The sequence below is a fragment of the Saccopteryx leptura genome, chromosome 1, assembly GCF_036850995.1.
Source record: "Saccopteryx leptura isolate mSacLep1 chromosome 1, mSacLep1_pri_phased_curated, whole genome shotgun sequence".
NCBI lineage: Eukaryota > Metazoa > Chordata > Mammalia > Chiroptera > Emballonuridae > Saccopteryx > Saccopteryx leptura.
The window spans coordinates 19,093,299-19,236,261 of NC_089503.1; the positions used below are offsets into that span (position 1 = coordinate 19,093,299).

Consider the following 142,963-nt stretch of genomic DNA (forward strand, 5'->3'; position numbering starts at 1 on the left):
AACTTGAATTGCTACTGAATTTATGAGTGTGCGATATGTCTCTCCCACCGTTCCCGGTTAGCTGGTGCCCCCTGCCCTGGCCAGAAAGCCTCTGGCTGGCGGGCAGTGCTGGATGGCAATGCTCACACTGCCCATTTCACTTCTCCCGAGCCCTGGCAGACAGTGATGGAGTGGGTGAGGGAAGCCAGGGCAGCTGTACTTCAGAGGTTTGGCCTCTAGGGGGCAGTGGAAACATATGAAGAGGGAAGGGCAGCATCTTTCCCGGACCACTTTTGGTCCAATTTACGCCTTGCCTATGGCCGCCAATGCTGCTCCTTCTTAGGGGGAGGGTATTTGGGGGGGGGAAATTGTGCAGTGGTCCCTATACCATGGGTCAGTGATCACCTACTGCCAAGCAGCAGTGATCACCAACCATAGGCTTGCAGGGGGATGTAGGGGTCACATCAGCTGGAGCTCAGGGGGTGAGTATCTCCTTCCAACCTCAGAACAAGCCTGCGGTAAAGGAGAGAAAGTGCACGGAGAGGGTCGGGACCTGGTTACTCTCCTTCTACCACTCCGGGTAGGAGGCCCCATCCCCAGCCAGCCCTGCCTGCTCGGCTCCCGCATCTGCCCCTGCAAAGGCTCTGCCTCCTCCCTCTTCGCACAACACAGGCTTTCCCGTTGCTCTCCCAGCTCTCTATAGACTCTATTTTTATATCTATTTAAAACATAGAAATGTATAAATATATAGGATATTATTTATAGATATATAGACGTGATTCAATCTCTTACTCTGTGTATACGTACTGTATATGTTCATATATACAATCTGTATGCTGTAGCATTTGTTACTATACACTGCACAAACCCCTGCTCCCATGCACTCTCCTAGGGAGACTGGATTGCATAGGTATTTCCAGGGCGATACCACTTGAAGGGATGGGGTGGCAGAGAGGGCCAGATGGAAGAGGAGGGCCGTACCATTTTCCTCCCCAAAGGGCACTTTTTCTCCCTCTGGCTAACACACAAAGGTCACCTCAAAGGCTCTGTAAAATATCACAGTTCCATCCATTCGGCTAAAGCACCCAGAACAGAGAGCAGAGAGGGGCCTTCCTCCAAGCAGAAAAAGGGCCCTGAGTGTCTCTTGACATAATCTACCTTCCTCAAGACCAAACTAGAACCTCAGACTAGCGCCGCCTCCAGGAGCCGGCACCTGGAAGGGAGCTCTCCCAAGCTCACCTGCCCTCCGAACACCTCTGTCATTCAAGCAGGCCCGGCCTACCTGCTTGGACTTTCCCCGACTGGGCTGGCTGGGCCTGCCCCTTGAAGAAAGGAAGGGGTGTGAAGTCCAGTGGCACTGGAGCCTTCTGCCCAAACTGGGTGTTAGGACCAAGAAAAAGCACAAATTCTATTCGGAAATCAACCCAGACCATCAGCTAAAACCAGCTAGATACAGAATTCCTGTTCCTAAAAAGGGGTGGGAGGGAAAGTGAAGGGGGCGAGATCTGAAAGAGAATATCTAGTTCAACCCCCAGGCCACCTCCTGGACCCCCTGAGGTTCCAGGTGCAACAGCTACAATGACCTCAGCCCCACAGCCCAGGCTGAGCCATGTCTGCCATTGTGCCCGTCTCTCCGTGACCCATTCTACATGCTTTCCCTGGTTTCCCCTCCCTGGTATCACTTTAGAACACACAGACAATATTTAAACATTACCTTAAATAATTACAAAGTCCTTCCTCCAAATTAAAGGGTCAACAGAAGTAGGTCAAAGGGGAGGGGCTCAGCAAGATGACTCAACGTGGAAACATGTGGGAGGAGCCGGGCCAAGACCCCTCCTCTCCTGGCTTCAGGGTCCCGCACTGAGCCCGGCTGCCCCGCGGTCCTGGGGCTGAAGCCTGCGCTCGTTCTCAAGCGAACATGGGGAAACACGGATCCGCCCAGCAGTGCAGAATGTTCTCAAACAGTCATTAAGAAAAAACAAAGCTGATGTTTCCGATGCCTCAACTCATAGTCAACCAGGCAGTCAAAACTTGGGGATTCAGACACAGCAAGAGTTGTAGACAGGACTGGGCTGTCTTCCGGCTTCACAGATACTAGATGGCAATGGGGTCTTTTCCCCTCCATTGAGGAGAAGCGCACCATTTTAACCACAGGACTCCTGGTTCCCAGGCTCTGCAATGCACCTGCTTGGCAGGGTTGGCCCCAAACCTCATCTCATTTCTCACCCCCTGCAGAAGCCAAAGAAAGTCACTAATCTGCCAGCCCAATTAGGACAAGTCTCAGTACCCGAGACACAAACATGTTATTCTATGCCCATGGTTGTCACTCCTAAGCCAGGGGCTGAGTTACAGGGCTCTGTCTTGTCTGAAGCCACCACATTTGGGATGCAAGGATCACCCAGCCATGGTCTTTTCGACACTCATCAAAGGGAGGGTAGGCTAGCCAAGCATGTGCCTCCCTTGGCTAGACCCTGAGGGTCCCATCCACCCAAAAGTCCTTCTCAAGAAGCAGGGTGGGAAATGTCTGTGATAGAAATCATGGGTAATCACACACACTGTTCAGAGGGCAGAAGCACTGAGCCTGCTGGGAGCATCCAGGCTAAGAGAAGCCTCTATGTAAATTGCAGTGGTGTGTCACCCCAATTATTCCCTGGCTGCTCCCTGTCCCAAGGCAAAGTGGCCTTCAGAATGTCAGACACAGTCTGGCTGGATTCGGCCAAGGTCATGAGCACGAAGTTTGAGAGGCGACTTGCCAAACTTCAAGACCCTCCAGAGAGCTCATCCTCTGTGTTCTGGACCCTGGCTCAGCCACATGCTCTAGCAGCAGCTCATGCGTCTAGCCCAGAAGCAGCTCACTGGCTCCCAGCTCTCTCAGAAGGTACAGGGTTGACACTGGCATTGGCCCAGAGGATTTTCCCCTCTGGATAAAAACTGAGCTAAGTTTGACCACGGTCTCTTGAGAGAACACATTCGCAGCCCCGACTAGATGCTCAAGGCTCTCTTCCTGGTGTGCAGTAAGTGGTTTAGGGGGACGACTCTACACAGAGGGTCCCGATGTAGCGGGTGGGGAGGCAGGGAGGTGGGGGAAGAGGCGTAAGGCATCTGTTGGCTAGAAGAAAGGATCCCATCCTACTGTTCCTGCCCCCACCCAGGCCCACCTTGCCAGCCACCTCTGCCTGCAGCCCATCTCACTCTGCATGTGCGGTGGAGAGGGAGCTGGGAAGGGAAAGGTAGAACCTTGTGCTTCACAATAGGATCCTACTTGACCACAGTTACTGACCCTGATGGGAGGAGTGGGCGGGCGGGAGAGGAGACATCAGCTTAAAGTGGGGAAGTGGGATGAGGCTGGGAATTTCAAAGCATCAGAAAGAGCTTTGGGGTCTTTCCTTGCTAGTTCCTTCTCTCTCCTTGTTCAGAGGAGGGGGGGGGGGCGAGGGAGTATGTGCGACTGGGGAAGGGGTGGGAAATTGAATGTCACCAGGCAGGGGTGCATTGACTTGTTGAAGAAGGCAGCATATGAGGCCTGGCAGTGGGGCAGTCAGAGAAAACCAGGTTTTGTGTTTTTTTGTTTTAAACATGCTACATCACTGTTGAAACCAACAAAAAAGTTTTAAAAATAATATATAATATATATAATATATTTATATAATGAAAAGCTATCGACTAGCAGCAATGATTCTAAAGTTATCTTAGCACCAAGACCATGGGGGTGGAGGGAAGGTTCTGTGGGGGGGGGGGGGGGTGAGGGGATTGGCAGGACAGGGAGGGGGAGTGACATGTTCAGTGTTGATGACATTTCCACTACGGTTCTCTACGGCGGTGGCATGAGGCCTCAGAGACAAGATAAACCCAGAAGGAAGGAAGCCACCACAGTTTTATAATGTCCGAGCCAAGCAGGCTGGGGACGCTGGGGCCTTGCCTATGGCCAGATCACACCATCCTTTGCCCACCCTCTGCCAACCGGAAGGGGGGGCTCCCTAACTGCCCACGGATGGTGCAGATTTTCCACCCTTCCCCAAATAGGACCTGCGCCTATGATACAGGATCTCTGCATATCAAATATGCATAAATCAGGTGTGGAAACATGAACAGGAGTTTTTTTAACAGCTCACGCACATTTAAAAAAAAAAAAAACTTCCTTGAGAGGTATACTGGTAGTTGAATGAATGAGGGAGCCCTGGTCCGACTCCTCTAGCTTAAACCACTACTTGCCCCAGGGAGCAGGCAAGTGGCTCTTTCTAAAGCTTATACTGTGGTTATGTGTATGTGTGTGTGTGTGTGTGTAGGCTGATGCCTTGAGAGTCCTATCTTACCCCTTGCTTATTCCTTTCTTTTAGGACATCTCTACCCTGTTCAAAAAAGGAAGCATTCACAGGCATAGATGCATCACCCAGTTTCCCACCACCTTCCCGCTGGGCGGAAAGGGCTGGTTATTGGCCTGTTGCAGAAAGAGGATTGGCTCTCTAGAGACTCTCATTTGCATAATCCAGGGCACAATTTGCATTGACATCTCCTGCCACTGAACTATAGCAGGCATTTCTTGATTATTAAAGGGAAAAAAAATAATATACCCCCAAAACATTATATGATTATAAAGACAGAGTATAAATAACTTATGTAAATTGAATACATATTTTTCATTTTACTTGTTTTTAGCCAATAAATCGTTGCCCTTTGGGGGTCTAGATTTCTTGGCTCTTCATTTCCCCAAAAGCCCTGGATGTGAAAGGATTTCTCTTATCCCACACCGTGTGAAAACAGGAATGCAAAATGCTCACCCTTCCCCGTTCCCCAGGATTTCAAGCTTGGTGGGCAGGCAGCTTCGCCTGCAGTATTATAGGTTAATGTCTTTAGGATCCAGTGGGGCTGGAAGAAGGGCATCAACTACCCAGGGGCGGGATCAGCAACAGGCGTGGGGAGGAGTGGGCGTCACAGTTTGACCAACACATGTTTCGAAGACAGTGAAGAACACGCTCGTCAGGAGACGAATAAAAATCTCTCAAGCTGAAGGCAGGCGGGGAAGTCACAACACCTGATCCGGATGTACAACTCACCGTCTCCAGAATCAGAGATCAGATGGAGCTGGACCAGCGTGTCACCGAGGAGGCTGAGACAGCCCCATCACAAAACTAAACGGGGAAAGGAAAGGCAAGAACATAAACCCCAACCTGAGCCCCGAGCCACCCCGCCCTGCAAATAAAAATATGACAAAAACGAGCTACCTAAAGGTGATGACAGAGACCCGTCGTTTCAGCTTACGCTGTTGGTTGACCATTAGGTGGGAACACGTGTGGCCCCAGCACATGCTCTGTGAGTGAAAATGAGTTGCCACGAATGTTGCAGCTGCCAAATTTTGTAGACAAGAGTCAGTTTCTGACATTATTCCTTTCTGAAAGCTCCCAGTAGCTTCTGGAAGATGCGTCACCTTGGTTTTTAAAAAAATTTTCAGTGTGGGTTTTTATATATATATATATATATGTATATATATATAATATTATATTCATATAATATATCAAAGCTTATGAGTATAGATTAAAAAAATATTCAACAGCTTAGTGACCTCTGTGACGCTGGCTCCCTAAATGTCTGGGTAAAACTCTGACCCGTGGTCCACGGTCTGTAGCATGGGCTTCTGCTCCAGCGCAGACATCCTGCTGAGGACCTCGGTGGACAGGGAGTAACTGTTGCCAGATTTCTCCTCAAACCAGCTGTCCAGGGCTCGCTTGGCGTCAAAGTTGGCAATGGGCGGGCCATTTACCGCGATTGTCAACAGGTCACTGAGCTGCTCCAGAGTCAGGCGGGAGCGGTGGTTTTTGCGAACTCGCTGCAGGGCGTTCCGGCCTTTCTCGCAGCAAGCGGTGGAAGTGGGGAGGACCTTGAGGACCTGGATGATCTTGTTCAAGAGCGGAAACCTCTGTTTGTATTTGCAAATGTGGCCGATCAGGTCTTTGAAGCCATTTTTGGTATAGTAATCAGCCTTGAGTTCTCGCCACTCCATCAAGAGGTTCCCCCGGGGGTCCAGCCCTTCCCTGCAGACATCCCGGGAAAAGGCTGGGATGGCCTCCAGGTGATCAAATATCTGAACCATGTCCTCCTTGCCATAGCTCATGAGCTCCTCGCTGTTCCTGGGCCAAGTGGCGAGGTCGAACACCTGGCAGGCCTTCACAAAGATCCGGCTGCGGGAATCGAACCTCTGAGCCAGGATCACTTGGGTCTTCTGACAGATCTTCTCCCTGATGGACTGGAACTTGGCTTCGGCCACCCTGAGGTTCTTCATCGCGATCCCATTGAAGCTCTCACGGAAATTCTCCTCAAACTCCTGCAGGTATTCCCCGGGGCAATCGGCCAGCCGGCTGATCTCCTGGATGGCCTCCTCGATCTTGTCATCCACCTGGGACACCAGGAGATACTGGCCCTGGAAGACATAGGCCAGACGTGAGAGCACAGCGATCACGTCCAGCAGGAAGTAGATGAGCTTGATGGACTGGTAGTCCATGAGGAACTGCAGCAGGGCCAGCGCGATGGCCGAGGCGTCCGCCCGCTGCGTCTGGCTGCTGACGTCCTTGAGGTGGGCCACCACCTCCAGGTAGTCCTTGATGAGGGCGTTGAGGACGTTCTGCTCGCCGATGATCCACTTCACGGCCCGGATGTCGCCCAGGAACTCCGTCTCCTCGCAGAGGGTGGAGGCCGTGGAGCGCAGCTCGCACAGGAGGCGCGGCGAGTACCGGTAGAAACTGAGCAGCTGCTTCAGGTTGTTCTCCAGCTCCTCCAGGCAGGGGAGCTCCTTCCCACTGATGGCGTCCAGGATCTCCAGGTGGGGCCGGTGCACCATGAAGGGCAGGCACAGCAGCCAGGGCAGCGTCTTGCGGATCGTCATGAACATGCTGGCACGCAGGCTGGCGGTGATGTTGGCCCCGTCGACGCCCAAGCCGACCGTCGGCTTCTCGTCCTGCAACCGGACACCCAAGGCAGAAAAGGCTCGATCGAGTGCCTGGAGATAGCTGTCCGTGCTAGAGAACCCGAGCTCCTGCAGGGACAGGAACTCCGTGGCCGGGGGCCCGTCGCTGCTGGTGTACTGGACGTAGACGGCCACCGTGTCGGCCAGGAGGTCGTCGCTCTGCCCGTCCAGGATGATGCTGAGGCAGGGCGACTGGCGGACCCGCTCCACCAGGTCCTCCCGCAGCGCCCGGGCGATGTGGTGGATGAGGATCTGGCAGTCGCCCTCGTTCAGGTACTGGTCCACCACCTTGAGCTCGCACTTCCTCAGGAGCTCCGCCAGGGGCCGGAAGTCCAGGTAGGGCCGGCCCTCCAGGGCCAGGTGGTAGGCGGTGTGGAAGAGCAGGGTCATGTTGCGGCACATCTCCTCCGTCTTCTCGGGGTGCATGCGCAGCTTGTACAGCTGCAGGCACTTCTTGTGCAGGTTGCTCTGGCTGTGCAGCTTGATGGTGTGGATCTTGAACTGCTTGGAGCCGATGATGAAGGCCGAGGTGCGGGACGACTGCACCGTGTACTGGCGGCAGACGTGGCACCACATCTCGTTGAGGGTCGGGGAGTACCGCAGGAACCAGAACTTCTTCAGCCACTCCTGCTTAAAGCGCCGGATGCGGCGCCCTGTGGCCGACGACATCTTGGAGGGCTCGTCGGCGGCCGTCATCATATCGTTGGAGACGGATTCATCGGCTGAGTCGACCTCCTGGTCGTCGTCCTCCATGATGGCGGGGCCGGAGACCATGCTCTCTGAGGCTGGAAGACAAGTGGGAAAGAAACATTTATATCTGGGAGGGGGGAGATACACGGTCTTTTCTAAAATGAACAGGAAATACTGCCCGAAGTGTAGATGCCACACTATGTAAAACATAAGCCAATTTATACGACGGACTGAATCCCAGCCGTGGACGCGGTCTCTTCTTTAGTATCCATGTATGACTTGCCCTCTTTGTGGCCTGTCCATGGTGGCCACCAGGCTCCAGGCTTCCCGTCCTCACCCTCCACTAGTGGGCACCCAAGGAATTTCAACGTTCGGTATCAAACGACCAGCACAACCAGGAGGAGAAGCATGTCAAACATCCCCAAGTCAGTGAGCGAGGACAGGGGACTCGTTTGTCCCACCACGAACGTGGTCTGGAGTGGCACGCTACCCTCACACGGAGGCAGCTTTGGCATGGCCCCAGGTTATTTCAGGATCAGCACACGGTTTGGTTCAGATGCACGCTTTGACTATCTGAAACACCTCATTCTGAGCGAAGGGATGTGGTTAAAATAGAAAGCGCTGTGTAAATACTCTAAGTCAGCTGCAGCTGTGTACTGGAAAACCTTCCTTGTTGTCAACCGGCTCCAGAACACCCAGGCAGCCACAGAACAGGGCGGAAGTATGCAGCTGGATGCCCGGGATCCAGGACCCGCTCAGACCCCAGGCAGGGAGGTGGGACCACGTGGCAGAAAGTGAGTCGGGAAGAGAAGAACGAGGCTGTGTTCCCAGACTGAGTTCTGGAGCGCCGGGCGCTCTCCCCAACAGGACACCGTGCTTGGAACTGGGCAGAGAGAGAGAGACTGGGTTTGGGTTTTGGGGTCAGACACCCCTAGGACCACCAGAGAAAGGCAACAGGTCAAGAACACAGCACACACCCCTTCTGCAGCGCAACGTCCTTTATTGACAAGGAGAATACAGGGCAAGTTCACGCAGCACCCGCCAGAGCTGCAAAGCCCGCTGTCAGGGGTCGGCACCTGAGGGCGTGGGCTGTAGCCAGAGCCCGCCTTTGAGTCCCAGGCCTCGGGTTCTCCCGAAGGCGGCTCCAGCAGAGCGCACCAGGCCACCCTCACACTGCCCACCGTGTGCTCTTCCCTCCGACACCATGTTATCCACACCGACTTACCTGCGGGGTCTGAGAACTCTGGGGGCTCCAGTACCTGTGCTGGCAGTACGGGGGGCTCAGGAAGCTTCCCGGACTTAAGCATGTCTAGTTCGGCCTGGAGTTCCCGAACCTTCTTCTTTAGGCGAATGCAATTAGGGCAAAAGGAGGTGGTGGGAAGCTCGTGAGGGTCGGATGCGAGGGAGGCCTCGGCAGGACTGTCGGCCTTGAATGAGGAAGGCTCCTCTTCTTCGTCCTCCAATGGGACTGACTCTGTAGAAGCCCCTTGGGGGGTCTTCCAGTCCCCTTCCCCCCGGGTCCGGCTGACTGTCTGCACGCCATGCGACATGGTCATGGCGCACCGACCATAGGCATCGCCCTGGTATTTGGGCACTTTCCTGATGACCAGTGAGGTGCTCAGTGCCACCTGGTGGGCTTCTACCTTTGCGGATTCCAGTGAGGCCTCCAGCACATCCTTGAAAATGAGGTCAATTTTCTTCTTCTTGGTCTGGGGATGCATGTCCCCCTCGTCAAAACCACGCTTGTAGGGACTTTTGCCCTGTCTCAACACGGGGAGATGAATGGGACCCCTCAGGTCCTCTGGGTCATCCAGAGCCTGCTCAGACTTCTCCCTCTGCAACCGCTTCTCTCCTAGGAAGGAAAACCAGGGCGTGAGGAAGTGGGGAAAAGCCCCAAGCAGAGAAACAGGCAGAAAACAAAGTGGGCCTCCAGTTAGGAACTGGCCGGACACATCCCTCCAGGTCTGGCCTCGTGGGGCACGTGTGACAAAAAGGGAGAGGAGGTCCCTCAGGAGATCATGGGGTCACAGGGCCCGAGAAAGCAGGAAGAGTGCTTTTTAAAGAGGCCGTTTCAATGGAGCCTTACATACACTAGCCCTACATTACAAGTTGAGAGAATGCTATGGGCGAGGGCCGTTGGAAGTTATCACCATCCTATCACCCTAGAAGATGACATCCTACTCCATCAAATGGGTGGGTGGTGACATACCTGTGTGCTAAGTGCCATGGATTCCCCACCCCATCCGGGCTTCTCATCCAGTCCTAGCAATTAGAAGGTGGCTGCTTCGACTTGGTAAAAGGTACACACAAACAACGGAGTCCCCCTCCCTTCTCCTCCCTCACGCTCTGGAGACAGTGCAGCTAGGGCCAAGTCTGCCTTTAGCAACTGCTCTTTCTAATTGTCCCAGTAATCAGAAAACCAGGACTATGTGAGTAAGCATGATGCCTAAGGCAGGAAGGCAACACAGGATAGGGGCACCTTCAGTGGCTGTGGGCTCCAAGATGGCAGCCTCCACCAAGATCCAGAACAGCATGACCTCAGGGGCCCAAAGCATCCTCCAAATGTAGTCGTTTCCTTACCTGACAATGCAAACGATGTCTCCTTTTCTATTTCTTTCTATCGTGTAAATGACTTTAAAAACCTTGGTGAGCTTCCCAACAATAAATTATTTTAGCCAGATGCTTTAAAATGGCTGGCACTGTTTCATAAATTCTCACAGACACATGTGAATACTGCCTGGTGGGCAGAGATGGCGAAGGGGGGGAACCTCAGAAGGTCCTGACAGCAGCCCGGGAAGCTCAGAAATCTTAAAGGCTTCCTAGAGCAGGGGTGGGCCCTGGGAGATGTGGCTCTGAGCAAATACTTAACATACTCATAGGTGGTCGTTAGGCTTCTGATAGCTGCCTTTGCTAAAGGCCTGTGAAGAAGGCCGAGGGACCTCCACGTGCAAACCAGAGGTCCGTGCTGTGATCAAGCTTTGGCTTCCCACAGCTGACACGGGGTGCTGCGGGTGCCCTGGCCCGTGTGTGACTCCAGATTTCGTACAGGTAATGGTACAAGAGCAAGTAACCTGTTCGGGATGCCGCTTTTCTGCCCTCCTGTGAATGCTTAGGGCTTGATCTCATCTCCAAGGCTCCTGAAACTCAGGCAGCTCCCCACAGCCCGCATTTCTGTAACAGCCGAGGGGCAGAGAGGGTGGAGACGAAAAGAGAGGGTGGAGACTTTTGTAAAAAATGCAGCATGTTTGTCCAGATTAGTGAGGACACTTGCCCATTCAGAATGGCTAAGTCAAGGGCCACCCTTTCATTTTCTCATGGACCGATAAATCAGGCAGCAAACAGCTGAGGATGTCTGGAGGTCAAGATGGCTCACCACCCCCCTGGCCAGGCAGTTCAGTGGGCAGTGGTCCCCAACCCCCGGGGCTGCGGACCGGTACTGTTCCTGTTCCATGGGCTATTTGGTACCCGTCCGCAGAGAAAGAATAAATAACTTACATTATTTCCGTTTTATTTATATTTAAGTCTGAACGATGTTTTATTTTTTTTAAATGACCAGATTCCCTCTGTTACATTCGTCTAAGACTCACTCTTGACACTTGTCTCGGTCACGTGATACATTTATCCGTCCCACCCTAAAGGCCGGTCTGTGAAAATATTTTCTGACATTAAACTGGTCCATGGCCCAAAAAAGGCTGGGGACCACTGGGTTAGAGCATCATCCTGACATGCTGAGGTTGAGGGTCTGATTCCCAGCCAGGGCACATATACAAGAATCAACCAATAACAGCATGAACAAGTGGAACAACAAAACCAGTGTTTCTCTGTCTCTCTCTCTGCCTCTCTCTCTAAAAATCAGTAAATAAAAATTTTTTTAAAAAAACAATTATTCAACACCAAGGATTCTTCATGCTACTCTGCTCAGAGACAAGGTCACTCAAATGTCCTGGGATGATCAGGAGACCTCTTTGGACTCAAGGTTTCTAGAAAAATCTATGGGTCAAAAAAGACCTTTAAGCATTATGAGATTGATCCTAAAGCTTCCATAAAACTTGAGGGAAACACCACAAAGTAAATCAATGCCTCCAAGTCAATCAAATAACATAAATTCTTTGACTACATGCATTAGGTTCATCCTATTCTTAAAAGATAGCCACAAAGAAATATTTTATACACTCTCCTTCAGGAAGCACTTCTTGGCACCAACGAATGCCCTTACTTCATAAGGGCTAATAATTCATGCTCTGGCCCTTTTCAGGTCTCCAGCTTCCAATTATGAAGACACCTCCTTCCATGGAAAACCGTAAGTGGTGGAGCATGGGGGGACCCCTTCCAGAGCAGGACTGACATGCAGATCTAAGACACCACTACCCATTTCCAGCGTCTGCCAAAGCTGCAGGCTACTGAGACACATCTAAAGGCCACTGAGCTCCACGGCTACCCCTGGGGGCTTTAGAACCACGCCCGCCCGCTGCTCTGGCCCTGCCCCACGGCGGCTTTCAGTTTCCCTCCTGTTTCCTACTTCTTAGCCTGGCCAGGAATAGACATGCCTTCCTCCTGTATCTGCACATCTCTAGGTGTATCTCAGGTCAAGTCTGTCTGCCATGCTCCTTCGGACCACTCCTGAAAGCTCACTCCCTCCTCAGCGTTGCCCTTGGGTCTCAGGGCTCTCTGGGTATGATGCAACTTGAGTGCTTTGGAGAAGACACTTGAGGGTGGGGGTGGGGGTGGGGGGAAGGACATTACAAATCCAGAAGAATTCAAGAGGATTATGGCCAAAGGATGGAACCTGTGTCCTCAGATATGACTTCTCTTGGTTTTCTTGTCTTTTGCTGGTGTGATTCTTTTGGAGACTTCTTGGCTGTCTTCATTCGTTTCTTCTCTCATCCATTCAACAAAGATGGAGCACCTACTATGCATCAGATGCTTTTACACGAGGCATCTCCTGAGGTCAAATGGAAACCATGGCAATCTCATCATGGAAACATGCCTTCCCAGGTGAAATCAGCATGGGCCCAACCCCCAGGTCCGAAGAAGACAAGAGATGAGTATGTCTATGGGGTCTCCTCACTGCCAATCCAATCACCAGATACCTTTTACCAAGTCAGGCAGCCGCTGTGCTGTCCACAATCTGCTTTGCTGTGTTTTGTTTTTAAAGATAATTTAATTTCAGTGGGTCACTCCCACCCCTCTCATCTTCTCCACTCAAATTCCAAATGAAGCTTTATTTCCAAGAAGTAGGTTGTTCAGGGATACGATACCGTGGGGCCTGGGGGATAGCCTTGGTTCCTGCGACCAAACGAACTCTGGGTGTTTGGATGTACGGTTTTAGCATAAGGAAAGTCCCATGGAAAGAAAGACCTGGACTCACCAGTTTGCATGGCCAGGCTGAGGGTGGAGTCAAGAGGCAAAGGGCTCGGAACTGGGAGTATTTTAAGCCACTTCAAATGACTCTTTTAAATGGAGCCTGGATGACCATCTCCCCCACCAGGCCACCGTCCACACCTAAGGTCACCTCCCTCTACTCTTCTTGTTCTAATAGCTACTGTTCTTTCACAACATTAGGACTTCCAGGAATGAGATCAGGAGGAAGCAGGGGAAAAAACTAGTTTCGTTTGGGGAAACAGAACTTGAGAGGTTAGAGCTTAGAAACCCAGCTCTGCCCTTCCTAGCCATAGACCTCAGGTGAGTCGCTGTGTCTATCTGATGCTCAGTTTCTACATGTATAAGATGGGGATAATAATCCACACGAATCATAGTGTTAAAAGTCTACATTTGAAAGCTTATAATAGTCAAGGTGGACATTGTTCTAAATGTGTATATCCGCTAATTCTCTCAGCACAGGTACAGGGTAGGTAGGTGCTACTGCTGTGATTTCACGGGACACCACAGAACACCTGCTTAGCACATATTAGTCCTTAGTAAATGTTACCTGTTACTGCAGCAGTGGCAGTTGATAACATCTTTCCATTACTTTGAGGGGGGAAATAGGATCAATTTTGATTAAATTTATGTTCTTGGCTTTGGGAGACTTGCTCTCCCTCCCTGATACTCTGAAATGCATAATAATACATTTATATATAATAGGGTTTCTGAGATGGTTTTTCACGGAGGATAAGTGGTACCCAAGGCCCTGCCCAGAGCTGCTGCTCAGACCTGGACCGTCTGTTCACTCTCTGGGCCACCCCATTGCTGGTGTCCTGTATTCCTCACTAGTTTTCTCAAGACGCTTCTAGAGAAGCATTCCTGAGCTCCCTTGGGGCTCGATGGCGGCGGGCATGGCCCTCACCTGGAGGGGGGGCACTCACCTCTGGCCAGATTGCGATGGATGGTTTCCTGGGACATGCTGTGCAGGCGCTTCATATAGTCCTCGCTGTACCAGACCCGCAGCCGCTCCCCGGGCCGGATGTCCCGGCACGCCCGGAAGTAGATGTGCTCGCTGTGCTGGAACGCCAGCAGGTTCTGCTCCCTCTCCTCCCGGGAGATGACCACGTACCTGGGGGCAAGGGAGACAGGTGAGAACGCATGGGCCACTCCTTGGGGAGTGCCTGCTGGTGCCGGGCATGGCGTTGGGCCAGTGATGGTGGTTAAAAGTCCACCAGCATGTGGACTAGCGTAAGAGTCTACAGGGCAGCTGCCCTTCCGAGGAAAGGAACACCAGCTCGAGTCAGTCCCTTGTCTCGATGTTACTGCTTTGTGTGACCTTGAGCAAGCCTCTGAACCTTTAAGAATCTCTGTTTCCTGAGATTGAAAATGACACCTACCCTCCCTACCTATCAGGTTCTGCTACATACAAGATTCAACACCAGACAGAAAGGTGATTACAAAACTGACAGATCACCTGCTCTCCACGAACTTTTAACCACAGGGGTCCCCAGCCACCTGCACACCCCTGATGGTGGTAAGGGTGGGGTCCTTGAACAATTTTCAGTATCTCACAAAACCTAGCAGAAATAAACCATGTGACAAGGCTACCCAAGATACCAACTCATAAATGCTAAAGATCAAAATCTTTAAAAATAGGGGGATCCAATGGGGACAGATGGGGAAGGAAGGAGAGGTTAGCAACCCCTGGTTAATCTAAGTTATTTTAAGTTAAGGAAACTGAGGCTTAGAGAGTCTAAGTGACTTGCCTAAGGTCACACAGCTAAAAAATGGGAGATGGAGCTTTGAGGTCTATGCTTTTTCCAGAAGAACTCATGGCTCCCATTGGGCATATAAAGCACCCACTCAGCATGCCCAGACAACCTTTAATGTTCTGTCAAACCCTCCGAATCAACAGCCCTCGCTCCTTCTCACTAAACGACAGTTCTAAATCTACCTGCCACCTCACTCAGCTCCAAAAGGTGAGGTGACAGAGCATCTGTAGAGAGGTGGAGGTGTCTATATCAAACAGGCAAGAGAACATTATTGGGACTTTTAAGATTCTGTGCTACACCAGCGTCTAGGACATTTGTAATAAAAAATAAACTTCTGCTCCTTATGTGATGACGATTTGTCTCAGAAGTCCAAGAAAAAAACCCCAAAGTCCATCCAACTGGTACAGTCCAAAACATTACATTTGGAGTATTCTAGGAAAATAATTCACAGGAAAAAAAAAACCCAAATAGATAATGAACACATGAAAAATATTCAGCATCAGTAATAAGAAATGCAAAGTAGCACACTGTCCCATTGGCACAGCATTTTTAAAGGATACCATCTGGACTGGTAAAGGTGGGGAGAAAACGGTCTCTATACTCATGGGGGTGAGTAAACTGGCACAACCCTTCGGGAAACAACTGGCAAAATGGATTCAAACAAGTATCTGTGCCCCACATTCATAGCAGCATTATTCACAATCGTCCAAAGGTGGAAGCAACCCAAGTGTCCGTTAGTGGGTGAGTCAGATAAACAAAACGTGGTGTATACACACAACGAAATATTACTCAGCCATAAAGAGGAAGGAAGTTCTGACATATGCTGCTACACGAGTGAACCCTTGTGGCATCTGCCAAGTGAAATAAGCCAGTCACAAAATAACAAAGAGCCAGAGGACTGCATTCCCATGAGGTACGTATATAAGCAGTCAAATTCATCGAGACAGAAAGGAGAATGGTGGTGGCCTGAGGTCAGGGAGCAGGTCTGGGGGGGGCAGGTGATGGGGACTTAGTATTTAATAGGTACAAAGTCTCAGCAGGGAAGATGAAAAGAGCTCTGAAGGTGGATGGTGCTGATACTTGCACAACAGTGTGAATGTGCTTAATGCCAATGGACCTAAAAATGGTTAAAATCGTAAATTCTATGTCATGCATATTTTGCCACAATTTTTGAAATTTTTTTTAAAAGAACAATAACATGCAGACCAAATATACAAACTCTGCACACCCCTATGCTGCCTATATATAATTTGTAATTGTGCAAAAGCAAAAATACCTATGTCTAAGACTAGAGAAATGATTTCATAAGTCACAGTGTCTTCATATAATGGAACGTTACTCATCTAGAGAAAGATATTTTCAAAGGATCTTGCATGACATGAAAAAAAAAAAGATCCTAATATAATGCAGAGTGCACAACAGGTCTGAAAGCTATTTATTCTACGATTCTATCATGCTTTAAAAACAAGCCCTAGGGCTCTGGCTGGGTAGCTCAGTTGGCTAGAGTGTCATACAATATGCCAAGGTTGTGGATTTGATGGATTTGATCCCTGGTCAGGGCATATACGAGAATCAACCAATGAATGTATGAATAAGAGGAACAACAAATCGATGTTTCTTTTGCTCTCTCTCTCTCTCTCTCTCTCTCCCTTGCTCTCTCTCTCTCCCCCTTCCTCTCTCCCTAAAATCAATAAAAGTAAAAATAAATAAATAAAAAGAAGCCTTAGTAAACTACCTGAAGGAAATATATCAAAGTCTTTACAGTGATTATCCATTATAGGTGGGTCTACTTCTTTATAATTTTCTGTACTTTCCAAGGTATCCTTAGTAAGCAATTATAATATTAATGTTACTCCTACTGCCATCCCCTAAAAAAAGAAACGATGTGCAGCGTGGGTGGCAGGGGTGGCGACCATGGCCGCCAGCAGCATTGCAAATCTACATTCGCGGTGCCCCAGGCAAAGCACCTCCGAGCACACCCTGCCCTTTCTCATCTGGACAGTCCCCTGTGCACTGTGCTCTGCTCAGTCCTGGAGGAGGCTGTGACCTTGGGGGGGGGGGGACCGAATGGGGGGGGGGGGGGAACAGAGGAGACGATCACTCAAGCCCGGAACAATCCATTGTGGCAACAGGATGTAGCACAGACCCCAGGGGGACAGGAAAAAGGACACTAGCTTTGGCTGCTCCACCCATTGGAGAGAAGCAAGTCCTGAGCTCCACCGGGCGAGTGTGGAGTGTGCACGTTTTGTGGTGCTTAGATCCCCCGAAACTGCTTTTGTCCAGGATCTTAGCCTTAACGTATCTCTATCGTCACCGTCTCACATGAGCATCGGTCTCCCTGAACTGTGGAGACAATACTGTGACCTCCGTGACACCCAGCCATGTTGTTTTTAACAAAGAATTCAGGGAAAAGGAAAAGAGGACCCCTGGCCCAGAGAACTCTTTCCAAATTAGTGCTTCCCAATCTCAACTCTCCAGTTGCAGGAGTCTGCCTTTTCTCCACATCTGAGTTGTCTTCTGAGTGTGCAAAATATTTTCCAGCCCCCAATTCAGCATGAGTCTTGGATCTGACATCCAAAATTAACCAACCTTGCAGTTAGCTTAGAACAGAATGGAAGTAGACCCAAACTTTCCGACTCCCAGATACAGAAGGCAAACTACTCATTCATCTTGTTCTTCACAGGAATCGCTTGCATCATCGAGCACAAAGAAAAAATACAGCCTTCTCTTTTTTCAGTTTCTAAATAGCCATCAAGTTCTAAAGACTAGAATTATTTTTTCCCCTGGCACTCAACTTCAAGAGAAAAAAAGAGATGAGGAATACGTAACTATCAGGGGTTTATTCTAAAGAGCAACTTCTAAAGTCAGAACGTTTAGAGAGATTCAAGTCAATTTCCCTTTCCACCTCCTGATGTCTTCCTACCCAACCATCAATATTTAGGAAGAGAGCCCGAGTCTTCCGTATGGATCACAATGTAGCTTCAAAGACAGATCAGAATTTGTTCAGCCTCTGTAACAACCCATTCCCCGGAGAAGATGTTTATGCTATATGATTTCTGAGGTCAAACTAACAATAGAAGCCAGCTAAATCTCAACATCAATTACTATATCTCAGTCAGGTCTCGCCCTTTTAAGTACTTCACAGTAACACCCGATGGCTCAATCCAGTCCCAGAACACTCCTGACCAAACGCGACAATCCCTTGATGAAGAACCATGCCTGTCCCGTTCCGTGGCCGCAGATGAGCAAGAGTCCTCCCTGGAACAAAAGACTTCCAGACAGTGGAAACCTTTCTATTTGCTGAGCCTCCAGGTCACCACCTTGTGAGAGAGAAGGCACAGAGTATGTCCAAGAGGGGTGGAAAAGATTGCTTTACAAATGTCACTGCTCCTTGGATAGCACTTCAAATTGAAGCCACAGAGTCGGGGACCTTAGAAGCAATCAAGGCGGTGGGTGGTCGTGATGGTGGAGTGTCCCGGACTGAACCTTTCATGATGAAATTTGATTGTTTTTATCCCAACCTTCTCACTGGCTTTGGGTACTGGAGAGATGGGCACTAAGACCACACTTGTCAGACCTCGCCCACTGTCTCTTATCAAGTGCAACATATTTCCTAGCTGGCTCCGGAAATTACTACCAGTTCTAACTTGAGAGAGAAAATAAGCCACGGGGCTCCCATTGCGTGGGAAGGGACAGATGAAGGCCAGGCTCAGACTCTCCTGCTCAGTAGGCATGTCTCTGACGGCAACGGAGCTGCACTCGTCATGGAGGCAGAAATGGAAAAAGACAGACCAAGGAGAGGTTGGGCTCTGTTCCCACATGCATTTAGGTCCCTGGGCTGGGAGGGTCTTTGGAGCATGCACCCACCCACCGATGGTCACTCAGCTTCTGACAAAACATCACCCAGAGTGCCCTTGGCAAGGCTGGCAGCCTCAGGCTCTTACAAGGGACTTCCCTATCTCAGGCTGAAATTGGCTGTGCCTTCATTTGCATCCACTGGCCTCACTTCACCTTCCTGTTTTGACATCAGCCCGGCAATCCCCACTGAAGCCAAGAGAAAGAGACTGCGATCCTTTCCACCCAAAGCTGACCAGTCTTTTCATCTCTCTGTCTCCTTTGCTTCCAACTTGACCATTTCCCTCCGCAGGACCAGAGGGTGAGGCCAGTCGGTCACTGCTTAGTACTGCGGCCTTGGGAGAGACTCCCAGGCTTGGTCATAAAGTATCTTTACGTCTTCTGGAAATCAGATTATCTTTATTTCATGACCATGCTTTTTGGCCAAGAATGGTAGAGGATGACCTAGACGCCAATGGAACTTTCCAGAAAGAGGATGTGTCCTTGGTCATGGCCTGGGGGTTTTCTGCTTGGGAGAATCTGTGTGACCAGCACTAAGCCAAGGCAATGCACCTGTCAGGAGGCTGCGTCTCTGCTGAGAAGACCCCCAAGAGGGGCCAGAGGAAGCCACTTCAGCTCCTTTGAGAAGCCTCAGGTCTAGGTGGGCAGGGCCTTGCCTGTGACAGATCCCGGGTCAGGGGGGAAGGCATCCAAAAGCACCTCATGCCTCAGAGCGGCGCCCAAGGCACACAGCAGATGGACAGCCCTGACCTGCGAGTCTCCTGCTAGGAATGGCGATTCCCCACCGGGACCACTCACTAACTTCCTTTTGGGGAACAAACAGTAAAATTCATTTAGCAACATCTCACTTTGGATGTGCAGAGAAATTAAATATAGATGAACGGTTTCCTATGTGGATACTCTATCTCCTTCAGCCCTTCGGTTCCTTCCCTTTCCTCCAAGGGCCATACGGGATGGTGAACACAGGGCATCTGGGAGCAGGGGGACCCGGGAAATGGCAGGGCGACCAGGGCACGGAGCCCCTCTCACCAGCATGCTTTGCCTCAGTCATCTAACCCCTGCTTGGGGGGCCCTTGCAGTTTCCACAGGAAGCGAAGAAAGAGAATACACACCAAAGAAAGATCCTGGAGACTGGGTGTGTTCCGAGTGTGAGATCAATTTCTTTTTATTGCCATCTTAACAAAAATACTTGGGAAGGCAATCTTGGATTCCAGCATCAGAGGGCAGGGCAATGCCAGGCAATAATCGAGCCATCAGGCTGTCGGACGGGGGAGTGTTCAGTTTGGGGGAACAGGAATCCCCAAAGAACAACAGAATGGGGAGATGGAGCCAGGGCCACGGGGACAAGGCAGCTGCCCTCTATTCTCCCTAAGAGGGACAAAGCTGAGTCTGGGTTCAGAAGCAGCACTGTAGGAATGGCCAGGCAGGCACTGGGTGCAGCAGTCCTCGCAGCCCCACTGTGGCTCTGGGGGGCAGGCACGGGGGAGTGAAGGGCTGCGGTATGACAGTTTCTGGCAAGGTCAGTCATGGGCCAGGAAGCAAAGAGGACACAGAGCTGAGTTGCGCCCATGTCAGAGCTAAGCTGGCATCTGCCACCCCCCACAAGCCTCCCTACCTCTAAGAACCCGGCTTTCTCTGCACACTCCAAACAGAACATGAAGCTACGGATATGTCTGGCTAACGCGTATGCAGCCCAAGCAAGCAGAGGCAAGGCATGCTGAGCCTGGAACGGACAGGAGCTCTCCTGGGCTTCTGGGCTTTGGGTTCTTGTAGAAGCCAGAGGAAGGGTTTCCTTCTGGATCCCGAGACTTGGGCCTTGCCTTCCCCCAGCCACTGGTCGTCATGCGAGGGCGAGGTGGTGGTGGGGGACTCACCTCCTAAATGCTGCTGCTGCCTCCCACTTACACCCAGGAGAGCTGCGGCTGGGGGAGGCGAGGAGCAGCACCCCTCCCATCCAGATCTGGCCTCTGAATCCACAGACCTGGCTTCTAGCCCTACTCCCCACCCCCCAATAACTGCTGTGTTATTCGTCACCTATGAAATGCAGATGATGATGATGGCAATCGTGAGGATACTAGTGCCCAACGGGGCTGCCTCTCGGCTGTTCTGAAACCCCCCCGAGATCGCACACCTGCAGGTGCAGGGAAAGCACCGTGCTCTCCCCAAGAACGCCAGGTAGTCCTCTACTTCCTCCCACCAACGTCCTCCCACGCCTCTCCCCACTCCACAAAAGGCAAGCACAGCAGCTGAGCACACGCACACAGGAGGGCAAGCGGAAGGCCAAGGCAGGGGCTCCGCCCGCTAGGGTCAGAGCCCGGGGCAGGGGGGCTGGGCTCCACCGGCCCGTCCTCAGGCCTCGCCCCCTTCCAGAGCGGCAGAGTCAGGACCTGGGAGACTGACGCAGCAGCCCTGAGGATGGAACGCGGGGTTCGATTCAGGTGCTCCCCACACTTGCTCCCCCCTTTCCTGCAAGGCCTGCTGCCACGGGGTGCAGACCAAGAGGAGGCTGACCCTCCAGGCCAAGCAAGCATCAAGCAGGGAGCTTTTCCTGTGTTTCGAGCATCTGCCAAAGATCAGACAGTAGGGCTGAATACATGCTCTGTTAGAGCATAGGGCGGCCGGCCTGCACTCGATGAGGAGAGGACAGTCCCCCCAAAATCCTACAAGGCCCATCAGACCCGGGCCTAAGAGATTGGCCCCCGTCTCAAGGCCAGACAGCCCTCCTCCATTTCTCTTCCTCTTAATGCCATACTGGCCGGGTCAGAAGTTGTGCTTTCTCTTCTGAGACCTGGTAGTCCGTGCCGGGGCTGGTGCCGGGGCTGGTGCAGGCGCTGGTGCCGGGGCTGGTGCCGGGGGAGCCTCCGTCTGCAGTGTGCAGCCTGTGGGGGCCGGCCCCTCCGGCCCCTGCTGAGGTGCCTGGACCCTGTCCCGGATCTCCGTCAGCGTCTGGCACATCTGACCGACGCGGCTGCTCAGCTCGGCCATGGCCTGGCTGATGGCATGCATGCTGTTTGCCATGTCCCTGTGCACGGTCACCAGCTCCTGGCAGAACTGCTGGAACATCTCAGTCTGCTGAGCGTGGGCATGGAGGAGCTGCCAGTCCAGGCCCGTGCTGGGCGGGCTGGGGTGTGGCCGAGGGTTCCTGCAGGAGGCCTGGGCCTGGGGCGAAGGTCGGGGCCGAGTCTCCGGCTTCGGGCCCACTGTCTCGGATTGGTCTGAAGAGGAGGAGGAGCGGAGCAGGGTGGGCCTGGTCAGGCGGGCCTCTTCTTCCAGTGACCGCTGCAGGGACGCCTGCAGAGACTGCCTCGAGGGCCCAGGTGCTTCCTCATCTTCATCATCTTGGTGGAATAGAAACAAAGAAGGCAAACGATTACAACAGGGAGAAAGGGGGCAGCCCTGGGCTTGGGCCCACCTTCCCCCAATGACCCTAGCACTCCCCTCCCCTGTCACCACTCAGCTTAGCTCGGCATGTGGCCACTGTCCACCCCCGCGGAGAAACACCTGCTCCCACCCCTGCAGTTTGCAGGCCAGGCCCCTCGGGGAGAGGTGTGAGCGTGAGGAGTGCCCAGGTCTCCTGCCTTTCACAGGAATGGCGACAGTCTAGTGTGAGAGAGCCTAGGGCAGGGGGCTTGGGAGGCCCCAGCGTCAGTGACAGCATGTCAACCCCGTCACTAGCTTCATCTGTCTGTGACTCAGTTTCTGAAAAGCAAAGATAATCACTCCTCTGTTTACCTCACAGCCACGTGCGCACCTAGCAGGTTGTAAGAAGGCTACAAAGAGCAGGGCACAAAGGCACCTGGGAAAGATGACAGAGGGACGCTTGCCCAAAGGTACTGTGATGCAGCTCTGACTAACAGCCTCCATGAGGCCGTTTGTGAACTGCCTGGGGCCACCTTGTGGCCTTGCTGGAATCTGCAACTTAAAGTCATTGGGGGTGGAGGTGAGGATATTGAACAGCTGGAGAAGGGAGGCAAGGGGTGGCGTCAGAACAGACAAGCCCAGAGGGTGCTGAGCAGGGCAGCTACCTCTGCAACCAGCCCTGGCGTCCCCCTCGTCCCCCCTCAAGGCAGGCGACCTGGACAGACATAGCACTCCTACCCGGGAGTGTCTGCTGGCACACAGGCACCATCAGACAGACAGACAGACAGACAGTCACATGGAGAGGCCCAGCCCCCGCACACGCAGGTCTCGGATCTCTTGTGACCAGGCTATAAGCTGATTCCCACGGCAGAAATAAAAAATATACAGGCTGACTCTATGACGGGCACACCTGCACTTGAGGGGCTGAATTCAGAACTACCCAGAGGGGAGGTGATGGCAGAAGAGACAGGTTCATCGCGCCCCCAGCGAATGCCTCCCAGGGCCCTGGGGGCCTCACTTGAACCAGCACAGTAAGAGCCTAGTGCTTCTCCATCTCTCGGTGGGACAGGGCCATCCGTTCTGGCGTGGCAGGGTTGGAAGGAGCAGGCAGGGCTGAGGTGATGCTTCTCCCCCCCTTCCAGGGCCTCATTCCACAGAGTCCCTGGCCAAGTGCTGTAACAGCTGGTCGGCGGGTGGGGAGGGGGGAGGGGGCTGGCCCGGCCTGCCGTGGAGGGTCCCGGGCCCCCTGCCCTGCCCGGGTCACATTTGGTAACCTCATTACCTTCACTCTTGGAGAGACAGAGGGGTAAACGGGGCAGGATTTAGGGAACGGACTTCACTGGGTGCTGGGCCCCCTTCTTTTTCTCATAAGTGGGTAGAATTATCCTGAACCTTCGCAGAATACTGATACACGGGAAGCTTGCTGACTCGGGTTTCAGTCCTGATTCTGGGGACACCTCTGTTTCTGGAGCTAAGATGCCTCCTCATCTGGGTAATGAGAAAATTACACTAGATGGTCTCCACGTTCCTTCCCAGTCCTAAAAATCTGAGTCTGGATGGCCACCTGTCAGGAGCCCCAGCCAAACAGGAAATGAGCAGATCCCAATAGCAAGGGGCCTGGGAAGGGAAGACCGGGTCCTTGTGAACCACGTTCCAGGGGGCTGGCCAGGGAGCCAGCCGGCTTCTCAGGAGCCTCCTGCCCTGCCCCATCTCTCAGAGGCCAGATGGCCTCCAGTTGGGACTGTGGATTGAGGGTGGAGGTGGGGGGTGGGTGCAGCTCCAGCACAGAAGGGTCTTGACTGCGCCCCCTGCTGGTGAGCCCCCACTAGGAACACACTGGGTACCTGAGCCCCCCGGGGAGTCCAAGTCTGTCTTGAGACACCAGGGAGGGAGGGAAACAGGGTGCTGAGCAAGAAGAGGGGCCGTGCGGGTGGCACAGACATGCAGGGGCCCCAGTGTGCCCAGACAGAGGGGTCCTAGAGAGAGCCTCAGGGCAGGCAGCAAGAGGCCGAGGGCAGAGAGAAGTGGAAGGCGGCAGCATGGCACAGAAGTGCAGAAAACAACAAAGAAATAACAACGTTAGGAATCGACAGAGAGAGAGAGCAGACTGATCTTTCTGTGGCCTGGGCCCTGAAGACTTGGCTGGCTTCCTCTCACGCCCCCTCCCCCTCGCCTGCTCCACTGGGCTTCCCTGGCTCCTCTGTTCCTGGAACGTGCCAAGCGCCTTCCTGATGCGGGGCCTTGTACATGCTGTTCTCTGCCTGTGAGGCGCTCCCTCCCGGCCTGGCCCTCCCCTCCGCTGCGCCCCACGCAGACACTGGCCTGGTTAACTCTTACTCACCCTCTGCATCTCGCTTCAACTCTCTCTCCTGGGAGCCTTCCTCGGCCCCTGGTGGAGAGCCTGTCCTACCGCTGCTTGTTTTCAGACAAGCTGCTACATCATTTGCGGGGCCAAACGCACCAGGAAAATGCAGGGCACCTTGTTCAAAAACTGTTACAAGTTTCAGGAAAGGAACAGCAGAGCGTTTTAACCCAGCACGGAGAGCCCAGGGCCCTGTGTGATGGCACGGGGTCACACGCCCACGAAGTCAGCCCTCAGGACTTCCTGGTCTGGTCCCTTATTACTTTGTTACAAATCTCCTTGTGCAATTATTTACTTCAAGCTCGTCTATTCCCACGAGTCTAGGAACTCCCCAGGAGCGGGGCCGGTGTGGACTTTATACACAACTCTGTCTTCCCAGGTCCCAGCACAACTCCTGGCGCAGCGTTCAGGAAACACTCTAAAATGAATGAACGGAAAGGGGTGGAGAAGACAGAGGGGGGACGAGGAGGGAAGAATGGAAAGATGGGCGAGACAGAGAGGGACAGGAGACAGAAGGAGAAGGAGAGTAAGTGGGACACCGCCAAGGAGGAGGCTGGGAAACCTGGGGAAGGGAGACGGGCGGTACTCACAGCTGGTCGAAGGGCTGTCGGTGCCATCCGTCTCTGCCCTGGGGAAGCCGTGCCCGGAACGGGCTGACAGCAGCGCCGACTCGATGGCCCTCTCGTGGGCAGTGAGCACAATGGTGGGGGCCTGGCCCCTGGCCCCGGGGCCCGACAGGGACTGCTGCATGAAGGCCAGCTTGTCCTTGGTCCTCCGCTTCATGTCATCCCATCTGTGCTTAATGTCCTTGATGGAGCGGGGGACCTGGCTCACGGAGGTGATTTTCCGAGCTATGCCTTCCCAAATCTTGTCCCTGTCGGCATGGGACAGCCGCATGGTCTCCCTCCCAAAGAGAACAGCTTCGTGGTGGGTCACCTCGGTGACCAGAATGTCCAGCTCCTCCTTGGAGAACTTGGGCTTCCGCTTACGCTCGGTCAGGGGTGCCACATTCCTTGGGTTGAATATCCCACAAAGCACAATTGGGTAAATGACCATCAATGTGGGTGGTCCTCAGCTGGGCAGCCAGGAGGCACCTGGGCGCCCTCACCGGCTCACTGCTACCACACCCTCCTCCTACCAAGAGGTCCTTCCACTGCTCCTCTGAAGGCAGGAAGCCACACGGCGCACGTGGTGGGAACACAGGACTGGGCCCACCACCTCCCGTCTCAGGCCCTGCCTCACCTCTGACTTGCTGTGCTGGGTGGAGCAGTTCACTTAGCCTCTCCCGGCCCCCTCTCCCCGTCTGTCTGGAGAGGGAAGAGCAGCCACGCCAGCCTCGGGGATTCTCACTAAGCGGGGCGGGAGGGCAGCGCAAGGATGTGAGAGACCTTTAAAGCCCTGATCAGGAACAAAGGATGCCTACTGAGGTTGGGATCAGGCCATTGCCTCTATAAATGACTTGGAGGAAGAATAATTAAACAGGGAAACTATTCACAGTGGCCTTCCAAGGTGTGTGGCCTCGCTGGTGAAGCCCAGAATTAGAATATGGTCACAGAGAGTTTATTCTGTCCTGTGGCTCTCTGCTCTGTCCCCTGTCCCCAAGTCCCCACCAAGTCCCCACCTCTGGGTGTGTGCAGGCTCCCCTCCAACTGGAGCGCTGGCTGGCAGCCGCCCCTGTGGGGAGTAGGGTGCCGTCTCTGACCGCTCACGGGCAGAAGGCGAGGAGCCCATGAGCACCCACCAACTTCCACTTCGACAGAGACCAGGAGTGACCTCAGCTTCCATCTGCAGAGAGCAGCCAGGGGCCCTGGGCAAGGGGACAGCGTGGCCTGTCCCCCTTCTGGCCTGACACCTGCTCTGGCTCTGGAACTCAGAGCTCTGAGTTCTGTCTACCCTTCAACTAGTGCCAAGATAGGAACCCAGGGAATGGAGGGAGACCTGGGACCTGGGTGACTTCTCTGGCTGCTGCCGAACCTTCAGGGAGAGGCCAGGAGCACAAAGGCCCTTCACCTCCCTCCCCCTCCCACCCCCACCCAGAACACCACTGCCAAGGGGGTGGAGGAGGACGGCACGGCCGGGCCCTGCTCTCAGACAGACCTGGCACTGGAGGCTGAGCCGCTGCAAACCTGTTTCTGTAGAACAAGGGTGGGAGTGTCGTGCCCCCTCCCCGGGCCATGAGGGGGACTGCTCGCTGGCATGTCTCAGTCTCCCCACTGTTGGTATTTGGGGCTGAGAAATTCTTTGTTAGTGGGAAGGGAGAGGGGTGCCCTTGGCAGTATAGGTTTATCGGCATTCTTGGCTTCTGCCCAAGAGAACCCAGTAGCCTCCATCCACCTGTAGAGTTCTGACAGCCAAACGTGCCTGAGGGGACCTGCCAAATACCCCCAGGGGGCAAAACAGCCCCTGGCTGCGGACCACGGGCTTCGTGAATGCAGAGCACCCAGCATTCATCACGTGGGTGCCCATTCTCTGCCCAGACCACCGCTGATTTAAAGAAACTGACTCCATTCGATCCTCTGCAAGGCCCTTGGCTGTGACAGTGCAAGTGATGGTGTCTGCAAATAAGAAAGAGCCGTCCGAATGGCAGCTGCACGCTGAGGGGAAGGTGGGCTCCCAGGATGAACTGGCTCTCCCCTCCAACTACCACCAGGGGGCATCTCCATGGCAACGAACCTCACCCTCCGCTCTACCCACTACTTAGTGTTTAATGAGGTGAGGGCCCTGCAGCTGTGACTACCCTGGTGTCGTTTGGATCAGAATGAGTCCTGGCGCGGGAACAGGACAGATCCCATGCCAGCAAGATTGCAGTGTGGTTTGCCCCACAACAGGGCTCAGGAAGCCAGGAGTCTGAGCATGAGCAGAAAGAATGCTAGCCCAGAAGTCCAGCTGCTGCCACTGACTGCATGACCTTGCTTTCCTCCGAGCCTCAGTTTACCCCTGAAGCACGAAGATCTGTATATAGCAGTGGTTCTCAACACTAGCGGCGCGTCGGAATGACTGCGGAGAGCTTTAGAAAACACCCATGCCCTGGGCTCAATTCCAGCCCAAGCAAGTCACAGTCTCTGGGCTGCCAGACGGATGCTCACTTAGCTCCGATGATGAATTCCCTTCTTTGGAACTGTGGCAAAGCCTTGTCCCCAAGCTGAAAGATCAGAGATGGGTGGAAAAGTGGAACAGAAATCAGCTCATCTGGCCAAAGTTTCTGAAAGTGACAGGGCAGAGGCCTGACACCAGAATGTTCTCAGACACACTCCCCCTCGCTCGCCGACGGCCGGACCACAGCAACAGAGAACAGCAGCACAGGCCAGGGGTTTGGGCCCCGCGGCCATCTGACAGCCTGCCCGACACCTGGTCCCCACTCCTGTGTCCTTGCTCACAGTGCTTTCAAACAAGATCCTGGCCCCTTTGAAGGCTCCATTCAAAGGCCCTTCCTCTTTCATCTGGGCCCTTGCAGCACAAGGTCTGTGCCTGCACTCAACAACTGTTTCAGGAAAAGCAACCTCAGGCGGGAGGTGGGAGTCCCAGGAGGGCGGGGAGGCAGGAGTCCCAGGAGGGCAGGGAGGCGGGCGCCCGGCATGGGCTCTGACTCCCAGGAGGTGCCCGTGTGTGGGGCAGGAACGGCCTGCGCTGAGCGCTGAGCGGGCGGAGGGAAGGCAGTCGGGAGTGTGGACCGCCCCCCTGGAGCCACTTCCAGGGCACGGCTGAGGCTCTCAGGTGGAAGCACTGAAGCCACAGAGAAGGGGACAAGAGACAATGTCACGGCCTCCCCACCTCAAACCAATTTTTCCTCCTTTGCTTAGAAAGCCTCATAGTTTAAATACAGCCAGACTCTCTCAGGAAGTCCCTAACTGCCCTCTCTCCAAGCAAAATCTCTCAGCCCCCCAGTCTCCACAAGTCACAGAACTAACTACACAGGCACCAACAGCCCAATCCACGGTGTGGCCATGCCCCTGGGTCCAGCCATCTGAGGCCTCACTATTCCCCCAGCCTGGGTCCAAACCCCCGTCACCACTCCCAAGTCCCAGAGAGAGGCCACCGAAAAGGCGACAAGGCACGCCTGATCTCCCACACCTGCCCCCGGACCCCCCTGGCGGGGCCCCGGCACCCGGCAGACCAGCCGCACAGAACAGAGGGAGCCTTCGGAGTTCCAGCTCGGCTCAGCTGCCTCGGGGCCACCCTGGCCGTCTCCTGCTCTCCCTGGCTGGCCATGAAACTTCTGTCCCAAACACTGGACCACAGGTAAACCGCTCTTGAAAGTACTCATGCCTGGGCTGCAAGCACCCTCGAAAACTGAGCTAGGTTGTGCCGGAAGCCTCCTTCTCCAAGGGGGGCCTTGAAACAACTGCTGTGCCTGCCCTGGGATGAGTCCTGCTCCTCTCCAGCAGGAGTCTGCCCTGTGAGAGGTGACACGGTCCAGGGTGGAGGGACAGTCCCCTGCCTGCGTAGGAATGCTGCCAGGAGCCAGGGGCCTGGGTCTCCAGACACACTGAGAAGTGTGCAGTCTCTAGGGGTCCCTGTCACCCGCCAGTCTGGCCACAGGTCTCCTCCAGCGCCCATCATGGAGGACCGGAGAAGCGAGAACGCCGCCTAGAGCTAGACACATCCCAAACCCTGTAAACAGCAGTCCTGGGCCTCTGGGGGCCTCCTCCACTGGACAGCCTACAGGCCCAGCATGCTCCCTTGCTCTCTTTCCAGAGTTCAGGCAAGGCTCCCGGGAAATCAGCAGAGAGCAGGACTCACCTCATCCAGTTGGCTTTAGTCTCGTCTGATCCGTCTATGGACTTGTAGCGGTTGTTCTTGTCCACAATCTGGAAGACAGAGAGAGAGTCTAGAATGGGCCATTCTAGAGGTGGGGGGTGGGGGGGAGGTCTCATATTCTTGGGCTCATCCCCAAACCAGGGACCAGGGCTTGGCCCCATCTGCTACCGCACGGACAGATGCTGGCACCGGATGACCAGACAGAAGTGTTTCGAGTGGGCTTCTCCTCTCCCATATCTCCCAAGAGCCTCATGGTTTGGGCTGGGCCCCTTTATTCTGTAAAACTGTAATTATTTCATCATCACTCTTGAATCAGATTTCAGCTGGGTATAGAATTTTAGGACGATGAGGTTTTATTTTCTTTCCGCGCTTTTGAAGATTGCCAAAAAGACTGCCATGGGCTCTTCAGCAACCTACTGTTAGCCTAAAGTTGTTCTTTTGTGGATGAGCTATGTACACTTTAACACTTCCTCCTTGTTCTTGATTTTCTGTACTTTCACTATGTGGTTTTGAATTGGAGATTTACTATTTTAAAATTTCCACATTACATAATGAGCACATTATTTGGTGAGAACTTATATTTCTTCTTCAATTCTGAAAAATTCTCAGCTATTATGCTTTTCTTGATCATTTTTCTCCAGTCTCTTCTTGAAGAATTTCTATTAAATGTATTTGGGAGTAGTTCAATCTGTTCTCCATGTCTTTTAACTACCCTTTTATATGTTTTTCTCTTTCTCTTTCTGGGCCATGCTCCGAGAAAATTTCTCAGGACTCTCTTCCAATTCACTAATTCTCTCTTTGACTGTACCCAGTCCAGAGTTTGTCCGCCTATAGAGGTTCTTGCTTTCTTTCCTTCCTTTTTTAATGAGTATTTTGAATGAAGTGAGTATTTTTCATTCCCAGAATTTTTAACAGATTCTTTTTCGTATCCATCTAATTCTGCCTCTTTACATTTCATATCATGTTCCCCTTTTTTCCTTTTTCTAACAGCTTTATTGAAATGTTACAGACATAACATGTACCATTTGATAAGTTCTGACAAATATATATGTATCCGTTATGACAATCAAGAAAACAAACATATCCATCACCCCTTAGACGGAGTTTCCTTGTGTCCTCTGTAATCTCTTATTTGCCAGCTGCATATATTTTTGGTGGAGTGTCTGTTGAAATATTTCACCCATTTTTTTTTTTTTTTTTTTGTATTTTTCTGAAGCTGGAAACGGGGAGAGACAGTCAGACAGACTCCCGCATGCGCCCGACCGGGATCCACCCGGCATGCCCATCAGGGGCGACGCTCTGCCCACCAGGGGGCGATGCTCTGCCCCTCCGGGGCGTCTCTCTGTGGCGACCAGAGCCACTCTAGCGCCTGGGGCAGAGGCCAAGGAGCCATCCCCAGCGCCCAGGCCATCTTTGCTCCAATGGAGCCTCTGCTGCAGGAGGGGAAGAGAGAGACAGAGAGGAAGGAGAGGGGGAGGGGTGGAGAAGCAGATGGGCGCTTCTCCTGTGTGCCCTGGCCAGGAATCGAACCCGGGACTTCTGCACGCCAGGCCGACGCTCTACCACTGAGCCAACTGGCCAGGGCCTCACCTATTTTTAAAATTGTGTTTTTTCTTATTTTTGAATTTTTAAAGTATATTTTGGAATCAAGTCTATCAGATATATGACTTATAAATATTGTCTCCTAGTCTGTGGCTTGTTTATTCCTTATTTTAATGATGGCTTTCTAAGAGCAGAGGTTTTAAATTTAAAGAGACAAACTTACAAAAACCACTGTGTTGATCTTTTTAGTGGATGTTCTCTTTCCTTTATTTCTTTGAGGATCCTACGGCTGTGACTGCTAATTATTCCTCATTATCCCTGCATCCATTGTAACAAAACCCCTTAATTATAACTGGGTACCTGGTTACCAGTAATAACAGAATACATTTTTTTGGTTTCTCCGCTAGCTAAGTTCTGGCCAATAGGATGTAGGTTGAACGTGCCACATGGCAGATTCCTGAAAACTTTTTCAAAAGACATTGATACATGCCCTTCTACCATCCTGCTGCCTGGAATGCAGATATGATCACTGGAGCTCTAACTACCAACTTGGACTATGAGGATAACCCCAGCATTGAGAGAGTGAGGAGCTGGATCAAGCTTGGTTCCCTGAGGACTCAGTGGAGCAGAGTCACCTCACGAGGTCAGGAATGTATTCATAAAAGAAAACTGAACTCCTATTTTGCCTGAGCCACTCCTATTATTCTGAATCTTAGCTACTCACAGTCAAATCTCCTTCTGATAGAGACCTTATTTTAAATCCATTTTTAGAACACTCTACTATTTTTATTGTAATTAGAGTGACTTTATTTGTCATTGATTTTCAGAGGCTGTCTTTTTTTACATTAATTTTCTTCATTAGTTTTGGAGATTTGGTCTGGAGGCTCATTTTGAGCAGAAGTCTGTCTACAGGAGTTAAAATTCACGGCCACCTCTGCCTGCTCTGAATGGAGCCCTGTAGGCCTTTGTTTTCAACTCTGTGATCACATTGTGTTTCTCTCTTTACTTTTTTTGTACAATATGTTTGTTGGCAGTGGGGCTGGAGTTCAAAGCATGAACTCTCAATCTATCTGGATTGTAAGCCCCCTGCCCCACCTTCTTTAAGTGTATGTACTCTTTCTCTAGATATTCACATCCATTCGAGACTCTCCATTTGCTCATTGCTCATAATTCTTAATTTCAAGCTCCAGATGTGAATATCTAATTTCCCATCCTCCCTTGAATTCTCATGGGCATCTCAAACTTTCCTCAGGTCTCACCCTTAAGCCTGTACTTCTCTCATTTTTCCCATCACAGTCTTAGAAACTACCACCCACCCAGGTTTTAATAAGAAAGTTATCCCTACCGAATGCACTGAGTAACGTACTTGAAATGGGTGAGCTGCATGGTATGTGAAATATATCTCAGTAAAACTATTGAAAGAAAGAAAGAAAGAAAGAAAGAAAGAAAGAAAGAAAGAAAGAAAGAAAGAAAGGAGAGAAAGAAAGAAAGAAAGAAAGAAAGAAAGAAAGAAAGAAAGAAAGAAAGAAAGAAAGAGGGAGAGAGAGAGGGAGGGAGGGAGGGAGGGAGGGAGGGAGGGAAGGAAGGAAGGAAGGAAGGAAGGAAGGAAGGAAGGAAGGAAGGAAGGAAGGAAGGAAGGAAGGAAGGAAGGAAGGAAGGGAGAGAGAGAGAGAGAGAGAAAGAAAGAAGAAAGAGGGAGAGGGAGGGAAGGAGGGAGGGAGGGAGGGAGGGAGGGAGGGAGGGAGGGAAGGAAGGAAGGAAGGAAGGAAGGAAGGAAGGAAGGAAGGAAGGAAGGAAGGAAGGAAGGAAGGAAGGAAGGAAGGAAGGAAGACGTCCTTCATTCCTCCCCCTCTCAATTCCCCCCACTCCCATATCCAATCCCTCAGCACGTCCTTCAAATCAGATTACGAAAATGTTCCTCTCCAGTGCTTCCTGCTTCCATTCTGGGCTGAGCCAACCTCAGCTCTCATCTCCACTACAAGAGATCCTCACTAACCCCCTGATGCCATTATTAACTCTCCACCGACTCTCCTCAAAGCAGCCAGAGGAATCTCTTATCAGTGTAGCTCAGGTCATGTCACTCTCCAGCTCAAGGTGGCATCCACAGCTCGTATGATAAAACTTGAACTTAGGGTCAGAGCCTTCAAGCCCAGACGACCTGGTCCCAGGCTGCCTCCCCAGCTTCTCTCGAGCCTCTCTCCCTTCGCTCTACTGCAGCCAGTGATCTGAGAGTGAACGTTCACAATGTCGGGTCTGCTGCCTACAACCCCTTCCCCCTGTTCTTTAAAATACAATAATCATGAAATATTTCAAGCATCCAGAAATTACAAAGACTAATGCAGCTAACTGCCTAGTATCCATCGGCTAGAACCAATGAAAATTACCAGCAGCCATATTTGTCCCGGACCTCTCTCCTCTTGCTTTAAGAAAATACCAAGATGTAGTTGAAGACCATCACTGCCTCCACTCCCTCCTTTCCCTCCCTCCAAGGGGAACCACCATCCTGAAGCTGGTAGGGAGCCTGCCCGCTTCTACTCTCTAAGGAATGCTCTAAAAAAACAATGTACATTAACTGTTTTTGTGTTTGTAAAGGTCACAGAAATGGCACCGTAGTGAACAATCTTTTTGCATCCTTTTCCCACTAAACTTCGTGTGGCTGGTCCCATCCTACTTCTGGGGTCTGTTTCTGTTGTTCAATTACTCAGAAGAAGCTCCTCTTGACCAGAACTTAAGAGTAGTTTCTCCCCTGCCACACCCTGACCTCCACTCCGTGTTTTCTCTAGGACATCATCCTGTTACATCTCTATAGAGACTTCATTACAAGGTGCATTTTTGTTATTGATGGTGTTTATCTACTTGTCAATTTGGTAACTGCCCTTCTCCCTCACTGGACCACTAGCTAATGAAGGCAGAGCACGTGGCTACCCTCGTTCATGACGGTAACCTGGCCACCGTCCCTAACACAGCGCACGGCACACGGTAGAATATTGGTTGAATGAATGCATTATTGGGTAAAAAAATCTTTTAAGTAAAAAAACAAGTTAAAGGAAAAAAAAAATTTAGACAATGCTGCTATTTTGTTAAAAAGGAAATGAGTGGTGTTCTGGAGCTGGCTTGTACTGGCTAATGAGAGATGGCTGGGAAATGTTCCGGAATTTCACGAACCAGTTGTTAAACCAGCCATTATTAAAAATTACATTATGTAAACTTATAATTCAGTAAGTCATATTTTTAAAAAGGTAATACATCCTTAAAGCTTACCACTTCCTAGTCAGTCTACTACCTTTCACTACTATCTATATTCTTGAAGGTACGAGCACCCGCTGCACCTGTCTATTAGGAATAGTATATAATGGTTGCGACTGCATTTCTCTTCCCAGCTGCACGTTCAGTGCCTTTACGGTTCGTAACTGGAAATCAGCCATGGTGGGAACATTTGTGCCGGGAACTCAGCACATACAACCCTCAGCAGGCTGTCAAGCACTTATTGACACCCCACTCCGTCTAGGTTTGTATGTGCATAGAGAGTCTGGGAGCTACATTCCAAACTCGCAGCTCCGGTTACCTCTGGAGGGAAGGAGGATGAGGCTTTGCTTTCTTTGTCTATTTATGGCAGGGAACTGCCTTGTGGTTTAAAACTCTCAGATAGAAAAGAAAAAGCACGCAGCTCAGGCTCCCCACCCCCCACCTCCACCCTCCTGGTGCTCCCCCAGACGATGCCCATCTTCCAGGACCCTCCTCTGGAATCTCCCAGAACCCTGTCCTTTATCCTAATCCTAATCACCCTACAGGGTCAGTTCCTGATTGCTCCTCTCTCTCCTGGGGGCAAAAGAGAAGCACCTGCAGAGCTGGACGCCAATAGCAGGGGCGCCTAGTGGGCGGGGAGAGCCATGGAGCCCGGGGAACTGCCTAGAATCGCAGCCTCACCGCTTGGAAGTGAGTGGCTGTGAGCAGATGACCTCACTGGCCACGCCTCCGTTTCTTCATCTATAAAATGTACGAAACCAATCTTACAGCACTGCTGGAATGACTGGCGTGGAAGGCTCTCAACAAATGATTGCTATTAGCATGTGATCAGGATTGCGATTATTAATGAAGGGACCAGATGTTAGTTGTGATTAACTGTGAGCGATGGGAGGTCCATGGGCCAGCACTGGGTTGCTGTAATCAGCCCAACTGGGCAGAGAGGCCTGAGTGGGGGCTGTTAGGGGCACAGAGGCTGCCTATGGTCTCTGTGGCTGGGTTCAGACCCAAGGATTAACTGAGGCATGTTTCTTGGCTTATCTTTTCCATCATTTAGGATTTCATTCATTCATCCAATACCACGGAGGGAGCAGCTCCAGACCCCGAGGGTAAGATGGTGAACCGGGTAGAGAATGTCTTTGCTCTCACAAAACTCACAGTCCAGGGGGTTCCAAAAGAGAGGCCACTGTGATACCCCGTGGTTAGGACTGTGGGGAATTCTGTGGACTATGGGGACTCTGAGCTGGAGCCCTGTCCCTGGGAGTCAGCTGAGGACCTTCTTGGCAGGTGTGGAATCTAAGCTCAGGTCTTGAAGAAGAGGAGGTCGAGGGTGTTCTAGCAAAAGGAAGTGACCGGCAGGATCACACACGCCACACAGGCCACGTCACACGTCAGCAATGAGCCCAGGCTACCCTGAGTAGAGATGGGAACATGGGCCTCTAGTCCTGGGACTGAGCTGGCGCTGGTCATCCAGGGCCAGATGCTTGGGACCACGCCCCCAGAAGCCAGGTTCCCAGAGTCCTCCCTTGTACATCCTGTGAGGTCAACTCCTGGGCCCCTCTGAGCCTGGTATCTCTGGGACCAGTCCAGGCTCTGAGCTCTGTGACCAGAGAAGGATGATCAGCATGGGAGTGGGGTCCCTCAGCCTGGGGAAGAAGAGGGTAGAGAAGGCAAAGTCATCCTCAAATGTAGGAAGGACTGCCACGTTGGGGAGGCAGGGACAGGACCAGCGTGCATTTAGACACATGTCCTCTCCCCATTCTAAAACTGAGACTGTGTGTGAACAGATCCTCAGAAAATAACCTGAAAGCATAAATTTCAGCCCCTGGGTCAAGCATGATCCATGTAGACCAGAATGCTACTTCTGACCCCAGAAATAATTCATGAAGGCATCGACAATGAAACATCAACAGCTGCAGCTCATGGAGCAATGTCACGGGGCCAAGTACCGTGTCTTATGAATTCTCACAATTCTGTGAAGTAGCTACATTATCATCCCCATTTTACAGATTAGGAAACTGAGGTTCAAGGTTGTTAGGGAATTCGTCTGAGGCCACAGAGGAAGTACACGGAAGCTGGAGTTCAAGCTCGCGTCTCTGCAGAGCAAGGGACATCATCTACAAGTTCCCCTTAAGGACCTTGTCAGAATCAGCCAGAAAGGTCCTGGACTATTCTATGAACTCCCATTTTTTTCCTCTGGTTTGAGCAAATTTGCTACGTGAACATGCATTTAATAGGGAGGAATATTCTGCTTTGCCACAGAATGTCTACCGAAATCAAGGATTGACAGTAGGGCTCCCCTAAATGATGACACCAGATACTGCAGAGATTGGATTTTCAAAAACCTGATTTGCTTGCAACTTTCCAGGAATCCATCGAACCCATAAAACATTCTGACTTTCAGCCTTACACTTTGTCTTAGAGCAGAGCGCTTACAAAACTGATTTGTGAAGCCATTCGCCTCTGACAAAGTGTTTCGCACGACACATCTCAGAGGCCCCTCCCGGAGCCCAGGAGGCAGCCGGCATCGCCTCGGCTCTCCAGCTGCTGCCCCGGCAGCAAACGGAAAAGCAGAGAGATGAAGAGTCTGGCCTTAATCTGAACTTGAACTCTGGCCTCTGCTACAGCCAAAAACAGAGTGAAGAACAACACTTAAGCCGGAAGGGGCCTCTGCGATGATTCAGGCCCAGGTTCCGAGGGCAGGCTTTGGCAAGGGAAGGGGGTCCCTTAACATGTGCGCAGCATTTTGTGAATATTGATACATAAGTATAACTTCCTACATGACTCAAAAGTGCTTGAAAACCATGATCTAACCCTTTCCCTCCCCACTGTTTTTATAATTTTTAGAGAGAAGAGAAAAAGGGTTGGGAAGGGGAGAGGGAGAGAGAAGCATCAATTTGCTGTTCCACTTATTTATTATGCACTCATTGGTTGATTTTTTAAAAACATTTCCATCAATTTGAGAGAGAGGAAGGGAGAGAAAGAAAGAGAGAGGAGGAAGGAGAGAGAGAGAGAGGCATCAACTCATTGTTTTACTTAGTTGTGCACTCATTGATGGTTCTCCTACGTACCCTAAGCAGGGATTGGACGCGTGACCTTGATGTGCCAGGACAGTACTCTATTCACGAAGCTGCCTGGCCAGGGCCCGTTGGTTGATTCTTGAATGTGCCCTGAACCCATAACCTTGGAGTATAGGTACAAGGCTCTAACCAACTGAGCTACTCAGCCAGGGACCTTCCTCTCCCCGTTTAACTGATAATGGAATCATTACTTTCTTTATCATTCTCAAACTTTTTTTCAAATTTCAACAACATTGAAGACCTGGTAGAATGAGGCATGTTTACATGCCATCTCAAATTCCACATCCAGTTTCCAGATTCTCTCATTTCACTCACAACCCCAGCCTTTCCGGAAACCCATGTGAAGCTAACTGGAGACGGATCTGGCCGTGATCTGCTCAGCACCTGCTACCGACCGGGCGTGCAACAAGCATTAATACCCACAACGCTCTATGTTCTATTAGCTTGTGCAACCCCATTTTATGGATGTGAAAACTAGAGTTTGGAGAGAATAAGTGACTTGCTCAAAGACACACAGGTGGTAGAAACGTCTGAGTCCAGAGTCCCCTGACCAACTCAGAGAGCTCTTCCCATCCCAAGGCACCCGTGCTCTGCTTGTAAAAGGCAACTAGCCTACGAAACAGCTACAGGACCAACCACGCCCTACACTGAACACATGCAGCTTCACTCTTCATAACGAATCTTGCTGCTGCTGAAGCCTGTGAAATGGACCCTCGGCAAGGACGAACCCAGTCTCTTAGTCATGCCTTTATACAAAGGGTCTTGGGCAAGAGTTGGGGAGAGATCCAGGACATTGTGCCCACCCGGGAGGCAGCAAAAATGCAAATTGAAATGGGCCTGTGGCTGGAGAGAAATCCGATAGAAATAAACTTTAAACTTTCAATATCATGCTACAGATGTGAAGGGTCCCGGATGAACATGGCCGAGGGCGGCAGCTGACGGCTGAAGTGACAAGCACGCCGCGGAGTTGCTCAGTACATGACCTGCACATCCATTATGAGCAGCCCTTCATTTCTCTCCCTCAGTGAAATGAACAGAAGAAAAAAAAAAGAAGTTCTACAAAGACACTTCACACCCACTAGGATGACTAGAATCAAAAAGTCAGACAATCACAAGTGTCAGCAAGGATGTGGAGACATGAGATATATTGGTGGGAATGGAAAAAGGTCCGTCTACTCTGGAAAACAGTCCCACAGCTCCTTAAATGATTAAACATGGAGTTACCACATGACCCAGCAATTCCACTTCTAGGCATATACCCAGGAGCAACGGAAACACATGCCCAGGCAGAAACTTGTACACAAGTGTCTAGAGCAGCGTTATTCATTATAGTTAAAAGGTGAAAACAACCCAACGTTCCCTCAACGAATGATTGAATAAATAAGATGTGTATGTATATCCATGCAATAAAAAATGATACATGCGATAACATGAATGAACCTTGAAAACATTAAGCTAAGTAACAGAAGTCAGTCACAAAAGACTACGTACTATGTGACCTCATTCATATGAAATGTCCAGCATAGAGAACTCTATGGACACAGAAAGTAGATTAGTGAGTGCCCAGGACTGGGAGGGATGCGGGAAGAGGTGGGGTGACAGCTAAGAGATAGCATTTCTTCTTGAGGTGATGAAAATGTTCTAAAATTGGTGGTGATGCTTGCACAGATCTGTGAATATACTAGAGACCATTGAGATGACACACTTTGAATAGGTGAATCGTAAGTCAGGAGCTTGAGCTTTGGTTTGAAGTGAATATACTAGAGACCATTGAGATGACACACTTTGAATAGGTGAATCGTAAGTCAGGAGCTTGAGCTTTGGTTTGAAGTGAATATACTAGAGACCATTGAGATGACACACTTTGAATAGGTGAATTGTAAGTCAGGAGCTTGAGCTTTGGTTTGAAGTGAATATACTAGAGACCATTGAGATGACACACTTTGAATAGGTGAATTGTAAGTCAGGAGCTTGAGCTTTGGTTTGAAGTGAATATACTAGAGACCATTGAGATGACACACTTTGAATAGGTGAATCGTAAGTCAGGAGCGTGAGCTTTGGTTTGAAGTGAATATACTAGAGACCATTGAGATGACACACTTTGAATAGGTGAATCATAAGTCAGGAGCGTGAGCTTTGGTTTGAAGTGAATATACTAGAGACCATTGAGATGACACACTTTGAATAGGTGAATCATAAGTCAGGAGCGTGAGCTTTGGTTTGAAGTGCTGGCTCCACGATTAGCTGCGTAGCCTTGGACAAGTAACCTGACCCTTTAAATCTCAGTTTCCCAATCTGAAAAGGGGGGATAATAATACCTATCCCGCAGTATGGTGGTGAGTTAAGACACAGATCTGGTGGCCAGTGAACAGCAGCTACTGTTGTTGCTGTTGTTGTGCTGTTGTCATCACTTAACAACCCTACTTAGCATTTGCTGAGGACCCGCCGGAGTTGAGGGGAGCTGAATCAGGCTCCAGGTGTGTAGCTCAAACAAGACCTTTCCAGGAAGAATTTTTGAACTCTAGAAAACCCCAAATCCCCAGTTATTAAAGCTAGGAAGTATATAAGAAATTAGTGTTTCTCAACTTAGGGTCTTTGGCTATATTCTCAAGATCTAAAAGTTCTAAGACATTTTAATTCAGTGTTCTCATTTTAAAAAATCCACATAAGGGAATACCCATGAGATTTGCACTCACACAGAAGTATCGTGCCGGGACTGGGTTGACACCTGTGGCAGACTGAATTCTTGGCCCCAGTTCTCACCCCTCCCCATCCCCCTTGCCTGGATGATCTGCAGTAGATTCTGTCTTACAGGTGGCCTATAGTACCTCTTTGCTCCTTGACTTCGGGCTCAGCCAGGTGATTTGTTTGGCCGATGAGATGTTAACACACCTGATGCAAGCAAAGGCTGGAAATGTGCATGCGAGGACGGGCTTGCCCTCTGGGGCCTCTGCATTCATCAGGAGGAACATTTTCCCAGGGAGCCCCTACCCCTTCAGGCCAGGTCCACAGCAAACACGCATGGAGCACACCTGGCTCCACGCGGAGGAGCGACACTCCCTGGACCGAAGCTGGAGGCAGAGCAGCCAGCCACGCCCGGCTAAATCAGCCAAACCCCAGCCCACCAGCACACACAGGGGCAAGAATAGCTGACTGTTGTTCTGCACCAGGGGTCAGCACACTATGGCCAGCAGGCTAAATCCAGCCCACCACCTGTTTTCGTACAGCCCACCAGCTAAGGATAGTTTGTCCGTTTTCCAAATGGCTAAAAATAAATCAAAAGAAGAATAATTTCATCTAGTGAAAATTATTTGGAATTCAAATTTCAGTATCCATCAATAAAGTTTTACTAGGACCCATCACTCCTTTGGCTGCTCTCATACTACAATGCAGAATTTTGTAGCTGTGACAATACACTGTATGGTCTGCCAAAGCCTAAAACATTCACTCTGTGGCCCTTGACACAAAAGGTTTGCTGACCCCTGCTCTATGCCACTGAATTTGGAGGTAGCTTGTGTAACAGTGACCGTACAGCACCAGTTATAACTGTTGACCATGAGCCCATGAAGAAAGAACAGATGCAAACTCAATGTGTGTATGATGCATCCTGGCAAGGAAAAGACCACGAAACACCATGGCAGTTGCACTAACAAACAATTCCCCAGCGTTTCAAATAAAGACAAACAAAGAACATAAAGAGATCCTGTAGCACAGGAGAGCGCAGACCTGCCAAAGGCTGAAGGATCTGCCTTGGTCGTCACCACCGTATTCACCTTATAAACAGCAACTTAGTTCCGGTAAAACATCACCCAGCACGTTAGGTTGACTTCATTAATTTGCATTGCGTTGGTTTGTGTAGTACTTGTTCATATCATATGTGTAAATCTGTCTTGGTTTTATAGTTGTTGAAAGGCTGTTCAAAATCTTGTTGGGTTTTTTTAATCTTACTTTATGTTTATAGCTTCTTAAGTAACATCAGAATAAAATTAAAAGTCACCTGAACATAGTGAGAAACAGCTCCGCCAGAGAAGTGCTCCGGAAACAGGGAATAGAAGCTAGTTCGTATGGAAATATTGGACAGTTCTAAATACCTTTTCCTACTTTACTTTGGTTCCAATACAAAGGTTGTGAGAAGTACAGACTCAGTTCTAGCCAGGACTGCTTCACTAGCATGTGATATTTTCAGGGGAATCTTTGGTTCTGTTTGTGATCTAAAAATCAAACTACCAGCATTTATACAGGCCAAGCTCATTAAATGTTTCTGGTGTTAAGAGAAGTCTTAAGATCCAGGTACATATTTTTTTTCCTGGAAAGAGCTGATATTGAATCAAGAGTGTCTTAAGATCTGTAACATCTTAGAACAGGAGAAAGGTGACTTTTTTTTCTACCATCTTCTTCCACTTTTCCTTCTAAGCACAGTCTACTTCTGTTGTACCTTATTACTATCCCCGACTTCAACAGTACATGTGTGCCCCTGGTCCTTTGTACATGCTGTGCCCACGGCCTGCGATTCATGTTCCTTCAATTCCTGACTCCATAGTTCACTCATTTCAACCCACCCCTCAAAATCTAGTTCAGGCTAGAAGCAAAGAAACCCCAGTAACAATGTACACACCTATCACCTAGAGCAGGGGTCCCCAAACTTTTTACACAGGGGGCCAGTTCACTGTCCCTCAGATCGTTGGAGGGCCGGACTATAAAAAAAACTATGAACAAATTCCTATGCACACTGCACATATCTTATTTTAAAGTAAAAAAACAAAATGGGAACAAATACAATATTTAAAATAAAGAACAAGTAAATTTAAATCAACAAACTGACCAATATTTCAATGGGAACTATGCTCCTCTCAATGACCACCAATGAAAGAGGTGCCCTTCCAGAAGTGCGGCGGGGGCCGGATAAATGGCCTCAGGGGGCCGTATGTGGCCCACAGGCCGTAGTTTGGGGACCCCTGACTTAGAGGATCTAGTTTCTAAACACTATTTCCCACTAAAATAAATCAGAGCCCCTAAAAGAAATGCTAGAACACCTTTTTGCACCAGAAAATAAGAAAGTGCTAAATAAGAATAAGAAGCCAGTTTGAACAACTTCTACTGGTCAGTTCCAGGGCAATTTAACATCAGAAAGAATAAAGACTGTAACAGATTAGAACAAATTGAAGAGAAAATGAATTCTTGAGTTCGTACTGATACTAAAAATAATATTTCAATGGGGATGAAGTGAGGGAGAAGTTTAAGCATTTTTTTTTACAGAAGAATGTCAAGTAATAAATGTAGAAGGATAGTTAAAAATCATTTTAAACTATGAATAATAATTGATACAGGCCAGAATAAACGATCATTGCTAAAAACCATTCAGTAAAAGGCAAAGCACACTGACATCACGTGACCCCCGATGTCCATAGTGAGAAAGACACAACATCACCTGTGCCAGAAATCTATGATCTGAACCCATCATGAGGAATCAATCAGACCATCAAAACCGTGGAACATTCTGCAAACAACAAAGTCTTCCAAGATGTCAATATCATGAACGAGAATAAACATGGGGGTGAAAGGAAAATGATAAAGGACGTGAGTCGGGCAAATGGGAAAATATGAATATGGACGGTAGTTTTTAGAGACAATGTTGCAGCCACGGTTAAATTTCCATGTGTAATAATTATATTGGGGCTGGCTACATAGGACAGGGTTTGGCAAGCTACTGGCTGCAGGTCAAACCCAGCCCCCATCAGTTTCTATATGTTTTTTTCTTTTCTTTTCTTTTTTTGACAGAGACAGAGAAAGAGTCAGAGAGAGGGACAGAGAGACAGGAAGGGAGATGAGAAGCATCAATTCTTCATTGCAGCACCTTAGTTGTTCATTGATTACGTTCTCATATGAGCCTTGACAGAGGGGGGCCTACAGCAGAGTGAGTGACCCCTTGCTCAAGTCAGCAACCTTGGGCTCAACCCAGCAACCATGGGGTCATGTCTATGATCCCATGCTCAAGCCAGCGACCCCGTACTCAAGCTCGTGAGCTACGCTCAAGCCAGAGGAGCCCATGCTCAAGCCAGCGACCTCGGGGTTTCGAACCTGGGTCCTCCACATCCCAGTCTGACACTCCATCCACTGCGCCACTGCCTGGTCAGGCCCCATCTGTTTATATACAGTCTGGGAGCTAAACATGGTTTTTATGTTTTTTAATATATGAAAAATATTTTTTATATAATTTCTTGATATGACTTTCAAATTTATATGACATTCAAATTTTTAAATAAATAAAGTTTTATTGGCACACTCACTCATTTGTATACTGTCTGTGGCTGCTTCTGCCCTATAACAGCAGAGTTGAGTTGTGGCGACAGAAACTGTTAGAACCTGGATAGCTCATAAAACCTCATGTAACCCAAACAGTTTGGAAGAAAATAAACAAACAAACAAAAAGAAAATAAACAAAAAAGGGTGTGTTTGTGTGCATGCATGTGCCTGTATGTATACATATGGAGAGATATAAAGCAATTGATATAAAATGGCAGCAGTAGATGAATCTAGATACAGGGTGTGTGGGTATTCATTATACTATTATTATAACTTTTCCACAGGGTTGGAAATTTTCAAAATAAAGAGTTCATAGCAATTAACCAACAAGCATGAAAAGTACTTGCTCACGCCGGTGCACACATACACGCCCAACCTGTCTCAAAGTCCCTTCCTCCCTCCCAGCACGAGCCCGCCACTCTCCCCTGCTCTGAGCTCCCCCCACCCACCCCACTTGTAAAACCTGCCTGTTGTTGGCGCTGAGGTCTTATGGCATTGCAAATGCGTACCTACACTTCCACCTATCCTAGTTACCTAAGGGTTTTCCGACTCTGTTCTGAAGGGCCTGCCACAAGCTTTTGCACACCCAATTTCAAGTTTTAAAATAAATCCCCGTCCTATGATGGAAGCCGAAATGGAAAACGCTGCAACATCACTTCACGTCCGCATCCCCGCAGGATGGCAGGAGTCTGGCGGGCGGAGAGGCTGGCTGATGGCGGGTGAGCAACCCACCATGCACTGCCCTCCTTCTAAGGACCTCTGGGGAGTCCCCTTTCCAGTATGGGCACCCAGAGGGGCTGACCCCCTCGGGAGCGACCTAGGACATCTCACATTAGGGACAGTGCACACTGGGAGCTGCCCAGGCTCGCCTTTTCCAGCGGCTGCCAGACTTGGGCCCCATGTAGCTACAAGTACACATACAGAATGTCATTATATACATTCTTAGCCTCCTTGCTGGCTCTGCTTAGGGCCTCCACCCTTGTTTTTCTTTCTTCTCTCTCTCTCAGTTTTAATATGCTATCATGTTATATTTTATGTATCCTGCTAGGCTGCCCTAAATCCCTTCTGGAACAAGACAGGGCCCAAGTAAAAAAAAAACTGCATGGAAACCCTGTGCTGGCCTCCCTTCCTTCCGTCTCTTCACCGAACCACGTGGCCACATGGCCCTCCTCAGGCGCCTCGTGTCCGCAGTGCCGTCCCAGGCCTGCAGTGGCCGAGGGTGGCCTCGCAACCTTGGCAATGAGGCATGGAGTTTATAACTTCCAATGAGAGGAGAAAGCAGACGAAGAGGCATTTCTTTTCTAAGCAGCCAGAAGTGAGTACAAAACTCCTTCCGAGGAGGTCAGGCCGGGAAGGAGGGGGGCAAAGTGGAAGCGGCCCTTTGGTCCCCGTAAACCCAGTGTGCGTCCCTACACCACACCGCACTCGCGGGCAAGGTGAATAGAATCCAGTCAACCAAGGCCAGCAGGTAGGAACAGGCGAGATGAGAAAGAGAGGTGAAGAGGCCCAGCAGGCAGGATGAAGGGTGAATTCTGGAGCCACGTGCCACAGCGCAGGGACTCACTAGCTGTTTAGCTTTGTGAAGAATGACTCGCCCTCTCCAGGCCTTAGTTTTCTCAGCTGTGCAATGGATAGAATAATTTCTACACAACAGGGGCGTCACTGAGATCAGACGAGATTTTGCTCTAAGGTGCAGAGCACAGAACCAGACGCAGAGAAAGCGCTCAAGAAACATTAATGGCTACGCCCGCATTAGCACCCCCATCACTCCTCCTGCAGTACATACGTAGAGGGCACGCACTGAGGAGTTGTGGGAGGAAATGTTTCGTGTTGGATGGGGGCCAGAGGGTCAGGAAAGGACATCAAGTGTGGCTTTGAAACAGGGTTTGACAAATGAATGCAGCTTATTTAGAATTGGGGTTTCCGGATTCCTGATCCAACCCATCGTCAGACACACACACACACACACACACACACACACACACACAGCTTTCTTGAGGCACATCTGTTCCCTCCAGGCCTTTAAGGTCTCTAGCGTCTCTGGATGGCCAAGGTCAAAGCCTCCACTTGCGACCTCCAGCCACTCCCTCCTCCCCTCACCCATCCACGTGTTACAGCTCAGGGTCCTAGGAAGAAACCCGCAGGGGGCAACCTGCTGGCCCCGCCCCGGCACCATGGGCCCCGCCCACTCCTGACAGGGGGAGCTGGTCTATGGCCAGGCTGCCAACCTGGGGAGGCTGCCCGGTTTACAGTCCCCAGCTTGCCTGGCTGGGCTGTCCTCAGGGGCACACTCTGACTCTGATGCGGGGAGGAGGGGATCCTAGCCGCCCTTCCCTGGGCATGGCCCGAGATTTTCTGCCCTGAAACTTTCCTGCAGTCTGAGAAACCATCAGCCTCCTCTCTTGAACTTCTACCCATTCTTCAAGACCCATCTCCCATCTGCCCAGACAAAACCCACCTCCCTCTCCCTGCCCCTAGAGCCTTCTGTAGCACTACAATCACCAGCAACACTGCCTCTGCATTACTTGGCTGGGCATAAGCCGCCTCCCCCCTCATCCACCTCGGTTCCTGCTCCTCAAAGCTGGACCACAGGTCCCTAGAAGGACAGAGAGCAAACCTCATGCATTTCTGTTACCCCTAGAGCTCCCTGCTCAGGGCCTAGTGCTTGGGAGTGGCTCCGTGTCTGTGAGGGTGGACACAGGCCCACAGTCACTGCTCCACCTCCTTAGTCACATCTTCCCACGAAAGACCTCCTTAAAGCCCCATGGCATCCTGGACAGGTGCTACCTTTGAAGGAGCCCGAATCTACCACGTACCAGTGATGGGAGCTGGGGCCGCTTAACCTCTTCAGTCCCAGGTCCCCTCACCTGAACAAAAGGCACAGCAACTTCCGACTGTGGGACTGTTGTGAGGAGGAATGTGGTACGCACTCAGCAAATAATACGTGCTCAGTGAGCAGCCAGACCTATAAAATAGGCAGCTGCCCTTGCTGGGCCTCCGTCCCCACCTCCCACACGCCTTCGTCCCTGGCAATGTGGCTTTGGCTGTGGAACTGCCCCTGCCCAGGGCACCAGGACCGGCGTGTGCCTGAGCCACAGGCTCTCAGCCCTCAAGCCTCACCCTCCCCAGCGCGGACCCTACTGCCCATCCCTCCCCAGGGTTACATAAATGCATAAATTGACATGCTTAGTTTCCCGCTACGTCCCCTCAGCTGCAGACCCACACGCACCAGTGAGCCTCTGGGCAGCTCGATCTGGGCATCTCCTGGGCACCTCACACTGCACTCCACCTAAGCTGAACTCGCCTTCTTGGTTCTCCTCAACATCAGACCGCCTCTCTCTACGCCGCCGCACATGTTAGCAGAGGGCCCCAAAACACAGAAGACCACTGTATTAGTGTGTTATGGCAGCTGTGACAAACCACCACACACACAGCGGCTCACGACAACACACACTTATCAACTTACAGTTCTGGAAGCCAGAAGTCCTAAAACCAAGATGCCAGCAGGGCTGGGTTCCTTCTGGAGGCTCCAAGGAGGAATCTGCAGCCTTGTCTTTCCACCTGGGAGGTGGCCTGCCTTCCTTGGCTCCTGGCCCCTCCCCTCGCTCCAAGGCCAGCAGGACAGTGTCTTCCCATCCCGGCTCTAACGCTGACGTCCCACCTCCCTCTCATAAACATGCTTGTCATTTCATTGGGCCCACCAGATAATCCAAGACAATTTCTCCATCGCAGGATCCTTCATGTAACCACAGCTGCGCAGTCCCTTTTGCATATAAGATAACACAGTCCCAGGTTCCAGGGATCAGAACATGGCGTCCTTCAGGGGCCATTATTCGGCCAACTATAATTATTCTCCTCCATTCGCTACAAAGCTCTAGGATAGCCCTCCAGTGACAGAACAAAAAAAAAACTGCTGACCCACCCCCTTTTCACATCCAATGTCTCTATTTGAACATTCTCAGGTAATATAAAAGCTTATTATTCGTCCAGTCTTATCTCTACTCTAAGACTCCTCCCATTGGTTTTTTAAGGATGTTAAAGTATGTCATTAACAAACTCCCTTGACCCCGTCTTCCTCCACCCATCACCCTTCCTGTCTCCTATCTCTCTCTTCTACTTCTTATCTCTAACCAAATGTCTGAGAGGTGACTGTGCTGGTCACCCCCACCCTAATGAGCTTTCCGTCTCAGCACTCTTCCGCAGGGCTCCTCAAAGGCGGTACCACTGACATCCGAGGCCCAACCGTTTTTTGTTGTGGGAAGACGTCCTGTGCGTGATAAAACGTTGAGCGGCATCCCTGGCCTCTCCCTTCTAGATGCCTATAGTGTATTCCTGTCCCGAGTTGTGATAGCCAAAAATGTCTCCAGACATTGTCAAATGTCCCATGGGTGAGGGGAGAGGGGAGCAAATTGCCTTATATTAACAGTGTTTGCTATAAAGTTGCCAATGACTTTCATGACACTAAATCCAGGACACTTTTAAGTCCTTTCCTGCTTGGTTTCTCAGCAGAGTTTGACACTATCGGCCATTCTGTCCTTCCTACCTCCCATACTGCTCTTTGTCTCCCTTGCAGGATCAAGCTCATCTCTGAACCGCTAACTCTTCAACAACTCTTGCGTGCCTGGGGCTGGGAGGGTTGCCGTCCACACTCCTGGCCTATCTGACCACCTCTGCACAGGTGACTTAAGCAGTGACATCTCCAAACCTCCCTTCCAAGCTCCTAACCGACATATCTAACTGCCTAGTTGACTTCACCACTTGGATAGCTTGATGTCACTCCAACTCAGCAAGTCCAAAACCCAAACCGGGATCTTTCCCTCAACCCAGTCCCCTTCTGGCAAGTGCCATTTCTCAGAAAAGGCACCATTCCTGACCTGTGGGGAGAGGGGCATTGCAGGGGTTGTTCATGACACTCCTCTCTCCCTTCCTTAGACCAACTAGTCTATTCCCAAGTCAAGTCTCTTCCATCTCGGAAACAGTTCACAAACAACTTCACGTGTCTCCCTAGGGCTCCCACCCTAGCCCCAGCCTGTACCATCATCAACTTAGAGAATGACCACAGCCCTCTAACTAGAGGTAGGCATTCACTCTTACCCATGTCCCCACCCGCCGTCAGTTCTCCATTCCGTGGACAGTCACCCTTTCAAAATGTAAGTACAATTTCCCATTGTCCTTAAACTAAAGAACAAGAGTTCTAATTTGGACTCCTGGGCCCTATATGACCAAGCCTCCATCACTTCCTCCAGGCTCTTGTGTCGGTTGCACTCCAGGCACACTGACCTTCTTCCTGCTGCTCAGACATGCCATGCTCTCTCCTGCCACATGGCCTTTGCACATGCTGTTTCATCCAAATGGATGCCCCTCACCAATCTCCACCTGGCGGGTGTTCCCTTTCTTCAGTCGCAGCTCAACTATCAGGAAGCCTTCCCTGACCTCTGGCCACAATGGTTTTCTTGGTTGTTCACTTTTCTGCTAGCCATTCTCTCCTTTACCTTTCAGAGTCATAATTTTCTATTTATTTATCTTATTCTTTGTTTCATTCCCTCTTCCCCTCAATAAACTCCATGAGGGCAGAAATGACATCTAGTCAGGCCCACCTTGTACCCCAGGGCCAGCCAAGCACCGGGCGCCAAGGAGCCCATCCAGAAGTGTTTATTTCATGCATCGTGAGTGATCTGCCTACCCCCTAGCCTTTCTCTACTATCCCCCATCCCCCATCTCTATTTTTTTTTATTTATTCATTTTAGAGAGGAGAGGGAGAGACAGAGAGAGAGAAGGGGGGGAGGAGCAGGAAGCATCAACTCCCATATGTGCCTTGACCAGGCAAGCCCAGGGTTTTGAACCGGCGACCTCAGCACTTCCAGGTCGACGCTTTATCCCACTGCACCACCACAGGTCAGGCATCCCCCATCTCTATTCAAGCTTAACTCCTAAGGGCTGTCCTGAATAATTCTTCCTCTTTATGTTTTTGAAAACTCCCCTTCCTCCCCTCCACATCCCATTCATCAATAAATTTCGGAGATTCTCCCTCTTAAATTCTGCTCAAATGTACCCACCTAACACCTGTCTCTAGCACCTTTATTATTATTTTTTTATTGACTGATTTTAGTGAGAAAGGAAGGGAGAGAGAAAGAGAGAGAGAAAGACAGAAACATCCATTTATTCCTGTGTGTGCCCTGACCGAGGATCAAAGGGACACTTCTGTGCTTCAGGATCATGCTCGAACCAACCAAGCTCTCTCTCTAGCCAGGGCAGCACCTACATTTAAACCACCATTTTTCCTTACCTGAACCCCTACCCCAGCCTCCCGTTTAGAATCCAAATTCTCCAAGGCACACCTTGCTTGAAACGCTTCCGTGGCTGCCACTGGCTCACAGGAGGAACGATGCGCTGACCCTGGCTTATGAGACACAGCATGATCGGGCCCCTGCCTCCTCCCTCCTGCCTCCTGCCACTCTGCTCTCAGGCTCATTGCCGTCACCACACGGGACTTCTCGGTATTCCTCTCTCTCAGCTCTTCTGTCTGCACAGAGCATTTTTCCTTCTTCCTTCTACAACTGCCACTCACTCTTCAAGTCTCAGGCTAAAGGAAATCTTGCCCAAACCCCACATGCAGGCCAACAATAATAATAGCTAATACTCTCTGCGTACTTACTACGGCACAAGCACGACTCTAAGAACTTTACAATATTGACTCATTTAATCTTCACCATCAGCTATGATTATCCTATTATAAAACAGGTGCAGAGAAGTTAAATGATGCATCCAAGGCCACGTTAGATAGTAAACAGTAAAGCTGGATGACATTAAGAACTTGGGCTCCATGCCCCAAATTCCCTAACATTGTGAACACTGCCATTTTCCGCTGTTCCCAGCGTGTCCTGTATTCCCCCTTTAGTGGCAATTATCACAGATGCACGTACTTGTTCAATGCCTGCCTGTCCCCAGCAGACTGTCCACTCCCTAAAGGCATGGACCATACCTGTCTTATTGAAGGCTTTACCTCCAGCACCTAGCCCTGCCCCTGACATTACTGCTTTCTTAGATGATTGTCATGCTTTGCCTGCCCACAGACCCCCGGCTCCAAGTCACCAGCTCCAGAGGAGGGCATGAGCAAAGCCTTCATCAATGCCACTGAATGGCCCACCAGACACACACAAGGAGTGTTCACGGGGAAATCACCCCACCCCAAGTTCTCCTGACTACTGCCAGATGCGCTCCTCAGCATGGCCCTCGGCCGCCAAGGGCTGCAGCCACTTCGCTAGGGCAAAGGGACGGCAAGATTCATCATCGACCAGTCCTGGAATGATGGCAGAAAAGCTCTTGAGCCAGACTAGGCCAGCAGAATGGCTCCCCCTGCTGGTTTCCTTTCATATTGGTCAGAACCCTGTCACAGGGCACTGCCCAGGGGCCACTCACCAGCCAGGAGAAGAAGCCAGCTGATTTGTCCTGGGTGGAGATCTGCCCCTCATAGGGGCCGAAGATGTGGCCTTTGGGGATAACGTCATTTATGCATCGTACGTCATTCTCCCCATTGGCGTCCTTGACCACCTCCATGCCCTGTGGGATGGTGAGGGCGGCCCGGTCTGGGATGCCCACGGGCACCGGCGTGTCAGACACAAACACCGGGGGACCATGGTTGGGGCATTCATCCACAAAGTACTCCTGGCAGGACTCACAGACTGGAGGGATAAAAAGAGGAGAAACTCAGTTGTTGGGGGGAGGTAAGACCCCTATAGAGGAGGCTAAGGAGCTGATAGGAAGCCCACCCCGAGGACAGCATCGAGCAGTAGAAGCACAGAATGGCGCTCCGGAACTGCAGCCCTGTTCTTACCCTCACTGTGGGCTCGAGGACATGCCTGCCAACACTAAGGAAGCCAGCAGCTCCCTTTGTTTCAAGTTTGAAAAAGTAGGAGAAAGAGCATGCTCTGGAGTCAGTTGGGCCTGGGTGTGAATTGCAACTCTGCATCTGTGGGTTTGTGGGATCTGAGGCAGGGTTCTTAACCCTCACCAAGCCTTAGTCTCCTCACCTGGAAAATGGGACCAACAATAGCCACCTCAATGGCTAATGGGGAGAATCAACTGGACATGGACCTGTGTCTGGTACAGTAAATAGATGAGGGCCTATCAGTATTATCCCTGCAAGTTCCCTGAGCGAGATGGGGTCCGGAGTTGGGGGTGAAGGGAGGAATAGCCTAGGAAATAGCTCCAAGCTCCACTTACACCAGAAGTCCACTTGCTGGAAACTTTTGGGCATGATGAGGTCACGCTTCCCCTTCAGTTTCTTGGGCTCCACTTCCATGGCTGAGGGGTCTGGTCTCCTAGAGCTGGCCAGGACAGGGACCATTAAAGAAAGCAAAGAAGCCATCAGAGAGGGAGAAGCTGGTAGGCAGAGAAGCTAAGAACCTGACCGACAGGCCACAGGTGCGAGACAGGTGGAGGAGCCCCAGCCAGCCTGCCTGGTCGGCGCAGGGGTAGTGGAAAGGGAGGGGTCCTGAGACCTGGGCCCAGGCCTTCTTAGGCCACTGCTTGGGTGTTCTTTTTTTTAAAGCCTGTGCTCACCTCTAGTCCCAAGAGCTGCCTGAGGAGGGTGGGCAGGGAATGGGAACTGTCCGCAGGGCCTCCCAGCAACCTTACCAACCCAGCCCAGCGGCTTCCCCTTCTCCCTCTCCTGTCCCCACACAGGGGCCTCACCAGGGCTGGCCATACTCCTGGTCGCGGAGAGGTGAGCAGACCTCTGTCTTCACCACCGTCACCATGTCCCCCACGGCTGCCTTGGTCTGCGCCAAGCACTCCTTCATGTTCTCAGTCATTCTGTTCTGGGGACGGGAAGGCGGGACCAGCACAGGAAAAGGATCAAAGAGACAGGGGAAGAGGGGTGAGTGGCGGAGAGGGCAATCGGGGGTCCCGTGGAGTCTGGTTACCCTCCCTGCCATCCCCAGAGGAAGCACTTGAGAACACAGACAACAAAAACAGCTGTAGCCTGGCCAAGAGGAAATGCCATTTCTATCCCGGGCTGGTCCTGGGGATGACTGGAGCCACCAGCCCCATGGGGTCAGGGACCAGGGGCAGCTCAGGCCAGGAGACAGCCTGGACCCCAAAACCAAAGGGCAAAGGGTACGAGGAACCGGCAGGAGCCTCCGCACAAAAGTCTGCGGTGTGGAGCAGGGGAGGGATCCACTCAAGTCCATCTGGGGCTAAGGGGAGCGGGCTGATGAAATGGGCCCTCAGTGCCTCCTTGCGAAGCCCCTAGCCCAGGGGCTGCCAGGGAATGCCGCCAGGCCCGCTTCGCCAGCTCAGAGCAGGTACAGGCGGGGCCTGGGGGTCCTGGTGTGGGCTGGCCCGGACTCCAAGCCCCACCCCGCTCTCTAGGGGAATCTCCCCAGTCGCCGCTTACCGCCCTCCTCCACCACTGCGCCGGGCTTCAGCCCCTCCCTCGGCGCCCCAGGGTCCTCATGCCAAGCCCGGGCACACTCTTCAGGCCAGGGCAGCGCGCACTCGGGCTGGACCGCGCTGGCCCCGGGACTGGGCGAGCAGCGTGTGTGACTCACTACCCCGGGCCCCGCTGGCCACACCCCTGCTCCTCGGCTAATCAGCCCCCTGCTCCCCACCGGGGCCCCAAAGCCGGCGGCGGCAGGGAGGGGTGTGGGGAAACATGACGGCCTGCCCCCTCCTCCGAGCCGGCGGGGACAGGGGGCGCGCGGAGGGGAGCGGGGGCTGCCCCGCGCCAGCCCCGGCGCCCGCGGGGCGTCCCGTCCGCGTGTAGGGCGGGGAAAGTGTGAGACGCCGCGGTCCGGCCGGGGCGGCACACGGGCCGGGCGCAGGGGCAGCGCGGGCGCCGGGGAGGGCGCGGGCTGGCTCTGTCCCTCTCACCAACCTTCCCGGCGGGGCGCTCCCGGCCCGGCCCGGCCCGGCCCTGCCCAGCACCCGCCCCCCGCCCGCCAGGCCCGGCATTCCTTGCGGGGGCATGTGGCTTCTTGCCGGCCCCGGGGGCATGCAGTTGGCTGGCGGCCGCGAGGGGGGCGCGCGGGGAGCGGGAGGAAGCGAGCGCCCGGAGGCCGGCGGGAGGGGGCCCCCGGGAGGAATTCCAGCCCCTCCCGCGGGCTCGGCCCCCGCGCGGGCCGGGGCGCCGGGCGGGCGTCTGGTGCGGGTGATAGCGCGGGGGAGGCTGGGCCCCGTGGCCCGGCGGGTGGTGGAGCAGGTCTGCGAAACGCGCCAGCAGCCCACCGCGCGCCCTCCCGGCCTCCAGCGCCTACCCGCTCTGCCTGCAGAGCAGCCTGCTACGTCACCGGAGCTGCCACTGCCACCCAACTCGCCGGCCGCGCACCGCCCGCCCGCCACCTTCCCACCTGCGCGGCCTAGGGTGGGGGCCGGGCGCCTGCAGCTCTCCTGCCTCCCGCCAGCGGCTCCACGTTTGGTGCTTGGCCGACCTCATAGCCCATGGATGGACCCCAACCATCCGTGAGAGGGCAGGGGTTGGGGGTCACCGAGCCAAGAACCTGGGGCCCGAAGGTGTCAAGGGATTTGTCCAAGGACAAGAAGTCCATTCCTCGTGAATTCTGGATTAGAGCCTGCGGCCCTCGCTGAGTAAATTGGAAACAGAAGCCCCAAACTCAAGAGTGAGGTTTCAGGTCTGGTCTTCCTCTGTGCCCTGCCCTCGCCCAGTCCTACAGACGGATCACCCCCATCACCCTGGGCTGGGCTCAGGCCTCAACCCATACGTCCAGCTGATAGGGTATCAATAAATACTATATATATATAGATATATGACTGCTAGTGCACCATAAGTAACTTATTTCCTAGATTGTCTTTAGCACCCCCACCCAGGAACGCAGAACTACTGACGCTGGATGCTCCCATACCCCTGAGGAGATGACTGACCCCAAGAGGTAATAAAGCCCACGATTAGACCAGAATGCCATGGAGAAGAAACTATGATCCCAGAAACGAGCCATCCTGCTTGATGGTTCTTACAATGCTGGAAACCAACTATCCTGCTTTCTGACTAAGTGCATGCCCCCAACTGTACTAACCCCACCTGAAAAAGTATATAATCAGCCCTCGCAACTGAGATTGTAAGGCAGGCTTTGGACTAAGATATGCCCCCTGTCTTCTCAAGTTGCTGAGCAATCTTGATTACAGACGCCTGTTTCCGTATCAGACCCAGTCTCTGCTTTTGCGGCAGCAGGTGACCTGAACCCCGGACCGGTTGAAGTCCAGTAACATAGCTGCGAGGTGGGGACGAGAGCCAGTGGATTTGGAAGGGATCACTGAACACGCCTGCCCTGAGGAACCCTCTCACTTGGGTGGCAGCATTCACACACAATCATTCTGAGGCAGTTCTGTCTAATGGTTAGGAACTTGGGCTCCAAAGCAGCACCGCAGGCCTATGTTCAACTCCCACCAGTCAGCTATGCGCCCCTGGCAGGTGCTACAACATATGAATGGCCCGGTTCTTATGTTGATTCCCTAATTCCCAATGTGCCTGTATTTGGAGAAAGGGTCTGCCAGGAAGTAATAAAGATTAAATGAAGTCATACGGGTGGGGCCCTGATCCAATAGGGCTGGTGCCCTTATAATATGAGAGGGAGACCAGAACTTGCTCTCTCTACCAGGTGAGGACAGTTGAAAGGCAACAAACAAGTCTGCAAGCCAGGAAGAGAGGCTTCACCAGGAATGGAATCAGCGCCTTTCCCTCGGACTTCCCAGACTCCAGAACTGTGAGAAACATCTCGTGTAAGCCACCCGGTCTGTGGCATTTTGTTACGGCAGCTGAGCTAAGACAGCAGGTTATACCTAACCATTGTGCTCCAATTTCTTCATCTGGAAACTGGCAAATACTAGATTCTATCACCAACATTGCTGTATTAGACCGAGAGGAGTTTGAAGGGAGCAAGGCACCGTTTGTGCGATCCCACTGAAGAAAGCAGATCAGGATGGTGGGCATGAGGACATCCTAAGGGGGGAGGGGAATTGAATTCTCTCCACTGGGTTGGATTTGTTATTTTTCAAAGTCAATCATCTGCACACTGGCACTATATTAGAAACAGACTGTTTGGGACCATTTTGCATTGTGCTCCCCTGCTCTGGCCCTTTTCCCCCCTCTGCCAGCCACACCTGAATGCCATGCTCCACTCTGCCATGGGGCCTGTGAACTTGCTGTGTGCTCCACCTGCACACACCTGGGAACTCCTACCCCATCCTTCAGCTTACTGTTCCCCCTCCGTAATACCCTCTCCAGCCCCAGCGTCCTTTCCTCGTAGCACTTGCCACACTCACAATGGTCTTTGGGCCCTGGCCAGTTGGCTCAGTGGTAGAGCATCAGCCCAGCATGTGGAATTCCTGGGTTCGATTCCCAGCCAGGGCACACAGGAGAAGTGCCCATCTGCTTCTCTACCCCTCCCCCTCTCCTTCCTCTCTGTCTCTCTCTTCCCCTCCCGCAGCCAAGGCTCCATTGGAGTAAAGTTGGCCTGGGTGCTGAGGACTCTGCCTCAAGTGCTAGAATGGATCCAGCCACAACAGAGCGACGCCCCAGATGGGCAGAGCATCGCCCCCTGGTGGGCATGCCGGGTGGATCACGGTGGGGTGCATGCAGGAGTCTGATTGCCTCCCTGCTTCTAACTTCAGAAAAATACAAAAACAAAACAACAACAACAAAAAAAACAAGGGCCTTTCATTAGCCTGATTATTTGATTAACATGTTTCCTGTCATGGATTACAAACTCCCCGAGGACAGGGTGCAGGCCGTTTTGCTCACCCTTGAATTGCTAGCACCTGTAACAGTGTTGGGCACCAGGGCAGAACTAGCTGAAGGCAAGCAAGGTGCTACAGCATAAACTTGAAGGAGGCACCCATTCTCAGGGTGGTGCACTTGTAAGAACACACCCGAGTGTGGGTGCCTTCTTAAATTTTGCACCCTAAGTGCCCTGCTTGACTTACCCTGGTCTCAGCCTTTCCTAGCACATAGCATAGTCTCAAGAAATATTTGCCAAATGGATGAATAACCAAATGACCCATGACCCATGCCATAATTCACTACTGCCGCCCTCTAATATATATATACATATATGTGTGTGTGTGTGTGTGTGTATGTCTTGCTGGCCCCATTGCAAATTTCAACTCTAAAAGAGACCTTAGAAGGTAAGACAGGGTGGAAGGTACTGTTCTGAATCCTCTTGCTAGGATGCTCTTTCAGTGATCTCTGCCAGGTGAGGTGGGTGATGCTGGCATTAAGAGGCAGTGAGGTGCAGTGATGAGATTACTGTGAGGCCTGGAGCCTGAATGTGGTAATAAGTTGTCAAGTATAAGCTGTGTGACCATGAGCACATCACTTAAACTCTCTAGGCCATAGTGTCTTCCTGGAAAAATGGAAATAAATGATCATATTTGCCAGGTTATCCTCATGAGGAATAAATGAGATAAACGTGGGGGCGAGGCCTTGGAAAGAGCCAAGCGCTCTGGGTTTGCAAGGAACTTTAACATTTAACTGGCCGCCCGGAGACCAGGAGGTGAGCAGGAAGAGGAGAGGAGATGGGATGGAGGGAGGAGAGACTACAAAAAAGGGAAGGGAAAGAGAAAAGTGGGTGATGGCGAGAAAACAAAAGATGGAGGGAGAAGAAGGAGAAAAGAGAAAAGTGGAGAGAAAAAAAATAGGTGGGAAGGGAAAGGAAGCCTCAGAGACAGAGGGAAAAAGGCATGCAGACATTTTTCTAAGTCTTAAATGGCCCCGGGGAAAACCATCCCCTTCTAAGGAAAGCGTTCATTTATATCCAAAGTAGAGAGGTCCACAGGCCACGCCACTACCTTCCATGTCTTCTTTTTCCTTTCCAGCCCACCTTCATCACATAAAAGATCTGTGATGACTTACAATACAAACACAGACTCGACAGGACACTTGAACAGTGAGAGACTTCGTGGAGAGTGATGCAAATTATACCAAGGATCTGTTTTAAGATGGTGAGTGACCTATCTTTCCAGTCAGTCTGAGCCTCCTAGCAGCTAAAGCAAAAGGGAAACATGATGGGTTACGGAGCACTCATTTGACACCTACTTATTGACTGTCTGTCTGCACAATTCTTGGAGACAGTTCTTGGAGGAGTCAGTTGCCTGGAGAACCAGGAACAAGCCTCAGGTGTGTGACCACATGACCGATGTGCACTGCAACTCCTTTCTGTGTCCCTAAGGAAGGCCGCCGGGGCCGGGAGGGAGAAGCAAGCGGCACGTGGCAGCATCAAGCGAAGCTCCATTTGGGACGAGAGAGAATCCGAACTTGTGTTTTTCATGGAGACCATCTCAGCAGGCTCTGTAGTGCTGAGCAGGTGACGCTGCAGCAACCTTGTCTGTAGACTGCTGTGGCCCCGCGGGCCCAGCGAGGGCCCTGGGGGAGGGCTAGGCAGGCCTCAGGGAGGACTCCACGCTGCTGGCAATGCTCCCTCTCCGCCGGCTCCTCTGAGTCTGCACACGCAGAGATTAGGCATGTTGCAAACCCAGCAATGAGATGCAAACCAAGAGGAGGGGGCAGAATGTGGCTCAGGAGCCTGCAGCTCTGTTTTCACCCTCGGCAGCGTGCCAGGGTCCTGGAATGCCCAGCAGCCAGTGTGGCCAGAGGACTGGGAGTCTGTGCCCACTTGGTTTCCCTAGAGGCTGGCAACATGAGAAGCTGGCAGGTCTGCCCCGGTGCCACCACAGCATCCTCTGTTGTCCCCTCTGGTAACAAAGGAATAGGAGATTAGGGGGCTGGCCCAAGTCACACACTGACCTGGCCTGGGTACCCTCAGCCCCAGGTCTCCGTCCTGGCTGCGCCATAGACTTTTTATGTGACCCAGAGCAAGGTCTTGCCTGGAAAGTATAAGGTTCAACATGGTTCTTAACAGTAAATCGTGAGGATAATGGGACAGGGCATGGGATTAATTACTACAGGGAGTTGCTGAGTGGAGAGGAAAAAATTATATGACTTGAACTCATACATGAGATAGTTTGCAAGTATATGTAGATACTGTTGTGATGAACAAAAGATAATTAAAAAGTGTTATTGAATTCAGGGAAGCTCTATGTCACTGTGTGCTTTGTTAATCAACTGATACCAGCATGGCCAACGCACAAGCTGTGTCACCCTGAGAAAATTAATTAACCACTCCTGCATGGTTAATTGGTTTCTCCATCTGTCCAATGGGACTGATATAAGAACCTATCACATAGGGTTGTTTTACGTAGCATAATGCCTGGCATATAATATAATATAAAGTTATAAAAATTCTTATTATCGTTCATCTATTATTTTAAAAGTATAACAGATATCAGGTGGAACATTGGTGAAAATGAAAAAAGGGCCTTCAAAGCAGTATTTTAATACCCTTACTAAGAGAAACATTTTATACTTTAAAGATGCTTGTCCCAATAGAAAAAAAATGAAACAGAACATGAAAAAGCAATTTGCAAAAGAAGAAAGACAAATAGCCAATATGCTTTATGGGAAACCACACGACTTTAATATTCAAATATAAATTAAAACAAATAAATATCATTATTCCTCCACTAAATTGGCAAAGTTTAAAAATATGTATTCAGAGTTGGCAAGAGGGTGGGGAAATGCCCTACACGCCGGACTCACTGGAATATAAACTGGCCTAACCTTCTGGAGGGCAGTTGGGCATAACATTGAAATGAGCAAAAGCTTCGAAGGAGCAATCCCCAATCTAGAAATTTATCCTAAGGACCTAATTAAGTTGTGTGTAAAGATTTACCCACAAGGCTGTCCTCCTCTACAATGCTATTTTTAGTAGCAAGAAACAGGAAACAATGCAAACCTCAAAAATAAGAGAAGAGTTCATATGTAGCATACAATGAAATACTAGACAGCAATTCACAATGCTTTGGAAGAATATTTATTGCTGTGGAAACACATGCTCCACATACTGTAAAATAAAAATAAAAGTTATTATTAAGTGAACAAAGATAACTCAAAAAGGCCACATACTCTATGTTTCCAACTATATGACATTCTGGAAAAGACGAAACAATGGAGACAGTAAAAAGATACCAGGGGTTTAGGGGTTGGGAGGGATGAAGAGGAGGAAAGAAGAAGGTTTTCAGAGCCCTGAAAATACTCTGTATGACACACTAATGGTGGGTACATATGATTATACATTTGTCCAAAGCCGTAGAATGTATAACACCAAGACTGAACCTTAATGAACCAAACTATGGCCTCTGGGTGATCATGATGTGTCATATAGTACAGGTTCATCACTTGTACAAACTGGACCACTCTGGGGTCGGATGTATGTGGCTGGGGAGTTGTGTGAAGACAGAGGTTACGTGGAAACTCACCTTACTAGCTTCTTAATTTTGCCGTAAACTTAAAACTTCTCTAAAACAATGAAGTCTATTTTTTGATAATGAAAAGGTACCTGCACAGCCATAAGGATTTGCATGCAGAGGTCTGGGAGGATGCATTCTGAGGTGCTGATCTCTAGTGGTTAGTTGGGGGAGGGGTAGTATTAAAGAGAGAGTTTCTGGTTCCTTTTTTTTTTTTTTTTTGTTATAAGTAAAAAAATGTTGTGTAAAAATTCTTTAAAGAAACTTTATACTCATTTAGTTTAGAAACCACTAGAGAAGACATCTGAGTTTCTCCCATCATTACTCACTTGTCATTAGATGCTGAGACCACACCAATGGGCTAGGAGGAAGGAGGAGCCCAAAATAGAGACTGAATCCCGGGCACGTAAGTGGCACAGGATGCATATTTGATGAATGAACGAATCAGTCAAGCGACTGGTCAGTCAGAGCCCTGGTAGTTCTACCATGAAGCACTTCTGTTTTCTGTTTTCTTCATGATTTCCATTTTGAGAGACTTCCTCTGCTAAACACTGCATGCATTGTGTACTAATTCATTCATTCCCCTAGTGTTTCCTACATACACAGATTATATGTTAACCAGGGTCAACACACGGGTTAGCTGCTACCATTCTAAGCAGAAACAAAGAAATACGGCATATACATTCACTTGTCCTGCTGATTAATATTAATTAATACGGTACTGTACAATATTCATTAAGCTTCTTTATGTCTTAAAACTAGGTCGGCAGAGAGTACTATGCAGAAATGAGATCGCACAACCTACAACTGTATGCTCACCTCGGTAGCACACGTGCTAGAGTGCAGATGAGTCATGATGCTGAGAAGAGAAACAAGACCCCAAAGAGTACACACTGTGCACTTCAGTTTATTTGTTTATTTTTTATTTATTTTATTTTATTTTTTTATTTTTTGTATTTTTCTGAAGCTGGAAACGGGGAGAGACAGTCAGACAGACTCCCGCATGCGCCCGACCGGGATCCACCGGGCACGCCCACCAGGGGCGATGCTCTGCCCACCAGGGGGCGATGTTCTGCCCCTCCGGGGCGTTGCTCTGCCGCTACCAGAGCCACTCTAGCGCCTGGGGCAGAGGCCAAGGAGCCATCCCCAGCGCCCGGGCCATCTTTGCTCCAATGGAGCCTTGGCTGCAGGAGGGGAAGAGAGAGACAGAGAGGAAGGGGGGGGTGGAGAAGCAAATGGGCGCTTCTCTTATGTGCCCTGGCCGGGAATCGAACCCGGGTCCCCCGCACGCCAGGCCGACGCTCTACCGCTGAGCCAACCAGTCAGGGCCTCACTTCAGTTTACATAAAGTTAAAAAAGTAGACAGAACGAGGGTGTCAGAAGTAGAAGTGTTAATGGTTACCCTTGGGAATAACTAGGAAGGGACAGAAAGAGGGTTCTAGGGTGCTGGTCATGCTCCCCTGGGCGTGTTAAGTTTGTGAAATACATATATGAGCCGCGGTTCTATGTTATATGCATTGTTCTATATCAGTGGTAGTCAACCTGGTCCCTACCGCCCACTAGTGGGTGTTCCAGCTTTCATGGTGGGCGGTAGCGGAGCAGCCAAAGTATAAATAAAAAGATAGTATTTAACTATAGTAAGTTGTTTTATAAAGATTTATTCTGCCAAACTTAGCGAAAATCCGACATAAAGTACTTGGTAAGTAATTATTATTATATGCTTTAACTTGCTGTAACTCTGCTTTATAAATTTTATAAAGTAAAGTTATTTCCCTACTTTATAAGTCACCATCACTGCGGAACCAGTGGGTGGTTAGAAAATTTTACTACTGACAGAGATACAAAAGTGGGCGGTAGGTATGAAAAGGTTGACTACCCCTGTATATGGACATACAGATTAATAAAAACAAAAAAATATATACCAGCTGGGGCCTAAGGCAAAGAACTCCCCTGGGCGGCCTCTGAACCTGTGCAGCTATGACTCCGTCTGGGGGAATGGTGGCAGACGGGACTTCAGGCCTCAGAGCAAGTCCCGAAGGTGCTTTTGGTCCCTCCGGCAGAACCTTTTAGAGATAAAAGGTTGGCTCCATCACTGGTAAGACTTTAATAAGAAGAGGTTGGGAGAAGCTGTGTAAAAGTCTGTGAGTCAAGTGGAGAAGCTAGTGAAGGGGGCACCATTTTTAGGGGTTTGCTCGTCACTGAGGAGACTGAGGGTGGCTTGCCTGGATCCCAGGTCCCCTTCCGTCTCCACTACCAGAGCTGGACACTGTTCAGGTGCCACACCAAGCCCCACAGAACCTGCGGAGATTCAGGGGAAGCTGAGCCTCCCTCACTTCCAAGGGAGGGAGGGGTCAGGTTCACCTAAGCCAATCATGGCAATACCATGCCCTCCCCAATTATTCGATCTTGAACCTGGCCTTTAACTAGTCACCTTGTCATCTCCTCAGATGACACCTGACCTACTTAGGCCCATCAAAGCACGGAAAGAACTTTTATTTCATGATTCAACGAGAAAACACGCAGCCTTTGTTGCAAATGGCAGCCGTGTCCTGCAGAGGACCTGGGCAGGAAACACCTTTAGGATGAAGCCGGGACAGCGGAGCCCAGGGAAGGTGTGGGGTAATCAGAAATACATTCGGTCTTTGTCCCCAGTTCCTGGCACAGAGCTCCTAAAAACCCTGGAATTTCCCAAGTAATGGGCATGTCTTTTGTGATTCATCAGGACCCCTTTCCTATCACACCTGAGTTTATGCTAATGATGTGACTTAGGGTAGGGCCCCTGGGTACTCTCAGGATGGGACTCTCACCAGAAAGACAGTGATTAGAGTTAGATCATTCAGCCCCACCCAGCAGCCTCCTAGGAGAGGAGGGGGCCTGGAGATTGAGCTCTACAAAAAAATTACTTATTGAGTTATAATTGACATAAAAACATATTAGTTTCAGGTGTACAACATAATGATTTAATGTTTGTATATATTGTAAAATGATTCCCACAAAAGTCTAATTAACCTCTGTCACCATACAGAGTTACAGAATTTTTTTTCTCGTGATGAGAACTTTTAAGATCTATTCTCTTAGCAAATTTCAAATATGCAATCCAGTATTATTAACTCTGGTGTCCACGCTGCAAGATTGCATGCTCTACAGACCTTATCTACTTTATAACTGGAAGTTTATACCTTTTGTTTCCCTTCACTCACTTCGCCAACCCCCACCCTTCCCCCAACCCCTGCAATCAACAATCTATTCTCTGTATTTATAAAGTTTATATATATATACACACACACACACACACACACATATAAGTGAGATCATATGGTGTTTGTCTTTCTCTGACTTATTTCACTCAGCAAATGCCCTCAAGGTCCATCTATGTGGTTGAAAATGGCAGGATTTCCTCCTCTTTCTTCTTCTTTTTATTTTTTTTATTTTATGGCTGAATAATATTACACTGTATATACATAAAACCACATTTTCTTTATCCAGTCATCCATCAACGAACACTTAGGTTGTTTCCAAGTCTTGGCTATGGTAAATAATGCTGCAATGAACATGGGGGTGCATGTTTCTTTTCGAGTTAGTTTTTGTTTTCTTTGGATAAATACACAGAAATGAAACTCCTGGATCATATTGTAGCTCAATTTTTTTTTTTTTTTTTTTGAGGAAACTCCACACAAAACAGTATCCTCACCAACATGTGATTTCTTGTCTTTTTGAGAATAGCTATTTTAACAGGTGTGGGGTGATATCTGGTTGTGGTTTTGATTTGCATTTCCCTGATGACTAGTGAGGTTGGGCACCTTTTGGGTCCGCACTGGCCATCTGTATGTCTTCCCATTTTTCAATCAGATTGATTGGTGGCGTTGTTGTTGTTGTTTGTTTGTTTTGCTATTGAGTTGTATGAGTTCCTTATATATACATATTTTGGATATTAACCCCTTATCAGTTATATGACTTGCAATATTTTCTCCCATTCTGAAGGATGTCTCAAAAATTCTTGAACACCAAGCTTCACAGGGCTTCCTGGTTGGTGAAGACATCGAGGCGCTGGGAGGGTGGCACCCTGGGCGGGGGCCGGGAGGCTCCATGGCCCTCCACCTAGCCCGATGCCTCTCTTCCATCTGCCTATTTCTAGTGTATTCTTTATAATAAACCAGTAATAGAAAGCCAAGCACTTGTCTGAGATCTGTGAGTCATTCTAGCAAATTACAGACCTTGTGGAGGGGTTGCAGAAACCCAATTTCTTCAGGAAGCACAGGCAGCCGGGGACCTGCGACTGGGGTCTGAAGTGAGGACAGCCGTGTGGCACTCAGCCCTCGGCCCGCAGGCTCTGTGCTAACTCAGGGTCGTTTTAGAACTGAGTTGAATTATTAGACACCCAGTTGGTGTCAGAGTATTGAGAATTGGTTGATGTTTGAAAACATTTCAGAGACGGGGCCTTTCACATGGTTAAGGTGTTGAATAAAGTGTCCTACTTTTGAACTTCCTGTTACACCTCTTTGTCACTCAAGCCCCTCTAGGACAGGGTTTCTATTACATGCAGCCACAGCTGTCCTCGGTGGTACCCTGTCCTGCCAAGGTGCAGTCCTCACCTCCCTGTGGGTCCACTCCTGCCGGGTCCAGAACTCTGGCTGTGCCTCTGTAAAGGGTCCCCTTGATGGTGTCGCCAAAAAGGGGCAAATCGGGTGGGACCACGGCATCTCACCCCCAGCCTCGTGCATCCCCTAAGCCCAAGACTTGACCAGAAGCTATGACCTGAGCACTCTCTCTAGTGCATTGCTGGGGGAAGCGCACACCACTACCTCTATGGGGAGCAACAATTTAGCACTGGGAAAACTTTCAAAAACTCACTAACCTTCGATCCTGCAAATTTCACTTCTAGAAATTTCTCTGAGACACGTGTGTAAGAGTATTCGTTGTAGTGCTGTCTGAAATAGTGAGGGACTGGGGAACAACCAATGTTTAAATTCACGATAGCATATCCTCACGTGACAGGGAGCTGTTTCAGAGAAGAAAGCAATGAATAAACTCCAGCCCTTCGTCCAAGGGCACCACCTGGTCTTGGCCACCTCTCCCTCTGGCCTGAAGGACTGCAGGAGCCTGACTGTCCCCCTGTGTCCACTGGGCCCCTCCTATCCGTTCTCCACCCTGCAGTCGGGATGAACGTGTTACAACCTAAGTCAGATCACAGGGGCCCTGCTCAAAACCCTCCAGCGTCCTATCTCACACAGAGCAAAGAGCAAAGCTCTTCAGGGGCGTGCCAGACAGACAGTCTGCCCCTTCCTCCTGGGACCTCATCGCATACCCTCCCCCAGCCACGCCCGCCACAGACACAGGCTGCCCTGCTGTGCTCAGCCTGAAACGGCACGTTCCCGTCTTGGCACTTTGCACTGACTGTTCCCTATGCTCTTCCCTCAGACTGCCACAGGGGTCACCCCCTCACTCCCTTCAGGCCTACACTCAATGCCACGTACTCTGGCTGCCCAGGTAAAACTGCGCCTCCCTTACACTTTCTACCTCTCCTTCTTTGCTTTGTTTTTCTCCGGGGCACTACTTGCCAACAAACTGACGTTGTGCTCCTTTATTTTATTTGCTGTCTGTCTCCCCAACTAGAACACAGAACAGAGTCCCGGAAGGCAGAGAGGTTCATTGGCTTTGTTCATTCCTCCATCCTCTGCCGTGAGAACGGTGCCTGGTGCGGAGTGAGCGCACCATATACGTTTGTTGAATGGATCGTGTAATTGGTGGTGAAAACAGACCCGCGGGAGAGAGCAGTATGTGTAATTTGAGAGGCAGCAGAAAAACGGTGGTTGAGAGCATGGATCCTGGGGCCGGGCCGCCCAGCTTCAACTCCCAACTGCATCGCTTACTGCTGTGTGATGTCCGGGGAGTTCCCTAACGACTCTGTGCCTGGGGGAATAGTCACAGCACCTACCTGATCAGGATTAAGTGAGTTAACATGTGTACTAAGAATGGTGACAAACACAAAGTGAGCTATATAAATGTGTTATGTAAAATAAACATGCCCCATTTTAATAAAATTTAAAGGACACATATACACATGTGCTCGTATGTGCATTATAGCTCTAGGCCAGGGGTCCCCAAACTTTTTACACAGGGGGCCAGTTCACTGTCCCTCAGACCATTGGAGGGCCGGACTATAAAAAAAACTATGAACAAATCCCTATGCACACTGCACATATCTTATTTTAAAGTAAAAAAACAAAACGGGAACAAATACAATATTTAAAATAAAAAACAAGTAAATTTAAATCAAGAAACTGACCAGTATTTCAATGGGAACTATGCTCCTCTCACTGACCACCAATGAAAGAGATGCCCCTTCCAGAAGTGCAGCAGGGGCCGGATAAATGGCCTCAGGGGGCCGCATGTGGCCCGCGGGCCGGGCCGTAGTTTGGGGACCCCTGCTCTAGGCTGTGGCAGCTGCCGCTCCTGGGGCTGAGGGTAAAGGAAGAGACGGACTTACTTCTCACTGAATTTTATATCAGCTACATGCATTTCTGATTTAAAAAATCGATTAGTAATGCTTAGGAGTTACTCATTATTGAGGCTGGGTGATAGGTATGAAGTAGAAGTTCATTATACTCCTCTACCTTTTTTGCATAATAAAAAGTTTTAAAAAAAATACAGATTAGTATGAATAGTTTACAAAGAAGTAGGCTGCCCCACCCCCTGGCTCCAGCAGGCCAGCAAGTGGAGCGGGGAAAGGGAGAAGCTTCCGCTGGTGGAGGAAGGGTGGGCAGAGGGGCTCCTCCCAACCCCCCGCCACTGCCTGGATGAGGACCCTGCAGTGTAAGAAATTCCCGGACGCCAACCAAGGTCCCAAGTACCAAGTTGAGCGCGGCCAAGTAAGGCTCGGGGAGAAGGAGGCGCATGCCTGCAGAGGGCAGGGTCAGGCTGCAGGCAGTGTAGGGGCTCTGGGCTGAGGGTACCAGGGGCTCGGGGAGGCACACTTGCAGATGACACAGTGGGTGGGAAGGTCAGGAGCGAAAGGCGCCTGGATGCGGAGAATCACTAAGAATGCTAGAAACCATCCTGCACCGATGCCAGGAGACAGAACAGCCTCTGGCTTCCTCAGTGCTCACTCCATGATGCTGACGTGGAAGGTGGAGAATTAAAGCAGTCTTTCCCCAAGGCACGCCTGTGGCTCTTAAGGGACAGGGCTGGGTACAGTGTGCTCTCCCATTTTCCTGCTTCTAACAGGGTAGAGCAGAAAGGATGCACCCAGACCACCTGTCCCAAGCCCCTCCTTTCCAGGTGAGGAAACTGAGGCCCAGAGGGAAAGTGACTCGCTAAGAGCTCCCAGAGGCCGGCAGTGAGAGACACACACCCACTGCCATCCAGTCCGTGCTGGGCAGCCTGTCACCCAGCCCTCTGTTCTGTGCTCCCTCACACCTACGCTCCTCCTGACCCCTTTAGTGAGATGAAACCCTAGCAGGGGGTGTTTTGGCCACAAGGAAAGAGGTCCCACCGCCCACAGCAGGAGACCAGAGGGGAAGGCCTGCAGAGAGAGCGGCTGCAGCCCCAGCCCCCGCCTTCCCTTCTCCAGTCTCCTTCTCTCCATCCTGCCCCCGCCATGCTCACTGTTCACTCGCCTGGCTCGCCCAGAAGCTCAGAAGTCACCTAAACCCTTGCTTCTCAGGGTGTGGTCCACAGGCCAGCAGCGTTGGCATCACGTGGAGCACGGCAGAGAAGCACGTGGAACTTCACTCCAGACCTCCTTCCACAGAGCCTGTCCTAGACACTGTCCTCGAAGGACCCAGCTGCCGGTGAGGTGGGGGTGCTGGGGGGACCTCGCTGGCCTCGGTCCACTCTGGCTGTTCCCCCCAAAAAAGAGATGCCCAGGTGATCTGTACGCATAGTCGAGTTTGAGGAGCACTGGTCCAAATTGCAAGATGTGAAGCCACGGTGTATATAGCCACCAAGCCTGCATGAGTACCTCTAAGAGGGACGATCAGGCAGCCAGGGCGCCACTCCATCTTCGGATAAGACACATGCGTGTGCGTGCATCTGTGTGCGTGGGTGTGCATGTGAGTGTGATGGCAGAGGTGGTCCGCCATGGTTCTGGGCATCCCTTCTGAGTATGTCGAGCTGTAAGGCCTCAGCATCCCCTGACCCAGAGCCATTTCAGTAGCTAATCACATAGGCGATCAAGTAGGTCAAGGCGGCCACAGTGTGAATACCATGCACTGGCTCACTCTCCGGAGAAGGGAAACTGGCTTGTTTACTGCTTGCTACAAGAGGTGCTGAGTCCCTCGCCCTAAGTTCCGGGGCAGTGTAACCACTGTTGTCTGCACAGTCACATGTAAGTCCCTCATGTCACCATGGTCCCTGGGGGTGGGGTAACTGGCACTACTATGCTGATGATTGTGCTGCTTGCTGTGCTGTAATCAACTGACTTGCTGATCCACGGAGTCTCAGCCACATTTAGCATCTATATCATGAAATTGGGGGGGGGGGTGTATGTGCGCGTGCGCGCGTGCACGTGTCATTAGTGGCCATTTATTAAGAATTAACTATCTTCCCACATACTCCTTGACAGGCTCACATGTGAAGGCTCACGCCAAGACCCTGATCTGAAGGAACTCAAAGGGAACCTGGCCTTTCTCGAGCACCTACTTTGTGCCGGGCCTCGTGCCGGGGGTTCCGCTTTTGTACAATCTCACTTAATCCTCTCCACGGCCCTGCAGCAAGGACTATATTCCCTTCCCACATTCAGTGCAATGAAGCTCTGCCTGCAGCGCAGTCTCAGAAGAGTAACAGACGGGTTACCCAGACACAGCACTGAGGAAGTAAACAAAGAGTGAGATGATTTCTGAGAATGATACCTGTGAGTGCAAGTGGTGTGACCACTAATTATCAGAATTACTGTCTGTCAAGCTTGCCCGCACACACACGGGTGTTCTGGGGCTTCTCGGGCCACGGTGACAAGCTCATGGCGAGGGGGCACCATAGAACTGTGACACTCCACCAGGGAGGTGTAGCTGGCAGGGACAGGAGACCATTATCGGTCCCCTAGGAAGGAGGCAGGAGGGGCCCAGGTTTGGCTGGTGGGCTCTGTGAGGGGTGTTCCACGCATCCTCTAGAGCAGGGTAGTCAATCTTTTCATACCCACCACCCACTTTTCTATCTCTGTTAGTAGTAAAATTTTCTAACCGCCCACCGGTTCCACAGTCATGGTGAAGTAACTTTAAAGTAGGGAAGTAACTTTACTTTATCAAATTTATAAAGCAGAGTTACAGCAAGTTAAAGCATATAATAATAATTACTTACCAAGTACTTTATGTCGGATTTTCGCTAAGTTTGGCAGAATAAATCTTTATAAAACAATTTACTATAGTTCAATCTATCTTTTTATTTATACTTTGGTTGCTCCGCTACCGCCCACATGAAAGCTGGTACTCCCACTAGTGGGCGGTAGGGACCAGGTTGACTACCATTGCTAGAGGACATCTATTCATTCACTCGGGATGTGTCCGTGTGTTGTTGAGTGCCAGGCACTGGCCTAGGTGTGGGGAACCCCGAGGGAATTAGGTCCCTGTTCTCAGGAGACTCACAGCCCAGGTAGAGTGTCTGGAGCTTTTCCTGCTGGCACTCATTCACCCTCTGGCACCAACCTCCCTGATGTCCTCGGGAAGAACCCTTCTCCAAACACTGTACTTGGGATAGGAACATGACCAAGGACCAACCAATCAGCTACAGGTCATAGAGAAAGACGCAGGGAAGGGTCCAGGGCTCAGCCAATCATGAGCAGTGTTGGGGGATTGGGGGAGTCTGCTGAAAAGAGGGGCTGCTGAGAGCATAGAAGGTAAGTGTGAACCTGCTGGGAGCCTGTCCCTGAGCCACTGCATAGGACAGTCTGCCTAGGAATAGAGCCAATGCAGAAAATTGCAGAGGAAGAAGGATAGAACATGCCCTGATGGCACCGTGGGAGCCCCTGGATCCAACTGCGTATGAAGCTATAGATGCCTGGAAGTCTCACTTGGCTGAGCCTATACATTCCATTTTTGCCTAATCCTGCTTGACTTGAGTTTCTGTCTGATTGTATCTGGCTCTTTCCACAACCTAGTGAGTACAGTTTTGCTTTCTTGTTTTTTTCAGATAGAAAATGGAAGCTCAGAGAGGTTAAGTGGCTTGAACAGGCTACACAGCAGGTGTCTGGAGTCTAAGTGAAAGCCCATGCCCTTTCTCCTACTTCATGGTGGGGTGGTGATAGCTACCACTGTGGGGGAGGGGCGGAATAGGGTCTTTCCTGGCAGGAAGTGAAAAGACTTCCTAGGAGCAGTGACCACTGAGGGATAATTAGAACGAGACCTTGCTCCAATCAGAGACAGGGCTGTAGAGAGGCGACAGAAGAAAGGACCCACAGGTTACAAACTGGCAGCTGTATTGCCCCAACTTTTATTGTTGCTTTAGTTGTCAACGTTGAACAAAGAGAAGATTTCAGGTAAAACCACGGCTGTTCAGCGCTTCTGGAAAATCAGAAGCACCAGGGCCACCAGGAAGACAGTCCCAGGTGGCAAGAATGTTCTGGAGCAGGTGGTGGAGGCCCTGCTCGGGGCACTTAACCTCCAGAACCCCAGCTGGCGGCTGGCAGTCAGGTCCGCCCCTGCCTGGGCTGGGGACTGGAGTTTGCAGCCTGCACAGCACGGACCAGAATGCCATGTGTCCTCTACGAACCCAGCTGCGGGGAGTGGGGGGTGCTGGGTTGGGACCTCGCTGGCCTCCCAGCCTCTGCCCACCCTGGCTGCTCCCAAACCTCCAGTGCCCAGAATGCTTCCTGGCACACAACAGGGGCTCAATGAATATACACAGTTGTCCCTCAATATAGTTCCAGGACCCTCGTGAATACTAAAACCCTCAAGATGCTCAAGTGACTTCCCTGATATAAAAGGGCATAGTATTTGCATGTAACCTACACACATCCTCCTTAGACTTTAAATTAACCTCCAGATGTCTATATAATACCTAATACAATGCAAATGCAATATAAATAGTTGTTATACTGTATTGTTTAGGGGATAATAACAAGTAAAAAAGTCTATACCTGCCACCACGGTGGGCCTAATTCCATAGTACATGCCAGCAACAATATTACATCTTTTTCCCCCGAATATTTTCAATCCCCAGTGGGTTGAATCTGCAGTACCTGGTGAATGGAAGAAAACGAGAGGGTGCGAACTGGAAGCTTCAAGGACTGCTTCACAGAGACCCTGGAAACCCCTCCCAGGGGCCTGGGAGGGTGGAGGGGGCGGGAGAGGCAGCGGGCGCAGAAGCCGGAACGTGGGCTCTGGAGTGAGACTCCTTGGGTGAGAATTGGGACTCCACCACCTGCTGCTGTGTCACCTGGGGAGGTGATTTCACCTCCTGTGCCTTCAGCGACCCCTCCATAAAGTGGGGCTGGTACTAGTCAGATAGGGTTGTTGTGCACAAAGGGGTGAACAGCCAATAAGTAACTATGAGCACCACCTCTCCCACTGACTCCTTGACCTTGGGTAAATTGCTTCCTTCTCTGAGTCTCAGTTTACCCGTCAGCATGGTGAAGCAGTGAGCTCTGATTTCCGTGAGGCTGTGACTGAAAACTCAGCACTCATGCAAACACCTGGCGCTGCTCCACAGAGGGGCGCCCCGCAGGTCACAGGGGTCCCTCTGCTAAACCACGCCACCGCTAAAATCAAAACAGATCATCACGGTAAAACAATTTGATTCCAGATTCCTTTAGATTTAGCCAGGTTCCAGCCCCAGAACACGCTGTGGTTCATTTACCCCAGACCATGATCACCCAAAGGCCCAGGGACACAGCTGGGAGAAGCCGGCCCTCAGGGGCCCTGCCTGGTGTCCCTCCCTGGGTGCCCTGTCCTTGCTGCCGAGAGCCCACAAGCTGTGCTCGCCAGGGGTGTTTCTCTGTGGCCGGGGCTGGGCATCCAGCTGGCAGAGCTGTTTCCATTTCTCTCACACGCCCCCAGATGGGAAATGATTCATGAAAACCAAGAAGGTAAAATTAGCCCAAAGGCTGCCGAGTAATTTATGCAGCCAACAGCCCCGGGAGTGGGGGGGGGGGGGGGTGGCCCACGCAGCCAGCTCGGTGTGGCCTCCCAGCCTGGCCAGCAGAAGCTGTTCTTTCTGGGGTCTCCTATTTCTGGACGCGGCCTCCAGGGCTGTAGGCAGGGCTTCTGGAGCTTTCTCCGAGCCCCGTTTCGCCGCCACACTCGGGAGACCCATGCACACCGCTCGGGACCTGCTAAGTATCGGCAGGGTGCTGGGGGACGTGCAGACGTTTCCTCCGCACCTCCACCTCGGGAGGGAAGTGTCACCTCCCCTGTTTTACGGGTGAGATAAGTAGGTGGCCAGAGGTATGTGGCAGAGTCTGAATCCAAACCCAGATCTCATGAATTCCAAAAGCGGCGCTTCTCCGCAGCCCCGCTCTGGGCGTCGTCTGCCCAACGCCGAGGTCTCGGGTGGGGCGGAGAAGTGGATCTGTTGGGGGGGACTCCTTGGCAGGCCCCGCCACACCCTGACTGACAGGTGTGTCTCAAGACTGTTCAATACCAGAATCTCGTCCTCAACTCCAAGCCCAGTCGTTCCAACTAGTAAGGTGGAGGGTCCCCAATATCCCAGGGGCGGAGATAAAGCCAGTCTTGGCCCTGAGTGCCAGTCATACCCCTTAAATGCCGGATAGAAAAGCCCCATGGTCTCACTTTATAGGGCCCAGAGAGGGGAAGGGACTTACGCGAGGACACACAGCAAACCTGTGGTGGAGTCTAAGGACGGACCCGCATCTCCTGAGCTCTGCCGCAGACAGCCTGCTGTCAGCTTTTACAAAAGAGCAGATCTGAATTGAGTCCTTACATGTTGGGGCAGCTGAGGTGGGGAGTCTCCCCTGAGACCTCAAGGGCCCCCAGTACGGTCCTGCCCCAGACATCGGACCCCATTTTTGGAACCCACAGGGAATACCTAGCAACTGAGAGGGTCCCTTGGAAGGCAGCAGGTGAGGCAGACTAGAACCCCACTCCATGCCTGTGGGAACCCGGACACGTCGCCTCTCTTCCCCAAGCCCGAGTAAAAGGCGGGCTCAGAAGTTTACAAGAAAGTGTGCGTGTGAACCACCCAGCAGGTAGAGAGCGTTCCACAGGAATGCAAGGGTCCCACACGAATGTGGTCACGGTGCTCACCCTCAGCCCCTCTGGCCCCTGGCTTTTTCCAGGGGAAGCCCAAGGCCAGCCACAGGTGACACCCCACAGACACCCATGCAGAGAGAACTTGCCTCTGTCCCCTTGGGGCAGGCAGCTGAGTGCCAGTGTGACAGCTCAGAGCACCACCACCCACTCCCAGGACACAGTTCAGAGCAGCTCAGTGGCACCGTCTCCCCAGAGTGACCACAGCTGCATGGCCCAAGCCCTGAGCTCAGCGCTGGACCATCAATGCCCTGGGCCCTCAATGCTGGCGGCTCAGTCCTCATTTTACGGTGAGAAAACTACCATTCAGACAGGCGCGTCGCTGCCCTGGTGACCCTCCTAGCTGTAAGAGGCATTGCATCAGCTCACACACAAGCCTTGGAGCCACAGTGCCCGGGTTCCAATCCCAGTTTCACCCTCATTCGACCTTGGGAAATCACTTTGCCTCTCCAGGTTGCAGTTCCCTCAGCTATAAGTGGAAAATAATAATAGCATCTACCCCCGAGGTTATTCTGAGGATTCAGTGAAATATTTCAGGTCAAGACTTAGACGAGCACCTGCCACATAGTATGTGCCCAATAAATATAAGCAGTTATTATTGGAGCCAGGACCCAAGCCCACATTCCCTCTGATACCAATGACCATGCTTTTAACTTAAAGCTAGGCGAGGTCAATGTGTTTGGTGTGACCCAGCAGCATGATTGGTGAGGGTCTATGTCTAGAATGCAGAGGTGGTTTGAGCTTCCCTGTGCCAGCTGCCAGCTGCCAGCTCAGACCTGGCCCTGGGCCTTTCTGAGCTCTGCCTTCTCTAGTCTAAAATGGGCCCAATGATGACTGCCCTCCTGCCTCCCTGGGAGAAGTACGCAGAGACCCCTGGGGGGCTGCAGCTCCTGCCCACACCACAGGACAGGCTCAGAGGGCAAGCCCCCTCCCTAGCAGGGCGGATGCCTCAGCTGCAGCGGCCACGCTGTCCCCCGCCACCTCTGGCTGCAGAGAAGGTCTGCGGCTGATGCTGGGGAGGGGCTGGGCCCCGGGCCAGCGGCGGCACTTCTCGCCTCTCAGGAAATAATCCCAGCCATCCGCGCTCACTGACCACACATGCCACTGCCCAGAGGGCAAGAGGTCAAGCAGGGCTGGCTAGCTGAGCACCTTCTGCCAAGACTGTCACACTGGGGGGCCTCGTGAGAAAGTACTGCACTGGAGGCAGGTGGCTTGGGTGTAGTACGAACTGTCAGTGGCTAACTGTGTGGTTTTGGGGAAGACGCTTAACCTCACTGAGCCTCAGTTTCCACATCTGTGAAATGGCCGTGGCCCAGGCTGCCCGTTGCAGAGGAGGTGGTGAGAAACTGGTTAGATGGTGGCCTAAAGGTGGTTTATGAAGGCAGGCTTGGGGGTGTCATGAGGAAAAGGCCCAGGATGAAATATACAATCACCTGCAGCGGGTTGCCCCCGACGACCCGTGCCTGGACAGCCGGTGTAGCCTGGAGAGGCCCCGGGACTCCCGGGGGAGAGGCTGGCCCCAGGCTGCTTTCTTCTCCTGCCCACCGTGCAGGCCAGCGGAGATCAGATCCCCGGCCACAACAGGCCCCATTGAGAGCCGGTAAATCTGCCCGGGGTGTGGGGTTTCGCTACCAGGCTCCTAGCCACCACTGCCGAGCGAAGGGTCAGGCTGACCTCCTTCCCTGCACCTGGGCCCGGGTCCAGCATCGGCGGGGCCAGCCTGGGCAGGAAGGCGATGCCCGCTGCATGCCCAGGCAGCAGCCCCCTCTGGGAAATCTGCGGGCAGTGGGATGGAGCCGTTGCAAAGGCTGGAGCCCTCCCAGGGGGCCCACTGGGGACGGAGGTCCTCGGCGCAGAGTGGGGTCCGGAGCTAATGCAGACGAGAGAGTCGGGATAATAACACCACTGCGACTTCACTGTTTGCCTGGCGTGCACTCTGCACCTCCATGTCTTAGCTTACTTAGTCCGCACAGCAGCTCAAGGCAATAGCATCAAGGAGGCGGATGGAATTATCATCTCTAGTTGACAGAGGCTGAAACTGAGTCGCAGAGATGCTAAGGAGCACCCCCAGAAAGACCAGCATTTGAACCAAGGCATTCGGACTCCTGAATCCACTTAACCACCATCAGAGCGGGTCACTCGAACGTGCCTTTTGAGTAAGAGCAGAGAAATCTAGGAACAGTGTGGGACCCACAGGGAGAAGATTGCTTCTGTGCAAAGTCTCAGTGGACAGATTTTAAATAGTGTTCAATTTTTTTTTTAAATGCAACAAGCTCCCAGAACCCAGCAGTAGCTACTCTAGATATGCCCAGGGAGGCATACAAGAATAAAATCAGAATTAACCCAAATGTCCAGCAGTCAGAGAACGGCTAAATAAGTAATGATGATCCTCTTCAAAACCACTGTGCATCGGTAAAAAGTCAAGAGAGAGAAGCTCGCTGGGTAAAATCATCACTAGACTTCCTAGATCCAAAGTCAAGTGAGTAAAGCAATTTGCAGAATGACTACGTGTGCATATAAAACCATGCTCACACACACTGCAAGGGTACATATTCCTGCAGTGTGGCAACGTATGGAAAAAGATCTAGGAGGGTACCTAACAAAGTAGTAACTGTGATGGTTGACAGTGCAGAGGAAGCTTGGCCCTTCTGAGCCTCAAGCTTCATCAGGACAAGGCCCTCAGTCTCCCGCAGCAAGAGTGGCTTTAAAGTGCACAGAGCATCAGATGCCGGAGAGGGAGAGGCGGCAGCCGTGCGCCCTCGCTGTGACTCAGTCAGAGGGGCCCAGACCAGCCATGGAGAGTCCATCTCCTGCTGCCCAGCCTCTCCCAGTGACTCCTGGCGCAACCTCTGTCCCAGCCGCCCCCAGACCCTGGCCTGCACGCCCTGTGTCAGCCCATGTCTCTGGGAGGAAACCACACTGGGGCAAGAGTTCAGGAGGTAAGGAGGAGGAGAAAGTGGATGTGGAAAGGTCACGGGGCTGATCACCCCTGACTGTGACACTGAGCCAGCAACCATTGAGCCCTAACCCCTGAGAGGCTGAGCCCTCATCTGGCACTGGCCCCTACAAATATAACACGTAAATGTCAATGTAGTTTTTACCTTCAAGACAGCTATGGGGTCGAGAGAAGAGCTAAGAAATATGGGTCCGAATCCCAGCTGTGCCCCTGACTTCCTACAAGATCTTGACAAAGTCTGAATCCCCTGGAGCCTCAACTCCCTCATCTGCAAAATGGGCTCATAGCATCTACCTCCCCCACCTGCTGTGTAGAAAAAATGAGATGAATCCACATAGCCTCTGTGAGAGCCACTCGGACTCCCACAGAATGTGCGGCTCCATCTACACCGTGGACACTGGCCCCTGAGAAGAGGAGGTGGAAACAACTGAGCTCCAAAACCAGACACACTTTCTGCAGGTCTGGGAGCCCGGGGCTCAGCCAGAGAGGACCAGTCGCTGGCCCCAGGCAGGACCCGGAAAGGAACCAGGCAGAGGGATTCTCCCGGCAGAGAGAAAGGCAGAGCAGACGGGAGAGAGTCCGAAAGGCCAGTGGAGCCTTTCTTGGCCACTGTCCTGGGCTAGGGGCCAGGGCGCTCGAGGAGGGCAGCGAGCCAGCCACCGGCATGTGCCAGGGAGGAGTCTGGTTTCTACCTGAAACTGGGGGAGGGGCCCCTTGGAGCCAGGCCAGTGAGTCCTCGCCTCACCGGTAGCCCAGGGAACTGGGGCAGGGGCCGGCGACAGACGACAAGGGGAATCAAGGAGAAGAAGAGCAAAGGGCATGGCCTTGGAGGATCTGATCTGGGAGGTGAAGCAGCCTGAGCCACGCAGACACTCAGGAGTCCTGTGGGGAGAGGGCGCACATGGCCTTGGAGGATCTGATCTGGGAGGTGAAGCAGCCTGGGCTGCTTCAGGAGTCCTGTGGGGAGAGGGCGCACTGAGGAGCAAGGAGCTGCCCCCAGCACGCACAGAGAAAGCACTGGCTCTGGGACTCTGCAGCAGCAGGACAAGCCTAGTGCGGGTTCCGCTGCCCAGAGCTGCCTTGTCCCACCTCCAGGAGACCCTGGGGCTATGGCAAGGGCTGTGTCCAGCATGGCAGCGGCCCAAGGCAGAGAGCCAGGGAAGTCTAAGCACTCACGCCTCCAAGAACGACCAAGGCCACTGTCAAAACCAAAGCATCTCAGTGCCTCTTGGCTCTAGATCTCGCATGTGGACAGGCTGTGAACGCCTGCCGAGCCCCATCCCACGGATCCTAGGCAGCTGGAGTCCCCCTTGAAAGGCAGCCAGCCAGCCTGGCCTGCTGCGTGGGGCCCAGCTAACAGGGAGCTGCAGGGAGTGAGCAGGGAGAGGCTGGGCCACCCTGAGCAGGGGCCCTGGAGAGGAGGGTGGAGGTGGGGCAGCGGAGGGAGCTTCCCACAGTCCCTCCCAGGAAGGCTGGCACTCTCCGAGTCCTGGTGGCCACACGCAGGCTCAGGCACAAGGCGATCTATGCCCAGCAGCCCCAGGACAGGACAGGTCAGCTCCAGGGACAGGGGGCTGCACCAGGGCCAAGGACCATGGCAGCAACTCCCGACAATGAGCTGTCTGCTCTGTTGAGCCGGCCCAGGGTGGGACATTAACTATTCCTCACTGCCTCGAACTAGCGTTCACTCCTCAGCCCTGGCCCTGCACAGGGTTCGTGCAGAAAGCAACGTTAGGCCGCCGTCCACGCTCACCTCCTAAACAGACCCCATGCCGCCACACGCCAGGCTCCCGGTGTCTGCCCTACCACCGACCTTAGCCTCAAACTTCAGCCCTCCCTCCTCCTGCTTACACTCCTGAGCACGACTCTGGTCTCCCAGGTGGCCGGCACACCCACTCTGACAGTGTACTGCACTGGCCGCTTGCTAGGGCAAAGGGGCTAAGAATTCTGCCAATCCTTAAGGGCCAGCCAGCCACCCCAGACACCAACCACCTGACCAGGACAGCCTGGGAAAGCCTGCCACTCACAGCGGGGAACGCCTGCCAATCCAAGCGGGGCGGATGGACTCACAGGGCGGCCCGGCGGAACTACGGGGCTGGCTGCCCCGGAAGGGACAAGGAGAGGCCGCTCACCAGCACCTGGCTCCACTGGGCACCAGGAAACACCATTCCCGAGGCGGAAGACCCAAAGGAAACACAGCTGCATGGCCCCTTCGGTCTTTCAAAGCGCCTCCTTAGCTGTGATCTGATCTCCTGCCTCACTCCCACTGCCTCCAGGAGCGTCCCCAAGTCTCAACTCCTGAGCCTGGCATTCAAGGCCTTCCCAGTCTGCCTCAAACCTGCCTCTCCAGGGAGGTCTCCCCACCTCTTCTCCAAACACTCCATTCCTTGAACCACAGGATCCTTGCGTTGCCTGCTTTTGCACATACTGTTCCCAGTGCCTAAAGCGCCCTTCCCTCTTCCTACACCTGGCACACTTCCATTTCTTCTCCAAGGTTCAGCTCAGCAGCACTGCTGGGAAGCCTACCCTACACTCTCCCTCCCCCATGGCCTGTGGCAGAATCACTCGCTCCCCTCCCCCCACATCCCTCAGCAAGTAGGGCACTTCCTACCTTCAATCACAATTAGGATCTGGGCCAGAGCTGCTCAACTATTTGTGGTAAAGAGACTTTTTTTTTTTTAAGTTTTCCAATCTATTGCCAACTGATGCGTTTGTAAATTACAAAAACAAAAAACAAACAAACAAAAAAAACAGTGACACAGCAACGCCAATGTTGTTTCTCAACATTTATTCTCCATCCTGTACCTGTCTTGGTGCAGATCAGCTCACAGACGGGCGGGGCTCTGCGGACCACTCTCTGTGGCACTGACGGGGCCCTGCACCCGGGGTCCCCAGAGGAACCTGGGGCACTGACGGGGCCCTGCGCCCGGGGTCCCCAGAGGAACCTGGGGCACTGACGGGGCCCTGCGCCCGGGGTCCCCAGAGGAACCTGCGAGCCGCAGGGTCCATCAAGTCATGTGTCTATGCTTGGACCTCCAGGACCAAGGGGCGCTCCATCAGCTGACCCAAATATTGAACAGGAAGGTCCCAACAACCCTGAATTACGGGCGGTCCCTGTGTGCTGGGCATCCCCATTTTTCAGGGGAGCACACAGAAGCACAGACAGGGTGACTAGCCTGACACCCCAGCTGGCCAACGTTGTATTTATTTCTCCACACCCCCCGGCACACAGAAGCACAGACAGGGTGACTAGCCTGACACCCCAGCTGGCCAACGTTGTATTTATTTCTCCACACCCCCGGCACACAGAAGCACAGACAGGGTGACTAGCCTGACACCCCAGCTGGCCAACATTGTATTTATTTCCCCACACCCCCCGGCACACAGAAGCACAGACAGGGTGACTAGCCTGACACCCCAGCTGGCCAACGTTGTATTTATTTCTCCACACCCCCGGCTTCACGAAGCAGACCCGTGGAACCTGCAGGGCCTCTGGGCCACCCTCCGTCCTGGCACAGGCTCCTGACAGCATTGCCCACTGCAGTAATAGTGAGCCCCAGGCAGTGGCGAAGAGTTCGGACTCCAGAATCAGAGACGGGGTTCAACAGCCTTTCGTAGCTGTGTGACCTTGGGGAAGGCACTTCATTCCTCTGGGCCTTGATTTCTCCTCTGTAAACCGAGGCTTGCACCAGCGTCACGGAGCAGCACGCTGCGTTAGGCAGGGCCCACACATACCTCTAAGCCTCACCCAGGCACGGCTGGTGTTTATAAAAGGTCCGGGATAACCCAGCCAGAAACTTTGCCCTGGATTCTTCCTTTCTGCTCAGCCTCGTCTTCTCTTGGGCTAAATTCTTCCCTGGCTGCTAAGTTTGCTGATTTCCTTCGAGAATTTCACCTCCCTGCCCTCTTTTTTTCTTGAGCTAAGGGGCGTCTCCTTTCTTCCCCCTTCCCCTCCCTGGTACACCTTGAACTTCTGATTCTTTTCACTTCTTCCTCAAATACCAGGCCCCTCTGGCTTTCCCTCTGGAACATTGGTGGTCTGAGGAGGGACCTTGAGCTGCCCTGAAAATGCCACCCTGTTGGGGTTGAGACAGTGAAGGGCTGCACTGTGAGGTCAGGGATGGCCCCAGACGGCAACCTCCTTCCTGCCCACCCACCCACGCACTCAGCCCACCCCCTCTGTTCCTTGGGCCATGACCACACGGAGCCCACCCCCTCTGTTCCTTGGGCCATGACCACACGGAGCCCACCCCCTCTGTTCCTTGGGCCATGACCACACGGAGCCCACCCTCTCTGTTCCTTGGGCCATGACCACACGGAGCCCACCCCCTCTGTTCCTTGGGCCATGACCACACGGAGCCCACCCCCTCTGTTCCTTGGGCCATGACCACACGGAGCCCACCCTCTCTGTTCCTTGGGCCATGACCACACGGAGCCCACCCCCTCTGTTCCTTGGGCCATGACCACACGGAGCCCACCCCCTCTGTTCCTTGGGCCATGACCACACGGAGCCCACACCCTCTGTTCCTTGGGCCATGACCACACGGAGCCCACCCCCTCTGTTCCTTGGGCCATGACCACACGGAGCCCACACCCTCTGTTCCTTGGGCCATGACCACACGGAGCCACCCCCGCTGGCTCACAGTCAGCTGCCCCCAGGAGAGGTCCCTGGGGCTGCTCCCCAGACTCCTCAGCCGGCCCAGAGACTCCCAAGCCAGCCATCTCTGTCCCCTGAACACTGAGCAGCAGGATCCTTCCTGGCCCTCACCCTCATCCCTTGGGAAAAGTATGATCGTGGAAGGAGCCACCCTGGGAAAGCTGACATTGTGGGGGTGGTTCTATATTTATTCGCTTGGCGACGTCCATACCAGCCTAGCTCGGTGCCCGAATCGAGTTCATCTTCTCGCCTGCCGGTCCTCCTCTTGCCTGGACCCGGCCATAGGCGTGGGAGGAGGAGGAACCCACTGGTTACGACCCGCTCTGCACCCCGAGTTCCCTCACGCGTGTTGCCCGAGGTGAACTCCTGCCAATGCAGATATTCAAGAAGTGGCCAGACAGCCTCTCCTTTAGGAGGGTAGGCACGGAGGCTGAGCAGACGCTCTCAGAGGTCCCCACTCTGCTGTGCTTCCAGGAGGAGAAGGGCTGGGGGGCAGAGGAGGGTCTGGGGAGAAGGCGACGGTGGGCAGAGAATCCGGTCTCCCTTTGGGCCAGGCGGGGCGGGAAGAGAGGGGGTGGAAGGGGAAGCACCAGAAGGCATCGCAGGCCCCAGAGGCCCAGTGCCCCCGTTCGCAGACAGCATCCCCGCCCCTCTGCGCCCACCCTCGAGCTGAGCCAGATGCTGAGGAACAGGATGGCCGGCGGCCCCTGTGCTCTCCACGTCCGCCCCTGGCCAGTGTCACTGCATCGGAGGCTCTTGGTCTGCCCGGATGTGCCTGCCAGTCTGACCCATGAAGTTCCCAGGATGGAGAGAGGGCCTGAAAACCAGCATGCAAGGCAAAAGCTTATAAATCAAATCCTGTGTTTAAAGCACCCAGGGGACCCGCTAGGAGTTGTTATGTAACAAGGCAGTGACTCCTAAGGATTCCTTTATAAACGTGGGATTCTTGCGGAGACTGGAGAGATTAGATTACGGCTGGGAGATGTGGAGCTAGTCGCTTAACCTCTCTGAGCCTGAGTGTCTCTGCCCATAAACGGGTGTGGAAGCCACCTCACGGGTCTTATCAAGTGCCCTTGTGCTCCATACATGTTCCTCTTAAACTCTGGTCCTGAAAACACAAAAGTAAAAATCCTCTTCCACAGAATGTAGTGCAATACTGTTTCCATTTACAGACGCTGAAACTGAAGCCCAGACGTGCTTGACCTTGAACACAAGCCCATGGGTGGTGTGGAAGTGCCCGAAGGTGCGGTCGGTCACCTCTGGGGAGAAAGACTTCCATGACGTCTGCGCTGTCCTGTGTGCAGGCACTGCTGTCTCAGCAGGAAGGAGCACAGGATTGTTTCTGTGCCCCGGGGCGAGCCTCTCCTCTGGTCACGAGCTCACACCTGAGGAAGCAGCCCAGAGCTGGCCCTACGCTGTGCTACACATTGGTACTTGGGACTTCTTTCTCTGAGGCCTCAATGAAGCCAGCACTAGGATCACCTCCGCTTTCCAGATGAGGGAACAGGTAACCCCAGAGGGCAGCCTCTTGTCCAGGTCTGCCAGCCGCCAAGGGGCTGGACAGGACTGAACCTGAGCTCCCCCCTCCCCAGTTTCCTCTCACTTTCCCTCTCCCTGACAAGAGGCCAGCCCAGGGCACTTTGCCAGGTCTTATCTGGGGGTGCCCTGTGGTCCCCAGAACTGTCCCCTCACCCACCCATTCTGAGCCCAGTGTGGAGGGCCCCCAACCTCCCCCTTTAGAATGACCCCCACCAGGCCCTCCTCCTCCTCCTCCTCCTCTCCTGCCTTGATGACTGCAATAGCCTCCTGATCGGTCTGCCCACCTGCAGCCTCACACCCAAGCTGCTGCCACTGCTGCTGCCCTCTCGGACCTGGATCTGATCTCAGAGTGGGCTCTCTCTTCATACAACTCTCTGCGGCACCTGCAGCCCCACGGACTGAGTGTGAACTCCTCAGCATGGTGGGCACAACCTTTTACAACCTGGCTGGGGAAAAATATCCGGGTTAGACAGGAGGGCACAGAAGCCAGGCGGCTTGGGTTCGAATTCCAGCCCTACCGCTTGCCAGCTGGGCACCTTGGGCAAGTTATTCCACCTCCCTGAGCCTCAATTTCCTACTTGCCCTAAAGAATGGGGAAATAACAGTACCAATATCGGGGTTCTACTGAGAAGATTAAGTGAAAAATGAGAAAATACCCATAAAGCACTTTGCATGCAGTAAATTCTCAATTCATTCACTCATTTCACACATATCTGATGCCCTACTATGTGTTAAGCCCTATTCAGTGACTCAAACTGAAAAAAACCCAAGCTCTCTAGGAACTTACATTATAATTAAGGGAGTCAGTCAAAGACACAATAAATAAGTCAAACGGAGCACACACGTGCTAGATACTAATGGGAAAAAACCCAGGGAAGTGGGACAACGGGGTATGGGCTGCAATGTTAAACGGAAGAGTGCTGATGAGAAGATGGTATCTGAGCAAATCTGATGGAGGCGAGGGAGCTTGCCATAGAGGTAATGGGTTAGATTGTTCTAGGGAGCCCTGGTTGGATAGCTCGGTTGGTTGAAGTATCGTCCTGGAGTGCAGAGGTTGCTGGTTCGATTACTGGTCAGGGCACATACAGGAACAGATCGATGTTTCTGTCTCTCTCTCTCTCCCCCTTCCTCTCCTGCTAAAAATCAATAAACAAAAACAAAAACAAAAAAAAGGACTGTTCTAAGGAGTGGGGACAGCCAATGCAAAGGTCCTGAGGCAGTCAAGACTGGTGTTAGTCATATTATTATTATTATTACTATTACTTTTCCAGCCTCATCTACCTCCACTTCATCCCTGACACACACTCTGCAGCCAGATGAACTCTGAGAACCTCTCCAAACCCTTCTATGGGCCGTGCCTTTGTACAAGCCACACCCCATGTGGGAATACCTATCCCCTCTTCGCTTTCCAAATCCTACTCGTCCTTCGGCTGAAAGACCTCCTCCTCAGGGAAGCATTCCTAGACTTGGTCATGGCCCTCTCCCTTGCATCCTTCTGCTATAGCCTGTCATTGCCTGCCTGGTTAACTGCCCACCTCCCACGCTGGTCTGTGAGTTCTGTGAGGGAAGTCTGGGGTCCACACTGCACCACGAGCTTAGCACAGGGCCTGGCACAGGTTACGTCTGTGTACACCGTCCATTGGATGAACAAACAAAGGACTGAAGGACACCCCAGGCCCCCTTCTTGCAGAGCCTTAGCCCAGAGACACCGCCACCAGTGTGGCAGCAGTGAGGGAACACAGGCCTTTCCAACACAGATACAAATCTGCAATAGGAAACGGGCTTTTTAAAAATAACAGCACATTTTTTCTTTCTTCTTCATTGTTATGGTTTTGTGTTTTTTTTTCTTTCTGCATGGCTTACTTTTCCGGTGCAACCCCTGGGCCAGCTGCAGGGAAGCCCCTCCCAGGCCCCACTCTGAGAACACGGGCTCTGGGCCTCTAAGACCGCCGGGACTTCAGCAGGGGTGGGATGTACCACATGGTCCAGACCAGCCCTGGCACCAAGGCCAGCAGGAACCTCTGAGCCAGAACCCCTTTGCTCAAACCCCAATGTTGGGGTGGGGGGGGGTGTTACCGCCTGGAAACTGATTCTCCAGTGAGGGATTTATAACCTGATGTGACATTTCCAAAGGGGCTTCTCCTTGGCAGTCTGCAGTTCTCTGCCCCTAGGAAGTGACAAGTGACATCAGATGGCAAAGGTTCCAATTCTGGCCATACCACTGTAAAACCCCGGACCCCTTACTTCACTTCTGCAGCCCCCGTCTCCTCATCTGTGAGATGGAAATACTGATCCCCCCCTTGTGGAGCTGTTCCCTCCATAGGGCTATGGCATGTCTAGTGCCATTCCTGGCACACAACAAACCTTCCATCAACATTAGCTGCCTTCCCTCGTCATTATCTTCATCATCCCTGGATTTCCTACTGTGCGGGCCCTTCCCTGAATCCCATTCTCTCCAGATCAGCAGAGACCTCAATGCTCTGTTAAACCTCACACTCATTAAGTGAGAGGGGCATTAAGAACCACCCTTCTTCCGCCACCTCTTGCCCTTTACCAACCTCAACTCATTCATTAGATCAAAACTGTTTCAATATTCCAGAAAGAGTAACCAGCAAGTGCAGGAGAGAACAAGGCTTGGAGTGCAGAGATTCGACGGAGGGTCGGAGATGAGGCCAAGGAAAGGGCAGGGGCCAGGTCATTCAGAGGCTTTTAGGCAGTAATTTGGTTCTTTATCCCAAAAGCAGGAGAAATATTTTTCACTGTATTAAGCAGGGCATGAGAGGCCTGATGTGATCTTTGGAACAGACACTCTGTGGTGCTGACGCTGAGATTGGCATGGAGGGAAGGTTGCAGGTGGGCAGTGAGGAGGCTGTTGCTGTTGTCTGGAAAGAGAAGCCGGGGGAAGAGATAGAAAGAATTGGACAGATTCTATGTAGAGGCTAAGGCTTCCTAACTCTGGAGGTGGAATGAATTGGGGTGGGGAACAGAGGCACCAAGCTTTCTGCCTGAGGGCTAGTAGGATGGTAGTAGCCTTGGCCAAGATCAGAGTCCTGGAGGAGGTTTAGGGAGAAAGATTATAGAACAGCTTTGCACCCCGTGTGTTGCTCACGACTGTGACACAGCCAAGAGGGCAGGCGAAGGAGGCAGCTGAATAAGCAGGTATGACTCCTGACACCTAGTCCCGTGGTTTTTACTTCCTTCATAATTGCCAGTAACCTAGAACCAGGGAAACCTCTCCCTCCCCCCTCTCCATGTAAGTACAGGTAAAGAAAGATTCAGATGACAGAAGCCTTATTTGACACCAAGGAGAACAAAGTTATGAAACACATCAATCCAGGAGGTCTAAAGAACAGAACTGTAAGGCAGGTCAAAATAGCATATAAGTAATGGTTGTGATGGTTGAACAAGGGCTCCTGGGAGAAGTGAGGGGGGCCTCACATCTTTGAGAATGTCACTAGGGAAGGGAATTGGATTCTGCCCCAGCTGCTCCTTAAAGACCCTATCAGTTTGGGACTGCACAGACCTGGGTGGGGCCTGTCAATCAATTCTGTTATTCCCAGGATAGTATATTCTGCACTAATTTCAGGGAGAGAGTTCAAGACTTCTTAAATCATGTATCATCTGTGGGCTAGGCATTTTATCTCTGTCATTTCACTTGTCTCACACCTGCCTTGCCAGACAGGCTTTGTTGGCCCCATATTAGAGATTAGAGAAGCAAGGTTCAGAGAGGTCAGGTAACAGTACCAAGTCTATGGTGGCACAGCTTTTAGGAGAAGAAAGGATACCAATGGAGAAGCCCCTTTCCATTAATCTAAAGCAAACTGCCAGGGTTGTATTCCCAGAAGGGAAGTTTTCAGATCAGTGCCCAGAGCACTCTGTTCTCTCAGAGGGCAAAGACCATGGCCCACGCCCTAGGAAAGGAGACCACAGCCTGTTAATTCTGGCCCATGCCCCGCCCCCGCCCCCCATACCGGCCTTCCTCTCAAGGGGAATGTGGGTTAAAGCAAGCTTGAGTGCTACACGCAGTATGCTCCAAGGAAAAATTCTTCTGCCCCAGGACAAAAAAAATCCCCAAAGTTTATAGGGTTTCCAGGCATCGAGCGTAATCTCTCATTATTGTCTCCCGTCCCTGAGCACAAAGAACTGGGTGTGTTTCCTTTCAGCCACTCTGAATTATATACCATAGCCTTTCCCTACATGAAGAGGGAAGAGAGGTTTAACATTTTCCTCTCCCCAAGTCCCAGTCTATCCTGGGGGTCTAAGCCCCTATCGCCCAAACCGGTTCAATACACAAGCAACTTTCCAACTAGCATCGCCTAGCGCCCGAGACATCAGCATTCTCCCCGCAGCGACTCGCCTACGGCGTCCAGGCTTTAACAGGAGAAAGGTCATTGGCCGCGAAGTTTCCGCAGTTTCTGCATATGAGAGTACCTTGGGGATTGCGAGTGGGGAGGATGGAGGATACACTCCGAAGAGATTTCCCAAAGAGTCTACACCGCAACTCTGACTTGAAATATATGAAAGAAAAAGCCTCCAGCTCAGCCACGTTTAGCGAGATATCATGAACCGCGATGGAAGAGGTGCCCACCGCATCCCGAAGGACCCCGGCCTGCGCATCACCCCCGGTGCCCAGCCGAAGGTGCCCCTAGAAGTAGGCCAGCGGCCGCGGCGAGCCCTCCAGCCGTCCGCGCCCCGCCCCGCGCGTGTCGCCGCGTTCTCATTCCAAACGCTGGGCCTGGGCCACCGCTCCCATTGGTCGGCGGCCACGTCCGTCAGCGGGAGGAACGTCCACGCAGAGAAAAGGCTACATTGTAACAAGGCGAGCGAAAGAGGAGAGAGCGGGGAGGAAGGAGGCGGGGGCGCAGGCGGAGGGGCGGCCCCGAATCCCGCAGCGGCGGCGGCGGCGGCGGCGGCAGCAGCTACCTGCCTTGGGTTAACCCACCTCCGGGCCCGGGCGAGCCGCCTCCTCCCGGCCGCGGCCGCACCGCCGGCCCCCTGCTCCGCTCGCGCCGGCCCCCGTTCCCCCGCGTTCCCCGCAGCCGCTCGCAGCCCCTGCACCGGCGGCACCGCGCTCGCTGGCAAACTGCCGAGCGCTTTCCGAAGCCATTTTCAATGGCCACATTGGCTACCGGGCTGACTCACCTTCCCGGGAATGCTGCGGCGGCCGCGGGGCCCGGGCGGCGCGGGCGGCCCGGCGGGCGGCTCGGCGGAGGCGGCGCGGCCCCGGCTGGCGGCCCCCGCGGCGGGAGCGGCCGCGCTGCCGGCGCGCTGGTCCCCGGCGAGGCAAAGTTTCAGCGCCAGCCTCGGCGCGGCGGCGGCGGCGGCGGCGACTCGCTGCTGCTCTCCTCCCCTGCTTTGACCACCATCTTATTAGTACAGGAAATGACATGGAAAACGGAAGAAAGCGGCGTTTGGGGCAGACGCGGACCCCCCAATTCAGGGGCCGGAGCCGGGCCTCGGCAGCCGCGTCCCAGCCCGGCCCCGGAGAAAACTCCCGGAGCCCGCGGCCCCCGCCCGCGCGCGGCCCGGAGGGGGGAGCCTCGCTCCTCGGACCCAAAAACACGGGGCGAGTTTTATAATCCAGCCCGCGGAGAAATCGAGAAAAAAAATAAATAAATGAAAAAAGAAAATGTTAAAAGAACTTTCGAACTGGGACACTTTTTTCTTTCTTTTTTTTTTTTTTTGGTCGGAATTAAAAGTTTTAGAATGTAAAAATGTCCTTCCGTAGCGGGGGTTCCCAGGCTCTCTGTGTCCCGTCGCTGCCCATTTTGAACCCAAATAGGAAGATAGATGCGTTTATATTTTTAACTCTTTCGAGGCTCCGCCACCCACGCAGACCCCCTCCCGGTCCCGTTTAACCCTTTGTGTGCCCAGCAATTTAGAGATACAAACTAAAATAAAACAGGCGTCCCGCTGAGAGCTGAGGGTAAGGGGCTTGGGAGTTCGTTTAAAATGTTAAGTGTTTGCGTGGGGCTGCGGATTTAAAGTCGCGAACTGCACGTGTTCTTCGAATGGAAATTTGGTACCGGGATTGAGCTGCTGAGAACCAGACCGGTTGGTCCCTGCTGGCTTGGAAGTGATGTTTAAACTGCGCTTACTTGCTCGGTTCCTCCGTTTCTACATCTGTGAAATGGGATTCAACATTAGAGAGAGACTGAAGGTCGCGAGGAAAAGACAAGGAATTTTCATTAAGACAAAGTGGTTAAAAGCCTGACAGGCTTCCTTTGGCGCCTAGAAGACCAACGGACCGTGATGGGGTGGAAGACACCGCGGAGGGCGTAGCTCCACCATTCCTGAAATAATCCTTTTCCCTTGGCGTTTTCTGCCAGTGCGCGAGGCAGAACTGCCAGGTGTCCCCTGCCAGGAAGAATGCTGCTCTGGCTCTAAAGCCGGGGCCATACCCCAGAGTCGGAGGTTGATGGGAGGCGTTTGATCCCAGAAAGGTTTCTGGGCGGGGCGGTCCATCGAGGGGCGGCGGCCCCACCCAGACGTCCACCCACGGAAGCCCTGCAAGAGCTGGCACAGGCGGCTGCAGGGGTACCGCCCTAAGAAGGCCTCCCCCCAAGGGGATGGAGCTCCGTGTAAACCTCTTTGCCGGCTGAGAGCCTGGCTCTCAGATGGGTGTCCGTGGTCAGGCCCCAGGAAATGATCTTGGCTCATGCAGTCTGTTGGGGACTGAGGGAGAAGCACTTAATGCACTCCATCTTCTGTTTCCCTTGGCTTTGACATCACAAACGGCTTCTTGGAATCCTATGCCTGTTACTTGCTGTGTGATGTTAAGTGATTTACCTGCTCTAAGCCTCAGTTTTCTTACCTGCAGAATGGGGCATGCTAAAAACCCACATTGCTGGCTCTGTGTGAGGAGCCATGAGAGTGCATTTAAAGGATTTTGTTTTGAGCTGCTCAGGGTAGATACTCAAGTAACAGTAATTGATGGCATAATTATAGGATGTTCAATACAACTTTGCATTTTTGTGAGCGTCTGTCTGCTCCATGCCAGGCAGAATGGTGGGTTCTGGGGAGTACCAAGATTAGACAAGGTCCTGTAAGGAGGACTGTCTGGCCAGAAGATGGAATCAATCACAGCGAACTCGAATTAATTCAGAAATTAATGCATACCCAGCTTCGCTAAGCATCACGCGGAGACCAGGGGCTTGGGCAGGAGGAAGGACACTGAGGAAGGGGCCAGTTGTTCCTTTTGAAGAGTACGGCTCCCCAGGAAAATGCCGTCAGAGGTAGGCCTTGAGCAGGGGTTGGAATTTCCACCGGTGGTAGGATGGCCTTCCAGCACCTGAACAGCATGAGCAAAGATGGTGTTTGCAGGTGGTCAGCTGGGACTGAAGTAGAGAGCTGGTGGGGCAAAGGGACCAGAGATGGATAAAGAGAGTGTGGTGGTCACATCCTCCAAAAAGCAAGAAGGTCTTTAAGAGAACGAGCTGGTGAGGCCAGGAGGCTTCTCCTGCAGTGCTGCTTTTATATGTCGGGCTGGAGCTGAGCAGCGGATGAGACTCAAACCCAGGTCTGCCTGACTCCATTGCTCAGTGTCTTCCACGCTTGAACATTTCTGATTCCTTGTCCTTTTCCATATGCAGCCTTTTGTAAAATAGGCATCCCTTTGAAAGCTGGTCAAATATTTCCCTAATTTCTCCCTCAAACGTATCACACATAAGAAATTTACCAGAACTTTGTGATTCAAGGTCAGGTATTTCATGACCTCCCCTCTTGCAAAAACTATGCTAATAATCTAGTCACCTCCTGATGCCCGTGAAGACATTAAGATGCTCTAAAGCGGGTGGTTTTTAACCCTTTTTACACTTGATGACTGGTGTAAATAGAATTATTTCAAGGACCACTAACTCAGAAACCATCCTGGGTATAAGCAAACTCGACTAAGATCATTGGATCTGTGATCTTCATACAACATCAGGGTGGTTAACTCTTTTGCAGACCGGCATGAAATTTCTGGTAGCCCTGCACCAGTCCACAGACTGGTGGTTAAAAAGCACTGCTCTAAGGGAATGAAACTCAGCTCTTTGGAAGGGAAATTAAACATGATCTTTCTCATCTACTACTAATAATGATACTTAGGCAGGACTTACATCCATTGAGCTGCAAGTTAAACGCCCACATCACTGGAGAGTCACTTCCCATTTGCTATAAAACAAGGACAGTGTTTAGTGCATTGATAAAAGACCCCTCCTAAAGCTTCATGGGGGAAATTTCATTCAGGTTTTAGTGCCAGGAAAAAAATAACACCGAAAACCAACTGCATTTCCCTCGAGGAACTGGCAACATCTCCCTTGCTAATAAGAAGAGCTCCGTAACTGATCAGGTCTTCCTTTTTGCACGGGCTGCCAGGGAGCTCAGGGCCAAGTTCTGCTGCCATTCCCAGCAGCTTTGGCAGTTGCTTCCTCCTCATTCCTCCCTTTCCGCTTCTAATCCTAATGACTCAGCCTTGTTTTCTCTGCCTTTTATTAAAGATGCCCCCCTTTTAATTGTAAGAAATAAGTGTTTATAATAAATTCACATTTGGAAGAGTTGTTGAAGGGACCTGGATTCCACGGTTCTTGTGTTAAGCCAGAAACGGTTCAGTTCTGTTCTGGTCTTGTCCACTTGCTCAGCAGCTGAGGGATCCCTCGCTTGGAAGGAAGAAGGGCCTGGCTTAAGACCAAGGGATTCTTCACCCAGCTGCCGACGACAGCTAAGATCAAATGCCCTGGGTCAGATTATCATTGCTATTTTTTGCTGTACAGCAGCTTGCCTCTCTCCTGCCTGCTCCCTAGGAAGTGCAGACCACTATCCCCTACCTATCCCCCCAAAATATCCCCCATTATTTCCTCCTGTCGAGGAATGGTTTCCTCTCTTCTACATAAGCCACTGCCACTTACAGACTGCTTACCATGTGCCCAGCAAGGAAGTGATCGAGGTGGAGGTTCGGGAGAGTAGGGTTGGGATGAAGGAGCTACTTTGGATCATGAAAGGGAGGGCTTTCTGAGGAGGTGATGTTTCAGTGGGAATCTAGACAGATTCAAAGGAGCCAGCCCCACCAAGAGTTGAGCAGAGGAGTTCCTTTGCCGGGGACACAGCCTGTGCAAAGATGAGTCTATTAAGAATTCTAGGAAATGCAAAAAGCTGTCCTACAAAGGGTTAAGTACAGTGTGTCTTTGGCTCAGCAGGGACCATAGAAACACTGATTAGGGATGCAACCCAGTCTGTAGATCTGACCCAGTAGAGCCATTGGTAGTAGTGGGGAGGGGAGGAGACATCAGGAAAAATGGAGTATAAATGAATCAGGACTCTCACGTACCACATCAGAAAGTCGATAGATAATGCCTAAAATGTGTTCATCAAGAGCTAGCAATAGAAGCATCAAACTTAGGCACATGGAAGTGATACCAGCTAAGATTTAGAGTTGCTGCCTTTAGGAGTAGACTAAGTTGATTAAAATAAAAAGATATGAAAAAGTGGGGGCTATGCCCATTCTAATATTAAAATATACTATGAAGCCAGAGTAATAGGAACAGGCGGGCACTGTACAAATACACGATCAATGATCAATGATACATTGTAGAGAGATAAGAAACAGGCATATGATGACATGGAAATTTAGCACAGAATACAGAGAGCACTGTGAAACAATGAGAAATGTGTGAATTACCCTAGCCTATAATTGGTGTTGGGATGACTAGCTATCCATCAAAGGAAAAAATTACGTTTGATACCTATGTTATACTATGCATCAAAATAAATTCCAGATGGAGCAAATATTCCAACAAAACTAAATTAGAAAAACAGTCTAGGAAAAAAATTTTTAAATGATTTTCTGAAGAAGAAGGTTTTCTAACTATGCCCAGAAAACCATAAAGGAAAGACAGAAAACACTTATATTTGCACATAGCAAAAAGACATCACAAATTTACCAAAAGAAGTCTAAGTTGAGAAAATAAATTTCACTGTATTTCAAACAGAGGCTTATGTTATCCTTAATATGTAAACGACATTTATAAATCAAAAGGCACAAGGTTCCCAATTTAAAATGGATGAAGGATATAATCAGGTAATTCACAAAAGAAGCTTCTTTTGCCGGTAAATTTGTCCATTTTTTAGTGCTGAGTAATATTCCATTCTGTGGATATACTACAATTTCTGCCTTTTAATTGAACTTTCTGGGAGATTTCCTTGACCTGATCTTTCCACATTTAAATTCTTTAGAAAAAAAAAAAATCAACTCCCTTATCTTAAATTGTCATCAAGAAACAAGATTTCTTGTTCTCGGTTTCTTATAACTCCCTTTATTTTTAATGGGCACAATGTTATCTCTTTTCCAAGAATCTCTATCACCCTCCCCCCCAAAAAATTCTTTGTATTATCTGCTTTTTTAGGTTCTTTCTCCCCTATCCTTTGCTGCCTTTTCATTTTTGAGAGCGAGGCACTAGAGGCTGTGTTCCGGGGTGGGTGGGGCTTGCAGACAGGGCTGGCTGGAGGCTGAGGCTGGCTGAGTCCCCACACTCCTGTCTTTTCATCTTGCTTCTTCATGATGCATGACGCCCACTGAGGTTATCAATACAATAAAACCAAACGAACAGGATGGAAGCAGGTTGTTCTGCCATTTTTTCTAGACTCTGAGCCGAACATCGAGTCTGGGGCTGATTACTCCACACTTATCTAACCTGTCTGTGAGGTTCACAGCAGTTTCCCCAGCTCTCTGGTATCAATGCTTTCAAATTCGCCCATGTGACTATGCTTCGTCGTCACAGTTAGAAACTGGCCGATGGCTTTGGAGCACAGCCTATTAAGAACCAGTCTTCTCGGCATTGTTAATACTCTTGAGAACACCAGCCAGGACACGCATGCACACCATATGGCGGCACGGAGATGGTGGGAAGAGGTCCCACTGGGGTTTTTTAAGTACACTTTACTTTTTTTAAAAAATTAGCTTTATAGAAAAATTACAGAGATATTACAGAGAATATTCATACTCCTCACCCAGTATCCCCTATTTTTAGCTTTGCATTAGTGTTACATTGATTACAATGAATGACCCAATATTGATACATTGTGTGTGTGTGTGTATGTGTGGGTGCGCGTGTATGATAGAGACAGAGAGAAGGACAAATAGGGACAGACAGGAAGGGAGGGAGATGACAAGCATCAATTCTTCGTTGTGTCTCCTTAGTTGTTCATTGATTGCTTTCTCATATGTGCCCTGACCGGAGGTCTATAGCAGAGCAAGTGACCCCTTGCTCAAGCCAGTGACCTTAAACTCAAGCCAGCAACCTTGGGCTTCAAGCCAGCAACCTTTAGGCTCAAGCCAGTGAGATCATATCTAGGATCTCATGCTCAAGCCAGCAACCCCACGCTCAAGCTGATAAGCCCACACTCAAGCTGGATGAGCCCATGCTCAAGCTGGTGATCTCGGGGTTTTGAACCTGGGTCCTCTGTGCCCCAGTCCAATGCTCCATCCACTGTACCACCGCCTGGTCAGGCATTGATACATTATTACTAACTAAAGTCTATAGTTTATTCAGATTTCCTTAGTTTTTGCCTAAGTCATTTTTCTGTTAGAATTCCACGCAGGACCACACATTACATTTAGCCAGCATGTGTCCTGGGGCTCTTGGCCATGACAGTTTTTAGACCTTCCTTCTGTTTGATGAACCAAATATTGAGGAGTATTGGTCGGCTGCTTCCTTGACTGCCACTTACTGTAGCTTGTCTGATGTTTCTGCCTGGTTAGACCAGGGGCTATGGTTTTGGGGAAGGAAGCCATGGGGATTTTGATGGAATGCCGTTGCATTTATAGGATAATTTGAGAAGCACTGACATTTCCACAATATCAAGTTTTCCTTCAAGATATGGTACACGTCTGCATTATATTCAATTCCTCTTTTATGATCTTTGGTGAAGTTTCATGGTTCCCTTCTGATGGACCTAGCGTATTTGTTGTTAGGTTTCTTCAAGGTATTTTATAGCTTTTGCTGCTATTGTGAGCAAGGTATTTTTCAATTACATTTATGTTCTAAATGTCCTTGCTGTTATATTGGAAAGCTATTGGTTTTTTTGTCAATGTATATTCTGACTGGCTGTCTTACTAAATTCACATACTGTTTGTGATAGTTCTCAGTTGATCCTCTTGAACTCTTTTATTTTTTTGTGACAGAGACAGAGTCAGAGAGAGGGACAGACAGAAAGGGAGAGAAATGAGAAGCATCAAATCTTTGGTGTGGCACCTTAGTTGTTCATTGATTGCTTTCTCACATGTGCCTTGACTGGGGGGCTACAGCAGACCAAGTGACCTCTTGCTCAAGCCAGTGACCTTGGGCTCAAGCTGGTGAGCTTTGCTCAAACCAGATGAGCCCACACTCAAGCTGGCGACCTCAGGGTTTTGAACCTGGGTCCTCTGCATCCCAGTCCGACGCTTTATCCACTGCGCCACCACCTGGTCAGGCTGATTCTCTTGAACTCTTTTGATAGACAAGAATATCTCATGCAAGTCACTTTGCTTCTTCCTTTTAAGAGTTTATGGATCTTTGTTAATTTTCCTCTGTTACTGCATTAGTTAAAAAATTGGTGCTTAGGAGTAGGGACGGCGGCAGCCATCATTTAATTTCTGTTGTCGTTGTTAGTAATGCCAGCTTGTCACTTGCTTTTATGATATTTGCTAGAGGTTTCTAATCATCTCTTTCTCATATTTTGGAAATGTCCTATTTCTATTTCAGTAGGAGTTTATACGAGGAATAAAACTTGAATTTTATCAATGCCTTTTTTTGGCATTTTGCAGAATCAGCACCTATTTTTTTTTACATTAAGTTCTTTTTTTTATTATTTTATTTATTCATTTTTAGAGAGGAGAGAGTGAGACACAGAGAGGGAGAGAGAGGAGAGACAGAGAGAGAGAGAGAGAGAAGGGGGGAGGAGCTGGAGGCATCAACTCCCATATGTGCCTTGACCAGGCAAGCCCAGGGTTTCGAACTGGCGAGCTCAGCATTTCCAGGTCGACGCTTTATCCACTGCGCCACCACAGGTCTACATTAAGTTCTTAATGCCATCATTACTGCTCTGTTTGTTGTTGTTGTTTTCCCCTGTAGGTGTCAATCTGCTTCCTGGCCTGGGCACCTGAAAGGGACACCTCTGTGCCAACCTTTGCCCTCTGTAGCTGGAGTAAAGCTCAGACTCCATGCACCTCTGGCCACCCTCAGAGGGCAAGGCAGTCACGTGGCGGTCAAGTAGTAATAATCGGGCGGGAATTCAGACCTCTTTGGAGGGGACGCTGCCTGGCCTGGCTGGGGTCTCGGAGCTCAAAGGAGGGGCTTTGCACTGTCGTCACCTAGGCTTCTGGGGAGAGAAAACTGACTGCTAACAGTACCTCGGGATTTCAGAGGAGACTCTCACGTAGCTGGAACTCTGACCCTTAAGGAAGGGGCTCGCACCTCCCAGGGAGGCAGTGAGGCTGGTTCGGGGACTGCTGAGGGAAAGAGGAGCCGATGTCCTCTGGAACCCAGTGCCACTGCCCAGGTCAAGAGCCACTGCCCGGTTACACTGACAGGAATGGCTGCAAGCAAGAACGATCAAGACCCTTCTCCCCTCCTTTCGCCTTAGACTCCCGTCTAGTCAACATCAAACCACCGAGAGCCAGCTGGCCAGCGAGAAGCGAAATTTTCAGCTTGAGCCCAGTATCACAGGGCAGAGCTCTGAAGAGTGAGCGTGGAGATGTCTCAGAAGGGGAGACACACGATCCTAACGCCCATTGTTCCCAGCTCTGGGTAAGAGCCACGGTGTTCGCTGTGGTGATGGTATTAACTACTGCTCAAGTTGAATCAGTTTCACCTGACTATCCTAGAACCTAAAGACTAAATTGTAAAGTTAATCATCAACAATCCTTTAATAAAATCATCAGGAGGGAAGGAGGAGATAGGGAAAAAAGAAATTAGTAATATGTACAAATATAAAATAAGTACACACATAACAAGCAAGAAGGAAATTTTGTTGCATTGTTGTAAGACTCCTTGCTTTTCTACTAATCATCAGGCCATAGCTGAGTTTTACAATGTCTTTCTATTATTCATGACATCTTTCATCTTTTCTTCAGCCAAAACTTAGTGGGTTGGGGTGACCGAAATCTTCAAGAGTTGACTTTTTCAGTGATCCAGCCTTTTTTGATTGCTGTAGCTTTACATTGACTTTTCTTATTAGACATGGACGAGGTAAGAGCTGCCCCAGAAAGACTCCTGGGTTTTAGACATGGTCTATCCATTGTAGAGTAGGAGCCCAATTTGATAATCGGGATCAATCACACCAGACAGTAAAGAACCACCTCTTGTGACTGTTATTTCATGACGGGAGGAGCCCAGAGTCCCCACTTGTATTAACTCAGCTGAGTGGGACCATTGCTGTGTCCTACGGTGGATGGGTTTCTGCCTCGGAAGCAAAGATTTCCGAGTTAGCAGAGTTTAAAGTTGTGGGGACAAGGTAGAAAAATTCTGCAAGTGGTTAGCAGCTGTGCCAGTGAGAGAAAGCATGTCCATTCTGTGTTTTCTGGCCCTGTTACTGTGGATATGAGAGGGACCATGCCTTGTATTGGTTGCTGAATGAGAGCATATTCGACGCCCTGTAAGACAGAATTTCAGTCTCAGGATGTTGTCTCTTAAGGAGCATTTAATGGAGTCTGCCAAAAGCCATTCCACTTCCTAGTTGGGCCCCCTGCATCGGATGATGGAGTGCTTGGTAAGACTAGTGATTTCCACGGTCCACATCCATTGTCGCTCTTTTGCTATGAAATTAGTATCTTGGTTAGAAGCAACACTGGGTGGAAAATCATGGTGACAGTGTTGCATCAGTCCAGAGATGACAGAAATATTGTGGACAATAAAGGTAAGAACATATCCAAAATATTGACTTAACCAAAACCAGCGAGAGATGGGGGAGAGAGGGTATACACATGTGTTTGGGGGAGGGGGAGCTTGGCGTTCATAGTAAATCAAAGATGATGTCTAAAAAATAGAAATCAAGAACTAATACCCCATGCAGGTTATTCTGAAATATGGAGATGAGACAGCAGAAATTATTAAATAGAAAAAAGAATCTTACTTTTAAAAGTCTAGGGAGGCCCTGGCCGGTTGGCTCAGTGGTAGAGCGTCGGCCTGGCGTGCGGGGGACCCGGGTTCGATTCCCGGCCAGGGCACATAGGAGAGGCGCCTATTTGCTTCTCCACCCCCTCCCTCCCCTTCCTCTCTGTCTCTCTCTTCCTCTTCCACAGCCGAGGCTCCATTGGAGCAAAGATGGCCCGGGCGCTGGGGATGGCTCCTTGGCCTCTGCCGCAGGCGCTAGAGTGGCTCTGGTCGCGGCAGAGCAACGCCCGGGAGGGGCAGAGCGTCGCCCCCTGGTGGGCAGAGCGTCGCCCCTGGTGGGCAGAGCGTCGCCCCTGGTGGGCGTGCCGGGTGGATCCCGGTCGGGCGCATGCGGGAGTCTGTCTGACTGTCTCTCCCCGTTTCCAGCTTAAAAAAAAAGAAAAAAAAAGAAAAATAATAAATAAAAATAAAAAAAAAGTCTAGGGAGCTGATCCTCCTGTCCAAGATTCCTGCTGCCTAAGAAGCATAATTGTAGCACTTTACTGCTCTCTGCTGGAGAACTGAAGTACTACCATTACAAACACGGAATGACCGATGTGAAGGCGTCCCCTGGGTTATGCAGTGCACTGGATTATGAAGCTAGGGTCCAGCTGAAAGGCAGTCACCAATCTGGGCACTCTGACGGGACCCTTTGTCTTTGAGCTGTTTGGTGGGGTCGTTGTGTCGGGGCTGCCAAAGCAACGTGTCCTGTCCTTGGGTGCTGTCCGCACAGGTCAGGGAGAGCCCTTTGGCTGCACCAGCCCTCCAGATGCTTGGAGTCAGGCTGCATGTGGCTTTCAGGCGTCCCATTTGTGACACGTATAGAAGAAATTCCTGAAAAATCTAGAGTGTGCACTTAGCTGTTTTCCTTATTCTAAGGCTCCTGCAATCCCCATTTCCGGCCCCACATACAGTTGTACATTTTCTTGGTGAGTTCGGGCAGGGCTGGGGGCGAGACGCGGGGAAGTCAGATCTTCGCAAGCACATTCCACTCCGGCCCTGCCTCGGCCTCCACTTCTTGGCTGTGGTTTCAGAAGCGCTCATCTCTCTCCTGGGCGAGAAGTTGCCCCACTAGAAAGGGGATGGGAATCTTTTTGTGCTCAACTCAGCATTGCCAAGATTTTATGTACTTCCCCTCCCAGGGTGTTTGCATGCAAAAGACATAAACCACAGCAGTAATGGGGAGATTCAGACAAAGCCACTTTGGGTCACTGAGTTTGCTATTCACTAGAATCCTGCCGTGTGGGTGGCCAGTTACCACACCTCTGCTGACAGCAGGTCTCACAGGGCCCAGGCACCCACGTGCTGCTCCCACAGGGCCTCCAGCTGAGAGAGGAGTGGCCATGTGAAGCAGGTCTGGTCACTGGAGCTGGGAAGTGTCCCTTGTGCCTGGCTGTGCTGCTTTCTTTCCAGGCAGGTGGAATGACGGTCCCTGGCACTGCCAAGGCTGTGTCCTGCCCGCACAGCAAGAGTCTGTACCCCCTGATGGCCCCAAGGGATAGGCCAGGGCTAACTACAGTTCAGAGACTGCAATTGGAGGTGGCTCAAGGAAGGCGCCTGTGCACAGGTCAGAGGTGAAAGGTCAGACGTTTAGTCTACCTGAGGGATGGGGGCCGACATTCTTCAGATTTCCAGCTTGTGTGCCCAGAGGCCTGTGGCAGCGAGCCGGGGAGTCCATGCCGCTGCAGGATGAGGCTGTTGTCTTCCTGGACTGACAGTTTTCTTCAGTGGAAGTGATATAAAGCACTATTCTTATTTAAATAAAAACAGAAACCTCATGGAGCACAATGGAAAAATCTGTGCGTAACTTTGAGACAAAACCCGAGACATCAAACAAAGTCCCCACTGGGGTCTACAGCAGGGGTCCCCAAACTTTTTACACAGGGGGCCAGTTCACTGTCCCTCAGACCATTGGAGGGCCAGACTATAAAAAAAACTATGAACAAATCCCTATGCACACTGCACAGATCTTATTTTAAAGTAAAAAAAAAACAAAAAGGGAACAAATACAATATTTAAAATAAAGAACAAGTAAATTTAAATCAACCAACTGACCAGTATTTCAATGGGAACTATGCTCCTCTCACTGACCACCAATGAAAGAGGTGCCCCTTCTGGAAGTGCGGCGGGGGCCGGATAAATGGCCTCAGGGGGCCACATGTGGCCCGCGGGCTGTAGTTTGGGGACCCCTGGTCTACGGCTTTGGGTTGGTGCCTGGCTTGCTGGGTAACTGTGTGCACTCCTGCATTCGCAGCCATTTCAGGGGGCAGATGAGCAAGTGCCAGAGGGGTCCCGGGCCCCACGGTTGAGGGGAGCTGGGCCGGGTCTCCATGTAGCTGGAGGGCAGGCCTGTGAGGTCTAACTATTTACTATAGTCTGCAGCTAATCTAATCACCTACCTAATGTAACCAGTGGATGAAGCCCTAATTTAATCAGGTGCTTAAACTGACCAGCCACTAATCTAATCGACCTATTTAACCTAAACAAATGCTGACTAATAAACCCCTGATCTGATTGGATGTTTAATCTAATCAACAGCTAGACTAGTAGGCCGCCTTTAATCTGATCGTATGCTTAATCTAATTGGCTTCTGGTTTAACCAGCTGCTTGATCTAATCAAGCACTTGATTTGATCCTCTGCCTAATCTAATAAACAGCTCGATCCAGTCGGCTCTAATCTGATCAGCAGGCTGGTTCAAACCCGATCTAATCAACCATGCAGCCTGGTGATCTAATCAGGACCTTAATCTAATCTGCCTTTATCCCAATCAACTTCTAATCTAATTGACCCTCTGATCTAATAAGCTTTTAATACAATCAGCCCTAAACTAAGTACAGGTAAAAGCTTAATCAAATCAACTGCTAAACTATTTAGATTAATCAGTCACTAAACTAATCACCTGTAATCTAGTCAACCGCTTAGTCTGATCAACAAGTAAACAAATCAGTCCCCTAAACTGACCAGGTGCTTGACCTAAATCAGGACCTAATTTAATATGCCTTTGATCTAATCAGCCACTCAATCTCATTCCCTTGTAATCTAATCAACTGCTTAATATAATCAGGTCCAGATCAATCAATTCGCCATGCTAATCAGCCACTCAATCTAAATTGGATGCTAACAGACACTGATCTAATTGGACCCTTGATCCAATCAAGCACCATTCTGATTGGTCCTAATGTAATCAGCCTCACAAACAAAACCCACCACTTAATTTAATCAGACCTAACTGGTATGTGCTTGATTTAATCAGCCACCGAACCTGCCACTGATTTGATCAGCTGCTAAAGCAATCATCCACTAATACGCTCAATTCTAATCTCATCAACCAAACAATTTAATTAGAACCTACTCCAATCAGCCACCTAATCCAAATTGTGTCCTGGTTTAATCAGGTGCCGTTCTAATCAATCACTTTTCTTATTGGGCCTCTAATCTAGCCAAGCTCATTGTGTCAGGGATACCTGATCCTGACTCCAGGAGAGATCTCTGTCCCACTCTCTGCAGCCCTGGGGCTTAGTGACAGGCACCTTGTAGGGGCTCAGAGTTGCTGCCCACCAGAGCTGAAGGCGTTGAGCAGAGGCTGGTACAGTCCTGCAGGAGAGGAAGGCAGGACCAAAGACTACTGCCTTGTCCTGGAAATTCTTATACTGGCTACTAGATGATGGGACAGGGCTCATGGATAGAGAGACTGAGAAGCCTAGTTGTCTCCAAGGGCTCTGGTGTCTCTAGGGCCGGGAGGAGGGACCATGGGGTCCCCTGAAACTGTGGAAGCCAAGGCTGTGTGCCCTGATCTGAATTAACCAGGAGGCTGCCCCTTGTTCCAGGATGATCTCCCTGCCTGGCTCTCTGGCTGAATACGTCATCCCATTTATCAATAATTTGCAGGCCCAGGTTTCTGGTTTGGCCTTAGGACCCCTCTCTCCCAGATAACCCTGCAGCTCATCCTGGGACTGAGCTCCAAGGCAGAGCTGGGGAGGGGGTGCAGCATCGAGGCCTCAATTTCTTCATCTGTTAAATGGAGAAGCTCTCATCCATCCTGCAAGCTGGTGGGAGGACCCGAGTGTCTTCACCTCCATAGTGTCACTGGGCTCTCATGGCAATGCCGAGCAGCGAGGGCAAATATCCTCACCCCCATTTTGCAGATGAAGAAACTGATGGCTTGTCCCCAGTCACTCAGCAGAGCTTGGACTTAGACCCAGCTTCACCCTGTTCTCCCCCCACTCCCACACTGCCCTTCTCCACCCTCCCTTCAGTGGGCTGCTGGGCTCTTTCTAACTGTTTGAGAAGGGCCCCTCTGCTGCCTTGTGACTCAGAAGACCCAGGTCTCCTGGGACCCTGTTACCAACACCTTCACCTGGCGCTTTGCGGGGCAACAGTGTCCCCTGGGCCTGCCAGACGGCTCTGTTGACTGCACCACGCTGGCTTGAGGTCAAAGCCCAGGGGGAAGGTCTAGGTTTAGGAAATGGGATTACGTAATGTGGAGCACTTTTCATCAAGCCCCATTCCTCAGCTACAAAATGGGAGTTGACATACAGGCTTGCTATAACAATGAAAGGGTAGCTGTATATGAAAATGCTTGGTGACAGCAGAGGTCATGGTCACCTCACTGCATCTTACTATGTGCCAGGCTCTGCGCTAAACCCTTTTCCTACATGGTCTCACTTCATCCTCACAAAATCTCTGTAAGGTCAGTAGTATTGTTGTTAACTTTTTATTAAACTAGAACTTATATAAAGTGAGAGATCATTTAGTGTACAGCTCAATGGCTTTTACACCTGCATCACCACCACTGTGTTACATAGATCACTTCCAAAACCCTTTGAAGGCCTCCTCAAACCCCTCATTCAAAACTCACCAAAGGTAATCCTATAAGGATGGGGGTTATTTATACCCATTCTACAGATGAGTAAACTGAGGTCTGTGCATAGCTGCTAAGGGGTAGGACCAAGATTAGCCGGTCTTTTTGCAAAGTACATGGTGATCCATACAGGCTATAAAATAGTATTTCTTCTTCCCCTCTTCATCCATCTTCTCAAGTTCCTCCTCTTCCTCTTCCATCACTCCCCATCCCAACCTCAATTTATGGGTCATCAGTTGTTATTTTATAGATTGACCACCAGATGGCACCAAAGGACCAATTGCAGAATATAAAGACCTGGGATCTAAGGACCTGGAGGCGTTGGGCCTGGTCAGTGGTCAGGGCTTCTGGGCTTGTGATCATCCAACTGACATAGCAGAGGTCACCCCATGCCAAGCCCTAGTCCATTGACACCCGACGGACAAGAGGATAGAAATGCAGGCTGGGGCTCAGACTGAGATAAACCCTGGGCTAGGAACAAAGAAACCCGCGTTCTCCTGTTACCCCTGTCACACACTCTCTAAGTCACCTACCTGCCCAACCTCAGTGGGTGGTCTTCTCTCCATACAAAGTAAACTTGGTCCCCCTTTGGTCTCTTTGCCTTTTTTTTTCTTTCTGCCTGCATGATCTCCCCCTGCATAGTCAGCCCATTCAGTCAGCCAGTACAAGAAGCCCAGCTCATTGCCCTCCCCCCAATCCAGGAGGGCTCCCCTGACTATAGTCACTGAATTGATTATCTTGGCTGTTCGATGGCTCAGTGAGAGGGAGACTCACGCCCAGGCTGCTGGTGGTCTTCTATCCCTCTTCCTGGGAGTGACGGATCACAGAGGGCAGTGAGCATGCCTGGGCCCAACGGGGCTGCCTCACCTAGTGCCAGCCCTGGGGGACCGTCAAGAGGCCGGGCTGGTGTCCTCCCTCGTCGGTGTCCAGCTGGCATCTGCCATCTCTAGCCCCCGGAGAGCCAGCCTCACAGTGCGCAGGTCAGGAAGAGCCATCAGAGCTCACTAATCATGCTACGGCCTCGGTCACACAGCACCTTGACAAGGCTTTGGCTGCACCGGGCTTTGGGCCCAGCTCCGGGCTCCCAGAAGGCCCTAAAGGAGACTGCCCAGGTCTAAGGACCTGGCTACACACCCTCCTCTTTGGCTGGAAATCCCTTGCCGGTCCCCTCCTCTGATGGAGCAGATACACCAGGGTCTCCTCTCAACCGCAAGTATGTGGGGAGCAGGGGCTGCGGAAGCTGCCTTCCCAAGTAAAGTCCTCTGGGACCCCCACTCCAAGTCCTACAAACTCTACCTCTTTTGGAAGACAGAGGTAAGTACACAGCATTAGAAGTCAGACACTCTTGAGTTCAAATTCCTTCTCTACCACTTACCATCTGCATGACCTTGGCCAAATCCTTAACTTCAGAAGTGTCTTAGTCTGAGAAGTGGGGGAAAAAAGACAGTTCTTACCAGTTGTGCACACTCAGTGATAGAACCCGAGCAAAACTCATAGTGCAGGCCTGGCCACAGAAGTCATGGGCTGAGTCCCAGGGAGAGCGCTCGCCCACACAGTGGACTGCAGGACTGGGTGTTGATTGGCTGGTGGATGTGCAGGCCTGGCCACAGAAGTCATGGGCTGAGTCCCAGGGAGAGCGCTCGCCCACACAGTGGACTGCAGGACTGGGTGTTGATTGGCTGGTGGATGTGCAAATGACCCTGTGATGTCACCACTTGTAGATCCGTGGAGGAGAGAGCTACTGCTTAGGGTTGTCTCACCTGCCAATCAGCAGCAGCAGCAGCAGGTGTTGAGCACCTGTGGGTGGGTGTGGCCTGTCCAGGAAGAGGAGGGAGGAAAGGGGAGGCAAATGGTGGACAAGAGATCTCTGGGCAGCGGGTCAGGGGACCTGGGTTAAGCTTGACCTGGAAGATAAAAAGCTGTTGGTGCAGGGTGTGAAAAGCCACTTTGAGTTTTTCCATCTGTGACGTGGGTCTGGTCCCTCCGCATACTTTCGTCATGAGGTTTGAGTGATGATCAGGTAAGCCGATGGATAGGACAAGGTTCTGGAAAGTTCTGAAAATGTAAGGCACAAAAAGGTCTCATCTTCTGGATCCTGGGGGCAATTTGCCAGTCTGTATGGCTGAGGGCTTGCTCTTCTGATGACTCAAGTTTTCTATTTTTATTTTAGCCTTTGGATGAAATACCTTTGAAAATATGACCCATTTCCATACTTTATTAATTAGAGCATTCTTTCACATAAGTTATATCGATTCTCTTATTATCTACCACATGATGCTATTTCACTGTGCTTTTAAAACAAGGCTTTCGTTTCCTGATGTAAGCCATCATTTCTCACTGCTCTTAACAGTGCTCCCATCCTATAAAACTTTCTACTTCTAATCTGCTGTGGTGTTGGAAAGGAAATCAGATTGTCAACCCTGCCAGAAATGGGTCCTGAGCAAGAGAAGCTTGTGAGTCAAGTGTGTGAGTTAAAGTGTGGTCTACAGCGTAGCTTTCTCCTGCCTGCTCTTGGCTGTGAGGCCAGGAGATGGGTGTCAGAGCCTGTGGTCTTAATAAAGGTCCTGCCTTCCTCAAGGATGCTTGTGGCCATACCCTCTGCTTCATTGCTCCTCCTCAGCCTCCTCTGGCCCTTCCTCACCTGGCATTTGTCTGCAGCCGCTGGCTGGACATCCACCTATGGATGGTCATGTCTAGCTCATCCTTAAAGCACTGTCAGCCATTTTCCAAAAGAAAAATCTGTTCATCTTCCTTCAATGCTTAAAACCTTCGGGTGTCCCGGCGGTGCTTCAGAATAAAGCCCAAACTCCTTAGCTTAGTACAACACTCCCCAAGGTCCCATCCTTGGGGACCCTTCTAGTCTTTCCTGCCTCCACATCCTTTTGCTGTAGCCGCAAGGAACCAATATGAGATGCTACATTTCTCTAGCTTCACACAAGTTATTGTCTCTGCCCTGTCCCCACTTCCTCACCTGGGAAAATTCAGCCCGGGTATCACCTCCTCTCGGAATTCTCAATGACCCTCTTCTAGGCTGATCCAAGGGCTTACTACTCTGCTACCTCATAGTCTGTGGTGAGATTCTGGAGCCTGACCACCTGGGTGCAAATCTCAACTCTGCCTGTTCATTCCCAAGTGACCTTGGGCAAGTCACCTGACCTGCTCCCCCCATTAAATGGGACTAGAAACAGTAGCTAGCTTATTTACACCATCATGTGTCAAGCTCCTAGTGCCATTCCCAGCAATATTGCAAGCCCCTAATTAGTGCAAGCTATTTTTGCTTATATGTCTTGTACCGGTAATTACTGGTTTCCAGTCTCCCCTACTAACCCTAAGCTTTTCAAGAACTGGCTGGTCTTCATTCATCTGTAATCTACCTCTCTGGTATCTGGTGCAGAACCAGGCACACAGCAGCTGTTCAGTAAGAGCCAAATGTGTGAATGGAAGTCAAGTCCAACATTGGCTGGGAGGGTCCTTCTGCAGCATGAATGAACACTCGGCACTGTGTGCTAAACTTTCCTTGTGTGGCGATCTTGTCCTTGAACCAGATGGTAAGTTCCCAGGAATGTGGGGAGCAGGGCTGCTCCTTTCGCTGGCCTTGGCTCTAGGTACTGTGCCTGGTACCCTGAGGCCTGGGTGGGAACGTGGGAGAGAAACCGGGGCGCTGTCCATGGTGCTGAAGAGAACTGGGAAGTGCCTAATTCCTCTGCCTGAGATGGATGTTGGGAAGCGGAGGGATTTGCTTCAGGGCAGCGAGGAGTGGAGTTTTCGTTTCCGAATCTCAGCCAGCACATTTTGTTCTGACATTTCCTTGGCACCTTTGGCAATGACGTGAAGTTGCCGGCACAGCTCTTTCCCCTGCCTTCCACATTTCTTGGAGAACTGTCATATTTCCTACCGTCTTCTCCCATCACGGCAGGCGCAGCCACACTGGAGGCATCAATCACCCAGAGGCCTGGATTTGAGACTGGAGCACGGCTGTCTTTTCATTAAGAAGCCTTTGGGTTTCAGAACTGGAAGAGACACTGGTCTAACCCCTTCAGCTTACATACGAGGAAGCCGAAACTCAACCAGGTGAAGGGATTTGTTTCAAGTCACAACACCAGGAAGGGAGAGGACTTTGGCTGGAGGGAGCTCTTCAGTAGTTCAGGAACTGCTGATATGTTGTGACACCAGGATGCTGTTGTCAGAGGTATGGGGTCGCCCACAGGATGGAGGCCAAGGTATTTTCTATGTAGCAGGCAGGCAATGTCCTTGATTGAAACCTTAAAACCAAATCCCTTTGTCCCACCTCTATCCCATGTACCTCTCACGAGAGGATGGTATCAACACCCCCGTTTTCCACCTGAGAAACTCGAGGCTGGGAGGGGTGAGGAGACCATCGCCAGCCCAAGGCTGCCTCCTCGCCGGGGTTGGCACAAGGATCTTGTGAGCTGAGGAGGCGGGAGGTCCTGAAGCAGGTCTGGCAGGAGACGTGCTTGGAAATGGCGGCACCCCCTTTTCCCTCCTGAAACAAACAGTCCTCACATTTCAAAGTGGGGGAAAGAAACTATCTGTTCACACCTCCCTGTGCCGCTGTGATTCCACAGCCTTTGAGCACAATCTTCTCAGAAGGGAAAGACGGAAAGACTCTGAAGATCAAAGGCAGTGAAGCGGCTGCCAGGGAGGGATAGGGAGGTGCTTAGGGAGTGGGTTGGGGGCGGGGGAGAGAATAGGCCGAACAAGAGGATTTAGGGACATATGAGAATGGCTGGAAGTGTGTGGGCAGGCCCTGCTTACAGCTCTGGGTCAGAAATTGAGTCACCTACGATCTCGGAACTTTAGTTTTCAGATTTTAGAAATGGGAATAACAATTCCAACCTGAGAGTGTTTGGAAGAGTGAATGAGATGACTCACCCAATGCATCCAGCGCTGGCACATAGTGGGTGCTCAATAAAGGTCAATACCCTTGTCAGTTCTTGTCCTCCTATCCTCACCTACGTTTATTCGTCCAACATTTATTTGGCGCTTACTAGGTGCCAGGTGCTATTCCAAGTCCTGGTGATTTGGCAGTTAACGTGGTAGGTAACTGCTCTCATGGAGTTTACAGTGTACTGTAGAAGCTAGGAAAAAAGGAACCAAAAAATAACAAAATGTTAGCTATCAGTGTGTGTGCTTCTATAAAGGACACTCAACTTTATTGTAATAGGAAGTGGAGGGCAGTAGTGTTAGATAGGAGAGTAGAGTGGCATTTCTGAGGGGATGACAATGAGCAGAGGCCTGAATAAAGGTCTCGGGGGGGGGGGAAGAGCATTCTAGGCAAAGGTAACAGCAAGTGCAAAGGTCCTGAGGTAGGCACAAGCTTGTTATCCTGGAAAGGAAGCCAGTGTGGTTGGAGTATAGGTAACAGAAGAGGAGGTGGGAGAGGTGGGCAGGGCCTCAGTCAGATAGGGCCTTGTGGGCCCTGTTGCAACACTTATTTATATTACTCTCTCCCAGTCTTGATGGATCCTCAGCTCTTGGTAACTTTTCTGTTTTTCAGAGTCTCTTATTGGGCTCTAAAGTTAGTTCACTAGGCAGGGTGCTTACCCTCAGCAACAAACCCCTGCCCTGGGTTCTGACCTTAAAATGTCCTTAGAGACACTCTGTAAATCCAAAACTCTCAGTTTGTTCAAATGGGTCAACTGAGGCCCAGAGGCAGAAAATGACTTGCCCAACGTCATAGCATGATTTAGATATCTACCAATTAGGATGACATACCTCTGCAAGTGACAGAAAACCACAAAATCTGTGGCTTAAACAACTTTATTTCTCTCTCCAGCAAACAAAGAGAGGTAAGCATCTCGATGGGTATGGCAGCTCTGCAATCCAGGGATCCGGGCTGCTCTTAATTTGCTATGCCATCCCCAACATGTGATTTCTACCTCATTACCAAGATGGCTGCCCCAGCTGCAGCCATCACATCTACATCCAAAAGCAGAAAAGTAGAAGGTTTGAGAAAGCTCATGCCCTTCCCAAAAAAGGATATGGCCCAAGTGTTGCAATTATATTGCATTGGCCAGAACTTAAGCACATGGCCATACCTAACTGCAAAGGATGCTGGAAATAGAGTCTTTACTCAGGACAGTCCAAATTTAGGGATGCCATCCATCAGGGAAGATAATGAGATCGTCTCTGCTACAATGACAAAGTTGAGACTGAAACCCACAGGTCCGAACTCCTTAGTACTCTCTGCACTGCTCTTCCCCACCCCCACACCCCGTCTGCCCCCAACTGTGATGAGCAAATAGCAGCCACATGTAGGGGCGCCCCTGAGGAGAATGGCCTGGAGAATGCAGAGACAGGAAGAGGGTCCCAAAAAGGTGGGCCTCGCACCAGCTGCTGAACCCTTCCCCATCGCTTTCTCTGGGCTGGCAGTTGGCCCCGAGGCCCAAGGCAGGGAGGCATTGCTATCATCTCCTTTTTGGAGTGGCAGTTGGTGACACAGCTCCCAACAGCTCCCCATTGTCCCCAATGGATGGAATGGCAGGTTGGTGAGATCCCACTGTGGCAGCAGGTAGAGGGAGGAGGGAGGTAGCTAAGCAGCTGGCAAGGACAGCCGGCCCAGCCCCGCCCCACTCACCTCTCCCTCCCCCATGCCAGTGTTGGTGGCTGGACAGAGCTTGGGCCGGGCTGGCCTGTGGTCCTCCCGGGGGACTCTCTCCTCCTCTCTGACTCAAGCATCAAGTGACTGCAGCTCCTTTTCCTCCCTTCCTTCCTCTCTCTACCTCTCCCTCCCTCCGTCCTTCCCTCCTCTCTCCCTCCCCTCGCCTCTCTCTTCAGTGCTCCTTTTCCAGTGTCTCCTCTCCTCTGCTCTCCACCTTCCTCCCCTTCATTCCTCTTTCCCTTTCCTCCTCCCACACGCTCTTTCTCCCTGTCCTTTTTCTCTCTTTCCCTTTAGAAGTCCTCTGCTCTCCTGCCCTCTTGGCCTCCCCCACCTCTTTATTGCCTAGGGCCCACTCTTGGGGGCCCTCCTTGCAGCTCCGGACCTTCCCAGAGGCCCCTTGCTCCCTGTCCAGCATCAGGGGGTGGGAGAGAGTGTGGCTACCTGCCAGACTGTGCCTCCAGCCCTTCCCCAGATGGGGACGAGGGACTCACATTCACTGAGCTCCAACTACATGCTAGCCACTAAGATGCCACTTAAATTTAATTAATCTTCATCATAGTCCATTGAAGCTAGTTATGGTTATTCCCATTTTATAGATAAGAAAACTGAGGCTCACAGAGGCAGAGTGTAGTTTGAAACTACACAATAAACTGTTGGCAGAGGTTTAGGTGGATCAGAGTCCCACTGTCAAGCCCCTGCCAGTCCCAGCCCTGGTCGGAGTCTCAGCCCCCATGCTTGACCAGCCTTCACAGATCGGGGAATGAGGGGAGGGTCACAGTAGGAGGGCCCAGATATTTATACTCAACTTCTTGGCTCCTCAGGGCTGTTCAGCCTCAAACTTTAAATAGCCTTTCCTCACCCCCTCACACAGCAACCACCTGTCATACACACAGATACACACCCGTGCACAGGAAACATCCAGCACAGATGTGACCTCCCACTCAAGCTGCCTGTGTAGGTGAGAGGGTAGACACGAAGGCAGTGATGGTGAGAATGGTGGCGATGAGCACGGTGATGGTGGTGGGGATGGTGGTCACGGTGACGGTGGTGGTGATGGTGGTCATGGTGATGGTGGTGGGGATGGTGGTCATGGTGATGGTGGTCACGGTGATGGTGGTGGAGATGGTGGTCATGGTGACAGTGGTGGGGATGGTGGTCACGGTGATGGTGGTGGGGATGGTGGTCACGGTGATGGTGGTGGGGATGGTGGTCACGGTGATGGTGGTGGGGATGGTGGTCACGATGATGGTGGTGGGGATGGTGGTCGTGGTGATGGTGGTGGCGATAAGCATGGTGATGGTGGGGGTGATGGTGGTCATGGTGATGGTGGTGGGGATGGTGGTCACGGTGATGGTGGTGGGGATGGTGGTCATGGTGATGGTGGTGGGGATGGTGGTCATGGTGATGGTGGTGGGGATGGTGGTCACGGTGGTGGTGGGGATGGTGGTCACGGTGATGGTGGTGGTGATGGTGGTCATGGTGATGGTGGTGGTGACGGTGGTCATGGTGATGGTGGTGGGGATGGTGGTCATGGTGATGGTGGTGGGGATGGTGGTCATGGTGATGGTGGTTGTTCCTGTGGTTATGGTGACAGTGAGGGTGATTAACAACATTCTGCGCAGTCATACATAAGTACATAATATGAGTATTATACATAGATACTCTAAAGGAAAGCAAGGATGTGATTAACATTGAGTAATGAGAATCTGTTGCTGACGGACAACGTTTTCAAAAACCACAAACTGCTCAGAATCCGAGATGGAGCAGGCCAGTCTGCGCCCTGCCGGTGACACGGCTCCTTCTCCTCTCCGCCTCTCTGAGCGAGTGCCTCTCTCTCACGGTAACGACTGCAGCCCTGCTTCCGCCCTGGGCCTCCTCAGTCAACACAATCACATGCCCAGTCTCTGGACAGCATCCACTCTGGAACTGGGCTCACCTCCCTAGGCCTCCTTGGAATTGTCTAGCACCTACCTGAACCCTGAAGGGCTTTCTGTAGTCCTCGGAGCGAGGCGGCCCTGAGATTTCCCTGGGGGACGTACTCCCTTGCAGCTATAAGTTTGAGAAACCTACTGTGTTCCTACTACAAGTGTGTTACTGGTCTTTCATAGGCCAGAAGCCATGGCTCAGCATTCGACCGAGGGCTAACTTGGGCAGAATGGGGGTGTGCACCAGTCAGGGCACGCAGTGGGCTCAGGAGGTGCTGGCCACGTGGTTTTTAGGCTGGTGGTAAGGACTTCATTTGTTTATTTGTTATAAATAAAATATTTCTCAACGTGAATATGTTATATACATTATTTTATATGTATAGAATACCTCTCACAATAAAAAGTATAAATTAGCAAGTTAATATAAAAAAGAAAAAGGCAACAGAAGCCAAACCTCTGCCATACGCCCCAGGAATGACTCTGGACCGGCTGGCGGCACCAGCTGGCGTGAGGCCAGCAGCATGATTCCCAGGCCCCGAGCAGCCCAGGCTGGTTCTCAGGGCCTGGGCCGCGACCCCCTGGAGGGAGGCGGTCTGCAAAGCCAACTGCCCTCTCCTCCATATGGGGCCCTTCCCACCCCCCGAATTCCTGACCCAGGCCTGGGCTCTGCCTCCCTTGGGGAGAAGAGGACAGCCTTTATAAGTGTTTGTTGAGAGACGTCATATCCTTAAATAGCTGGGTTTTTAAAATATGTATGTGCCTGCAGCTAACTTCGTCTCCCCAGCAGCGAGGGCATCAGCAGCTGGAGAGCAGGCTGGAGAGGCGGTGGGGAAGGGAGGCTGGGCAGTGAACCCAGGAGGCAGATCCTGGACAGCCTTGGGCCCCTCTCTCCCCACATCAGGAAGGAAGAGACAGGTACAGAAGGGACAGGAAGCACGTGGGGGTCAGGGAGCAGCAGGTACTCGCCCAGCATGTCAGTGACAACCACCTGGGGATTCCAAGCTGTTGGTTTGCTTTTATCCCCCTTAAGTCTTTGCCCCAGGCCTCGGCACCTGCTAGTCCTTCTGCTTGAGGGGCCCCCCTCCCCTGTACCTCGCTCACCCACGGAATGAATGAACTGTGCTGACTGCAGGATAGATGGGTGTGCGTTTCCTTTTGACAGGCATTTACCCCGTCCTTAGCAGTGATTTCTGGTTTGTGTTTACTCCAGCAACTACATGAGAAAACCAAATGGCACTTTAGAAATTGTATTTACCTAAGCTATTGGAAGCTGGTCCTTTCTTTAGCATGTGAATTACACTCCCTTTCATAGATTAAATCAGAGCTATTGTAAACCCTTGAGAACAATATCCGAAGTGTATCCAAGCCAGAAAATGTATTATTTAACCCCCAAAATAAGCTTTGACATTCTGGTTATTTTTCTTCAATGAAATTTAGTATTAGTATAATAGACATACACTTTGCTTTCTGAATTTTTACACTTTTGGGCTAGAAATATGAAAAGGAGTCCCGTCTAAATAAAACTGAAATAGAACAATTTCAGCTTGGTCAATGAGAAACTCTAAATTTGGGGATAGGAGGTTAATTCTGTTTTCATTTTTCTTGGCTTTTCATTGCCAAGAAAAGCAGTACAAGATTTTCTGCTTTTTAATTTTCCAGATGATTTATAGATTTACACAACGTTATTTACAGGAAAACAACAGAAGAAAATAATCTCTCTGCATTAACAGAAGGAATGTCGAAAGACATTATTCAATTAATAGTCTTCCTGTGTCCCTGGTCAGGGGTCCCCGCTCTTCGGACAGAGCCTGAACTCACAATCCTTGGAGCGCTGGCTCCTGGGCGTGTTTGCTCAGCTGCCACCCTCTGCACTCCGTGCTCCTGTCCAGCTGACCTTCTCCAGTTTTCCAAACAAAATCTTCCCTGGGCTCTCCTGGCCCTTTGCACACACTGTTCCTTCAACCAGGCTCACTCCCCTTCCTGACTCCCACCCTTCTTTATTTGCACAATTTTAGATGTCAGTTCTTCCAGGAAGCCTTCCTGAGACTCCTGACTGAGCCATGTGGACCACTTGTCTTTGCTCTGACAGCTTCCCACATGTTCTCTCTCATTATGCTTATTCTCCACTTCTTGTTGTTCTCCTTTACCAGACTATAAGCTCTGTGAGGGCAGGCACTTTGTTAGTTTGCTTGCTGTTGGATCCCTATGGTCTACCATGATGTTTGACCTATAGTAGGTGCTCACACAGTGCCGGATAAATGAATGAACACATGGCTAGACTTTGATTGATGTCCACCAAATCCTGGTATCATATTATTTATAGTTTATCATGAACAGTTCTTATATACTTTCCTCTTAGTTGTTAATTTGGCCGTTCATTCCATCCATTCACTCAATTATCCATCCATCCATCCATTCCATCCATCCATTCATATATTTCTGTGGCTAGGAAGAAACATAAGTTTGAAGTTCTAATAAGTCTTAGGAAAGACAAAATCAGGATTTGTGATGTTAATATCAGAGTCAGCAAATCAGAACCACATAGTGGGCGCACCTCAGCAGGGAGGGAAAGGGTAGCAGAGACATGAACCACCCGCTGAAGCCACAGCAACTCGAGCCTCACACACATACGGTGAAGCTGTAAATGTTGACGCCCCTCCCTCCCTTACCCCTTCTTGCCCTCCCTCCCTTACCCCTTTTCTCCCTCCCTCCTTTCTTTAGTAAGACTTCTCTTAGGGCCTGATCCTGTCTGACTATTGAATCAAATCCAGATTTCAACCCTGAAGATGCTCTGAATTTTTAGGGGATACTAGGTTAGGTGCAAAGAATAATCTAGAACAGGGGTCAAGAACCTTTTTGGCTGAGAGGGCCATGAACACCACATATTTTAAAATGTAATTCCATGAGAGCCATACGACAACCCGTGTACATTATGCATTATCCAATAAAAATTTGGTGTTGTCCCGGAGGACAGCTGTGATTGGCTCCAGCCACCTGCAAACCATGTACATGAGCAGTAGGAAATGAATGGATTGTAATACATGAGAATGTTTTATATTTTTAACGTTGTTATTTTTTTTTTATGAAAGATGTGTTTGCCAGCCAGATGCAGCCATCAAAAGAGCCACATCTGGCTCGCGAGCCATAGGTTCCCGACCCCTGATCTAGAAGGTACAGCCTGTGCTGTAAGAGGGGCCCAGATAATGTTTTCTGAGCACCTGGAGGGAGGGGAAAGATGGAAGACCACATGGAGAAGGGGATATCTGAACTGGATATTGATGGATGGGTGCATTTACATGTGTGAGAAAGAAGGGAGAGCATTCTAGATGAAAGCAATCAAATGAGTCAAGGCACAGAGGTGGGATAAATCCAGGCAGGTCCAGGGAATCAGGCAGCCTGGGGGGAAGGCAGTGGGAAGAGCAGAAGAATTGGGTAGAGAGAAAGTCAGGGTGGGGGCTTGAGCCAGATGACAGAGCCCCTGCTTTGGAGGGGCAGCAGCCGCCACCACAGCCCGAAGGTATGCGGTGGGACAGTTGCGCTTGGGAAGGGGCCCAGAGAGATCTGGCAGGCTCTGAGTCTGCCTCCAGGTGGGAGGAAGGGTCTGGCAGGGGGAGATGACAGGGCAGGAACACCTGCTGAGGGACAGGCAGCTATAACCCAGCCCCCAGGTTTGGGCCGGAAAGAGCCACCCCTCCTGGTCAGGCCAGGCTGCACCACGACTTTGGACTCTGCATTCGGGTTGCCCTTTCTCCCCTTTCCTCTACTTGGCAGCTAACCCCACCTGGGGCTATTTTTGCTTCCTCCTGGTTCAGCTGCCTGAGCAGCCTTGTGGCTTTAATTGGCCCATTTTCTGCATGCTAGAAAGGTCTTTCCCTCCTCATCCTGCTGCCGCCCCTCAGCCCCATGGGGCCCGAGAGTAAGAGCTCAGAGTGAGGCTGATTACACAAAAGCAGATGGACAGACAGTTCAGGAGAAGGAAACTGGGAGGGAAACAGAGACTGACAGAGAGACAGAGAGAGACAGGGACAGCAACACAAAACAAGAGTGGGAGCCTGGAGAATTAAAGACAGAAATAAGTAATTGAGGTGAGAGAGAGAAACACAGAAAGAGGAGACAGACACCAAGAAGCAAACAGATGGATTTATATTCATACTGAGCAACAAGAGAAAGAGACAGGCAGCCACCAGGAGGAGGGAGCCAGCCGGAGCCAGACAGAGGAGGGAGCCGTGTCTCCGGGAGGCTGGGGGCTCGGGACGTTCAGGTCTTCAGTGAGGGTCCTGCTTCTCTAATTGCCACACGGGGATGACAGATCACAGATTCCTATTACCTGCAGGAGACTGTTGGCAAGGATGTCAAAGTGCTCTGTAAACGATAAGGTCTTTACAAATGGGAGGAAGGAGGAAACCATTAGTCTGAATAGAGGGGCTTCATGTGTGTCCATCTGCCGGCCTCTTGCAATTTAAATGAATTAGGGTGGGAGAGGGCTGTGGTTACCACACATTTTGTTGTTTAGTCCTGGGACAGACATTACTGGCTAACCCCTAACCGCATCCAGCCTCCTCTCTGGGCTCTGAAGGTCGAAGGGGATCGAGGCAGTTGCCACCCTCCTGCTCAAGGCCTGCCCTGCATTAGGTGGTCAGTAAATGTTTTATGTTGGTGGAATGCATTGTAAAGAGGGGGAGCAGCTGACACCAATATGTCCGCTGTGTCTTGGCATTTGCTGTAGCTGAAGGGTGCCCAGAGGAGTAAGTCCCTCCCTCCAGTGGGGGCAGGCAGGGACAGCTTCCCAGAGGAGGCAACATGGAAGGAGGCCTTGAAGGCTTTCCCGAGTGGAGGAGGCAGGGAGGAGTTCCAGGCAGAGGGATCAGCCTATGCAAAGTGAAGGGACGTGAGTGTACGGGAGGAGGGCACTCAGGTAGTGGAGAGTGGGGGGGGGGTGCAGGGGTGCAGGGAGATGAGCCTGGGAAGGTAGGCAAAGGCTTGACCGTGCGGGCCCTGGAATGCCAGACAAGGAGTTGGGCAATTGGTAGTGGTGACCAGCAGAAGAATAACATAATCAAATCTGGTTTTTTGTGGGGTTTTTTTTTCCAGAGAAATCTCACTGATGCAGCCCAGACAGGAAGGAGCAAGGGCTGTGGCAGGGTTGGGAGAGGGAACGCGGGGAGCAGGGTCTGGGGGAACCTGAGGAGGCTGGGGAGAGGTCCATGGGAGGAGGAGGACCTGGACCGGGAAAGGAAGGCCCGTGGGTGAGCAGCCCTGTGCTTGGACTGCTGGCTGGGCGCATCTGGCCTCTATGGCAGCCCGGCTGTCTCTCCCTGGCCTGTCCCATAACCCAAAGCCCCAGGACCAAGATTGAGGTACAGGGAAACCCTGACACCAGCTAGCCTAAGAGTCTCAAACCCAGGGGGCCCTCAGGGGCCCTGGGAAATAGCTGGGGTGAGGGAGTAGGAAGTGGCCGGACCTCCACCATACTGGGGTGTGCCTTCAAATGGCAACTTTTTGAAAACAAGATGGTAGTAAGAAAAAATGGCCAACTAAGTCTGTTCCTAGGGCATCGCTAGTTTTCAACCTCTGACATCACCCCTCCCCCACATTTCACAAGGGGGGATGGAGGCACAGAGCGGGCAAGAGACGAGTCCAAGCGTGAGTCCCTTGTACACAAATCCAGCTGGATTCACACCCCCCAGGTACAGATGAGGAAACTGGGTCTCAGAGACGGCAAGCGGCTTGCCTGAGATCACACCGCTCTGGGGGAAGGAGAAAGGGGGAGAGTAAAATGGTGGAGGGCGGACCACTGTCTCAGGCAACAGACTTTTTAGAAAAATGACTCAGTGCCTTGCATCACCAGGGACTGAGGGGAGGAGAAACTCAGGAAAAGTCACTGCTAATTGCCTGATGAGAAGTAATTGGAGGTGGGAGGGGGGGTGGGGGGTGGAAGTGCATGGGTAAGAACCAGAGGGAGAATGAGGCACCCCCGCGGCAGAGCTCCCACACCTGGCCACAGCTTACCCAGGCCCACAGCTGCCCACCAGCTGCCAGGTGGGGGCCTGCCAGGGCAGGGGGCAGCTCCGCCTCAAAGGCCCAGCTCACCCAGCCTGGGGCCTGCTGAACTGCTGATTATCTGCCAAGCTGAACATTAGAGAGTAACCGTCACCACCAGTAATAATGCCTCCCGCCTGCTCTGAGCTTTCCACTTGCTCAGCCACCAGCAAGCAGCCCTGTCTCCCTTGGAGAGGATGGGCAGTGGGATTTGCAGCTGGCTCTAAGAGCAGAAAAGAGTCCTGCGGAGGTCAAGAACAGCCGCTTTTACCTCCCTGAGCCTCATTTTCCTCAACTGTAAAATGGAGATGTTATTCTCTGCCTCTGTTGATCTTTCCAGCCTCATCTTGTACTTCAGACCTGCCCCCGTCCACTCACCCCAGCCCCGAGCACAGACGCTCATCATTACAATCCAGACCCGCAGGACTGTTGGTCAACCCCTCTGCCTTTGTTCTGCAACAAATGCCATCCTGCTCCAGGCTCAAGTCTTCATAGCGAACTCTTCTTTATCCTGCAAAGCCCAATGCCACCTACTCTGTGAAGCCTTCTCTGGTTCTCTCCCAACAGAGTGAAAACACTCCCTTTCTGGGCTTCCACAGTTCTGTGTACATTATAGCAAAAGATATTATATTGATATCATTGCTTGTCTTTTTCCCTTCCTGTCTGGAGCTTCCTTGAGGCCAGGGAGACGAGACCTTACTTAGCTCTGCATTCCCAAAGCTCAGCATGAGTCAAACACACAGTAGGTGTCCAAGCAATAGTTTTCAAATCATATGAGTGATCCCAGGGGCTTTAATTTTTAGCATCTGTCTCCTCCACCGGACGGGAAGCCTGCTGCGGGCAGGTCTGAGCCCTATTCACCTTTCTATGTATTTCCGGGCACAGAGGGGGCCTCCCCCAGACTGGCAGGTGGGTAGATGAGAAAGATGCTCTGTTCACTGTAAAGCAAGGTTTATGGGGAAGGAAAGAAAGAGAAGGAAATCCCTGGATGGAAGGGAAATAAGACAAGCACAGCATTCAGAGTGTGTGCCCTTAAGGTAGCAGGTGTGTCTGTCTGGATGGCTGTGAATATGTCTGCTTGTGTGTATGTGGGTGTCATTTAGGGGATGTGTGTGCAGGCATATACGGATGTGGGTGTTGTTTGCTTTGTGTGTGCATGTGTATTATCGTGTGCAGTGTATGGGAGTTATTGTGTTCCTCTGTTATTTGTGTAGAGCCTATGGGTAAGTCTTCATGTGTGTAGCTGTGTGTATCTGGGATGTGTGTGAAGATGTGTGTCTGTATGTGAGTATGTGTCGGTGTCGTGTTGTGTCGGGGGATGGAAGATGAAGTAGAAGGGAGAAGAAAAGACAGACCTTCTGAGTGCCAAATGCCACGTACAAGGAGCAAGTACAGATGTTCCCAGCAGAGACCCACATGCCCTGCAAATCCCATCCCCAGTGTCAACTCCATTCCTTCATTCCTTCATTCACTGATGCTGGCTCTGCTGCGCCCTCTGCTGGCTGCTCAGGATCCGACAGGTGTCCTCCCTCCAGGACTGTCCCATTTCCTGGGGGAAGGCATACAATCAAGTCACAGAAGTATGCAATCAGCACTACAACAGAGGGACAAAAGGGACATGGCACCTAATCCAGTTGGGGGCATCAGAGCAGGCTTCCCAGAGGAGGAGCCATCCCACTGAGCCCTGGGACAATCATCTTGCCAGGGAAGGCTTTCCTAGGACAGCCAGACATGCTGAGGGTGCATTGTACCCCTGCCCTGGAGGTGCTCCCTGTCTTGGAGGGCCCGTCCTTTCCTCTAGGTACTAGCTCAGCCTAATATGCTGAGGTCCCCGCCTTTGCTGTCTCCCTGCCACGCTCCCTCTGTCCACCCTCCCAGCAAGGCCCTGCAGAGAAGAGGATTATTCTAGCTAAGAAGAGGGGGAAGGAAAACAACAGTGAGCAAATGGAAAAGCCCCTGGTGCTTCCTCTGTGCAGGGGCCCTGGCCGGGTGGGCGTGTAGATGTGGACTGATCTGTGTGTGTGCCCAGCCTGTCTGTGGGCCTGGTGGTTCCTGGAGCGAGGGGGCATTTTTCACAGTCTCTCTCTCAGCCCCACCTACAGGACTAAGGTGGCAGGAGCTTCAGACCTGTGTGGCCAGACAGACCTGCAAATTCTACAGCCAAGCACGAACAAAAAAACCGCACCCAGTTTGGTAGACAAAGAAAGCTGGTCAGGAGAGCACACTGGGGGAGAGAAGACATCGGGCTCTTGTGACTAATGTGATTTTAAATCCTTATTCATAGGCAGGCCTGGGTCCATTTTTTTTTTCTTTTTCATTTAAGAAAAAACCTTGATAGAATAAATGAGCTGGCGAGTGAGTCAGAATTCTCAAGTCTTTCATTCCGCTTCGTGCCCCTGTCCATTACCGAGCAGCTGTCATGCGCCAGGATCGCTGCTGTACACGCAGAGCTGGAAAGCGGTGGCCCACGGTGACACCAGGGCGGGGGCGGGGGGTTGTGAGTCAGGCCGCAGGCCAGGGTTGAAGAGGAAGGTCAGGCTCTGTTTGGTTGGAAAAGTATCTGGAAGAGCTTCACGGGAGAGGGGTTATTTGAGATTCACTCGGAACAAGGAAAGATGTCTTTGAGAACAGATGAGCATGTGCAGAGAGGCCCAGAGGTAGGATTGAGCAGGTATTTTTCAAAGAGTAGCAAGCAGCACCCTTTGGCTTTAGACCCCAATGCTGGCCAGTCTAGGGAGGCATGACGTGGCGTGGTGAGCACCAGTGTGAGGACCTAGTGCCATCCCCGGACTGCTCCATTCATGTCCCTTCTCTGCGGGCTTGTGTACAGGTGATAGAACCAGGCTGGAAACGGGGCCCCAGAGAGGAATGAGGCGTGCGTGCTCTCACGTCCCCGCCGTGCCCTGCCGTTCCCCAGCGACGTGGGAGAGCAGATCTGTGAGAGAGTCAGACACAGGTCATTAGCGCATCCCCGGCTTTTGCATTGTCATTTTTGGAGGAGCACCATGTGCTGGGCGAGGGTACAGGCTCTAGAGTGAGACTGCATAGGTTCACATCCCAGCTCTGCCACACACTAATGAAATCCCGGGGCAGGGTTCCTCGCCCCTCTGTGCCTCGGTTGCTTCATCTGTGAAGCAGAGACCATAAGAACACCTGCTTCATAGTACTGTTGTGCAGGGTTGAGTTAGCTAATATGGGTAAAGCACTTAGGATGGGAGCAGGCCCTCTCTGTGAGGGTGTGACTCCCTCCCTGAAGCCCCGCCTCCCTGTGCTCCTGCCCATCAGGGCTCCATCCGATGTAACCCAATCTTCTCACTATAGATGGGAAACGTGAGTCCAGGTGACAGGAAGGCCTGCCAGGGTCTCAGTGACACAGCGGAGATGGGGCTCACTGTTCCCTGAATCTGAGACCAGAGGTTGTTGCATTACAGTGGTTACAGGAAATGCCTACAGAAGGATCCCATAAATCAGGGGTCCCCAAACTTTTTACACAGGGGGCCAGTTCACTGTCCCTCAGACCGTTGGAGGGCCGGACTATAAAAAAAAACTATGAACAAATCCCTATGCACACTGCACATATCTTATTTTAAAGTAAAAAAACAAAACAGGAACAAATATAACATTTAAAATAAAGAACAAGTAAATTTAAATCAACAAACTGACCAGTATTTCAATGGGAACTATGCTCCTCTCACTGACCACCAATGAAAGAGGTACCCCTTCCGGAAGTGCGGTGGGGGCCGGATAAATGGCCTCAGGGGGCCGCATGTGGCCCGCGGGCCGTAGTTTGGGGACCCCTGCCATAAACGCTCAGGATGGAAACTCTTGGAACCTTTGTCTCCTGTCTAGGAAAGGGCTGCATATCTGCAGGCCTTCCCAGCTCTGCCGGCTATGACCGTCACCCACAGGGCTGGCCCGGGGGACTCAGCACCCTCCCTCTCCTGGGGGCCCAGGGCCTCTCAGATCTGCCACAGAACGCCTCTCCACGCACCCCTGGACCCATTCTTCCTTCTGTCTCTCCTCAGGAGCTCCAGCTCCAGCCTGGGGCCCGAGGCTTCTCAGAGAAAATGACGTGGTCCCTCAGCTGGCCCTGGAGAAGAGGGGCGCCAGGCCCCGGGTGGGCTCACTCCAGAGGCCGCTCCAGGCTTCAGCGACACTGGAACCAGGTGACCTGGGTCTGAGGGGCCTCGTGCAAGGGGATGGGGTCTCTGGCAGGCAGAACCACGTCTTGGAAAGCACAGGTGCTTCCAGCCCTGGGTGTTCACGGTGTGGTCCAGCATCCCCTGAGTGGTGGGGCTGCAGGAGGCTCATTAAAAATGCACATTTCTGGGCCTTCCACAAGACCTACTAGATTGCCCTGTGGGGGCTGGAGGCCCAAGAACCCAAGTTAGCAAGCTTTCCAGGTGAATCCTGCACATTCAAGGTGGAGAACCTCACAGTCAGGGGAGAGCAGAAATGGGGAAGCCCTTGGCAGCAGGAACCCCTTGTCCTGGCTGCACCTGTCACCACATGGCCCTTCGTCAGTGTGTCCCCGTGAGCAAGCCCCAGCCTGAGCCATCTCTCCTTCCTCCCCAGCTGCCCGCTGCCCACACTGCTCACACGTCCCCCCACCCCCGCAGTTTCTAAATTCAAAGTGGGGCAGTTTTAGCTGTGTATCAGCTCCCTTCCCCTGGGCCCTGTGCCTCAGGAGACGCCCTGCTGGGGAAGGCTGAGCCCCCATTCCTCTGGGGCTTGCAGGCCAGGACAGAATGGCACCCAGGGGCCCTGCTTCAGGCCAGGGGTGGAGGTGGTGGGTTTCCTGGCCCAGAGGATGCCTCTGATTTTCTGGACACAGCTGGGCCACTTAGCCCTCTCCTTTCAGGAGTTCCAGTCTTTTCCAGTCATTTCTAGTGACAGCCTGGTGCCATCACAGTCACCTACAGAGGGGCAGTAATGCTAGGTCCTGGAGCTGGCATTGGGGTAGGGGCAGGGGAGTCTGACACCCACTCTGGCCCCTACAGATGGTCCAATGGCTCATTCAGTCGGCGAGATCCACTGAACACCCGCTGAGTGTGGTTGCTGTGCTGGGTGCCGGAGGGGGCGGGTGGGGGATGGGAGGCCTTTTGGGGGCGTAGAAAGAAATAGAAGACCGGAGGAGTGGAGAAGCCCACACACGGGTTTAGAACAATCACTGAGCAGCATGCCAGGCAAAGCGAAACACACTCATCTCCACCATCGGCACGCGCTTGTTCGGCAGGCCCCAGACTGGGTGTCTCAGAAGTGTGGGAGGTGTGTCGGTGGGACAGGGTCAGGAAAGAGACAGGGGCAAACAGGACTTGAGATCTAGTCCTGAGGCCCAAAGGGACTTGCTGTGTGGCCTTGGGGGGTGGGGGTCACTTCTCTGAAAGACCACAGGAGGGGTGGGGTTTGAGAAATATCAGGATACTGAGGCCACATTGCCTAGAAGATGCTAAGCTCTCGTGGCTGCTGGAACACACAGCTGTTCCCTGACTCCTCTGTTTAGCATCTTTCTCTGCCTCTTTCCTCTCCTTTCTCTTTCTCTGCCTGGAGACAACCGAGCCCTCCGTTGTGCCCAGTGACTAGCCGGGCCTCTCCCCCCCCCAAAGAACTTGGTTCTGGGCTAAACCTGGCCTCTTCCCTAATAGGGCAATATATAGTTTAAGGGTTACATGCACATTGCTTACCAATGGAGACCTGTGTTTCAGTTCTGGCTTGATATTCACAGGCTGTGTGATCTGGGACAAATTACTCAGCCTCTTTGTGTTTCAGTTTCTTCCACCATAAAAAAGGATTAACAAACTGACGTCACAGAGCTCTTGTAAAGAACAAATGCGCACAAAACACTTAGCACATACTAAGCCATCAATCAACATGTTGCTGTTCTCAGGTTAAAGCCACGTGGGCTATTCAATGCCTTCTATTAACTTTAACAGAGAGCTGTCTCCCAGCTTGGACCAGTCATGTGGAAATGGTAGGAGTGAATAATGAAAAGAATCCATGTGCGTGCGTGATCGAAATAGAAGTTGCAAGAAATGAGGTGTCCAGGGAGCGCCTGTCTGAATGTGATCAGTGGTAGTGGGCTGTTGGGCAAATTAGTTTGTAATAAGTGTTTTTAGGTTCGCTTGCTTGTATCGGGGCAGCGCTCTGTGTGTATAGTCTATGGAAGGCTGTGGGTGCTTGCCCTCAGGGCGACAGATTGCAAATTGGGAAGAGGCGAGTTGTTTGCTATTTTTCCGCTGGAGAATAGGTACTTCTGCCCAGCCTGTTTTTGCTGGAGAGTGCTGAGGGGCTTGGGAGCCATGCTGAGGCTGGTGGGGGCCCTGTGAGTCCGGAGGGAGAGTCCGGAGAGTGAGTCTGGGTTGTGGAACTGGAGACCAAGTCGCGCTTGGGAGCCATGATAGAAAGGGAAGCAGTTTTCCCTGCCTGTTTGCTCACCTGCTGTTATGAGAATTTAATCAACGAAATAGCCCACCATTTTCTGGCTCCACAGTTCCTTTACTATCTGCCCAAATCCAATGAGAACCTGCCTGGCCACGGCAGCAGCCACTGGCCTTACAGGGACCTATAGGTCGCTCACTGATGCTTGCTGAACAGTCTTCCGGGTACAAGGTCTCGGGGCTGCAGGGGCACATCCAGAAAGAACCCAGCCACTATCCCAGGAGGAATTTCCCACCGGAGGCCAACCTCAAAGAACTGGGCTGATAACTGCTCCCTTGGGGCCAGACAACCCCTGTTAATGAGGATAATGATTCTCCTTAGTGGCTGCTCAACTTTGAACTCCAGGATGGTTTGGTGTTACATTTAGACAGGCCCATGGGTGTTAACTTAAAAAGAAAAAGCCAAAATGAGAGACAATTAAGTGTTTATTTGGAATTAAGAATTGAAATTTGGGAGCAGAGATTCAGGAAGGAACCCAAATAGTGTCTTAATTTCAGGGTGAGGATGAGGGGTTCTCATGAGAAAAGGAAGGGAATAGTTATGTCAACAGAAGGAGATTGCTACTGGTGCCAACGAGCTGAGGTACTCTTTAGCTGTACTTGTCTGGTTACTGATTTTATCTTCCGAAAGAGAGTTTATAGTATCAGTCCTTGTGGTCAGGATGTCCGCTTTCCTGTTAACTTTTCAAACAGCTGTTTGTAAAACCAAATTGGTTTGGCCCAGTCCAAAGGTTGTTTGCCCAGTTCAAACAGTCTAAAAGGTTCAGGGAGCAAGATGTGCAAGGTAGTTCCTCTGGTTTGGTGGCTCCAATTTCGTTTTGAAATGGCTCCACTTATGTCAACTGTTACATGGGAATCAGAACCACAGTATTTTATTATATGTTTCTTTTTTTAAAAAAAAAAATTAGTTTGTTGATTTTAGAGAGGAAGGGAGAAAGAGAGAGACAGAAACATTAATCTGTTCCTATATGTACCCTTACTGGGGATCAAACCCACCACCTTGGCATATTGGGATGATACTCTCACCCAGTGGTCCCCAACCCCCGGGCCACGAACCGGTACCAGTCCGTGGGCCATTTGGTACCGGTCTGCAGAGAAAGAATAAATAACTTACATTATTTCCGTTTTATTTATATTTAAGTCTGAACGATGTTTTATTTTTAAAAAATGACCAGATTCCCTCTGTTAGATCTGTCTAAGACTCACTCTTGACGCTTGTCTTGGTCACATGATACATTTATCTGTCCCACCCTAAAGGCCGGTCCGTGAAAATATTTTCTGACATTAAACCGGTCCGTGGCCCAAAAAAGGTTGGGGACCACTGCTCTAACCAACTGAGCTATCTAGCCAGGGCATGTTATGTGTTTCCTTGTAATGCTAAAGCGAGAGTATAATAATTCTAATTTAAAATGTAAATAATTAACTTTGATGTGTGAGTTTAAGTTGAAATCTTGCTAAGTTATGCTCTGCAGTAGAATATGTAGAAAAAGTTTAGGTTCACCACATATACATATTTGAATTCCTAGATGTAAAAGAATTAGTTAAATTTTCCCAGGGAGATTTTGTTAGTATCAGATATAGGAATTAAAAGAAAGTTTAGGCCCTGGCCGGTTGGCTCAGTGGTAGAGCGTCGGCCTGGCGTGCGGGGGACCCGGGTTCGATTCCCGGCCAGGGCACATAGGAAAAGCGCCCATTTGCTTCTCCACCCCCCCCCCCCACTCCTTCCTCTCTGTCTCTCTCTTCCCCTCCTGCAGCCAAGGCTCCATTGGAGCAAAGATGGCCCGGGCGCTGGGGATGGCTCCTTGGCCACTGCCCCAGGCGCTAGAGTAGCTCTGGTCACAGCAGAGCGACGCCCCAGAGGGGCAGGCAATCACCCCCTGGTGGGCGTGCCGGGTGGATCCCTGTCGGGCGCATGCGGGAGTCTGTCTGACTGTCTCTCCCCGTTTCCAGCTTCAGAAAAATACAAAAAAAAAAAAAAAAAAAAAAAGAAAGTTTAACAGCTGATGTTGAGAATTATTTTAGAAATACCATACATGGAGAAAAGTCCACAGATCACAAAGCAAGCCACAATCAGACCGGGAAATCCACCGTGGCTGGAACCCTATGCCTCTTCCACTCACTCCCTGTTAAGAGAAACCACTCACTCAAAACATTAAATTTATATGTACAGTATGAATTGTTTGAGGCACATCTAATTAATGACTTACATTTGTAAATGGGACCAAATATCATTTACAAGCAGGACCAAACAGCACTCAGAGGTTGCTTAGAAGTGATTGCTAAAACTGCTTGATATAAACAGAAAAAGATTTGTAAGCAGAGTTAAACACTTAAGAGAGAACTAGGGTTAAGAATTTGTCAGTTTAATAAATTGGACTCTAGTTATTTAAACTCAAAGTAAACTTCTACATAGTCTTTTCCGGGCACAGAAACAACTAGTGTTAATCCCCATAAAATTTAACATGCGCGAAGTCTGGTTCAAACACACAGTCCAATGACCCGAAGGGATTTTCTGTAGATTACACATCCTGCCCATCTATGTACTTTCCTTAGGTGGAGGGCACATCCCAACTCCCATAATTTACTTCAGAAGCCACAGGATTTGTAGATCTCACTCTTTCCTTTAAATGACATTAAATTGCATATTTTTATTTCAAAATGCTTCAGATAGACAATGTGGCATATCTTTTACGTTATTTTTGTTTGTTTACTTAAATATATGCGTGTTTTATTGTTTTCTCATGTTACTTTTCATCTAGACTCCTGGATAGTCAGTTAAAGCAAACCGGAGTGCATGCTCCCAGGAGGGGTGGATAGCATTTGAAAACTGATCAGAAGCCCACTGTTCTTAGGGGCCATTACAAGGCTTTCAGCTGTCTGTATTTCCAGTCAGCGCCAGAGGGCTTGCTCATTTGCATAATAGATTTAGAATGGCTTTTCATTGGTGAATGAAGCTGTGTAGGTAATGTGTCAATTGGCTGGAGAGACAATCCAGGCACTGTCACTCCTGCAGGAACAAGGTCTTAGAATCCAGCAGGTCCTAGAGCCGGCAGACAGCACCCTTGACACCCAATGTCCACCTCCTCTTGCACATGGCCGATCAGTGGAGTTTCATTGTGTGCCCCCTTCTAGAATCTTAACTGAATTCAGCACTAGAATACTGTTGCATCTGCCTTGGGTCAATTTTTCATGCAAGGAACATCTCTAACAGGACAGAGACCTGGGGCTTTATGGAGCTCCAGAGCAGGCAGTTCTGGGGCCTGCTTGCCAATGCATAATGTGAGCTTGCTAATAAAAGTGTGCGTGTGTGTAGGCCAAATTCAGTGTGAGACTTACTTTCATTGTAATTTACCATGGGGTAGCCATGCTGTGTGGGTGGAGAACATAAGCCTTCCCCTTTCTTTACGTAGAAGAAGTCATTGATATTTATTGAGGTGAGTCCAATGTTTGTGCATGATGGTTGGTTTAGCAAGGAAGCCTGGCAGTAGGGAGTGTAAATGGGTAGCAATGTTCCTAGCCTAGTCCTGACACTGTCATCTGCTCCAATTCTGGGTCAGTTCCCGTAAAACCTACCCAGGAACTTTTGGCTTCACCTGATCTGGGATGTCTGGGCTCTGTGGAAATTTCTCTGCCTTGGAGTAGGGCCTGGGGCTCCTGTGAGGTCTCTGTGCCCTCCTCTATTTGATGTTAAAGTGGGTCTTCCTCAGCCCTACAGCCTGGCCACCACAGGTGCTCATCTCAGCCACGGCATGCCGGTTGGCTTGAAAGGTCAGTGACTTCTCTTCAAAGTGCCCCTTGGAGGTCCGTTTGAAACTGGCTCTCTTGAAAACAAGACAGAGTACTGTACTGAGCATAGTGCCTCTCCACCCCACCCCACTGCCTTCCTCCCGTCCTCCCTCCCTCCCTCCCTCCCTCCCACTCTTTCTTTCATGAGTGCAAGCCAATCATAGCACATTTGGTAACTTAATTCTGTGGGACCCACCCTCAGCCCTAATGGACACTGACTTTTTCTTTTACTTCCTGACTCTTCCCTGGCCTCTCTCTGCAGCCGAACAGCTCAAACTGGGGCCCTTTTGGTCAAACCCCTCAAAACCACTCCAGGCGGCCCCCTGACCGCACCTATAAAGCCCCCTTCCCTGCACCCTAAGCCCCAGGTACACACCGCTCCCTGGGGCCTCCGGAACCCTGCAGACTGCGGCACAAGCAGCCTCCCCACCCGACCCTCAGGGGACTCTTCCCGCTTCGATACCACAGGCGTCCTCATGGCTTCCTCCCCCCGCTGAGCACTGGTCCCTTCTGGCAGCGGCCTGCACTGTCTTCACATGCATTGTTTGCTGGTCTCCTTGTCCAGCCAGACAATCAAAGTCATGACGCCAGCATTTGCTTATTTGGAGGAAATCAGCGCACACAAAGTGGGGAAGGCTGCTGGAAGGGGAGGGAGAAAAGTAGCCCAAACTGTGTGATACTTTTGGAACAATTTTTAAAAAAGATTTTTATTTATTTGAGAGAGAGAGAGAGAGAGGGAAAGGGGTGTGAGACAATGCTTCTTGTATGAGCCTTGACTGACAAGCCTGTGGTTTCGAACCTGCGACCTCAGCATTGCAGGTTAAACCCTTTCCAGACCAATGCCTTATCCACTGCACCACCGCAGGTCAGGCTTTGGAATAGTTTCTAAAGGTGATATGTAAATATGCTGCTCATTAAAGGCAGTGCTGTCGAATGGTCCTGTCAGCCGAGCTGCCTGCGCTGCAGGGAAGGGGGTTTCAGTGCCCCTCCAGCAGCAGGAGCGGGTCCTCCTCACCCCAGCTTTGCCTCCGCCTCTCACCGTGGCTCCCCCCAAGCTCCCTCCTCCATTTCAGAACCCACCTCTGCTCCGGGAGGTGACAGCGGACGGCCCCTCCATCCTACCTCTCACACACACAGTTTGCCCAGTGACCGTCCATCCCGGCCGCTACCTCCTAACAGCAGGGGCCACTCAGTCCGCAGCATCTGCCCTCTGTCGTGTCTGATTGGGACTGGGCCATTGGGACCTGTCCAGATGAGTCTCAGACTCTGCACTTTGACACGTTTTTCTCCTTCCGAGTACTATGAGGATTCCTTAACCCTCAAGGATGTTGCAGAATCTAGATCTTGAAAAGATATGGGTTTGGAATAAAAAAGAACTGGATTTGACTCTGGTCCCTTGAACTCACCATCTGTGTGACTTTGTGCCAGTCACTGAACCTCTCTGAGATTTTTCACGGAAGTTTGTAGGGTCGTCCTGGGGGTTAGCATGCTCAGGGACCACATCAAATTCCTGATACATCTTGAGTGCTTAAGAAGTGGTGGTCCTTTCCTCCCCATCCTAGGCTTGGGTGTAGAAGGGAGAGAAGGCCAGGCTGCATGGTGAATCTGAGCCTGGCTGGCTGGCTGGCTTCGGTGGCAGGCTGGGTGGGGCTGCGTGGCTGGGCATGGCTCAGCTTGTCCATGCCAGCCATGCAGCGGACTGTGTGTCTACAGCTGGCGAGGCCTAGCCCCAGAGAGCAGAGGTCTCTGAGTCTTCACCCCGTGGTGAGGAGCAGCCCGACTTGGGGGCCCCAGGGTAGAGGTGGAGGTAGGAGTGAGAACTGAAGTCAGAGCTGTCACCCTTCTGAGACAGGAGCTGTCATTAGTTGTTCTGGCCCATAATTGAGCTCTCACCACACTCCGGCCTATGATTTGGGAGCAGTGATTATCTGTGATTAGCCTCTTCGTGCTTCAGAATGCTGATTTCCCACTTTTCCCTCCTCTCCAGCCCCAGCCCTTCCAGAAGGCCCAGCCAGAAACACTCTGAGCTTCTCGCTCAGAGAGACCTGCATACAAACTCTTTCCTCCACTTTGCTGTGTTCGTGCAAGCCGTAGCCCAACACCAAGAAGTGAACTCTACAGAACTGTCTGGTTCTGAGAGGAAGGTGTCAGCTTCCTTCCTCTCCTACTAGGAAAGGACATATAGGCTCATAAAAAATAAAACCCAGCCCAGGGTAGTGTGGCCTGGTAGTGCAGGGTGCAGACTAAAGTCAGGCCGGCCTGGGATCCCACACCTGCTTTGCCACTTACTAGCTGTTGGACCCTGGTAAGTAAAGAAGCCCTTCTGGGTTTTTCTCACCTGTACAGTGGGGGCACCTGCCTGATGAGGTTGCTGCGAGGATCATATAGGCCAACAAGTCATCTAGCTGGTCAGTGAGTCACTGCGTCTTCACTGAGCACCTCTGATGTGCCAGGTATGCACCTGCAGATACAGGTGAACAGGACAGAGACCTCAGGCTCAAAATGCTTCCATTCTGGGGAGACAGAACAGACGTGGACATTAGTAGAGCAGGTACAGGTGTGAACTGCTATGATACTGCAGAGTGTCGCTTGAAGCTGCTGCCCTAGCGGGGGTGTCAGGGAAGAGGACTCAGCATTTGATGGGACTGGAAGGGTGAGGCACACGATGGGAGAACAGTGAGGACAGAGCCCTGAGAGGTGGATAAGCTGGCTTGTTTGAGGTCAGAGGGGCCACCGGGACGGCATCATCCTGACACGGGGGGCAGGGGGACATCACACATGGCCTTGCTGGACACCATGGGACATGCAAGTTTCATTCCTATCACAATGTAGTGGAGGCCTTTGGAGGGCGTTCAGCAGGAGTGAGCAGATCAGTTTCCAGCTTTAGACTAGCACGTAGGACTTCCGTGGTCTCCCACCTGCAGCTTCAGAAAGCAAGATTCCTGTTCCTTGCCTCTGGCCGATGCCAACCAGGCATTGCTCCGAGTATCAGCTGACTTGCTGACTTGTTAGGTTGGAGGTTGGAGGGGTCAGAATGACACTCGAAACTTGGGCAACTAGAACAACTGCTCACCTGATGCTCCAGTCCCCTCTTTAGTATCTGCTCATACACCTGCAAGGATGGAGAACTCACCACCTTTAATGGTGGTGTATCACCTGGAAAACACCATCTCTTAGAGCAGGGGTCCCCAAACTACAGCCCACGGGCCACATGCGGTCCCCTGAGGCCATTTATCCAGCCCCCACCGCACTTCCGGAAGGGGCACCTCTTTCATTGGTGGTCAATGAGAGGAGCATAGTTCCCATTGAAATACTGGTCAGTTTGTTGATTTAAATTTACTTGTTCTTTATTTTAAATGTTATATTTGTTCCCGTTTTGTTTTTTTACTTTAAAATAAGATCTGTGCAGTGTGCATAGGGATTTGTTGATAGTTTTTTTTATAGTCCGGCTCTCCAATGGTCTGAGGGACAGTGAACTGGCCCCCTGTATAAAAAGTTTGGGGACCCCTGTCTCAGAGAGTATTTCTTATAGTGAGTTGAACTGAGCCTCCTCTCACTCATACAGAGAACCACGTGAGCCTTCTCACCCCTTCCAAGATGCAAAGCGCTCCATTTCCCCCTCTGCCTCGAGCTCCTGCCGTGGGCCCCCACAAGCAGGGGAGCAAGTTCTCCACCTCTGCTCCTGGCAGCTGTGCCACGGAGAGCCCCTGACTCCAGAGGAAACATCTGGCTGATGCTCTCCCTTCTGGAGGTCTCAGGGTATCCTCCATTGTGGGTCTCTCTCCCCATCTCGTCTGAGAGGGCTAAGGTCACAGGACAGAGCCTGGAGACCTTTGCACCCACTGCCTCTGCAGCCGACTTGGGCAGTTCGTGCTCACCTTCTGCATCACCGGCTGCCCTCTCCTTCCTGTCTGCACAGCTTTCCCCTGGACGTTCCCAGGGCTGCACTCTCGGGAAGCTGCAGGGGTGGATGCTACTGACAAGTCAGCCTGGGGCCTGGGGACAGAAGACCAGAGAGTATCCTCTATGACCCTCTTATCTGCCTGCTGTGAGTGCTTTCCAGGAATTGAGAGCTCACGCCGTTCTACTGAACAGTAACTCTTTGCCAGGCACAGTGCTGAACAGGGCTGTCAATCATAGCTGCGGAAGTCTGCATTGCTCCGCCCCCGGAGCTGTGAGGTGCCCAGCCTGACCGCCCCGGTACACGGTGGTCCTGGAAGCACTTTTCCCCGATTCATCTCATCCGTTCCTCATAATTGCCCTCCGAAGGCAGTGCTCTGAGGATGTCTATTTTGTAAATGAGGACGTGGAAAGAGCTCAGAGAAATTGTGCAACAAGTCCAACGTCAAAGCCACTGAGGTATTCAAACCTTCATCGCCGCGGCCAAGGCCTTTGCTGCGGTGCTCTAATTGCAGGGACTCACATAGCAGGATGTTCAGTGGCACAGATTTCTAAATCGGCCTTGCTTCAGATTTACTCTGGCTTCATCATTACTACCCACTCTACCTGACTTTGGGAAAGTCACTGTGGACTTTTGTCTTTTCTGTAAAAGGGAAGAAGCGGGTCCTACCTCACTGAGCTGCCAGCAAGACTCAGAAAGATGTATGTGCCAGAGTTGCTGGCACAACCTGGCATCTTGTAAGAGAGAAATGAATGGTGGCTTAAAAACCACACCGTGCAGAGGTCTGAGGCAGGGCTGGGGGCCACCCAGGGGCAGCCCGGCCCCCTCATACCCACCAGCCTGGAAGAATAAGGCGGCCAGCCCCCCTCCACTGCTCCACTTGGCTCCCCAGCCCCACCCTCACCTGAGCCACTTAGGGGCTTATTGTGGAAATGGCCCGGTTCAGGCCAGCGGCAGGGTGCTGCGATCTTGCCTGCAGCAAATTGCTTTCTGCACAGAGAGATCAGGACTCCCGGGAGGAGAGATGTAATCATCTACGTGTTTTAGCACCCGCCTGCATTGTGAGGAGGGCAGAGCTGGAGCTGCTCCTAGGGGCCCTGAGCTGAGAAAGGTGAGGATAAGGTGATGGGTAACAGGCTGTTCATTGGGGCTTTTCTGTTGCCTTGGAATTGCCTCTCAAGGGATAAAGCTGAAAACAATGGGTGCTAAGTGGTCCCACATTCAGAAAAGGAGGCCAAACAGATTCACTGAGAGGAGTCTACACAGTGCCCCAGCCCCCCACAACCTTATACTGGACACTGAACCTGTATAAACTGAGGCCTTGGGAGTCAGGAGGAATTCTGAGAACCAAGTTGCCAGCCAAGGGGGGCGTGATGTGGCTGTTTCCGTCTCCTGTCCTGGGCAGTCCTTCCATCAAGTCAGTGAGGTGGGTACAAGAGGACATGGTCGAGGACAGGGGTGCCTGTGAGAGGCCCTGAGCACCGTGGCCCCTCTGGGTGTCTGTGGTGCTGGTTCAGCTCTAAGCAGAGAGAAGAAGCAGAGAGCTGGAGAGACAGCAGAGTGAGAGATGAGTCTACAGCAGGGGTCCCCAAACTACTGCCCCGCGAGCCACATGCGGCCCCCTGAGGCCATTTATCCGGCCCCCACCGCACTTCTGGAAGGGGCACCTGTTTCATTGGTGGTCAGTGAGAGGAGCATAGTTCCCATTGAAATACTGGTCAGTTTGTTGATTTAAATTTACTTGTTCTTTATTTTAAATATTGTATTTGTTCCCGTTTTGTTTTTTTACTTAAAAATAAGATATGTGCAGTGTGCATAGGGATTTGTTCATAGTTTTTTTTATACTCCGGCCCTCCAATGGTCTGAGGGACAGAGAACTGGCCCCCTATGTAAAAAGTTTGGGGACCCCTGGTCTACAGGGAGGGGTGCTGCAGGCATGCCCACCTCTGGTGTGGCGAGGACTCAGGGGCTTGGGTGGGCACTTGGCATGAGCCACCCTGCTGAACTGTATAGACTAAAGGGCTGGTCTCCAGTGAGGGGTTCCCGGCAGCAAGAGGGGAGGGGGCACCCCTAGGAAAGAAATGAATGAGGTTTTCTTCTCTATCTGCACCCCCTCCACCACCACCACAAAGCCCAAGCCGGGCTGCTCTTTAATAGATACTGAAATTCGAAACGGCATCACTCCAGCCTGGCATTATGGCTTCACAAAGTGCCTGGAAAGCTACGAGGGCTGCCTGGTGGGGCAGACGGAGCAGGGCTGGGGCAGTGGTGGGAGAAACATGAAGCAGGTTCCTGACTGTGTGTGCTTAGTTCAGACTGTTCAATAGAACAAACAATGTTTGACTCTTGTTTTGGTCTGTCTTCCTTAAAAGAGGCTGTATTAAAAGTATATAAATGTGTGTGTGAGAGAGAGGGAGAGAGAAACAGAGACAGAGAGAAAACTTGGACCCTAAAACTCTTCAAGGGAGGGTATAGCTGTTGCCCCCTGGTCATGACATAAGGCCACAGAAGAATATGGTGGACCAAACATAGGATCCAGTGTGAGGGGCTGCAGGCAGAATCTAAAAAAGTATGAGTAGAGAGGGAAAGAGGCAGGCCGATGAAGTGTTTCAAAGCATGGATTTGGAGGTCATGCTCAGTCACCTGCAAGTTATGTGGCTTTGGCAAGTCACTTAGCCTCTTGGGGGTCATATGGAGGCCTTCTTTGAAAAATGTGGAAAATAAAACTTACTTTCTAGAAGAGTCACTTTGAAGATTAAATAAAATAATCTGTGAAAGCACTTATTTCAGTTGCCGGATCAAAAAAATACAAAAGTAACAAACATAAAGAATTGATGCTGCCCTGTCCAGGTAGCTCAGTTGGTTGGAGCATCATCCAGCTGCAAGAGGTTGTGGGTTCAATCCCCAGTCAGGGCACATGCAGAAGTCAATCAATCATTGCCTGAATGAGTGGGACAACAGGTTGATGTTTCTCTCTCTCTAAAATCAATCAATCAACAAATTTTTAAAAAAGAAGTGATGCTTTGCCTGACCTCTGGTGGTGGCACAGTGGATAAAGCACCAACCTGGAACACTGAGGTCGCTGGTTCGAAACCCCAGGCTTGTCCGGTCAAGGCACATATGGGAGTTTATGCTTCCTGCTCCTCCCCCTCTTATCTCTCTCATCCTCTCTCTCCCTCCTCTCTCTCAAAGTGAATAAATAAATAAAATTCATTTTTAAAAAAGAAGCGATGCTTTGTATTGGGCAAACCAATGTGTTCAAGTGTGAAATAAGTGTTTTTTAGGTTTGCTCACTTGTATTGGGGCAGCACTATGTGTGTGTAGTCTACAGAAGGCTGCGGGTGCTTGCCCTCAGGGCGGCAGATTGCACATTGCACAGTGCCTGCCTCCATGGGGAGCGGCCATTGTTTGCTCTGGTTTGCCAGAGAAGGGGTATTTCCCCTGGGCCTGTTTGGCTGAGGCTGGTGGGGGCTTAGGAGTGCAGTGAATCCGGAGAATGAGTCCGGTGAGTCCACAGTGCAGAGGGGCTTGGAGAGAGAGGGAAGCAGTCTTCCCTGCCTGCTTGCTCGTCCACCATCAGGAGACTTTAATAAACGGAACGGCCCACCATTTTCTGGCTCCACAGTTCCTTTACTGTCTGCCCAAACCCAATGTGAACCTGCCTCTGCACGGCCACGCGGCGGCCACTGGCCTTACACTTTGCCTTATAAAAATATTAATATTTAAGAAAAGTGACTCTCCCATTCACAGTCCTTTGATATGTATAACACTTGTACATTAAAGTCAGGTCAGTCTAACTTTGACTTACAAGATCTTTTTCAGAAATAACAGAGCATGAATCAATATATAATATAATGAGCATGAATTAAGCTCTTGCCTAGTGACAAATTCTGTGTGTGTTCCACTTGTATTAACTCAATGGCCATTGCTTAGCGTGAGGTCTACCTGGGTAACCTGGGCGGGAGAGGTTTTCTCTTCAATCTGGACCCCCACTGCCACCTCACCTGGACTCTGGATGGGAGACCGGGAGGCTATGAGTCAAGGGGACTGCTTGTGAGTGTACCGCGTCCCAGGCTGCTTGGGAGCGCGAGTGGAGATGAGCGTGTGCGTGCACATAGGCACCGACAGCAGTGGCCACCGCCATGAGAGTGAACACAAACGTTTGAGGTTCTGGGCACACCTGCCAGAGCACTGAGTGACCATTTGTGTGCTGTTGAGTCCTCTGCTCAGTGTAATAGACAGACCCTAAGGTGACTCCCAGTGATATTCTGTCCCCTGGTGTCTACACCTTGAGTAATCCCCTCCCCTTGAGTGTGTGCAGGAACTATGACTTGCTTCTAATCGATAGACTATAGCAAAGGTGATGGGATGTCACACCTGTGACTATATTCACTGTATAAAACTGTCTTAGCAGACTGGAGAGAAAGATAAAAACAGAGACTCTTGCTGGCTTTGAAGAAGTAAGCTACCATTTGTGAGAGGGCTTATGGCAAGGACCACAGGGCAAAGCACTGTGGGTCACCTCTAGGAGCTGATCATGGCCCCTGGATGACAGCCAGCAAGAGAATGATGATCTAGGTCCTTGAGCTACAAAGAGATGAATTCTTCCAACAACCCAAATATACCTGAAGCAGATCTTTCCCCAGTCAAGCCTCTGATGACACTGTAGTCTCGGCCAACACCTGATTGCAACCTGTTGAGACCCTGAAGTTGTATCCAGACTTCTGACTCACAGAAGCAGAGATAATAAGTGTGCGTGCAGTGTTGAACCCTGTATTTGTGGTAGTTGTTATGCAGCAATAGAAAATGTAAGTTCTGCTTTTGGTAAGGCAGGGAGAGTAAGGAGCTTGGCTTCTTTCTTTCCCCACCACTCCTGCCCACCAGTCTCACAGGGTGCTGTAGTGAGGTAGATGAGATAAATAGCTATAAATTGTTCTAACCTGCTGGAGAAGAACACTAATACAAAGTATAGTGATTATATCATCAAAGTGGCTTTTATATTCATCCAAAAAGCATAGCTAATGAATTGGATGAATAGAGGTTTCTGGGAAGTTTGCAAATACAAAGTGCTAGGTAAATGCTGGAAATTGGGAAGGCTTTCATTAGGGATGCTTAATGCCCATAAGGGGTAATTATTGAGGCTGAACAGGATCTGCACAGCAACCCCTTCCTGGGTCCTAACAACAGACATGAAAGGATGAGGTTAATAATCACTAATGAGGAAGATAGCTGAAGTTGGTGTCTCACAGGCTAATTGTCATCCTCAAGGGCAGCAGAGCCTCCTCATTAATCTTTCATTCTAGGACACAAAGTTTAGGTGGTATGTCTTTTAAAGGTGGCACAGCATGGGTAAGTCATTATTATTGCTTATAGAGAATTAATGAATCCCCCATCGTTAGGTTGAAATTTTTCCGCCTCATCTCAAAGCACTGGGTGTCAGCAGATTTGGAGTAATTGGTAGACTGTGACAATTCAGAACTTTGACTTTGGAATCAGATCAGACAGACCTGAGTCCAAATCTTACCTGTATCTGTATCCCTGTATCAGTTCATTCTTGTTGTATAACAAACACCCCCAAATTTGATAACTTAAAGCAACAAGGATTTGTTTAGCTCACAAGTATGCAAATTGGCTGGACAGTTCTGCTTCTTTGGACCCAACTTGGCTGATTCTTTGCTGGGCTTGCTCATGAGTCTGCATCAGAAGCTTGGCTGGGGTACAGCTGTTCTTGGATGGCTTCAGTGGGGAGAACTGAGCCGACTTGGCTCTGCCTCTCCTGGTCTCTCATCCTCCGGCAAGCCAGTTTGGACTTATTCACGTGGCAGCTGGCAGAGCTCAAGAGAAAGAGCAGAAGCTTGCAAAGCCTCTTGAAGGCTAGGCTAAGAACAGGCACAACCTCACTTCCAGTGCATTCCACTGATCAAAGACAGCTCAGATCAAGGACTGCAGAAACCGACTTCACCTCCTGAAGGGAAGTGCTTCAAAATCACATGTGAAGCATGTGGTCATAGGGAGGCTATTCATTAGGGTCATCAATGTTTCTTCCCAAGGCAAAGCTGTTCCCAAAGCAGCAAGAATGGGCAAACTTCAATGTACAAGCACTTTTCAAGAGGACTTGAATCATATTTGCTAAAATCCCATTGGCCAAAACACGTGGCATGCCAACCAGATCAAGGGGTACAAAAATAGGCTGTACCTTTCAATGGGAGAGATAGAGTCTGTGGCCATTCTTTGCAATCCTTCAGGCTACCAAGGGCTACCTGGGGAAATCTTAACCATCACTAAATCAATGAACCCCAGAAGAGGCCAGTGTGGTAAAATTTGATAGTTGTCGAACCTGCGAGGACAGCGAACAACCAGTTGGTGAACATAATGTCGCGCTGTCACAGGAATCTCCATAACCCAAGTCTTCACCCCAACACCCCAGTCTCCTTCAGCTCCTGCAGAGCCGAGGCATCTTCCCTGGGCCCCCCACTTTAGAGCAGCACAGTGCAGGAGAAATCAATTGTGAGCCACAGATATACCTTTACATTTTCTAGTAGCCATGTTAAAAAGAGACAGGTAAAATTAATTTCAGTGATATACTTTATTTAACTTAATATATCTAAAACATTGTCATTTCTACAAGCAATCAATAGGAAAAGTATTGCTCAGGTGTATTTTTTACATGCTAAGTCTTCAAAAGCCAATTCATTGTATGTGTGACCCTTGCAGCCTGTCTCCATTTGGACCAGCCATGTCTGAAGTGCTCAGTGACAATGTGTGGTGAGTGGCCACCCTGCTGTAGTAAGGACCCCACCCCTCAATGGTTTCTCTAGCATGACTACCCCAAGAGTTTCCTTCCTAGCTCTTAGAGTTTGCAATGCAATGATTATTTTCTGCATCACGTGGCAGGCATTGCCATTGGACATTGGCCTCTTCATAGGGAAATTGGTGTTGGCTTTATTCACTGTGAGTCTTGAGGTCTGGAACAGGGGCATGCAGTACAAGCTTGTGGAATAGATGTGTGAGCAACCCATGCCCTATGGACATAACTCCTCCAGCCCCCTGGAAAGAGGAATCTGTGCAAGTAGCTCAGGTCAAGGGCCAGAGATCATTGTTGCTCATGTGGCTGCCTGGGCATCCTGCAGACCCTGCTCCCACCTAGTGTCTGCCCTCAGAGCAGGCGTTGCACCATCCCTGTGGGACAGACACCTCATGCCTCCTCCAGACCCTTGGGAGCCATGTTTTTGATCAGAAATACTTGACATGCAAGTGTTGATATCCAAGGCCCGGGTAGCTACAGGGCCTTGTGGCCTTCCCCAGGAAGCCAGCCCCTCCCTGCGGGAAAACCCACATTCTTAAATTTAGGAACCATAGGGCTTTGCGGTCTCAAATAGCACATCCTTATAATCTTGAAATCTTAGCAACTCAAGGGCTCCACCCAAGGAACTGATTACCCTCTTGTCTTACAAAATCCTTTTGGGTAAGCACCATATTTTTATAATTATGAAGCTGCAAGATTGCATGGTCCACCCAAGGAGCTGAACACCCCTGTGAGGCCCTGTTTTGAGTAAACACCACATCCTCATGCTTATGAGGTTGTGAACCTTCAAGGACCCCACCCACGAGGACGGGCCCCTGGTTTCCCGGGCCGCACTTTGGGTAAACACCACAGTCCTGGAATGATGGAGCTGACGGACCAATGTAAAGAAGTGTCTCTGGTATTATCCACCGGGCCTATGATTACCGGAAGACTGGGCCAGCACCGACCAAACCTGCAGAAATAGAGCAGTCCCAGTGGCAGAATGGGCGCTGTTTCATTCTCTACTCCTTATTTTTTCTGAAATATCAGCCTTTATAATAAAAACTGTGACCAAAAAAAGCAAAAACAAAAAATAAATAAGTAAAAAACGAAAACATGCTTTGTTCCCCCGCAGGGTGATGAGGATGATTTATCAGAGTTTAACAGCTGAGTTACCCCTCTGCCCCAGGCAGCTGACCTTCTGGAAAATCACTGAAATTTATCATTATTATCAAAATTGTTGCCTCCAATCCCTCCACGGTACGTGTTTGCTCTGCACGGTGATGGATGAGGGCGAGAGTGGATGCCTGAGTGCGGGCAGTGCATCTAGAATATTTTAGCAGCGCCCGGTACAGCGAGGCGATTATGGTCCATTTCCTAGCGGGGGCCGCTCGTCCTGGGTGGTGATGTTAGCCCGGGATGAGAGCTCTGCTTGTTCTCTGGGCAGAGCCCATCACCGCAGCGGCGACTGGAGGCGGGGAGGAGGGGTGCTCCCTGGGAATGTGTGAGCATGCTGATCTGGGGGACGGATCCAGGAGGTCTGCGCTTGGGCTCAGGGAGGGCAGCCCTAAAGTAGGGGTTTTCAACTGGGGTTGCTCTTGCCCTTCTCAGGGGACATTGGCAATTTCAAGACACATTTTTTATTGTCACAACTGGGGAAGGGATGCTACTGGCATCTAGTGGGTTGAGGTCAGGGATGCTGCTAAACATCTTACAGTACGCAGGACAGCCCATCACAACCAAGCGTTATCCCGCCCACGATGTCCATGGTGCAGCATTTGAGGCACCCTGCCCTCGGGTCCTCGGGGTTCGTGGGCATAGTTAGGGCCCTGATAAGGAGCTGGGTTCAATACTAATGGGTGAAAAGGGTGCTTATAGGAGCCTCCTCTAAGGTGGTTCTATTCAAAGCTTCAGGGGTCAAGGCTTAATAGGACCTCCTTACTTTGAATGACCCCCACCCCATTCTGCCACACTAGAGGGACCACCTAGTATCCTCTGAGCATGTCTGACACTGTTTTCTGTGCCTTTTTCATGCTGTTCCTTTGCCTTTCCCTTCCCCAGATCTACCTGATTTAATTGGACCCATCCCTCAAGGTTTAAATGCCACTTTCTCTGTGAAGCCTGCCCTGATTTCCTCTCCCTGTGTCAACATCCGCACCTGTCTTTCCTTCATTGGGTTGAGGTTGGGAGTTACCTCCATAATAGAGGAGGGGGTGCAGAAAGAGACCAAGGTTAGATGCATGAATTCTGGCTTTCCATGCCACTGGGCTGACGTCTTGCTTTTGCTATTTGTTACTTGGTGTTAGACAAATTACTTTAAACTTGCTGAACTTGCTTTCCACATATCTGGAATGGGGCTCAGTCAAGGGTTGTTGGGAAGACGAACATTAAATGCATTAAAACGCATTTGCAAAGCTTGGCATGCAGCAGGATGGAAAGCCATCAGAGCTAACCTTTACTGTGCTCTTACAAAAGCCCAGTCCTGGCTCTCAGAGCTGTGTCGTTCTAGGGATGTCATCATTGTCTTGACTTTCCAGGTGACGAACTGAGGCCCCTGAGAGGGTGAGCAACCTGCCGGAGTCGCCGACCCAGGAAGCGGAGCTGCAGCCCACTGTGGGGGCCGGCGCTGCCCACTCAGCAGGAATCAGATGCGCAGGCGTCCCTTCTCTGGGCTGCCCCAGCTGATGGCGGATGCAGCTCCTGGCTGATCCAACCTGTGACTTCCTAGCCTAGCACAGCCTGGCTGTCTCTCATGCCGAGTGCCAGGTCTGCATTCCAGTCAGAGGCCAACAGGCCTTTGCAATCAGCACAATCACTGTAGCCATTTTACAGATGACGAACGAGGCTACATGACATGCTCAGAATCACACAGTGCATGAAGGAAGAGCCAAGTTCAAACCTAGGTCTCCTGACTCCAGAGCTAACAATCCTATGTGTTTTAATGATAATATCCTAGTAACCATCACAAATGGGTAACCTAACATTAGCATGTACTGCATTCTAGAATCTGTGCTTAGTGCTCGACAGGTGTAACATACGAGTTGCACTTTTGTCACCAATGTACAGGTCAGGACACTGAGACATCCAGGGAGGAACAACTTTGCTATGGTTCCCAGCCACTCCGACTCTTATACCCTATGGCCTGCTAACTCCTCAGAAACTTCTCCTCCCATGTCAGGAGCGCTGTGCCCAGAGCCAGCCCCCAGCCCCACAAGTTGTGAGCCAATTGCTCTGGCCTCAGCAGCATGCCCTTGGCAGGCCTGGTCTTGCCTTTGGAGGCTGAATTCAGCTGGTCTCTAATGAGCATCTCTGGGGACAAAGACAGCTGGAGCTCCTTGTTGTCAGGACAAAGACATGAATTGATGTGTTCTCTGTGCTTTTATACTAAATAATTGGCTTCAATTAAGTGCGTTGGAAGGAGTGAGGCACTTGGAGGAGCAAGAACGTGGAAGTTCTAAAAATGCTGGTCTGAGGGGAGAGCCGGGAGGAGGGAGCTCTGAGCGGCCCACCAGAGATCCGTGCTCTCCTCTTCCACTTTGGGAAAGGGTCGTAACTTCTCCCGGCTCAGTTTCCTCCCCTGCAGAATGGAAAGAGGAGACGAGGAACCTCTGTCAGGAGTTTTCACATTGCACTGGCAAAGCCATGGTGGTCCACGGAGGCCTGGGGCCGGGCCGGACCCTGGACAGACCCCTCTGGAACTCAGCTATAGTGGCTCCTTCCCTCTCCACCTGTTTCACATGTTGGGTGGTTTCCATCCACTTCAGTCTGAGCAAAGAACCATGGGAAATGAACGAAGGCAGGCAGGCAGGCATGAAGGAAGGAATGAAGGGAGGAAGGGAGGAAAGAAGAAAGAAAAAATAGAGAGAAGGAAAGAAAAGAGTTTGAAGTCACTAGACAGAGAATATTTAGGGTCCATCCCAGGTCTAGTACTTCCCAAATCTCACCCTGAGCTTTGGTGGCCTTCTAACAGAGAGGTACCCAACTGTCATCGGAGGAGGCTTGATCTACTGTGGCCATGACCGTGAACTTGAGCCAGCCTTGCCTCTTTCAGCCCTACTTCCTGCATCTGAGAAAAAAGGAAATGTTGACGATGATAACCATAGCAATGACAAGGACAATAATCACTAACCTTTCCGCATGCAGCCCACGTGCAGCTGGTTGAATGCTACCCACTCGCAAGCGCCAGCGAGGCAGGTGCAGAATGGCCCTCGTTCGCTCACTGGGTCATTGACCGGTATTTATTGAGCACCAGCCACGTGCTCAGCGCCAAGAAAAAAACACAATTGCCCTCACAGAGCTTACCTTCTAGGGTGGGAACCAACAATAAAAATTTTAAATAAACCAAACAAAGTCAGATCAAGCTGAGAAGGGGGATGGTGAATGGGGCGGAGCAGGGGAGGGCAAGAAGTAATGGAGGGATTGTAATTTAAAATCACATCATCTGACCTGACCAGGTGGTGGCGCAGTGGATAGAGCATCGGACTAGGATGCTGAGGACCCAGGTTCCAGACCCCGAGGCCGCCAGGTTGAGCACGGGCTCATCTGGTTTGAGCAAAGCTCATCAGCTTGGACCCAAGGTCGCTGGCTTGAGCAAGGGGTTACTCGGTCTGCTGAGGGCCCATGGTCAAGGCACATATAGGAAAGCAGTCAATGAACAACTAAAGTGCCATAAGGAAAAACTGATGAGTGATGCTTCTCATCTCTCTCCCTTCCTGTCTGTCTGTCCCTATCTATTCCTCTCTCTGACTCTCTCTCTGTCTCTGTAAAAAAATAAAATAAAATAAAAAATAAAATCACATCATCTGGAAAGGCCTTAAGAAGAGGTGAGATTTGAGCACAGATTTGAAGCGTCCATGTGGATATCTGAGCAAAGGGCTCCAGACAGAGGGAACAGCCAGCAGACTGGGAGCTTTGAGGCACGCTCTTCTGATGCGGGGGGGGGGGGGGGGGGGGGGCAAAGTGCACGCGGCCAGGCCAAACTATGTGAGCACATTTGAAACCTCACATCATGTCCACTCACGTGCCATTGGCCCAAGCATGTCACACGGCGTATATTTCCCCCACAGAGAGGACATTGCCAAGTCACAGGGCGAAGGGTGTGGATGTAGATTCTATTACAGGGAGGGAGTGAAGGACTGGGACAATAATCCAATCCTCCACAGCAAGAGGTGATTTGTTCATTCATATGAGGGGATTATTTTTTATATAAAATTATATTTTATTAAAGTATAGTTGACATACAATATTATATTAGTTTCAGGTGTACATCATAGTGATTTAACATTTATATACCTTATGCTGTGATCACCACAATAAGTTTAGTAACCATCTGTCACTGTATAAAGTTATGATGTTATTGACTCTATGTCCCCTGCTGTACACTATGTCCCGTGACCTGTAACTGGTGGTTTGTGCCTCTTATGCCCCATCACCTTTGCTACCCATCCCCACTCCCCTCCCAGCTGGCAACCATCAGTTTGTTCTCTGCATCTATAAATCTGTTTCCTTTTTGTTTTGTCTGTTCATTTGTTTTGGTTTTTCTAGATTCCACATATAAGTGATAATGGGC

General features: G+C 51.0%; 1 protein-coding gene and 1 pseudogene across 5 annotated transcripts; both read right to left on the reverse strand.

The window, feature by feature from the left end:
- Window positions 1-3,724: 3,724 nt before the first annotated feature.
- PRDM11 (PR/SET domain 11) lies at window positions 3,725-87,471 on the reverse strand. 5 transcript variants are annotated; one of them, XM_066362794.1, is made up of 8 exons: window positions 87,074-87,471; window positions 51,961-52,080; window positions 51,490-51,593; window positions 50,686-50,948; window positions 29,081-29,148; window positions 13,933-14,120; window positions 8,853-9,479; window positions 3,725-7,722 (listed from the first exon to the last, which is right to left on the reverse strand). In XM_066362794.1, exons 2-8 carry the CDS (start codon window positions 52,077-52,079, stop codon window positions 5,558-5,560), a joined length of 3,534 nt encoding a protein of 1,177 aa, XP_066218891.1. In that variant the 5' UTR covers window position 52,080; window positions 87,074-87,471; the 3' UTR covers window positions 3,725-5,557. The 5 variants fall into 5 exon arrangements, with proteins under 5 accessions (XP_066218891.1, XP_066218873.1, XP_066218884.1 ...); XM_066362776.1 differs by having other exon boundaries at window positions 51,961-52,085; XM_066362787.1 differs by lacking the exon at window positions 87,074-87,471 and adding an exon at window positions 52,664-53,111 and having other exon boundaries at window positions 51,961-52,085.
- Window positions 87,472-92,450: 4,979 nt separating this feature from the next.
- LOC136388706 (small ribosomal subunit protein uS8-like) lies at window positions 92,451-92,792 on the reverse strand (annotated as a pseudogene).
- Window positions 92,793-142,963: the final 50,171 nt, after the last annotated feature.

Excerpts from the sequence above, each read along its gene's own strand:
- PRDM11 (XM_066362794.1), bottom strand. The coding sequence starts at position 52,079 with ATGACTGAGAACATGAAGGAGTGCTTGGCGCAGACCAAGGCAGCCGTG. Across the intron at positions 51,594-51,960 it reads CAGGAGTATGGCCAGCCCTG|CTCTAGGAGACCAGACCCCT; the intron begins GTGAGGCCCCTG and ends TGTCCTGGCCAG. Across the intron at positions 9,480-13,932 it reads CCATCGCAATCTGGCCAGAG|GAGAGAAGCGGTTGCAGAGG; the intron begins GTGAGTGCCCCC and ends TTTCCTTCCTAG.